Consider the following 117,290-nt stretch of genomic DNA (forward strand, 5'->3'; position numbering starts at 1 on the left):
CCCTTCATCACACACCTGTTTGAACTTCCGAGCACTCTGGACCTTTTCTTTCCATTAGAATAAAACCATTCTCAGAACCCAAACAGAGGAAGCCTAATACCCCCCCAACCCTCCCCAACATCCAGCCACACTCTGGATGTCAGCACATTCCTGGAAGATAGGGCCCCGCTGACGGCGAGCCCTACCAGGGGAGGAAGGAAGTGTGGCAGTCCTGTGCTCCCCCAGCAGGCCTGGCTGCATCCTGGAGCCCCCAGACCCGTTTGTGGCCTTGGACACTCCTGACACACTGAGCTCCCGTCTGTGGCCTTGCACACAGGACACTCCTGACACACTGAGCTCATGTCTGTGGCCTTGCACACAGGACACTCCTGACACACTCAACCACTCTTCCATCTGTGGTTCTTCTGCTTGGCAGCTTGTTGTCTGGCTGGAAGACAATCCTAAACATTTCCACCTCTGCCTTCTTCCTCCCTAGGACATTGCTGCCTCTTTCTCTCCCTCTGCTGTCCTGTCCTAGCCTATAGCCAATGTCGGCCTTGTACATTTCTGCAATCCATGGATAGCCTATGTAGAATATGTATGGAAAGCCATCCCTGTCAATATCCAAGAGCGCCCCCTATCAAATTGAGAGCAATTTGAGAGCATGATTTATGGATTTGACGTTCAGATTTGGTAAGTCTTTCTCTCAAACCCCACCCTAGCACGCGTGCTTAGATTTTGACAGATTTCTGTGTGCAAAAACCCTGTCAACATTTTGCACAAACAATCTGAGTGCAGAGAAGAAATCCAAAAGCAGAAGATTCACAAATGCACAGAAGCAGTTTGACTGAGAGGGCAGGACATATGTCTGAGCAACAATACATTTGTGTGCAAGCAGATCAAATCTACGTGCAAGCAGAGGATATTTGAGTGCAAGGGCGTGGTTTGAGGGAAAGCCTTACAAAACGTGAAATCCATAATGCTGTCAAATTGCTCTGACCGCACTCTTGGATATTGATAGGGAAGGCATTCCATACATAATACCATTTCTGAACCAAAATACATTGTGTCATCATGTGAATACTAACAGTATACATGTCAGAGTCTGCTATTGAAAGAGTATGGTGGCCAGTAAGGGTGTTGTGCATGGAGAGCGTAAACACACAGAGCCATGTTCAATCAGGGTTTCTAAAGTCTACATTTCAACCGTGAGTCACATAACGTTTTCTTTTTGTTATTTACGCTGCCTAACCTAAACCATAACCCTCCACGGACCTTTTATTTATTTATTTTTATTTATTTTTTTTATTTATGTTGAGGATAAGCAGGGCTTGAATTCATTCTTAAGAGACCGATTTCTCAACAGTGTTTCTTGCAAACATAATTGGGGCGTCTTCAAATAGTGTCTCAATATTCCGTGCATAATGTTTTGACTGATTTGGCAGGAAAGATTAGCCATTAACTCTCAATGCAGACTGAATCTACAACATTGGCATAGATTTACAGTTTATTCATCAGTGGACTTCATGAAAAGAGCGAGTGTCCCTAATATTTTGTGCATCCAGTGCACGTGCGTGTGTGTCTTCTCGTTGTACTTACCGATGCAGTCCGGGCCCCAGTACCCTGGACAGCACCTTTTCTCCTCCACCTCCTTATAGCACTCAAAAGAGCAGCCTTTGATGGCCAGCTTCAAAGATGCAGTCTTTATATGGTACCTGCACACACACAGACACACAAAGTCCTAATCTAACACATTGCAGTACATGTAGGGCTGGGCATCGTTTTGTTTTAAATCAATACCAATGCCAATACCAATACCCTTAAAATTAGACTGATACCAATACAGTACCGTACTTCATTCAACACCTTTTTTCTACTTCATTCATTCATTTTCTAATTCAACGTTTCTGTACTACTTGGTACTGGGTAGTACATGTAAATACTATTATTCCCAGACATCCCTCATCTCCCTACTCACTTGCAGTCTTGTGCGATAGTCCCGGGGCTTTGTCTGAACCCAGAGGGACAGGGCATCAACAGACTGATGCTGCAGGAATGACACGCCGTCCTCGTTCGGACTACCGTTGTGTTGGAGCAATAGTTCTGTCCGAGAGAAGAGAAAAAGGTTACTATTCACCACAGCAGAATTCTGTGCATTATCTTGAAGCCACTTTTGAGCATTTTTTAATAGTTGACAGTGGAGATGCGAAAGAGAGAAGGGGATGACATGAAACAAAGGTCCAATAATAACAATCATTCATAACACATTATAGAGCATTTTATAATGTGACTTATATTGTATAAGGTCAAGTATCATGAGAAGTTTCTGTGAGCAGAAACTTATGTTCGGCAAGAGCAGCTATGTCACTTTACTTTTAATCCGTTTAATTGCCGAACGCCAATGCGCATGTTCTTAGGCCTTCCATTGTGACATCATCAGCACTCGAGCTGTTCGACCAGTCTGTGTTTTCAGATGATGGATTACGCACACGAAAAAAGCACATGAAAAAATTGACTGTGTGTGCATTTTTGGGCTATTATGTTTATTGTGTTCGGGGGGAAATTGCCCAGCCTTCAAGTATAGGCAGGTAATGATTGCACTCAAGTGTGTTGGTTAGCGGTTTGGAAGCTAACCGTTTTTGACCGTCGTCACGGTGTGGTTTGTAGCTGGCCATCAAGCCATTGTTTTCCATGCAAGTTATTATTGGAATACGGTATGTAAGTGCATGTGGATCGCCCAACGGACCTGGCTGTTGTGTAAATAAAGACACTTGGAGTATCACATACAGACGTTTAAGCTGTGAATTATTCACATGACCAGCTGCACTTTAGGAGACGCGTCAAGCTACAAGTGGCTTGTATGTTTTCTTCTTTTGGTTTTGGCAAAGTCAAGTCAAGCCATTACAATACTGTATAACGATACTTGGCCTTATATAGGCCTAAGCAGTGGTGGCCTAAAGGTTAGAGAATCGAGCTTGTGACCGAAAGGTCCTCAGAAGGTCATCAGTTCAATCCCCAGGATGGCAGGATAAATCTGGTTGGGGAAAGTGAAAAACCAGTGCTTGCTCTTCCCTCATTACCACCACTGAGGTGCCCTTGAGCAAGGTGTGGTTTCTCTAAAGACCTCCCGGGGCCAGGCAGATTTGCCATGAGGGCCGGTTCTGGCCCCCGAGCCATATAATGCCCAGGTCTGCACTATTATAGCCTACTGTCTGTCACCCAGAGTGGGCCATTCTCAAAACCAAGGTTCCCCCTGCCCTGCTCCCACCCAAACTGAGCAAATAGTAGGCCTACACTCTCTGCATGTCTGTGCATAGAGAGTGTACTATACTGTCACAGTGTACTACACTGTCTCTGCACAGACATCATACAGAATAGAGATCACTGAATAAAGGTCAAAAGGCCAGCCTGTTATTGTTGACTTTGACTAAAGCTGGAGTGCAGGAAAGTAAACAGGAAGGGTCTGTCTAATAGTTGCTGCTGATCTGCACGATCTGATACCCAGCCGGGCCAGCTACAGGCCGCTTTCAACATGCACACAGACTACACATTTCAATGAGACACAGAAAATACATGGTCACGTAAACTTGTCCAAAACAGTTAAAAATCTTCTGACTTAAAGACGTTTGCACACAAGGGTAGAAATCCTTGGCTTTCCTTTTTCAAGCTAAGAAACTAGTATTTAAAGTTTATTTGGGGAGAAAACTGGCTACTGCCTGGATGAGAGTGAGCTCGGCGGAGTAAGATGCGCGACATCACTTTGTAATAGGTTAGGGTTAGGGTTAACCCTACACTACATTACATTACATTACATTACATTACATTACGTCATTTGGCAGACGCTTTTATCCAAAGCGACTTACAATAACACATTTTTGTCAGCAATAGAGCAATCAACTATGCAACACAGTCTATGACAACTACAACTTCTGAAGGAACAGTGGTACAAGTTTAGTTTAGGTTAGTTTTTTTTTCTTTTTCTTTTTTTTAAGAGAGCGAGAGAAAGAAGTTAGGTGTTCTCTGTGTGCCTCCTTACTGGTGGTGAATGAATGAAAATGACCTTACCTGATCTGAAGCAGCTGACACCACATTGTGCAAGTCTGTCTGCAGCAGCAACAGTATGAGCAGCGTGAAACTTAGAGTTGGACAACAAGACCCCATGTCGTCTGAGCGTGTCTGTCCCCACGACTGGTCACTAGCTCAGTCACCTCAGTTCCTCCAACAACTCCGTCTCTTTCTGTCTCTTCCTGTGTGAGACCCACTGCAGGACTGGTTCTGTCTCTTCCTGTGTGAGACCCACTGCAGGACTGGGACGGCTCACATCGTCTATCTGCCTTTTGACTTGCTGACAACTCCCTCCCCTTATCTCTCAGCACCTGACCCCCCCCCCCCCCCCCCACACACACACACACACACACACACACACACCTTATTTGGTTGTATTTTTTATGTTTAGTTGCCATCTCTGACATGATAAAGCAATCATTTATGTGTCTGTGTTTTTTCTTCTTCTCCATCTTTGGTGCTCAGCGCTCATTGCCAAGTTGCCAACCCAGTTGCCAGAATAAAATGTTGGCAACTTCGGCAAACGAGGGATAGGCGACAGTATGTGTAACCTGCGTTGTGTTTGTGCTTTCAGGGATTATGTGTAACCTGCGTTGTGTTTGTGCTTTCAGGGATTATGTGTAACCTGCGTTGTGTTTGTAGCTTCTGTTCGTGGTGTGTGTATTGTTGAGAGCTAAGCTCCCTTAGCGGAGATGGTTAACGGGCCTTTATACAGGGGAGTGAGTTTAACCAACCTACTCACTACCACTCGGGACTCACAGTCATTCGGTCACATATTATTTACAATCGCAACGCAAAATTTGAAATAAAATGTCGTAAAAAAAAAAAAGATGTTTCTAAAACGGCACTTTACACTTCTTCAAACCTTCTCCAAAAATGTGAATGTAAATTTGAAACAAAATGGCGGTTAATTTAAAAACCTCACCGCATTTCCAACGTTAAATACAAATAAAACAACTTTAATCAGCGCAAGTGTGACTACAGCGAGAAGCGAGCCCCATGATGGATGCTTAATCCAATCACCTGCCTTTTTTTTTTTTTTTTACGTGCCTGCCCTTTTCAAAACGGTTTTCCAAAGACAAGTTCCAAATGGTTCTGTGTAACAAAACTTCTGGCAGCTTACGTTTAATTCTCCGTGGATCACAGAAACGTGCAATGCCGATGTTTTATTCTGGCGACCAGGCTGTTTTGTTACAATATTCAGGTTAGGGATGTCAATTTTCGGTTAATTTCACTTTCGATTAACCGACGCTAATAATCGATTAACCTATCGGTTAATTCATAATTTTTTAATATTATTATTATTATTATTATTATTTTTTTGTCTATTTACTCAATGAGCTCATGCCCAAACAAGGCGTGTCTATTTAGATGCTGAAATGTTAATGCTTTTTGTGTTAGAATTTCTAACACAAAAAGCATTAACAAGCATTAACAAAAAGCATCAACATTTCAACACAAATTCTTTTTGTGTTAGAATTTCTAACACAAAAAGCATTAACATTTCAGCATCTACGGTAAATAGACACGCCTTGTTTGGGCATGAGCTCATTGAGTAAATAGACAAAAAAAAAAAAAAAAAAAAAAAAAATTTTTTTAATATTAACTGATAGACCGACAGCAATAACCGAACAACGACGTTAGCGACGGTTAATCGATTAACGGTTAACCGTTGACATCCCTAATTCAGGTAATCGCACATATCGTCATATGATCCAACATGTATTGGACCATTTCTAGTTTCATTCTGCTTGCACCACCAGTAACGATGTAATAATAATAAAAAGGTGTCTACTATCACCTTCATACTTTAAGCAGGAATCAAAGGTCGCACTTGTGAATGAGACCTCGGTCTCAATGTGATTTAAAGTAAATAAAAAAATAGGCCTATATGTTTCCCCTTAAAAGAGCCTACACATCAGTCAGATATTAGCCTACTTACACGATGTAAGTAGGCTCCATTACATAGACATAGACAACTCAGGTTTGCTAACGCCAGTATTGCCATTCAGCAGAAAATCAATTGTTCTCCGTGCAACACGATGTGGGAAAAGCGCTGTGTGTGAAAGTCATGACAGAGCAGATAGTTTCAGGAAGGAGTGTGTGAGAGGACAGAGAGTGAATCTTATTTACAGTGCAGGATATCCTGCCATTCTCCTGCACCCCTCACTCACTCAGCCACTATTTGCTGATTTGCTGACAGGAACTCTTGCTGTGTATAGAGAGAGGGAGAGAGAAGAGGGAAGTGAGTTTACTTCAGTTCAATAAGGAGAGACTGAATGAATTCATCAAATAAATGTATAAATGTATATTACCTTATATATAAAATTGAGTATGCGGGTGATGTTTGTTTCAAGTTCTGTGTGCGGCCACAGCTATGCCGTTTTACTGTAGGCCTACGTGCGATCGGGCTGAAACCTTCAGGGTGTGTAAAGGGCACCCGTGCGGGTGACCTGACGGAGCCGGATTTTTTAAATGAAGGCTAATTAGCTAATGATGTGATGTCATCAGTGATGATGTCAAAAGTGATGTCATAAGGGCGCACACATACGTCCACACACACAAGGAGGTACACACACACACACACACACACACACACGGAGGCATTGTGACAAGACTGATCAGTGATGTCATAGGGGGCACACACACACACAAGGAGGCATTGTGACAAGACTGATCAGTGATGTCATAGGGGACACACACTGATGTCATCAGTGATATCATAATGGCGCACACACACAAGGAGGCATTGTGACATCACTGATGCAATAACATTTAGTGAGCAACACACACACACACCCGCGCGCGCCAATAGGGCAGGTGAGGCCGAGCTACGTGTGAGGCCGCGCAGCGTCAAGGCGTTCCTCAGATATCGCGTTAACGAACATCGGACGGACGTACAGACGGACAAACCGAATCCATGCCTCAAGCCTGGCTATCACCTGGGGAAGAAAAACAAACAAACCCCGGTTGTCTGTAGAGAGTTAACTGTAACCATGGACATCCCCATACTGAGGTACGGAGTTTGTGCATAATTCAGGTTATTATCACAACCTACCTTGTAGCATTATATCTTGCCCTATTGTGATGAATTTCATGAGGATTTCTTTTTAATTCAAATGAAATTGCTAAATGGATTGAAGGAATCATTTTTATTTTTAACCAACCAGCAGCATCTGTCAAAACGCACACAGTTCTGTGAGAAGTCCCCAACGTGAATAATCAAATCAAGCCATGATCAATCCGACAGCTAAAATCCAAGTCATAGTGATTCCACGATGATGCCCTTCCCTATGTGCGTGCGCAGGTGTCGCTTGAGCCGCGTGGACGTGGAGAAGCTCTTCTTACAGAACAGACAGTTGTAGGGCTTCTCCCCCGTGTGTGTGCGCGTGTGCATGTTGAGGTCTGAGGAGCACCTGAACCTCCGCTCGCAGTAGAGGCAGGGGTACGGCCTTTCCCCGGTGTGGATCCGCCTGTGCAGGAGCAGCTCCCCGGAGGTCAGGAACGTCTTCGCGCACTGAGCGCAGCGATGCGGCCGCTCCCCCGTGTGGGTCAGGTTGTGCCGCACCAGCGAGGTGGACTTGGCGAAGCGCTTCCCGCAGCGCACGCAGGCAAACGGACGCTCGCCCGTGTGCGTGTTGCCGTGCTCGCTCTGGGCGCGCTTGGTCTTGAAGCTCTTGGGGCACTGCGGGCAGGCGTAGGGCCGCAGGCTGCTGTGGCTGCGCTCGTGCCTCGCCAGCTCGCCGTGCGTCAGGAAGGTCTTGTCGCAGGCGGGGCAGAGGTAGGGCCGCTCGCCCGTGTGGATCCTCTCGTGCCGCGTCAGGCCGGCCAGCTGGGTGAAGCTCTTCTCGCAGTAGGAGCACTGGAAGGGCCGCTGGCCGCTGTGGGTCAGCAGGTGCCTGTTGAGCACCTGGAGCTGCGTGAAGCTCTTGCTGCACTGGGCGCACGGGTACGGACGCTCCTTGGCGTGCGTCTGCCGGTGCTTGTTCAGCAGCCACACGTGCGTGAAGCTCTTGCCGCACTCGCAGGCAAACGGCCGCTCGCCCGTGTGCTTCATCTGGTGCCTCTTCAGGTCCGACGCCCGGCCGTAGATCTTGTCGCACTGGGCGCACTTGTACTGCCGTCGCGCCGCGTGGCTCTGCCGGTGCCTCAGCCGCTCCAGGATGCTGTGGAAGCTCTCGCCGCATTTCTGGCACTTGTAGCGAGCGTCGCCCCCCGTCGTCGCCGTCGCCTCCGCCGTCGTCTCCTCGGCCACCACCTCCTCCGTGATGGTTTCCAGAGGAGGGTCGCAGGTCTGGCTGCAGGCGGTGCGTTCGAAGTGCAGCTTCAGCAAGCCCATCTGGGTGAAGGCCTTGCCGCACTGCGGGCAGAGGAAGGGCCGCTCCCCGCTGTGAACGCGCTGATGCCGGGTCAGGTCCCAGGAGTTCTTGAAGCCCTTGTCGCACTCCTTGCAGGGGTACGGCCGCTCGCCCGTGTGGATGCGCTGGTGGCGGGCCACGTCGGAGGCGCGCGTGAACGCCTTGCCGCACTCTTGGCACACGTGCGGGTCGGGCCGGTTGTGGATGGGGAAAGGCTTGGGGAAGTCGGGGCGCTGGAGCTTCTTCTCGGGGGCCTCGGCGGCCCCCTGCCGCTTGCTGAACTCCTCGGGATGACTGTGCTCAATGTGCTGCAGCAGGAAGGACTCCTGCAGGTGGAAGAATGGACACTGGGAGCAGGCAAACACCTGGGAGGACATCTCCACTGTGTTACCTATACGGGAACAGAGAGGTAAGTGAGTAGGCATTTCCATCTTTGTCGATCTTTCCAAGATGGAAAATTGAAGACATCACCGATGCGTCTTGTTTACTTTGTGTGCCGAGGTCCTCGAGGCTTTCATGGTGTTGCAGGAGAGACTTCAGGTCATCGGGATTGGAGAGCGCTTGCAGGCAGTCCTCCAGGACAGAGGGGGCAGAACTGAGCCACAACACGGTCTGTTCATCGACAACGACGACAAAAATAAAAATACAGAATTAAGTGCTTTTAATTTGGGGCAAAAGTGAATTGTACATTCACTTCAGACAGTGAATAAACATCAAATCATCAAACAAACCTCATCAAATCATCATCTCATCAACCTCATCAAATCACCATGATTCAACCTCATCAACCTCATCATTAGCTAATAATAATTAATAATATAATATATAATATAATAATATATATATAATGATATAATATATAACATAATTAATAATAATAATTAATAATGATTAGCTAATGATTCAACCTAATCAAATCATCAAACAAATATATATTCATATTCATACACACATCACTATTGCTGCTACTACTACTAACAACAACAACAATAATCTTACTAATATAATTGGGTGGCAGTTTCCGCATGGCGCACAATGGAGACCTCGAGCGCAAACCAACGAGGCACGGTAGAAATGAGCGCTGCCAGTTCAGCGGGTGAGCCAGCGAACGGATGCTAACTTTGATGCTGCTCGGAGTTGGTGGTGACATTTGCAGCTCCAGTCTGCACGCGAATGATTATCACAAACGCTGTGTATAAACGCGGAATCAAAGGCCAACGCTGCCTTTGGCACCTTGAACTTCCTTAGCCGCTGGAGAAAGTACATCCTGTGTTGTGTCTTCTTGGTGAGAGCTCTGATGTTCAGCTCCCATTTCAGGTCCCGGCTGATTGTTGAGCCCAGGAAGTGAAAGGACTCCACACAGTAGCTGGGTTTCCATCCAAATGTATCGCAAATTTTAATCGAATTTTCAGAAAGTCTGCAAAAGAAAATGCGAAATAATGCGCGTTTCCATCCACTGCTATTTTGCGAATTATAGAGCTGTCAATCACCTCGTGTTTGAGGCTGTCTGAGCTGCTGATCAGCTGCTAGACCCGATATACAGCTCTATTAAACACATCTAATGTTATTCATTTAAAGTTTCTTGATAATCTACAAGTAGACAAAGGTACCGTAATGCCATTTCTGGATTACCAGGTGCGACTCGGCAAGCATAACATTATAATCCACGGAGCAGATAGTAAGTGAATACAATTTCATTCAATTCTAGAAGTGAGTCGCCTTAAAGTTAATATCCCAGTCTTCTTCGGTTTACCACGGCGGGTATTGTGCTGCGTATTTAACATTATTTACCGTGTGTAGCCCTATTGTGTGGAGGCTACACGGCATGTCATGTTTTGCAGTGATCAAGGCAAACTGTGTGGTTTTTGAATGGAGACAACGGAATATCGCTTAATCTGTTTCCACCGCACGTTTTGCATTTTCCTTTTATCGATACACCCGATTTTTTCGCCTCCCTCAAGCGTGAAAACTTTGTTGCGATATTTGGAGGTTTTTGCGAAATAGGCAGCGTTTCCATTCCGTTTTTTATGCACAAATTGAAATTTGTAGTCACCCTGGCTGATGGAGCAGGGTGAGGCTGCATTTGGCATATTGTTGTTTAAATGTGGCCTCAAATGACTATTACAGAGTTTTTTTTTTGGAATTATTATTATTATTATTATGTCCTCCTGAGGAGCGTGCCCCATTCCAGACTCCACTAGTCCAATGCAGGACATTTGTTCAAAATTAATCCAAAAGTAACGGAACGCAATCAGTTACGTTACTTTAATATTGTGATACTGTACTTGGATTACGTTACTGATTACAATTTTAACAACTAGTAATTGTAACAAATTACATTTTTAAAGTAACCCTCCCAACCCTGTAGTTGTTGTACAACGTCTTACCTGACCAAGATCTGGTACTGGCAGAAGTTTGTCCAGTTTGGAGAGGAACTCCCAGATAAGAAGCTGCATGTCCGTGTCGTAGCTGAGGCCATATTCTGTTGGAAAAACCTCCTGGGAGGGAGAGAGGTAAATGGATACAGGGATAAAATATGTGTTTGAACCACGCTGTAGGGCTGATAAGCTCATTAGAAGCCGAGATACGATGCTGCCTTGCCTGGTAGAAGTGTTGTCTTTCTGCTGGCTCTTTCAGCAGTGTCTGGACCAACTCCAGGAAAATGGCTTCCTCTGCGTCGACTTCTGCATCCCCACTCTGCAAGACAGGACCGTTAAAGAGAGCATCTTTAGAGACCAAAAACACTGGTTCACACCGAGGGGGCAGCTTCGCTTGGTCGCTAGGGGTTGCATGAACTCATCGGGAGATGGGTGTGGCTCAGGAGGTAAAGCGGGTCCTCCACTAATCAGAAGGTCGGTGGTTCGATCCCCGGCTCCTCCAGTCCACATGTCGAGGTGTCCTTGAGCAAGATACTGAACCCCACATTGCTTCCAGTGTATGCATGTGTGTGTGAATGGGTGAATGTAGGCATGTGTTGTAAAGGGCATTGAGTGGTCGGTAGACTAGAAAAGCGCTATATAAATGCAGTCCATTTACCATCAACGTATCGACGCGTCAGCGTAACGATCACGCGTCTACTGGAGGATGTGGAACAGTTGTCACGTCGTGGGAAGTTTGAGATACGCTCAAAGCGCTGCCCCAGGCAGACAACAGCCTGCCAGGGCTTTTTCTAGATTTATTTGGTAATCAAAGTAGCAAGCTACGTTATTTGGCTTATATGTGGTTTTTCGTACGTTCGTTGTTGTTTTTCTCACTATTGGAGTACTTTTATTGTTGCGAGCGGGTCCATTGTTTAGCCTACTAATGTTACAAGGATCAGCTGGGGTGTGTTCAATAGCTATGAAAACGGTGTGCACAGTTTTGCAACGGTTCCCAGTAGGCATAGGTGTAGTCCCGGCAGAACGCGTGGGAACGGCGTTCCCATACTTCTCCAAGGGGTGTTTTGTGTGTGTCAGTGTGTGTGTGCATGTCGAGCCAATAAAACGAGTGAAACTTGACAACGTTGTCATTCGTCCTATATTTAAGGTGGGCTGAATTATTCACACAGCATCAACTCGCGGCTTGAAGAAAGAAGGAAACATTCCACCTTAACTATATTTAAGGTGGGCTGACTGATTCACACAGCATCAACTCGTGGCTTGAAGGAAAAGGAAACATTCCACCTTAACTAGCTACAGCGCGGGGGAAACCTCAGTTTAATAAAAGCTATACTGAAACATACTGGCTTTTTCAGCATCAAAATATATTTTTTTTCCACCAGTACCTCACTATAACAAGTAAAGATGAAAAAGGCAGCCAAACATCCTTTAATTTTTCGGACCAGCTGCTAAAAAGGTACGTTTACAAGCATGAAGAAACAATGTTAAAAGCGTGTTTCTTTTCAACGCGGTTGAATCAAAAGTTAGCGTTAATCACCCCATTGCAATTTGCATCGCCAGATGCCAGTTGTGCAACTTGTGTGATCGCTGGTTGAGAGATTGTTTAGCTGTTTGTGTTGATAACTGACTCTGCTCTGCTGTGCCCATATAGCCTATGTATTTTAGTTTCAGAGCTGCAAATGTCACGGGCTTCTGCAGTGTTTATAGAGGACACAAGTTAGTCGTGTGTCAGTGACAGTGGTTTGCAGTAGGGATGGGCATTTCTAGCAAAAACACTATTCGAAATTCGCTGGCCAAATTCGAATTTAATTCGAATTTCGAAAATAAAAAAAAAAATGTAAAAAAAAAAAAAAAAAAAAAAACATTTTTTTTTTTTACATTTTTAATTTTTTTTACATTGACATTTTCGAAAATAAAAAACAGTTTTGACAATCATGAGTGGTTGTGGTTCATTAAATATTTAGTAGGCTCAGGTCTGAGTGCCAAAGAGGTGCCAAAGTCACCCCCTCTCCCTCTTCATGGGATTTCATCCGCCATTCATTTTTCCATAAACCTTGCTTAAAATGCTTATAGCGATTTGACTATACCGGTACTTGAATCAGGGGAGACAATGCAACATTTCACTCAAAAAAAAAAAAAAAAAATTTTTTTTTTTTTTTTTCGAATTTCGAATTTCAATAATAAAAGTCGACCTTGATAATAACAACGATTATTCGAAAATTCGAAATTCGATGCCCATCCCTAGTTTGCAGCACTTGAGGAATCCGTGAGTTTGCTCGTTTAATTCGTTGATATAAGCGATTGCCCGCCCGGAACGATTAATTAATGAATAGGCTGCGTGAACGTTAGCGTGTGTGCGTGCGGGGGGGGGGAGGAGGGCGCTTTGTTGGGACCTGTGCGTGTGCAGGTGTTCCCCATATAGGTGCGTTCCCCCACTTCTCTAGATAGCACTACACCTCTGCCACACTTCCCAGGTTGAACGTTCATGTTTCCTCGCATGTTTCAATGCACCACCGTTTCCGTTGAAATGAACATTTTGCTACGTGTTGTCAGGGCTGAACTCACCCTATCCTGACAGTGTGGCTCTTGGTGCAAGACTGCGAGACGAAATCCCCAAAAAGAGCGGAGAAGGAAATACAGCCTCAGGAGGAGGGAGGCGATGGTTAACGTGAAAAACATGCTACAATGTCAGCCTCGACTTGGAGCGTTGCCGATGGCAGCTCGACCAAAGTCCAAAGTCAGCTTGACGAGGGGTCGCAGGGGAGTCTCCAGCAAAATGAGTCAATTGTGTGATTTCACTAGGATTTCAATGACTAGATGTTAGCCCAAAGAGAGATTGTAGTGCATATACTTGGTGATAGTTTCACCTTTTCCTGTTATCTACCCATCTACATTATATTATATTTGCGCTACTTGCGTCAGCTGCATCGAGTCACATTTTCGGGGAGCTGCACGCCAGCTCCACCTAGAGGCTCGCCAGCCTGTGCCGTATTTAGGAGAGGGGAAGCTTCCTAGTGCTGACAGGAACCTTGGGAGTTTGAGTATTTCATGACTAGGGATGTAACGATAACCGGTTTTAATGATAACCGTGATAAAATTCCTTACGATAACCGTACTGTTTAAAATTTTCATTATCATTAAAACCGTGGTACCGTGATTACCGTGGTACAGTGATTACAGTGCTTTGAAAAACATGGTAAATACTGTCCATCATCAACCAAAGTTGGCAACAGTCTCCCAGATGCAAAAGTGCAGCCTTGGAGAAATTATTTCAGTGAGTATCAATCCTTTTTGGGTCTGAATTTTCAAAATAAAACGCTGTAAAATGATTTCAGTGAGTCTCTCAGTACTTTTTGAACATTCTCAGCCATTTTTTTTACGAATACCGTGATAATACGATAACCGTGATAATTTTGGTCACGATTATCGTGATGTGAAATTTTCATACCGTTACATCTCTATTCATGACATGTTTTGCTTCCCAGGTGCGCTGGATTTGATGATTTCATCACTGACTGAGCCGCCGTCTCCGTGTGACTGCATGTGTTTGCTCGCCGCGTGCAAGCGGTGCACCATGATAGTGAAATCAAACACACCCTGCTGTCAATTCAGCACAGGCTGTGGAAAGACTGCTTTTAAACGGTTGTTTCACACAGCAGTATCATTTTAAGCACCCCGCCTAAATTACTGGCTTCCGTAGGACTATTATATCTTCGGATCTGCAATCGGACATCGGAGATGGGTAGGAGAGCGTTTTGAACAGCCGTTCCCCCCGATTGCCTTATGGAGCTGAGTGCGACCCTACTATACTATACTGCATGAGTGTACTATAGTATACGAAGTACAGTAGTAGGGTCACTTTGGGGCTAGACTTACCCCTGTGTATCCTGGCGGGCGGATTCGTTCTAGATGAGGCTGTACACACATGATGTTGGCCGTTTGCTCGACACCACACAACTCCAGAATCACCTGAAACAAGAGGTATGTGTCTGGTAAGGAGCATTGATTTTGAGATACACGCCATATTTGGGCAGCAGGGTAGAGTTGTTGTGAGCAGGGAAACAGTCCATCAGCAAAGGGCCTGAGGAGGAGGATTATGACATTATCTACAGAGATTCCATAGCCAGATTTCATCCACAAGCGCCTGACTTACTCTGGCTCGCAGACGAAGCAGCAGCTTGGCTCGCTGGCTGGGCTTGAGCAGGTCTGGAACCGTCGCCGTCACCAGCGTCACAAACCTGTCCAGCTTCTCGTAGTCCAGCACGTCCCTCCGCTGAGCTGACAGCCACATGGCTGCAGAGACCAGCCGCAGCGGAGGGACCAGCAGGCGTAATGACGACAACGGCAGGAATATACCTGCACGGGGACAGACAGGGTCATCATGATGTGTCTGTGTGAGGTAACAAGTGTCTTCTTGAAATGCAACTCCTCAAGAGCGTCAGTAAGCGCCAGTGGACTGGATCCATATCCCACATCTATATGATCATCCAGTTTGGTTCTATGTCTTGGCACTGTGCAGCAAATGCATTGCCAATTTATTGCCAAGATACAATTAATTGTTCATAATCCGACCAGTGTCACTGCCCTGTATCACCAGGAAATGCATCTGGAGAGGAGTCCGTGTTGGACTGGATTAGTTGACGATATTTATGTATTTATTTATTTTTAATCAAACACGAGCATTAGTTAGCTACCAACAACCTTACCCCGCTAGCGGGGCGCTTCTCGCTCACTCATTCTATACTCACTAATGCCCCCCACACTTCCGGAATGGTATTGCACCTACATTTTCGGTTTTTCAAAGACAGAAAAGTGGATTTTATGCAACAATTTGGAAGAGGCCACTATATGTATTTAAAAGAAGAGAATGTTGGGCATCGGATAGCGTCTTCACTTCACGTGTTTGGCTCAGGTAAGGGTTGGTTTTTATACCTAGACGTGAGTGCGGCACAATTGTTTGATGGGAAATGCGTTGACGTTCGCCGGGCGCTAATGCTCAGTATGAGCGAGAAGCGCCCGGCTAGCGGGGTAACCAACAACGATACATGAATTAACTCCTGAGATCCAGCTTCTTTAATAATGCACATGCATAGCCAAAATATTGTGCAATGTGAAACTAATAGTTAATCACAACGGGGAAAGAAGTATCGAAGCTCGCATACAATGTAACGTTGCTTTTGTGTTGTTCACATTTGCTGGCTACAATCTGTTTAGCTGGGCAGCTAGGATGGCTAGGCAAAGCTAGCAGTAGTTAGCAGTTTAACAAAGTTGGCATATATTCCAGTTGAACGGACCTGCGTTTTCCACTGGGTTGGTTGTGACAGTCGTTTCCATCATTCAGACGATACGAAGAGAGTTTTAAAAGTCATTAAGTTTGGCAACACAGAACACACTTGGACCAAGGCTGTTTGTGTTGTCGCCCTGTAGAGCGGAAACAGTTGTAGTAGGCTGTTCTCAAAAATAAAAGCACGGTTATTATTTGTTCTGATGATAATGATGATGATGATTGTTGTTGTTGTTGTTGTTCTTCTTCTTCTTCTTCTTAATATATATGAATTGAAGCATCGAACAAAATGCCGCAATGTAGGCGATGATTACAGTTTGTCACGTTTCCTTTAGTTAGTGCAACCCCAAGCACTCTTGTATTATATTTCAAACGACTTCGTTGCCTTCATTCGTTTATTTATGCTATGGTTTATGCAGAGCTTTTATTTTGAAGGACAAACATGACTTCGTGGTCCTTCCGCAGTGTTTATCCGGAAAAAGCCGACATCAGACGAAAATGGCAATGCGACCAGCCGCGACTCCTGTGATGGACTCGGAAGAAGACTTTAAAGCTAAAGCAGCACCGCTGTCATTACCACAACACTCTTACTGGTTTGACGTATGGATGTTCGTGCTCTTTAACGTCGCTTTTTTCCTCATCATGTACTTCATAGTGCCGTAAAGAGGTGAGAGAGGAGTAAGTTCAAGCTAACTGGCTAATTGGTAACTTCAAAGAGGGCGGCTACGTTAAGTAAGGAAGTGGCTAAGCTAACCTTGCTGAATGGAAAGTAATACATACGATAATTCAATCGTGGGTGTCCTTAACGTATCCTTTCTAATCCCACCACAAGCTTGTATTATGTATTAATTGACCATCCTAACCATGAACTAATCATGCCAAGTTGAGTTGACCGGTTCAGGGTATCACACAGACTTTTTATTTTTTATTGGGGGGGGAGGAGGAGCAACCGTTTTGAGGTGGTAAAGCAAGTGTAACAAACGTTAATGAGGGCCCTGGGCCCCTGGCACTGGATGGAATGGAACCATCATTAATGGTATTGGTTACACCTGCTTTACTTCCTGCTTTACCACCTCAGACGGTTGCTGTGAAATGGGTATGAATTCAAATTGTAGTAGGTTTTATTAGTGCTTTGCAGCCATTTCCAGAATGAAAATAAATCACACACCAATTTACATGTAATATAAAAGCAGCACAGAGGCAGAAACAATTTCAATAGTAATGCAGCTGGTCTACAATAAAATGTAAGTAGCAAAATATCATGCAAATCCTAAATGAAAAGGGGCAATGCTGCAGTAAACTGGGGGGAAATGAGGAGTGAACGCTGTGCTCAATGTGCTGTATGGTTGTTGATGAGTCTTGTGAAATAAGGGATGGCAGAATTGAAGTAATGGCCTGTTCTGGCCAGTGGGGTATTGAGTTTGTGACCATTGCGAGTGGTACGTCCAGATATATGTCCTCTAGAAGGGGGGGGGGGGGAGCCACTCATAGGAGTGAGAGGACTGCAGAGACAGCAAATTCCAGGCACATCTGTTTCCTCCTCTTCTTGGAGAAGGGGGATGGGATGGGGATGTCTAGGGTGTTCAGGGCTTGCTGGTAGCTGGTGTAAGATGCTCCCAGAAGAATGTGACATGTCCTCTTCTGCACATGCTCCCACTGGGTGGACAAGGCTTGACAGAGAAGTGTTTGATGTGCTTGAGGAGGAAAAGCTTCCTGCTAGCTTCAGCCGTCATGGTGTTTACCTGGTCACTCCACCTGATGATGTGCTGGATAGATAGTACCAGCACTTTGATTTTAGGCAGGACAGCCAGGGAGATGTTATTAATGGAAAGAGGTGGTGCTGATGGTGGATTTTTGCTCAACGATATGTGCATAGCAACACATGTATTGTCATTAAGGAGCATGTTTTGGCAGACCAGATATTTAGCTCATTGAGCTGATTCTGCATGGTAGAAGGCTGCTGCCATTGTCTAGACTCAAGTATGTTGATGTCAACGGGGGACATGGAGCACCAAGGGCAGTGTCGTCAATCAGGGCAAGGAAGAGGATGGGACCAAAAAGAGTTCCTTGGGCCACCCCACATGTGAGGTACTCCCATTCTGATAAGGTGGCACGCCACGATAGCGTACGCTTTGTCTCTGATTGGAAATTAAATTGCAAAATCCAAGGAACTAGTTCAGGCCTCACTTCCGTGGTCAGGATCTTGTTGATGATGTTATGGTTGACCCGGTCTAAGGCCTTGCTGAAATCAGTCGCTCGCTACCAGTGAACAGACAGAGCCAGGTTTGTCAGTGTTTTTAAACAGGCAGTTAACTAGGCTGACAAGAGCATGGGTGGTGGATCCTGAACTTTCTGGGCTCAAATGAGATGTCCTTGAGAACCGACTTGGGGGCAAAGTTTTCCACAATTTTTGCAAACCGGAAGGAAATGGGTCTTAAAGGGATAGTTCAGTTTGTTTGAAGTGGGGTCCTATGAGGTACTCTCATACAGTCAGTGTACTGGGTAAGGCACTCTGGACACATCGTGCACCGAGATAGGAGAACTGCACTCCAGCTGTGGCAGGCATAGAGAGCTGTCTGCTGAATGTGAAGGGTTTTGCCATGAGCAAAAACGTAAAAAACAACAGAAAAATACATAAAATGCTTCCATACTGCTCACCTGGCGTAATCCAAGTCTCCACAAGCCCCGAGATGCCAAGTTGACTTGAAAAGATGTCATGTACACCCTGTTTTTAGCTGAAATCGTCACTGGAGCTAGCAACTGAAAGTACAACAACTGGTGTACAACCTGGCTACAGTGATGATTTCAGATTTTTTGCTCAGCAGTCAGCTCTCTGTGCCTGCCACAGCTGGAGTGCAGTTCTCCTATCTCGGTGCGTGATGTGTCCAGAGTGCTTTACCCAGTACACTGACTGTATGAGAGTACCTCATAGGACCCCACTTCAAACAAACTGGACTATCCCTTTAACTGTTCTAACAGTGCCGGGGAAGCTTTGGGCATGGAAATAACCACTGCCCCCTTCCACTGCAAATATTTACATTGCAGGTGTGACCAGTGTAACACACACACACACTGACGAAAGTGCTAAAAGTGTCATTGTTTTTGTTTCAGGTGTGCCACTAGATGCCTGACGTTCTGTTCCTGCTCAGCTGGGACTGAAATAGTGGATAGCAAATCACAAAGTTCCAAAGACTCAAGAGGATTTGATTTCAAGATATAGGCACTGGACGTCCTGTCTGAACCACCACAGTACCTCTTCCCATGATCAATGTTTGCCATCTGCTGTTGTGGTGTGTCATTAAGATCACTGAGAGACACTATTAATTTGTATGGTGTGAATACTGTAAAGGTAAATCAGAGTAAACCCGCTGTTAATTGACAAGGCTGTTTGTGCCACTATGCGTGGGTTGTAACCCAGCAGCTCTATTTTAACATGCACTAGCATTATCTATGGTTTTAAGAATTTCATCCTAACATAGCCATCTGAATAAAGGCTTTTAAACTTTTTCCCAGAAGAGTACCTTGGACATTTTTGTTTTGTTTTTTACTTTTGTGATGCCTAGCAAAGAGCACCTGTATCACACCCGTTTGAACTTCTGAGCACTCTGGACCTTTCATTTCTAAAGCTGCTTATTTTTAATGAGTATGCCTGTTGATGCTGATCAACAACAAAGCTCTGGAGGGAAGAGAGCTCTGTGTCTTGTGTCGTTATAATAAGATGTCCGATGATCCAGACTGAGGTCAGGAGAGACACCAGAGGAGCGGGAAAGGGATTTCACTCCCATCCCAATGAACACTGACATGATGTGACATCAAATCCAATTCAATGTCTTGAAAATTTGCACATGGACGATATGACTACAAATAAAGTGTTTCACCTAACTAAAGTGGTTTGTCACTTGAGTCATATTTGGGACTTTACACATTTATAAACTTTCCATATTATGCACTAGAGATGAAACGTTATGACATGTTCACATCACGATTACAGTGACCAAAATGATCATGGTTATCAGTATTATCATTATCATCAAAATTCTGAGGGGGTGACTGACATTCGGCAGCAACCAAAGGTCCCCGGCTAAATAAATTTGGTGGCGACCTGAGGTCTGAATAGATACATGTATGCAATGATTCAATCAATCTGCCCAGATAAAGTGTGCTGAATCCACTCATGATTTAATTGATTGATTTATCTACCAATCAGTCCATTTAGCTATTTCTAAAATGTTGGCCATTTGAAGCCAGATTTAGAGGAATATCTCATTATAAATTAACATTAGAATTAGAGTGATTTTTTCTCTCTCTTCCGCCCCCAAAAAATCTGAGGGGGCAACTGCAGTTTCAATGGGCCCGACGCTTCTGCATAAGGCAATTAACAGTTGAATTGAGGGAGAAATTAGCTGAAAAACAACTAAAATTGAATTGGAAGAGTGTGTTAGAGGGTACACAAAGGAGAATACTGTCACAGAGGACTAAAGAGATGATTTAATATCTAAATAAACAACAAAAATCACATTTGAGATGCTGGAATCAGAATTAGGAAATTTTTCCTTAAAGAATGATTAATATGAAATGATTAATAGATTATCAAAATAGGCATTTCATGTAATATTTGGCAATGGACCGATGAATTGACTAATCGTTGCAGTTCTTTATCAGTTTTTATAAAATGTATTTTTATGTATTTTCAAAATACAAAATATGTATTTGTATTTCAAATACATTTTTCAGACCAGTATTTTGTATTTGTATTGTGATAAATTGTTTGAGCAAGTATTTGTAATTTGTATCAAAATACTTTTTGATGTATTTTCACCCATCTCTGTGCACGCCTCTGTCTGGGAGACTGTTGCTAACTTTACTGTGTTTTTCAAAGTGCTGTAATCATGGTAACATGGTTTTAATGTAATGAAAATTTGAAACGGTACGGTTATTGTATTTTTTTTAAATACGGTTTATCATTAACACAGTTTATCGTTTCATCCTATGCAGAAAATGAAGTGATTGTGTCAGGTAGGATTGGTGCAATATGTAAACTACACAGTAGGTGGCAGCAAAACTCCCGATTTGACTTTTTTTTTGCACCTAGTCTCAACGTCAGACCCATGCGAGTTCTACGCTGATACATTACTGCATGCTGCAGATCTCTGATCCTATTTAGTGTATGATGATGTTTGTACATGATATTGTTCAATAATAATAATAATAATCTGAATATATGCAAGCTGCCGTTAAACCCCAGAGAAGGAGAAAAAGTAGTAGTAGTAGCAGCAGCATCAGCAGAGATTTTACTTTGTCTTTGGTGGTAGTGGCAGTAGACGGTTGCTAGTAGTAGCATTGAGTAGTAGCATCCAAGTTTCCCGCCGGACCGTTTTATCTGTCTGGACTTCCGGTCCCACCCACATTCTGTGTCGCTTCCGGGTGGCCACAAGACTAGTGAGCGAGCCGACGGTCTTTCAACGCTGTAAACAAAAGTTACCAAACGGTTTAGCCCCATCAAGACAGGAGACGAAAAGACATGCATATCAAAACAGGTATGTTTGGACAACTTTTAGACACATTTGACCGTGATTTCTCACTTTCCCAACGCGTAATGTCTGTAAGCTGCCTTGTTAGCAACTATGCTAGCGTTAGCCTGCTCACCGTTTTGAATGGATGGGGGTTACGAAACTTTGGTCACGGCTAACCTGCTAGGTAGCTAACCCCCCCAGATAAAAGGTAAAGCTGTTTATTCTTCGACAGCTGTTGTAGTCGACACGTTTTGACTAAACGTTACGACTAACCGCACGGTAACGGTGGGAGTCCGTGGATGATTGAAACCGTCATGTTTGATTCGGCGTAACGTTACGGGAACGTAGCGTTAAATGCTAATTGCTGGCTGCTAACCTTAACTTTGCTAACGCCGCGCTGGCTTTTAGCTCGCTGCCTTGTTAGCTGCCAGTGCCACACAGACACCGAATTATAACACTTTTATTTGTGGCGTGAGGGCTAATGCAGACGGTTAATCTCTTAGTGGCTGACCACTCAATTCGTCTCTGGAAATTTCTCCCACAGTTACATAACGATGGTTTCTGGTAAGATCGCCAGTAAACTAAAGTTGCGTGCCTTATCAAATTCTCTGAAATCTTGTGGCCGCTCAGAGCCAGCAGTAGCTATTTGCCCAATCAATGCAACGTTATTGTTTCTCAATTGTGAACATTTCGGCAACATTTTATTTGGATAATCCGCCGCCTACAGAAAGTCTACTGAGTATTTGTAACATTTCAACAGCTTTACGTTTCAAGTTTCAATACTTTTATTGCCATTCAACATCGTTGATAGGAATTTAGTTTAGTGAGCTCACACGGTACACGACAGGACATGGAAACAAACAGTCCCCCTCACATGCGATTTACACATTCAACCTATAATTTAAGAGAGAGAGAGAGAGAGAAAAAAAGCAGAAAGTGCAAAGAATACATACTGGTCATTTAGAGCACCAATACTTTACCTTAAATAAAACAACACTCCCACAGGGAGGCTACAGAACCACGACCAGCTGTGGTAAATGCCATAAAATACAAATTAAATGCTGTCAATGTATCACAGAATAAATCAGACTAAGAGTTGCGAGCACGGACAGCCTCGGGGTAGGTGCTATTACAGAACCTGGCTCAGCTGTTCTGCTTTTAATGTTTCTAAACCTTTTAAAAGAAGGAAGAAAGTTAAAAAGATAGTTGGCAGGGTGGGAGCAGTCCCGGAGGATATTTTGACCCCTTTTCTTGAGTCTGAGCTTTAGTTGACATTCAACAATTCAAATGTAGCTATTCACTTTTCTTTGTCTGTAGATGTTAACAGATGTTATGTGACAATTATTCATGATGATGCAAACTAAAAAAGAAAACCACGCACATCCAAAAAACCTTCAAGGCAAGTAAGTGCTGGACCAAAAGAAGATGGCATAAGGAAGTAAGAGAGGACTCTTTCTTACAATTCATTAACATACCTACATATTCTTAGAATTTAGTCGCTCCAGGAGAATCAGGTGTGTGGAACGGGAAGCTATAGACGGTTTTAACTTGACAACAAAAACATTCTAAATTGAACCCCCGCTCACTTCCTGTTGCAGTGTTTGCTATGGACATAAAAGAAGAAAAAAAACATTCAAGTGCAGGACTGACCATTCCGTGAAAACCGTCTATACAGCTGAGCAGCGAAAACAAAAGTAACGATGTCGAGTGAATATTTCTGCAGTTTGCCGAATGCTGAGAAAAAGGAAGTGCTGTGGGGTTGCGCTCTGGTGAAAACCGTCTATAACAGATTGAATCTGTTAAACAAATGCAGAAAAAGGCGAAACAGTTGAATGTAAACTAATACGCTGTTGAAATGTTCCAAATACTCTGTAGGCAGACTATACAAATAAAATGTTAACATTTCAGGCGCTGGAGTAGCTAAATCAAACAACTGAGAATTCAGTTTAGTTTGGTAGAGTTAATGTTTATCCCTCTATTTTCTGTAGTCTTAATGATGCATCTGCATATTGAGACCTGCAACTGTTTCTGTTTAAATGTGGACAAGAATAGAGCTGACTTCAGACTCTGTCTTCATATTATGTTCCAGGTACATGGGAAGCCAGTAACACTGTGTGCGAGTCCGACCCCCTGTGTGACCCAGCGGTCCTCGTTTCAGCCACCACCTCAGAGCCGCACATTCGCAACCGCCGCCTGTCCCCTGGCTCTGGAAACTGTGGAGGAGGAGGCGGAGGAGGAGGCTGCATCGGTGGGGGCGAGCAGCAGCAGCCCCGGCAGCTCTCACCCGGCGCCCCCGAGGCGGGCGACCTGAACGGACCCACCGCGCACGCAGCACACGGCTTCACCTTCCGCAGAGAAAAGGAGCGCAGGGGTCAGCACAAAGGCCGCGGCCTTCGCAGGGAGAGCCAGAAGGGGGTCGGCCGCGCCCACGACCGGCCCCCAAAGGCCAGCCCGAAGGAGAGGTGGGTGGAGGACAGTCTGTTGCTGCTCAAGCCCCCGCCTGCGTTCCCCGTGCAGGACAGCCCCGCCAAGCTGCAGCCCGCCGTCAGCTACGCCTCCAAGGTGAAGGCGGGGGCCACGGGCGGCGCGCCGGAGGAGGAGCGCCCCGCCATCGGCGTGCTGCTACAGAACCAGTGGGGTCTCAGTTTCATCAGTGAGGCGCGGCCGGTGGCCCCCTCCGGCCCGCTGCCCACAGACGCTAAAGAGGCAGCCGGCCCGCAGCAGGAGGCCAGTTGCACAGTCCAGCCTCCCGAGGAAACGCAGCAGGAGGCCAGTTGCACAGTCCAGCCTCCCAAGGAAACGCCCGCTCCGACCGCCTCCTCTGTCCTTCTCGGCCCGCGCCCCGAGGCGGACGAGAGCAACGGGAAGCTGCTGCTTAGCTGTCGTCATCTAGTGGAGGCCCTCAACTATCACAATCGAGGTGAGGGCTTCTAGACATGTTGAAGCTGCATTTTGTTCTGCCAGAAACTTATAATAAATAAATAAATAACTTATAATATATATAGTGATATTTCACTGCACGAGTTCTACTTCTAACTGTGTCCATCTTTTGTTTTTCTCCACAGAATGGAATGCTATCTGTAACAAACAAAAAGGTGAGTTCACTCAGAGTAGACTACAACAGAGAATGCTGAAAATGGACCCACACACACACAGGATAGTTTCAGTGTTTTGAAAATGCTTACAGCTTCCTAGAACTGGTTTTGGATTTGGTTTTCAGGCAAGTCTCCATTACATTACATAAATTAGATCAATGGTTTTCAAAATGGGGTCCTGAGAGGGAATCCTGTCACTGACAGAGCAACTGAACCTGACAGGTTTATTTCATAACTGCTGCATTTCTAGAATATTCAACTGGTCGTGAGGAAACAATTCATTTTCAGCAGCCGCTCTAAGATCAACCAGTGTAGCGGGCCGGTCCAAAGACACATTTTTATTGTTACTTGTTAGGTGGTGATTTGAGTCTTGTCCCTTGACACTGATTTAGTTTCTAATTGCGTTTTTGTAATCTCTGATTTCAGATCCAAAAAAGGTTGTCTGGTACAAGGACACCCAGGAGCACCCAGCCTAGCAGTGTGAGACGGTCAAAACACACACACACACACACGCCGACATGCACATGTTAACACCGAAAGATGGACACATTTTTAAGTCCCCCTTCACACACACACTGCACTCAGGATGATGTCTTCACACAAAGCCACACTGAGACACTTTGGACTAACTCCTTTGAGATCTTAGAGCAATGGACTTTTTTTTAACGCCTTACAGAAGCCTGCCTTAATTAATCGGACCTGTTTTCATCTATCGCCCATTACGATTTTTTAGCTTGTACGAGTAGAGCCGGTCTTTTTTAAAACAATCTTTGAGGAGCTGTCATTTGATTTTGTGTGTGTGTGTGAAAGCTACAGTTTTAGCAAACATAATGCCCCTCCCCCCGTCCTCTGTAAAGCGAGTGGTCAATCAAGCACTTTGTAAAAAAAAATCTGTTGTGACCAATCCTTGCGATCAAGCATCTCCGGAGTGACGATTTCCCCCCTTTTTAAGTCTAAAACAGAAGAATGTCTCATACCTGCTTCTATTTCATCGTTATTGTACACAGAGGACTCCTGTAACCATGTCTTCAGTTTACAGAGGGGTGGACTAGAGTTCACCCTTTACCCTGTCAGATCTTAATGCTGATTGTTTTTTTTTCTTCTTTTTGTTTTTTGTTGTTCCCTGATCGGGTGAATGTTATTCATGAATCCATAAGGGATCTCACATGTATGATTTTGAAAATTGAAATATATCGAATAAAAAAAATTACACTGGAGGAGGAATGTAAGTGAACAGTATTGCTTAATAAAAATGAATAAACTTGACACGCCCCTGGTCTTATTCTTTTTATTTGAAAGTTTGCATTTCAGGTTTATTGGTGAAGAAAATTTTGGTCATTATCACAAATGTGTTCCCATTAATGCTCTACCGGTTTGACTGAGGAAAAAAAGTCAGAAATGTGAGACTGAAAAAACATCTCGACACAAGAGTATCCCTTGTAATGATGTCACACTGCTGATTTACATGTAGAATGCCTCCATGTACATATATGGTGGTCTCTGATTCTAAATATAGCGCAATCGCGTGGCGCTTGGTTTGACCAAGTAAAGCTATTTTTATGAGCATTTTACGAATGTAGACGGAAAAATGAATGGCGGATGAAATCCCTTGGTTGGTATGCTGAATGTGGAAGAGGACTTTGGCACTCTTATCTGATGGCAGAACAGTATGGTCTGTAGTCTGCTAAACATTGAAGAATGTATGCATTTTCAGCTTTCAAGATCAAGAAACGGTTCCCACTTCCCATGGTCATGGAAAACCTGTAAAAGTCACGGAGCTTCAAAATCTCATTTTGCAGGCCTGGAAAAGTCATGGAATTAGTAAAATTCTTGGAACGTTTTGGAAAACTCGTGGCATTTTGTTGTGTGAGAAATTACTACACTGGACAAATAGAGCACACCTCTTTCTATTGGATTTTAGTGCTTGTATTTGATCTTAATATTTTTATTCTATGGAGAATTCACATTTTATTTCAATAGCTTCCATGTAATGTGATGCAGTGACTAAAGCACTAAAATCCAATATAAAGAGGTGTCATATTTGTTAAGTGTAGTAATAGTTTCTGGTATTGATTCAGATTTACCGCCTCATATTACATGGAAATTATATTATGGATGATTGAAAAGTCATGGACAAGTTTTGATATTTTCTCCATGAAAACGTGTAGGAACACTGAAGAAAACACACTGCATGAGATTTTTGTTATAACAAAACTGGAAGTTTATTTTCCTTAAATTATTGTAAAGCTGTACAATGTGTAAAGACGCACATTTTCCATTTCAAAATTCCATACCGTTTCCAGACTCAAATTTCCAGAATTCCCAGTTAGCTTTTTCAGATCATATTTGACATCTGTGTACACACATTTGTGTTGAAAAGTGGTGGGGACATGTTGCCATTTTAAATGACACCTATGGCCACATCACAGTTTGTAGGTTTTGGATTGAACTTCCCAAATGAAGACTGAAAAGCTCTTGACAGAAATGACTTGACCTGTGGGACTCAGTGGCTCACAGAGTTTTGACAGTGTCTTGAAAGTCCAGAGGTTGTGGGTTTGAGCCTCAGCCGGCCGGCCGCCAGTCCATGTCTGGACTCTGTATGGGACCTGACTATTTCTCAGTTTGGGCTTTAGCATCTGATTTGAAAGTGTGAAGAGTGAGACAGGTACAGTAGGATTCGAACCAGCAAACAGCTACATGCTAAACATCTGTTTATCTCACTGAGCGAGAGTCAGGGACTTTGTCCAGTCTCCTCTCCTTCATCAGCTTCTTTATATCAGTGTTCAACTACTGATGCTACAGATGCATCACTGCTATCTTACAATCAGGGTCGGACTGGGACTAAACAACGGCCCTGGACTTTTCTACCCAGACCAGCCCACCTCAACCAGCCCGCGGCGCGGTTACTCCGCAACCCCCGCCCCATCGACAACAAACACAAGAGCAAGCCAAAATTCGGAGGGGGGCAACACAAAATTTGACGGTAACCTAAGCTCGCAGCCGAAATTTTGGGCTGGTCTTATAACATGTTGGTCATTTGAAGCTAGATTTAGAGGAATATTTTTTTTTTAAAAGCATTCCCAAAGTGGACCGCTGGGGTTCGCTGTTTTTTTTTTTTTTTTCCTGGGCAAGCGGCCCACCGGTGCTCACGATGGCCAGGCCAACTATGCTTACAATCACCAGCTTATAATGTGAACGTCTCTGAAGCCATAGTCTGATGCAAGGATTTGCACCATATGTTTATCTGGATGAGCTCTGGCATAGGGCTGGGCGATCTGGACCAAAAATCATATCTCTGTATTTTTAGGCTGAATGGTGGTGATACACAATATGTATTTTCTAGGAAGTCAAAGGCTGGGCTGGGCGATATGGACAAATTCAAATATCACAATCATTTTCACCGAATACCTATTATTGGTGCTTTCACAAAATGAGATTGAGAATGAGATTTTTGGTAAATTTGGTACTGGTAAATAATCATCAGTAATGTGGATGTAACGAGTATTACTCACTCTAGCTGTTCTAATTATTTGCCTTTACCCACTTCAGTAAGTGGGTAAAGGCAAATAATTAGAACAGTCTGGTAGGTTCAGAAAATGACATCACTTTACTTTAAACCAGGCTTGTCCCGACTATCAGAACAGACCTGCTGCAACAACACAGTCCGCACCGAGCCGTCTGTCTGTCGTAGGCTTGGGCCATATCCAAATTGAAATGTCGTGATATACCGTAATTTCCGCACTATAAGCCGCACCGGAGTATAAGCCGCAGCAGCAAAATTGCCTGTTTGTTACATATATAAGCCGCACCGGACTATAAGCTGCAGGTGTTTTAATGTTTTTTTTTTTTTTTTTTTTAATTGTGTTTTAATGTTTAATTACCATATGTAAGGGTTCATGCACAGAGGGGATTGTCGGGAAAGAGATGGCTGTTTGAGGAAGCTCCCATTTATTAACATTTCAACAAAACAACATAACACAACACCACCTGTGTTTTTTTTTACAGTGCACACAGTGTCCGCGGTGTGGTGAAAAGAGGGCAAGAGAGGAAATTAAAACAGAAGTGGATTTATAGTTAGAAAGAGTGCTAAAAAAGAGAGTTTTTTTTTTTTTTTTTTTGAAAAAATCCATAGATGTTTTGTTTTGGTTTTTGTTTATACATGTTGCTGATTGTTTTGTCTATATATATGAAAAGGCATAAAAAAAAAGTAAAAAAAAAAAAGAAAAAATCCATAGATAAGCCGCACCGTTATATAAGCCGCAGGGCCAAAAAACGGGGAAAAAGCCGCGGCTTATAGTCCGAAATTTACGGTACTGTAGTCCCGCCCCAAATATCACTGTAGTATGTGATTGTATTTGATGTTTCAGGTACACACATCACATATTATGTATTATGTGATTGTATTTGATGTTTCATGTACACACATCACATATTATGATGAGTAGCATGAATAAAGGACTGGGAGGTTGATATGCTGTTCACTTCCATTCTTGACCTCTCCCTTTGCAGCAACACATACAACACTCTTTAACAGTACCAATCATTAAGCTACAGTAAGCAGTGGAATGAAGGTCAGCAGGAGGACAAACTGTAAAACTGTAAAAAAAACACGAAGATTTACCACACACACAAAAGAAACAGGCGGGGGGGGGGGGGGGGGGAAGCACATTTTCAAAATCGTGATATTCGTGATATGTCACAATATTCGTGAAATCTTGTGATATTTGACATGATTGAAAATGGGCCCATGCCTAGTCTGTCGCTCCGTCAGTCTCTCCAGGTCACCTCCACCTCGTCTGTTCTGTACCTGGAGACACACACACACGAGAAACAACCACAGATAAACACCAACGACAGACAGCACTAGAAACGTTTCTCATCTGATCAAATATATTTAACATTCCCTAGATCAGTGTTTCTCAACTTTTTCATATCACGAACCGCTCATGATTTTGTCCAGAAATCTATGCCATCTGTATTGTAGTTAGGGAGGCAACAGAACTTCTCTGTGTTCACTTCTTGTAAATGAAATCATGGCGAAGTTGAACAATTCATCAATTCGATTGGAACCGCCTGCACCCTCCTCAAGGACCCCTGATGGTCCTCCTGGACCTCATGTTGAGGACCACTGTCCTCATCAGCAACATTACAGAGAGCAAGAGCTGCAGTGCAGACAGAGGCTGGATTACAGCCAGATGAGACAAGTCGAGTCGACTACAGTGATTCATTGACTTCCACTGCAGTTAAATGACTTCATTTGCATATGACATGTGACATCATATGCCGCTGTAAGAACTTTGTGTTCTGGACTGAGTGAGTCTGAGTCTATGGGTTTCTATCATGTGCGTCTACTGTAAAGTAGGGGTGGGAATCACCAAATGCCCCCACGATACGATATTATCACGATACGACAGTATTGCGATGTGCTAGTATTGCGATATATTGCTTTTCCACTGCAAATGATGTCCCCAAAGGAAAACTTAATCAACATCTCTTTTGTCTAAAACAAAGTTTCCAGTCTGTTCATCTCACTTCAATCATGTTTATTGCAGCAAAATTGTCAAGCAGACAGACTGACCAACACTGCCATAAAAACCTCTCATAAATGTTGCATGCACCTGACAATTTATATAATAAAATATTGCGATACATGGCATTTGTGCGATATGATATATTTCCACACAAAATATTGCAACACTATGCTGTATCTACTCCCCCTAAAGCCTGGCTGCAAGAGGACATTTTTCCTCACAAGATGTGCCAACCTTGAACTGCTAATAATGCAACCATGAAGCCTGCATTTTTGGTATAACGTTGATTGTCGATGTTGGGAAACAGCAGTGATATGGCCTGTTCCTTTATCGCAAACAAACTGGGATGTGGAGGTTGAATGTCATCACATCTGTTTTGTTAGCATTCCATTTGCAGAAAACTGGGAGCTGGGAAGTTCACTGTTGAATTGCGCCACATCTTGTTTAAACGAGTCAGATCCAGTCGCTAGCCAGGCTAGCCGTTGTTTGCAATAACAGTTGATAACAAGGCATTTTGCGCAAGGAATGCCCCAATAGGCATTCCTTGCAAAAGTGCATGGATTTTTTTATGTGTGCATTACTATTTTTAACAGGTATAGTGAATGGGGAGATTTTGAAATTTGATCAAAATATGTGAGAAAATCTGCAAAAATGATAACACAGAAATCAAGGAGTCCTTCGAGTGCCTTGTTCTGTCCTACCTAAAATCCATCTTGGACCCACTCCTTGACCCCCTGCAGTTCACCTAGCCCTAGAAAGCCAACAGGTCTGTAGATGATGCAATAAACATGGTCCTCTCCCACTATATTCTCGCGAGCCAGGATCCCGTTTGTGGACTTTAGCTCGGCCTTTGACAGGATCATCCTTGCTGCACGAGAAGTTCTCCCAGCTGGGCGTGCTCGACTCCATCTGCAGATGGTCCACAGACTTCCTAATCAACAGGAAGCAGCACGTAAGGCTGGGGAAGCATGTCACAGACTCCCAGACCATCAGCACCGGAGCTCTCTCTCCATACTTCTTCTCCCTGTACACCAACAGCTGCACCTCCAGCCATCAGTCCGTCAAGCTACTGAAATGTGCAGATAAGACCATCCTCATAGGGCTCATCTCTAATGGTGACGAGTCTGCGTACATGCAGGAGATCGACCACCTGACGACCTGGTGGAGTCAAATCATCCTGGAGCTCAATGCCCAAAAGACAGTGGAGATGGTTGTGGACTAGAGGAAGAATGCACCCCCACCCTCCTCCATCAGTCTGGGTGACTCCCCAGTCAACACTGTGCAGTCCTTTCACTTCCTGGGTTCAACAGCTGGGACCTGAAATGGGAGCTGAACATCAGAGATCTCACCAAGAAGGCACAGCAGAGGATGCACTTTCTTCGGCGGCTAAAGAAGTTCAAGGTGCCAAAGGCAGCGTTGGCACTTTTCTACGCCTCCACCATCGAGTCCATCCTCACCTCCTCCATCACCATCTGGTATGCTGCTGCTGCCCACAAGGACATCACCAGACTGCAGCGCATCATCTGCCGGGCTGCAACGGTGGTCGGGTGCAGCCTGCCATCCATTCAGGACCTACACACTGCCAGGATGCTAAAGCGGTCTCAGAGGAACCAGAACCTCCCGTCACAGGGACAGCTTCTACCCAACTGCCATCCACATCTTCAATGAGACCCGAAAGCCCCCACAAATTCCTAATTTGTAATATGATTGCTCGCTATGGCTATTAAAATGATCTTGAATGTTGAATCTTGAAAATGGGGCAAGGGGAGAAACAAAAACAAAAAACAGAGTGTCCCAGGAAAAACGCGAGGGTTCGTCAAGTACGCAGGACAATAAAGCTTTTGAATTGAATGGGTTTGAATGGAAGGTCTACCTCTGAGTGATCCAGGAGTCTTCCAGCTCCGTCACTTGGCCGGCCCGGAACATCTCCCATCCGGCTTGAGCGATCATGGCGCCGTTGTCTATGCAGAACCTGCAGCACCAAGTCAACACAATAGACCCATTTCACGGGGGGCATTTTGTGCCGAAAAGGCAGGCAGGTGCAAGCAACACACTAATGAGGGTTTCCAAATTCCAATCATGGAAGTTGGAAAACCTCATTAGTGTTTTGCTTGCACCCGTGTTTACCCTGCCTTTCGAACACAAAATGGCCCCCGTGAAAAGGGTCTATGTTATCTAGACTGGACCTGGGACACAACGTTCCTGTCCACACAAGGCTGCCATGGGAGTAAAACTCAACAGTTTATTTGAAGGACTTGGCAGCGAGAAGGAAAAGAAATGTTTATACAATTGAAGTCGGAAGTTTATATACACTTAGGTTGAAGTAATTAAAACTCATGGTAACACTTTGGATAGTCCACCTACAGAGAGTCTACAGAGTATCTGTAACATTTCAAGAGTTTATTAGTTGACAATCAACAATTCAACTGTTTGGCTTTGTCTATAGATGTTGTTTTTAACAGCATATTAGTTGAGATTGTGTTTGCTTCCTGTTCCACACACCTGCAGTATGTGGCATGGATTTTCACATAGACTCTATAGATAATCTGTTGAATATCTGTTAAACAGTTGAATTGTTGAATGTCAACTAATAAGCTGTTGAAATGTTACAAATACTTTTTTAACCACTCCATAGATTCCATGTTAACAAACAAACTATAGTTTGGCAACTCGGTTAGGACATCTACTTTGAGCAAGACACAAGAAGTTTAAATACATTAAGTTCATTGTGCCTCTAGTTTGGAAAATTCCAGAAAATGACGTCATGGCTTTCGAAGCTTCTGATCTAATTGACAATAATTTTACAATTTTGAGTGAATTGCCGGTGTACCCGTGGAAGGCTGAGGGTTCGGTTTGAAGACTGATACTGACATTTTCATACTGAAACTTCTCACAGCTGATCATTTGTGTCCCCATAGTCAATATTGATACATTTGACATGACAAAAATGCACAAATATTCAGTGGTTGTGGTTGTTCTTCTTGTCAGACTGGAGAAGCCTCTCAAACAGCATTTGGACCACGAGGACTCATTTATCATTTTTAGGCTGATGAAAGTGAGGCGGGGGAGGGGACTTAACTCCACGGGCTGGAGAGAGTTTGAAAAGTTGAAAAGTGAGTTTTGGAAAGCGAGAAATCTCAGCAGCTAGTGGAGTAATCAGTGCTGTTGATCAACAACTCTCAGGTATATTCAGGGGTGTAGTGGAGGGTAAACGCAAGTAAAACACAGTTTACCCTCCTCTTTGAAATGAGAGAGTTTACTCACCTATTTTCAGAGCAACTGTATCAATCAATGAGGGGAAACAAGGTGGGTAAACTACCTCACCTTGGCTAGTTTATCCACCTCTGTATTGACCACTACTCCCCTGGGTATATTGTGGTGATTTCGTGCTGTGGGAGTAAAAACCTGACTTGCAGCCTGGAGTGACTTGAGTGTTCAAATCATTACCATACCAACTAGCAGAGGTGTGACCAGGTCAACTCCAGTCCCAACTAGGGTTGTCCAAAGTATCGATCGTATCGAAAAGTATCAATACTGAACATTTGAAATGGATACAATACTCATTTGTAACAGTTTTGATAGATCGGTGCTTTCTTTTAAGGAAAAATCCCTGATTGTTCCCTCCCTATCATTGGTGGGTATCTGTTGCTTAAACAAGCTAAATGTGTTCTTCTGATAGGCTGATGGCTAGAGCAGGGGTAATCTGAAGTCTAAATTCAAAGTTTTATCAGGCCTAGATTATGGAGTGTGCATCTGTCTGTCTAACTTTATTTGTATGCCTCTTGATTGTCATCATCCCCCCTTCCCGTGGTATCGAAAATGGTATCGAGTATTGATATTTTCCTGGGTATCGGTATCAAGGTAGAAATTCTAGTAGTGTGACATCCCTAGTCCCAAATAGTCAAGTCTAAATGTAGAACAGCAAGTCAAGACCAAGTCCAGTAACAATTTAATATCTTACAAAGAAAACGATCTAGAACTTTTCAATGCAATATGTTTTTAATTGGTTCAAACTTGGTAAGAGCACCATGAGTGTCAACACCAGCAAATTCAATCCTTCCATACAAATTCAGAAAACAGAATTTAAATTCAGTCGTCTGTTGAAACAAATCTCATCACTTTCAATCTAAGTCATTTACACAAACACAAGATCTCAAGAAACCTTTTCAAGTCATCAAAGTACAAGTCAGAGTCAAGTCAACAGCACCCAAGTCAAGTCTCAAGTCTTTTCTTTATGCATGAAAGTCAAGTCAAGCAATTCAAACTGTGACTCAAGTCCCTATATCTGGCAACTAGAGATGTGTAGAAAGAGACAAACCAGTAAATACCTCAGTCCTACTACATGCAGGTGTGAATCTGTCTGAATCCTAAAGAACATTAAGCTGATTCTTTAAGTGGAAAACATACTTGTGCATCAGCCTCGACTTGGAGCCTTGCCGGCGGCTATATACTCGAACGTCAGCTTGACGAGGGGTCGCAGGGGAGTCCCCAGCGAAATGAGTAAAATTGTATGATTTCACTAGGATTTCAATGACTAGAAGTTAGCCCAAGGAGAGAATGTAGTGCAGGGATACTCATCTTGCTTTGCCCGGGGGCCACTTTCGTGAAATGACAGGAGGCCAGGGGCCAGTTAATAAACACAGATTAACATTTTCTGTAGCGGATTGTAGATTTTTGGGGGTGTCAGCCAGGCGTGATTTCTAACCCCACATAGGATAAGCAATAACCACACCCTGTGGCGCCGGGATTGGCCAGGAGCAACACTGGAGGGCACGCAGCCCAGCAATTTCATAAACCAATTGAATAGCTCTTGTGTCTTGAGAACGGACAGCGATTTCGAGAGCGGACATTGAAATGAATTATGGTCACCTACCTTCCTAGTAATAATAATAATAGCATAATAATTGTAATCTACACAATGTACACAATCTACAAAAACATGCAATAATATAAACGGTGTTGTGTTCACGTAACGTTCATAATATAATGTATCATATCGTTAATTTCAAGCTCAATTCTTACCCAGAGAAAAGGTACAGCACTGAAAATGTAACAAGCAATAGTTTTTTAAACATCTTTATTTTAAAAGATGAAAAACCCCGGTGCTTTAGTCCCAAGCTTCAATGCTCCTGGCCAATCCCGGCGCCACAGGGCGTGGTTATTGCTTATCCTATGTGGGGTTAGAAATCACGCGTCAGCCAGAGTTTAGTCTGACAATTTTGTGCATTCAGGATAGTTAGGTTAAATTTAAGTTAGTTAAGTACATAAGTGCCTGGGTGGTGAGCAGACAGCGATATTTGACAATTTAGCTGGAGCTCAGTCAAACTTTATTTAACATTAGTTTCCATTGTGAATTAGAAAATGGTCGGGGGGGCACTCTGCACCCTATCGCGGGCCGCATCTGGCCCCCGGGCCGCAAGTTGAGTATCACTGATGTAGTGCATATAATAATAATAATATAGTAATAGTAATAGCTTTCACTCTCTCCTGTTATCTCCCCATCTACATTATATTATACTTGCTCTGTTTGCGTCATTTGTGTCAAGTCACATTTTCGAGGAGCTGCACGCAGGCTGCGCTAACAGGCTTGCCAGCCGCGGTGCACCCCTCGGTGCATTCGGCAAGGGGTTTGACGCACAAGTGTGTAAAGGCCTTTATTGGTCCTGTGTGTCGACAGCCTTGCTCCCCACTAGGGTTGGGTATTGTTTAAAAATGTACGATACCAGTACCACCAATACATGTACCCTTAAATTGATACCAATACCAATACCAATACTAATACCAATATCAATACTTCAATCAGTACTTAACTCAATACCCTTTTTTTTCTAGTTCCAATCATGTGAATTTGAATATTTTTGGTGGCATCTTGGCACGGTGAATTGCCAACTCCGTCACATGATACACCGCGCTCGACTTCAGCACCACAGACTGTATAGGTTGTAGCTGCCAATCACTTGTGGTGATTGGCTGCAAACAAAATCATCCAAATCCTGTAGTCATTTTTTTTCTAGATCTGTGGACAAAAAGGATTGAATCCAGGTATCGCTTTGCCTGGAGAAGTTGTGATACTACTTGGTGGTCCTGGGTAATTTCGGTTGATACGTTAAAGGCATTGAGTAGCGATAGCCTGCCCTACTCACCGCTCGTCTGTGGCGAACAGCTTGGCTCCCCTCTCCTCACACATCACCCCCATCATCTCCTGCAAACGCAGATTACCTGCAGAGCAAACAAGAAGGAGGCTGTAAGATACAGCTAGGGCCAGGCCATTTTCACTTTTATTCACTCATGTTTAACATTATTATTCGGTTCAATGGGTAAAACATTCATTTGATTATTTAACATAATTTTGCAGATATGTATAATGTATATGTATATCGAAAATGATTATTATGATGATCGTCATATTGATTTCGGCAGTATCGCCCAGGCCTAATGTTGCATTCCATTTGCCTCGGAACTAGGAAGTCCCTAGCTGGGAATGACATCACACCCCAGTTGACCACGCTCCAGGTAGCAATCGGAAAACCAGCCAGGGTTAGCTCTAGCCAGGCTAGCCATTGTTAGCAATAACAAGTTAGTAAGGGCCTGTGTCCACCTAGCTTCTTTTTCCGACGTTAAAAGCTGGGAGTGCGCTGGGGAACGCTGATCCCAGCGTACAATATACAAGGAAGCAGTCTGCAAGTAACGTTAGTTCAGCTTGATAGCTGACAGCTAGCAAGCTAACAACACAGGTAGGCTACGCTATTAAAAGCAGTAAGCACAACACTCACCAGAAATATTAAGTGTCTAGCCGATCTGCTCCCACAATTGAGCCGTTCTGTCTCTGTTGCGATAGTTTTTCCATATGATTAGTTACCAGAAAAGGAGCAGCCGACACCAGCGTCTTTCTGAAAAGTTAAAATATTTTCAGCTGGAAGCGCTGGGAGCCGGGCGCACAAAAACGCCGAAAATATACGCTGGACGCAGCGCACTTTCTCTAGACGTCCGTGTGCGCTCGCATACGCTCTCCCCCCATTGGAAACAATTGAAAATAGACGCTGGAGCTGATGAAAAGACACTAGGTGGACACAGGCCCTAACTCATTACGTGGTATTTTGCACATACAAACACTGTAGCAACATGTCCACACTGTCAGATAGAAGTTAGACAGGACTGTGTCTACAGCTGATTTAATGAGACACAAATAAGACAGAAGTGCTAATAAACAGTGTATTACTACAGCTTTCACTATGTTGAAGCGCGAGGTTTCCTCTACCATTGCCTAACGGGACCCCCCACCCCCCCGTGGAAGAATCAACATGTTTCTTTATGTTTCTGCCTAATTTATGTGCACCAGTTTCATTTCAGCTCAGTGTTAAGGTCTCCACTGTGTTCTGCTGTTGTGCTACTTTCAGAGACAAGACAGACAAGTAGCACCCTACATAAAGACGAGTCTAATTCTCATTCTGATACATAGCCTGACACAAATCCATCAGTTCTGTTGACCATCTAGGTGTTTTAATTGATCAAGGGCTGTAGCAATAGGTTATTTTAGTAATCGGGTATTCTACTGATTATTCCAATGCTTAATCGAGTAATCTGATAAGATACATAAGATGGGTAGAAACACGACGGAGTAAAAAATTGAATAAAACGGAACAACAGATAACGACATAGCAGCCAGTTTTAAGTTAATTTTCTTAAGAATTAGTCTTTGGAGAAAACTGTTGCGCCTTTGTTTGTCCCTTGTTCTGGTTTGGCTGCAGGTGCGGTGGTCCAGAGGAAATGAAGGAAAGCTGACAGAATAGACTCGCTCACTGCATAGTAATTTAAGGAAGACTTGCGAAAATTTAATTTTCTTTTATTTGCCCATAAAGTGCTCGGTGCTCATAGTGAAAATAAAAAAGCAAACGTTTCGGTCCTAGGACCTTCGTCAGTGCTTGGTATGTGGATCACAGACAGACAATGGCTCTCATAGAGTTCTAGGTAGACTCAGCTCAGGTGCTGAGGATCATTAATCAAAATCATCACCATCACCATCACTAATTAAGAATTAGTCTTAAATGATTACAGATGAGTATAAAACTAGTTGATTCATTTTCTGTCGATTGAATAATCGATTCATCGTTGCAGCTCTAATTGGATCGTTTCTTCTTGTTGAACGTCTCTTGGTGCAAAATGGTGGCTGGAAGCCCTCGCTCTTTCATTCTGAGGGACGGAAACCAAACCCTGTCGTTTACAGTTTATGTTTTACATCCCGAAAAACTTTCTGTACGCAGGAATGCAGCAAAATATCCCTCTCCTTCTTTCTTTTTTTTAAGCAGTGTTGACGTGTTTCAGGGTGGATTTCTCCTGGATCTACTCACAGCCGACGCCCCCGACGATGAGGACTTCCTGGGAGCCACAGTGAGCCATGGCCCGCTCTGTGATCTCCACCAGCATGGAGAACAGCGTCTCCTGCAGGCAGGGAGGAAACAGCACAGCGTGGGATCAACACTGTCCACTATCCATCAGCCAAGTGTTTACAGCAAGACACAGACACCGCCAGGGTGAGGGTGTCAAAACTGTTCTGTGTGCACTCACGCTACTACTGTGAGCTATTCCATTTTTATTTTTTATTTTTTTTTGGGGGGGGTTTTCTCCCTAAATTGTACTTGGCCAATTCCCACTGCTGTCCCGGTCGTTGCTCCACCCCCTCTGCCGATCTGCCGAGAGTTGTAGACTAGCACATGCTTCCTCCGATACATGTGCAGTCGCCAGCCGTTTCTTTTCATCTGACAGCGAGGGGTTTCACCAGGCAGGACGTAGCGCGTGGGGAGGACGATCACGCTATTCCCCCCAGTTCCCCTCCCCCCAAACAAGCCGACCAGAGGAGGCGCTAGTGCAGTGATCAGGACAACATACCCCACCGGCTTCCCACCTGGAGACAGGGCCAATTGTGTCTGCAGGAACATCTGACCTGCATCTGACATGAATGCTTTTACCTCTACACTACCGGGACGCCCTGAAGTTTTCTTCTTACAAGCTTCCTACACATCTTCAATAAAAAAAAATCACTTTTTCCAGGCCTTGATTTGTTTTGAAGATGTTGTCTGGTGTTCAATATGATTTAGGCAGATAAACATCTTGCCCCTGCTAACTAGGTCATATCACCTTATAGGATGAAGATTGTTCTTCACAGCGACAAGTATCAGAATATGTGAGATGATTGGCAGGGTTCCTACACGTTTTCCATTTTAAAATTCCATATTTTTCCAGGCAGAAGCTATGTTCTTGACTGGATGTGATTTTGGTGCAGGGTATTTGATATAATGCCAGGTTAAATAAGAGCATCCCTCTATCTGAACATTCTTCTTCACATGAACAAAAACTGTGGACTCAAAAGTAGCTCTACAAACAACATCGAAGACGATAATTATTATGTCTGTATCAGACCTGAACCACAACATTTTCCATCCTTTTCCAGACTTTTTTTTCTTCCGAATTACCTGGAAATTATCCAATTAATGTTTAATACTTTTCCAGACCTGCGTAAGAACCCTGGATAACGCAGGTGACTGTGTTGGCTCTAACCTGCAGGGAGAAGCAGAGGTCCTCTGCTGTGCACTGACCACAGCTCAGCATCTTGTGAGCAGCATCCTGGACACCGGGAAAAAAGGCCGTTAGCATCAAGAGGACTAAAACCCGACAGAACAAGACAGAAAAATGCTGGAAATTCAGAAGAAAGCCGCATCAGATCATCCTCATCCAAGTTAAGAATATTGAGTTTGAACTTCAGAATAAAGCAGCATCAGATCATCCTCATCCAAGTTAAGAATATTGAGTTTGAGCAACATGCACCTTACTCACCTCAATGTATGATAAAATCCCAGAAAATGAAACATCCATCCCCTTGACTGTATATGGAAGCTCCACATACTGGCTCCCCCTGACAAACACATTCAAACATCAGCAAAACACACACATCAAATGGAATTGTCAGAAAATAAGTACATTTGGGGATATGGTATCTGAGGAACTCCAGCAAATACTAGGATATTAGATTCCTGAGAGCTGAGGTTCTTTATCTATGTAATTCTTCAGAAGAAACTGTCTCTGGGAGTGATAGATATTGATTAAAATACTGTTAGTAGCAGCCAAAAAGCTACATGTATCACTAGGAACTGGGGAAGAGACATGCCACCAACAAAAGATCAATGGTTAACAATTGTGGAAGACATTTTTTTTACGGAAAAACTGACACACATCTTGAGGCTACAAGAGGAACAATTGGAGAGTAAATGGGGAAAATGGACCATGTACAAGACACCAAAAGATGACTAGAGGAATAGAGATGTAAACTGAATAACCTATAAAGCTGTAGAAGAGACTTATCCCAAGCTTTTTCTTTTTCATTTTGTTCCCCCCCTTGTCTGTAAATGTAGCATTTGTTGTCAATAAAAATGTAAGTGACAAAAAAAAACACACACACACATAAAACACACACAACAGGAACTAAACCCCCAACCACTTCAGTGTGAATATGTGTAAATGTATGAATGTGGATAAACATGTCATTACTCACTTCTTGGCCATCTGCTCTATGTTATAACCAGGACTGGGGTCGTTGGAAATCTGCGTGGAGAAACAGTTCCAGGTCAAAACAAACTGGGCAGCCAGAGTCCATCAGTCTGACGACTAATAGGATATTTCTGGGTTTCCGGTGTAGAGTGGACGTCCACGCCAAGACTTCTGGGGTTTCCTCCATACAACATCGGTACGCACCCCCACTAAAAAACATGCATAAGATCATCGCATGACCAGCGACGACAATGACTGAAGTTGATCCGCGGGCGCTGTACGCTAGAAAGTTACCCACTGCTCCTGGCTGCTCCCTGGAGGAAGGACATGCCTGGATGGGATAAATCCAGAGACTGAATTTCACGGCATGTGTGTGTGCACTGTGTGGTGTTTGTGACAATAAAGACTTGCCTGTCCCTGTTTTGTTCCGCTTCCGCACACCGTGGTTTACATTGTTTACAGTCCCATAGACACAGGAATGGCGTTGGAGTTGATCGATCAATACTTTTTGTATGTGTTTTAGGTCCAGATGACATTTCGGCTAATCTGTATTTAGATAACTGCTATAGAGACGTCGTCGGACTGTAAACAATGACGGAACCGGAAGTCTTGGAGCGGACGTCCGCTCTACACCGGAAACCCAGAAATATCGGCTGTCTGTCCCCGAGTATTATTAGGCGTCGGACTGATAGACTCTGGGTCCCCAGATTGAGGTCAAAAAGGCTCATGTATCACATAAGGGCCTGTGTACACCTAGCGTCTTTTTCCGACGTTAAACGCTGGGAATGCGCTGGGGAATGCTGATCCCAGCGCACAATATACAAGGAAGCAGTCTGCAAGTAACGTTAGTTCAGCTTGATAGCTGACAGCTAGCAAGCTAACAACACAGGTAGGCTACGCTATTAAAAGCAGTAAGCACAACACTCACCAGAAATATTAAGTGTCTAGCCGATCTGCTCCCACAATTGAGCCGTTCTGTCTCTGTTGCGATAGTTTTTCCATATGATTAGTTACCAGAAAAGGAGCAGCCGACACCAGCGTCTTTCTGAAAAGTTAAAATATTTTCAGCTGGAAGCGCTGGGAGTCGGCGCACAAAAACGCCGAAAAAAGACGCTGGGCGCTCTGCACTTTCTCTACACGTCCGTGTGCGCTTGCATACGCTCTCCTCCCATTGGAAACAATTGAAAATAGACGCTGGACCTGAGGAAAAGACGCCAGGTGGACACAGGCCCTAAGGAGAGAACAGTTTCTCTGATGAAGCGAAATAACAACTCAAACCTTGATAACTCTGGCAAACCGGTCCAAGCAGTTGCCGACTGCGATGTCGATGGTTTCCCCAAAGATTCTGTACCGCCGCTCCGAGTACGCAATTACCTGCACGGGAAGAAAATGGCAAAATGTTGGTCAAAACATACGAGATTTTCTGTTTTTAATGGCTAATTATATTTTGCTAGCTTAATGTTTCCTCACAAACATGAGTTACACAAACGCAAAAAAACAACAATAGTCAGTGGACAGTGGAGGCACAGCAACACACACACCGCACTGCAGTCAGCCGGGTTCCTGGCAGCACACTCCCCAAGTTTGAAGTCAATCGGATGAACGGTTCTCGAGATAAACCGATTTTTGTGTTGCTAGTAGGTAGGTGGTGTGTTTCCCCGCTGACGTACAGCACGGTGACTCTCACCTGTGTGTTTCCCCCACTGACGTACAGCACAGTGAGACTCTCACCTGTGTGTTTCCCCCGCTGACGTACAGCACGGTGAGACTCTCACCTGTGTGTTTCCCCCACTGACGTACAGCACAGTGAGACTCTCACCTGTGTGTTTCCCCCGCTGACGTACAGCACAGTGAGACTCTCACCTGTGTGTTTCCCCCGCTGACGTACAGCACGGTGAGACTCTCACCTGTGTTTCCCCCGCTGACATACAGCACAGTGAGACTCTCACCTGTGTGTTTCCCCCACTGACGTACAGCACAGTGAGACTCTCACCTGTGTGTTTCCCCGCTGACGTACAGCACAGTGAGACTCTCACCTGTGTGTTTCCCCCGCTGACGTACAGCACGGTGACTCTCACCTGTGTGTTTCCCCCGCTGACGTACAGCACGGTGACTCTCACCTGTGTGTTTCCACCACTGACGTACAGCACGGTGAGACTCTCACCTGTGTGTTTCCCCCACTGACGTACAGCACGGTGAGACTCTCACCTGTGTGTTTCCCCCACTGACGTACAGCACGGTGACTCTCACCTGTGTGTTTCCCCCGCTGACGTACAGCACGGTGAGACTCTCACCTGTGTTCCCCCCGCTGACGTACAGCATGGTGAGACTCTCACCTGTGTGTTTGCCCCACTGACGTACAGCACGGTGAGACTCTCACCTGTGTTCCCCCCGCTGACGTACAGCATGGTGAGACTCTCACCTGTGTTCCCCCCGCTGACGTACAGCACAGTGAGACTCTCACCTGTGTGTTTCCCCCACTGACGTACAGCACGGTGAGACTCTCACCTGTGTGTTTCCCCCACTGACGTACAGCACAGTGAGACTCTCACCTGTGTGTTTCCCCCGCTGACGTACAGCACAGTGAGACTCTCACCTGTGTGTTTCCCCCGCTGACATACAGCACAGTGAGACTCTCACCTGTGTGTTTCCCCCGCTGACGTACAGCACGATGACTCTCACCTGTGTTCCCCCCGCTGACGTACAGCACGGTGAGACTCTCACCTGTGTGTTCCCCCCGCTGACGTACAGCACGGTGAGACTCTCACCTGTGTGTTCCACCCGCTGACGTACAGCACGGTGAGACTCTCACCTGTGTGTTTCCCCCACTGACGTACAGCACAGTGAGACTCTCACCTGTGTGTTTCCCCCACTGACGTACAGCACAGTGAGACTCCCACCTGTGTGTTTCCCCCGTTGACGTACAGCACGGTGAGACTCTCACCTGTGTGTTTCCCCCGCTGACGTACAGCACGGTGAGACTCTCACCTGTGTGTTTCCCCGCTGACGTACAGCACGGTGAGACTCTCACCTGTGTTTCCCCCGCTGACATACAGCACAGTGAGACTCTCACCTGTGTGTTTACCCCGCTGACGTACAGCACAGTGAGACTCTCACCTGTGTGTTTCCCCCGCTGACGTACAGCACGGTGAGACTCTCACCTGTGTGTTTCCCCCGCTGACATACAGCACAGTGAGACTCTCACCTGTGTGTTTCCCCCGCTGACGTACAGCACAGTGAGACTCTCACCTGTGTTTCCCCCGCTGACGTACAGCACAGTGAGACTCTCACCTGTGTGTTTCCCCCGCTGACGTACAGCACAGTGAGACTCTCACCTGTGTGTTTCCCCCGCTGACGTACAGCACAGTGAGACTCTCACCTGTGTGTTTCCCCCGCTGACGTACAGCACAGTGAGACTCTCACCTGTGTGTTTCCCCCGCTGACATACAGCACAGTGAGACTCTCACCTGTGTGTTTACCCCGCTGACGTACAGCACAGTGAGACTCTCACCTGTGTGTTTCCCCCGCTGACGTACAGCACGGTGAGACTCTCACCTGTGTGTTTCCCCCGCTGACATACAGCACAGTGAGACTCTCACCTGTGTGTTTCCCCCGCTGACGTACAGCACAGTGAGACTCTCACCTGTGTTTCCCCCGCTGACGTACAGCACAGTGAGACTCTCACCTGTGTGTTTCCCCCGCTGACATACAGCACAGTGAGACTCTCACCTGTGTGTTTCCCCCGCTGACGTACAGCACAGTGAGACTCTCACCTGTGTGTTTCCCCCACTGACGTACAGCACAGTGAGACTCTCACCTGTGTGTTTCCCCCACTGACGTACAGCACAGTGAGACTCTCACCTGTGTGTTTCCCCTGCTGACGTACAGCACGGTGAGACTCTCACCTGTGTGTTTCCCCTGCTGACGTACAGCACGGTGAGACTCTCACCTGTGTGTTTCCCCTGCTGACGTACAGCACAGTGAGACTCTCACCTGTGTGTTTCCCTGCTGACGTACAGCACAGTGAGACTCTCACCTGTGTGTTTCCCCTGCTGACGTACAGCACGGTGAGACTCTCACCTGTGTGTTTCCCCTGCTGACGTACAGCACGGTGAGACTCTCACCTGTGTGTTCCCCCCGCTGACGTACAGCACAGTGAGACTCTCACCTGTGTGTTTCCCCTGCTGACGTACAGCACAGTGAGACTCTCACCTGTGTGTTTCCCCCGCTGACGTACAGCACAGTGAGACTCTCACCTGTGTGTTTCCCCTGCTGACGTACAGCACAGTGAGACTCTCACCTGTGTGTTCCCCCCGCTGACGTACAGCACGGTGAGACTCTCACCTGTGTGTTCCCCCCGCTGACGTACAGCACGGTGGGGTTGTCTGCCCCGGTAATGAGGCGGCCCATCTCGATGTGTCCGATACAGTGGTTGACACCGAGGAGCGGCTTCCCCCAAAGCTGGGCTACTGTACGAGCAACCAGAGCCACCGTCACCAAGGGGGCACCCATACCAGGACCTGAAGAAGAAGAGTGCAGCAGAACATTACTTGAGACGTTTGATGACTCATCAAGGTACACCTGTAAATCTGTCTTCCTTTTGTTCCACCAAACACCTCTTACATCAAGAAAATGTCAACTTCTATAATTGGGTCACCTGCCATTTCATTTTCCTCCATCAAAATACACTGTGGGAGACAGTAGTGAACAGAGCAAATCCATTTTAAAAGTGGATAATGCACTGAAATAAGTGTGAACTTGGTATGAAAATAATCGTAATCATCAAATAAGCTTGATCACAATAAATCTAATTCTCGTATAAATTGACCATCTGGTTCCAGGTTGAAATCCTACTCTAGAGTCTAGACTAGAGCACACTAAACGAACAGGCCTTGTGTTACCTTTAGTGTACGCCACACAGTCGATGTCGGCGGGCTGCAGCCCCGCCTGCTCCAGCGCCTCCTTCAGGACGGTCAGGATGATGGCGCGGTGGTGTCTGGCTGTCTCACTGGGCAGGAAGCCTGTCGAGGGGCAAAAGTTAAATGTTAGTTTCTACTGTGGGATGTTTTATTAGTTTCATATACATACATATTAGGGGTGGGGGAAAAAATCGATTCACCTAAGTATCGCGATTTTTAATGTCACGATTTTTTTAATCGATCTTTTTTTTTTGGGTACTTGCAGTCAGGCCACTCACTGAACAGCAGGCCAGGCGCCGCCTACTGGTTTACTAGTGGTTTTATTACTTTATTAGTTAGTCTGAAGTAATAATTACACTTCAGGGTTAAAGTGGGTGCATCTCATTGTAAAATTGGACTTCAAACGGCCCAAATCTGGCTTCAAACGGCCCAAATTGGGCTTCAAACGCCCCAAATTTCACGCGTGTCGGCCCATATCAGCCTGGCCTGCTTGGTATCTAATGCCCGGCCTGAATTATGATCCCAGTCCGCCCCTGTTTTTCTATATCGCCCAGCCCTACTCATGATATATAATATACAGTCTCTAGTGTATGATTCAACTTTTCCCATGTTCTAATCTAGTGTAAAAAAGCAAACAAACTGAAAAAATAAAAGAAAAAAATAAACAAAAATCGCAATAAATCGTAATATCGAATCGCAATAATCGTAGAATCGCAATACTTAAGAATCGCAATATAAATCGAATCGGCACCCAAGAATCGTGATAGTATCGAATTGGGAGATAAGTGAATCGCACAGCCCTAATATATATTCTAACAGCTTGTACAGAATTTGATGCATCACCAGTGCATTGAGTTTTAAATTAAGTCTCACTTGCCTTAGTCTCAATGCCAGACCCATGAGAGTTCTTACGCTGATTATACACTACGTTACTGCATGCTGCAGAGCTCTCTCTGGGTCTGGGACACTTTCCCTCAGCCGGCTGGTTATGGGAGGGAACGTTCACTTGGCCAGTGATATGGCAGTGGTGGATTCAGTCCTCCCCAATCAGTAACGACTTTGCGATCAGACGACACGGGAGGCGCAGCCCATTTTTCGAACCGCTCTCTCATCGGTGCTACGACCTGTCACTCATTCAATTTCAACCCGCCTTCAAAAACCAGCAGTGGCTGTGAAGTGGCACAGACTCACTTATGTAGTATGCGGAGCGCAGCAATTCAACGTAATATTTGAGTCTGGGGAGAGACTACACTTGCCTTGGCCTGGAGGAGTGATGTAGGTCCGCCTGGGGTTGGAGAGAACTTCTCCATCCCTGATGATCCCTATGCCGATCTTATTGGCACTGCCCTCAAACCCTATTACCACAGTCATGGCAGCTGAAGACATCAGGGAAAGAGCAGAAAAAGTTGAACACACAGTTATTACCAATCATGGCAGCTGAAGACATCAGGGACAGAGCAGAGGAACACACAGTTAAGAGTGTACCCTTATCTGTTTAAATGGGAGCGAATGTTACATCAAACGTACAATTTATTGTGGCAGTTTAATGTCTCCTTGACATACCTTGCACTACAATATTATGTACATTATGATTTTTATTTTAATATTTTATGTTTTTCTATTTGGATTAAGATTATAGTTGGATTCTTTATTTCAATGCATTACTTATATTTGTGAATTACACGTTCACAGGACCCAGCATGTACATGCATGTCGACTCAATGCACTGTTTACCCTGTGTACACGTATAGCATACTGCAGAGGTTTTGGGGGCCTCAAAACAGTTTCAGGTGGAGGCTCAGTGAATGGAAGTGAAAGAATATCAGTAGTTGTTACATTGGTGATCAAAAAGAGAACACAGAATAGCCCAAATGTGTGTGATTTGGTTAAAGAGATAACCTAGGTCAGAGATGCAGCAGTTTTGGAGAATTTTTCCCAACTTTCCCAGTCAGAATCTATTACATGCCTTCAGACAGACCTTTTCTATGCATTTTGGGGAGTCTGAAGTATATCAAAAGTAATGGTCAGATTGGCTCAATTGTTGAGTTGAAATGGGATCAAATCACAGAATCATGGTTGGAGGTGGGGGCTTTGTCCAAGCTTTGTCAGAGGGGAGGCCCACAGTCTCACTGTGTGTATGTGACAACTAGCGTTACTTGAGAGTACCCCATGTGTAGCTGTGATGCTAGCTCTGATAGCACACAACCTCTCTAAAAGCTGCGTTTCCAAAGCTCTTGGAAGAAATTAATTCGGTGCATAACAAACTACCTTGCGTGTCGCTGTCCTCCAATAGCTCACATTTAGTCGAGCCAAATTAAATTTTAAACGGATTATTTTGGCAGGTTTGGCTCAATTCTGTCACTCACAGTCACATTTCCCATGCAGACGAGAAAAAACCCAAAAGGGCCGAAGAAGAGATCATTCTCTACAGGAAATGACGTTTGTTGTTGTTTCTGTTTTGAAGCCTCGGACAAATGCCGAAATGTAGACAGTTTGTTGTATGGTGTATGTTAATTATTCACACGTATACTATAGTACAGTTACAGTGCATCTATTTAGAAGAGAGGGTGACAGCTGCCTCCGCCTGATGTTTGCTGCGCTTTGTCGTGTTAGCCAAACTAAGCTAGGTAACTGACAGCTAATGTTATCTAACTAGCTAACGCTAACTAACTAACGCTACTAACCTCCGGCTAACGTTAAACTTTCAACATCGCAGAAGAGAAGATGGATTCAGAGGTTTTCCGGGTCGTCTGTACAGGTTGGTTAACTGTCAAACCACCTTAGATCAACAACACATTTCGAAAATGCTTAGCGTTTGCATTAGATCAAGTAACATTAACTTAGTTTGTTCTATGCATGCTAAGTTAGCACAATTAGCTTCCTGGCTAATTAGCTTCCATATTAACGTTAGTGCACAGACGTTGAGATACATTAGTGTGGGCACTTTATAAACGACACTCAGAAATACTTTTCCCTACATTACTGCATCATGGATTTGGTTGGAGTATGAGGAACGTTTTTGCTATTGAACATGCACACAATGTTTTGGTAAAAGGTTGCATTCAAAACACATCACTGTTTGATATCTGTTCTCCAGCACTTCTCAGATGAGTGGCGAAACATATTCTACTAGTTACTCAATCCTAGCGTTAATACCACTGGATTTTGTTTTCATTTTTTGGACACATCACTGTTCCCATTTGAAATCGAACATACAAATAAGAATGGGTGGAGGCAGAATAGGAAAACTGTATCAGTTAAATTGGGATAAACAGGGCAGATGTGTGAGTTGTGTCATCCCTCAGTCTCAGTGGTCCTCTGTTGCAGGTTCTCCCCTCCCTCTCCCGTCGCTGCGCCTTCTGGTCCCTCCTCTCCAGCTGATGACAGCCTCTATGTGGCAGGTTGTGAAGCAGCGAGATGTAATGAACTACTGGACAGTAGCTGAGTTTGTCTCCTTGGTGATGGAGATGGTCCCAGAGCTGCTAATGTACAAACACAGGATTCAACTCGATCTGGGCTTACGAGCCAGGGTGAGTACAAGCGGAGGAAAACCCATTCAATGAGCTTTGACCCCATTTGTGTGCTGATTCATGACTAATGTACTTTTATAATATAGTATAAAATAAAGACTCAAATCAATTGTATGCATCCCCATGGGCCATGGTTGTTGTTGATGATGATGAAGCATTTTTTTTTACCTTTATTTATTCAGGGGAGTCTCACTGAGAGCAATGCTCTCTTTTTCAGGAGCGCCCTGTTCACATTCACACCTGGAAGCTGTCCAGTACAACCACAGTCTGATCTGCTGGCCAATGAGCAGCTCCACTGGACTGGAGGCTTGTGACCGGAAGGTCGTCGCTTCAATCTCACGGGACCGGCAGGATACAGCTGGGGAAAGTTGCCTCTCCCTCATTGCCACCACTGAGGTGCCCTTGAGCAAGGCCCTTAACCCCAACCACTCCAGTCTGGAGGCCCTTAACAGTAAGGGCCTTGCTCAAGGGCACCTCAGTGGTGGTAATGAGGGACGGGCAAGCGCAGGTTTTTCACTTGCCCCACCCAGATGTATCCTGCCGGTCCCGGGGGATTGAACCGACAACCTTCCGGTCACCTTCTCTAACCATTAGGCCACCACTGCCGCCTAACACTGAATAGAATGTAGATAAGATATAATAGAAAATACTGAATAGGGCTGGGCGATATCACAATATGGTTCATATGCAGAATCACGTAAAATAATCAAATTAATGTTAATTTCATTGAACGAAATTTTAATGTTAGGTGTGATGTCAAGCAACACGGACATTTTCAAATATTCCTATCATACTTCATTTTATCAGAGTTTTTAAGTAAAATGCACTTGTCATCATTCAGACAGCAGAAATGTCTGTGACAGGATATTAAAATATCTTCATATGATTCCACTGAAAGACGATAAACGATAATATTGAATTCTTGCCCAGCCCTAATACTGAAGATTAAAGCATTGATTCCATCATGCTAATACATAGTTCCTGTTGGCTAGAAATAATTCCTGATATGTGGATTATTTAAGATTTAAGGATGTACAATTTTACACATTTAGATACATGGCCAGATACTTGTATTTATCACTGGGGAAAACAATAAATAACAATACAATAATAACTGTGGTAGTGGTAGTGCTGTCACCTCACAGCGAGAAGGTCCTGGGTTCGATTCCCACTTCAGTGCCTACGGCCCAGGTGGGCTATCTCCTCAAAAGGGCCTTTCTGTGTGGAGTTTGCATGTTCTCCCCGTGCTCCCCTGGGGTTCCTCCATATATAACCCCCCACTAAAAACATGCAGAAGATCGTCATCTGACCAGCGGCGGTTGGAAGAAGTTGGTCCCCGGGCGCTTCACTGTAGCTGCACACCGCTCCTGGCCTGAACCATGGAGGAGGACGAGCCAGGATGGGTCAAACGCGGAGGACAAATTTCACGGCGCCTCCAAAGCATGTGTGTGTGTGTGTACTGGCCGCCGTGCACATGTGTGTGCCACGGTGTTTGTGACAAATAAAGATGGGTTCATAGGGTAAAAGCCAGCAAAAAAATGAAAATACTGTCATTGCCTCTGTATACAGTAGAATAATTTAACCAGCTGATACATCAAAAAGTAAAGGTTTTGAACATTAATGTGAATTTGAGAGCATTTTGATCTGATGTTTGATTTGTCCTCCCCCCCCCCCCCCCCCCCCTCCTCCCCCAGTATATTGTTGAGCTGTGCCGTAGTGGACTGGTGGATCCTGAGCTTGTCTTATCTCACCTGGACAAGATGAAACTATCCACCACCAGCATGGGAGATGTAAGTGTCTCCACTCTAAGGGTTGATATTGTGATGCCACTGGCAAGGCCGGTGTTGGGTCAAGAAATATGACATATTCACATTATATATGAGGAGTTTAAGACTCTTATTCTGTACAACAGTAGAATAATTTCCTAGGTCTCAAACAGGGTCAAAGTCTTAGTTCACTGATAAAAGATGTAATAAAATATTCCTGTCACTCTTTGATGATGATGATCTTGTAAATTGTGTTAGCAGGGTTACCTAAACCTAAATGTCTTCTTCTTTGGTCAGTGTGTGTGTGTGTGGGTGGGTGGGTGGGTGGCTGGGTGGGTGGGTGTGTTTATGTTGATGTATGCTGCTAACAGTGGCAAAAAGGCAAACACACATTTAAGATTATTCTTCACAACATCAAATATCACAAATGACAGTGGTGTGTGTACACGACCATATTATAGTGTGTTGTCATGTAAATCTTATTCTATAGCCTGCTATTCTTATCTTTGTGTGTATTTCCCAAATGTTTCATAACTCATGTACGGTAGTACGATTCACACATATCAATTAAGTTGTTATCCAATATTAATGTGTAATCTGTAATGTTTCAAATGCTGCAGCTGAATGAAGGAGACGTGGAGAGAGTGGCGGCTAATTTTCCTTTGCTGATCCAGACTCTGCTCAAAGACCCTGAAGACAGAGACAACTTTTTCTTGGTGAGGCAAAATCACTGAGTGAATCTCCCTCTCTGTATTTGCGCTCTCTGTAGAGCAGAGAGCTCTACAGAGCCCCAACCACTGGGCCCCAACCACCGGGCCGCAACGCATTTGGTACCGGCCCGCGAGCCCGGTCCAATTTTTTTTTTTTTTTAATAAACATAGGCTATAATATTATAGGCTGTGTGTGGTAGTTGAAACATAGTTTCAAGTTGACGTTTATTTATGTTTGTAGTTGAAACAAAAACATAAATACTGTTGGCTACATACAGTACAACACAAAAGGCTGTTATTTACCATTTGTCGCCACCTAGTGAGTAAATATATATGTAACTAAAACCATTAAAATTGACAACCGGTCCGCAACTTTTTTTTTCATGTATCTACCGGTCCTTGGCACAAAAAAGGTTGGGAACCCCTGCTGTAGAGCACAAATAATAATTTGACCATTCATGTTGACGTTACGGATTTCTACGTAGCTGGGTTTTATGCAGTTCCACACCTTCAGTTGGTCCTGGAATCTGGCAGGAGGTGGCTTGTGTACTTGACAACAATTTGCATTGGTGTTTTTCTTTTTTACCCAGCTATGGTGAAATATATATAATTCTGAAGACAGTATAAGTATACATGTACTTTATATGTACATGTATCTTTGTTTTTCCTATGTGCCACTCTTTGTAATTACTGTATGACTCAAAATGTACTGCTACAAAATTGCAGATTTATTAATTTCTTTCTTTTTCTTTCTTTCTTTCTTTCTTTCTTTCTTTCTTTCTTTCTTTCTTTCTGTCTTTCTTTCTTTCTTTCTGCGGAATTCCCTTTTTTAACATGAATCCTCTAACTCAGTGGTTCCCAACCTACGGTACGCGTACCGTAGGTGGTACTTGCGACCCCTGCTGGTGGTACTTGGAAGGCTCTGTGAAAATTCAAAAAAAAAAAAAATTTTTTTTTTTTTTTTTAGTTTTTGTGCAAAATCCATGGTGGTCATTAGTAGTAGTTTTCAAACATGTGAAAGTGAAATAATAATAATAATTATTAATATTATTGGCAGTGTTTCTCAAGGTAGGTGGTACTTGCGCCCCCCCTGCTGGTGGTACTTGATCCCTGGAATCCCAATGTTTAAATTATGAAGTGGATCAAAACGGGAGGGAATCGTAAAAGAGCTGTAGTAGAGGAGAGCAGCAACGATGAAGCACAAGGAGGTGAAGACAGCAGTCAACCCAGCACAAGTGCAGCTGCTGCAGGTTGCACATAGGCTGCAGGTTGGAATAAATTTGCCTCCTGCGTGAACTGTGCATAGCTGAATACAGGCCCGTAGCTACCATTGAGTACACCGAGGTCATGACCTCGGTATTTTCCACACCAAATTTTTTTTTATTTTTTTATTTTTTTAAATAGCCCTGGTCCCCAGATCTATTAATCTGTCATTGATGTTTTAATGCGACAGTTGATCGGAAATGCAACAATTTGCTTCCTCTCTGTGTGCTATAGAAGAGAGATAACTCACAACATTCAGATTTTGCATTGAGGCTAGATTGGGGCTAGACTTTGGGGACAGTTCTATTGAAGTGAATGGGTAAGTAACTCCCCTGTAAGTGATGTTTGTGTAGATGGGCCATTGTATTTAATTGAGCAGTATTCTGCCATGTGACCTGTATGCAGAATATAAATTATATCATATGGGGAGACATTTATTTTTTGTATCATTTTAAAGCAACAGCACAGTAAAGAGGATATTAATCTAACATGATGTATGTAGTTCTTTATAGATCTAGCCTCTTCATTTTGCTCTCAAAGTGCACCAGATTGAAGCATTTTACTTTAAAATGGACAAAATTTTCTATCCGGGGGTGCACAGCCCCCCCTGGGCCCCCCACGCCGCGCTAAAATGACCTCGGTATTTCTCAAACTCTGGCTACGGGCCTGGCTGAATAGATTGTATTTTAACGTCGTCATATGGTGGTACTTGGAGAGCCAACTACTTTCTCAGGTGGTACTTGGTGTAAAAAGGTTGGGAACCACTGCTCTAACTAGCCCCTGAGAAAGGATGTGGTATTTATGTGACTTTGTAAAAGATGTTTCATCAGCATCTCTTTTTGTCTCTCAAAGGAGGTCTTCCCCTCTGACTTTGGGCCACAGTACGATTGTGACTTGCAGACTCTGTATTGGGAGTTTGTCTGTCGTCTGGCTCAGCTGTTGCCAGTTCCTGACCTGGCGCAGGTGAGTGATGTCATCATTTCACGTAGACAAAACGGTGAAGTCGAGCCTTTGTGGATATCCGACTGCTAAATCCATACTCTCTCCTACCCCTTTCACACCAAGGGTCCAACCAGGGTTATTCCCAGGTTGATTGTAGGGATGAAAGGTTAACCCGGGTTGTGTTGTTCTGACGCTCTCACAGACTGCTTCATGGCTGGGAGCTGCAGGCTCGGCGTTGGAGGATTGTGTGCATTCAGTCTCTGAACCCACAGACCTGACGCATCTGCTCCAGCATCACAAACACCTCGGGCATCTAGAGCAACATGGTGAGTTACAACCACAGGTGGTGTATTTCCTTTTTAAGGCTTACGTCTCTTTCTACCTTCCCCCCTCTGCCGTCTTTCACTTGTTCGTTTTGGGACATTTTTAATCAAGGCTATCAACTCTGGTTACACTGAATTGCACCTGCTTCAAATTGATGCACTCTTGATATCTCTATGATGGACTGATCTATGTGATTCTCTTTTAGAATAGTCTTTGTTTATGTGATTTTCTTTCTCCTTTCTTCCTCTTTGTTGTTTGTAACTATCTGTTGAAAAAGAAGATTCCAGCCCTCAGTGTGGCTTCTGATCACTAAAAGTAAAGGTTGAATAATAATAATTATTGCCTTTTTTATGTGCAGTTCCCCCTTCTGCAATGGGCGATGGCATCCTTTCCTCCCTGGCTGCAGTTCCCCCCTGCAGAGTGGCACATCCCACAGAACAGCCCAACCAAGACGGCCAATCAGATCCACTGCACGGTCTCGGAGACATCGCGCACGCTGTGTCGTTCATGGACGAGGTGGAAATCATCACAGTGACGGATTACGCCGAGGTGGAGCTAAACACAAGCGCACACATAGAGATGGTGATGGAAGAAGGCTGCTTTGAAGGAACGGACATCGGCACGGTGGCCGAAGAGCCAATGGCGATGCTTCCGGAGTCTGTAAACATGCTTCCGGGTGAGCAGACGATTGGAGAAGAGGAGGGTGAAGCAAGACAAGAACAACCTGACAGCGATTTGACGAACCCGATCCACCCAGATGGAACTGAGGATGACCCGGTGTCCTCCCAACACAGAACCTCCTCCGGACCTCACGACTGCCCGGACTGTGAGAAGACATTTAAGTCCACCTCTTCGCTGAGTGTGCACCTGGCCATCCACAGCAACAAGTGCCGGCTGCAGGCCGAGAAGACGATTGGAGAAGAGGAGGGTGAAGCAAGACAAGAACAACTTGACGGCGATCTGATGAAACCGATCCACCCAGAAGGAACCGAGGATGACCCGGCGTCCTCGCAACACAGAACCTCCTCCGGACCTCACGACTGCCCGCACTGTGAGAAGAGGTTTAAGTTCGCCTCGGCGCTGACAGCGCACCGGGTCATCCACACCGGCGAGCGCCCGCACCGCTGCGGAGAGTGCGGGCGGTGCTTCTCTTTCCGGCAATCCCTGGACCGGCACAAGCACACGCACAGAATCGGGCGAGAGTACGAATGCGGCGTCTGCGGGGAGACCTTCCAGTCGCTGTCGGCCCGCACGGAGCACAAGCAAAAACACACGGACAACGGCATGTACGTGTGCTCGCACTGCAACCGAGAATTCTCTTGGGAAATAGCGCTCGCGAGACACCTGGAAACTCACACAATCGGTTGCAACTCAAACAAACCCGCAGTGAGCCCCAGTGAGGTTAAAGAAGAGGCAGCTGTTGCGCTTCCTGAACATACAACCTGGGGGAAAGCGACGGACGGTGAGAATGGCAATGCGGAGCAAACGGAGGTTCACAACGGCGAAAGCTCCACCCACAATGGCGAAAGCTCCACCCCCGAACCCGGAGGCATGATCCCGGAACTCACAGATGAGGTCAAGGTCCGCACTAGCGGACGCAAACGCAAACCCACCATGAAGATCCAGGTGATAAATTTGCAGAAGCGCATGGGGAGAGTTTCAGCTCCTGTGAGACGACTGGAGGCCACAGTGAGGTTGCCAGATTTGAAGTTGGTGCCTTTCAACAGGTAAAAACACTATTAACTCTTTAATTTCATATCAATACTGTATTCTTGTGTCACCATTGGTTTCATTCACATCTCATAGTTTTATGGACATTATGCCGTCATGGGGGCATGTGTCTGTATAAGAACAATACATGAATAGAAACGTCATACTTACACCACAGGTTCTCCCAATAGACCTTATTCGCTAACCCCGGACAGCGCCATATTGTTGACATACCGTCCTGCAGCTGACGACTATAGTAACGGCCTTATTGTCGTTTCTGTTCCATTACAAAATAGTGATAGTGATGACGGCAATAAAAACCCCAGAGTTGTTGTTTGTATGCTGCCGTTAATGCCTGTAATAATAAACAAAAGAAAAAACGAGGTGAACAGACTTTGCTGTGAGGAGCTGTCAGAAAGTTTCACCTGTCTCTCTCCCAACTATCCACACACCTCTCCTGTGCTGCTGACGTATCCTCAGTCTCGCTCCCGTCACGCCTGTGGACGGTAGAGATAGAAACAAACCACGGGGACTTTATTGCTGTTATTACTACAGCCATGCCTAACGCAGGTCACCATCCGAACACAATTGGAACGATACAGGCAACGCTAACGGCGGCTAGCTTCCTATAAACGCTGCTCTCACATAGGCTGTCACTTAAGAGCTGCAGCGCTATGTCGAGAACATGGCAGCGGTGGGCGTGCCCGTACGTGAGTGACGTCAATCGAATAAGGTCTATAGTAGGGATGTTCATCAATTATCGAAAATCGATAATCGATCGTTAAGGATTGGAATCGATCCTGTGGCATTTGGATCGATTTTTTAATTATTAAATTTTTTTTTTTTTTTTTTTTTTTTTGGACTAGGTTTGGGTGGAATTCGTTCCTCCTCGCCCCACTCCATTGCACAGCCGACTAACGTGAGGTGGAGCTTCATATAGTCTCTAGTTTTCTGGCTGGGCATGGGCCTTTGTGCCAACAAAACTGTTTTAAACATGAGAAATTCACACCGGCATGCGCCGGGGACAGCAGTGTTGGAGAGGAGACACATTGAAATAAAGAGTTCATTGAGGAGAACACGTTGTCTTTCGTATTTTCTGCCATAGGCATTCATTTTGTTAAAAAAAAAAAATGAAAATATTGAAAATTTTCTAAGTATTAATAAAATCGATAATCGATAATTGATCGTTAATTCTCACCGATTATCGATTTTGGAAAATTTTCAAAATGAACATCCCTAGTCTATAGTATAGATGTTCTTACTAGATATTGGAGCACCTTGCTGAAATCATTTGCATATTAATGAGAAAAACTGAAAATGACTATAAGTCCCTTTAAAGTCACACTGAAATTAAAAAGTACTTTTTTGCGCTTTTAGCTTGTTCTATCATACCATAAATCTATTTGACAATGTATGCGTCCATATTGATTTACACTTTTGAGCAATTCCCTCCCTGTGTTGTCCCACCCCAAAATCCTGTTTCAGCAGAAAGTACATCACATTTAAAGGTCCCATTCCGTGCAAAAGCTGTTTTTACTTGCAAATGCATATATACTGCTGTCAGCCCTCCCTGTAATGAGTGGTCACAAGCTCAGAACTGCCAGAGTTGGATTTGTCCCTATCCAGCGTCCCCCTGCAGTCTCCTCCAAGCCACACCCCCAAACGCATCGTTTGCCCAGAGGGGAATCTGGGGGAATTGGGACGTCACTAGCTTCCTCCTGCATACTGCGCGGGTCAATCTCACACAAGCTACCTGCACCATTTAGTCTATAGCCACAAAATTAACACTTCTAGCTGGAGCGACGCCAACTGTACGTGATCCAGCAACTGCAGAGGTGCATCCGGTAAGTCTAGGCATTTTGAGATGTCCTCTTTAGCGTAGTACCGTTAAGTTAACGATAACTCGCAACCTAGCGTGCTGGTCCACAGACGCTGATCTGATTGGCCGCTGGGAGCCTGGGGCGGGCTCTCCCTCAGCGGCCAATGGGAACTGTTAGTTCTGAATATATTATAGAAACAGACCATTCTTGGGAAGCGACTAGATGAGGAAGTGAGAACTCCGTCACAACAAACGGGGTTGCTATATTTTCGACAGATTAATCCAGAATCATGTTTTATGGACCAGAGACACACGTTTTTAAGAGGTTACAGCTGCACGAATTGGGACCTTTAAAGGAGAACTAACCTCCAAAACACTTTTTTTCAGCTTTTAACCAATATATATGACTTTGGGGGTGATGTGTGAAGAATTCTGGTCAGAATTTCCACATTTGACACCAAACTGTTGCCATTTTACCATTTGTATCATTTTTCAGCAGCATATCTGGCATAAGCGCCCTCTTAGGGTCAAAGACTGCTTTTTTTTTTTTTCTCAAATGAATGGGATATTTGACACGTCGTGACGTCACGGTGACCCAAAGACTATGGGATTTCAAGATAATTACTCCCCTACCCCCCCTGTACCCTTTCAGCTCCTCAGAACTCCAAGCCTATTCTTATTGAAGTTTGCTCTTAAAATACTGAACCAAACGTTGTCAAAGTTGGCACATGTCTTAATTATAGTTAGTTTCCCGCTGAATGTGTCACTACTTTATTAATATCTTACCTGAATAAGCTCGAATGATGATGTATATATTATCAGTCCGAGTTGCAAGCAGCTGTCTCCAGCCCAGGCATGCGGGAGAGAGTCGTACTGTAAACCTCATGCACTAGCTCCAAGCTCCGCGGGCGCGCGCAGCAGAGCAGAGCTCTCTGTGCTCTGAGAGTAGAGAGAGCAGTCTGATATTTCCGCAAACAAATATGGTCGCAGTTTAGCGCACATGTAAAATATAACGCTATACTACGACGTGACAACGTGACAAAGCTTCTCTAAACACATCGGCTACTATCATTTCCCTGCATCCCTCCTACTGAGATTATATCGGTAATGATTTTGGACAGACTGAATGCGCGGAGGATCTGCAGCTGTGCCCTGAGTAGAGACACTCGCCTCGCTCCGACTACTGTGCCTGTCTGTGAAAAGCGTCCTGTCCAGTCGCACCTTCGCAAACAGATGCGGGATTCCCTCAATCCTGTACCCAATCTCAGACTGTATTCTCTAAATCGCACACCAGCTATTTCTGTCTGTTTGTTTGTTGCTCCGTGAGGTTACAAGCGCCCCATGCATGCAGCAGGCTGTTTCGCAAGCCGGGGTCTGGCAGGAGGGAGGAGGCGCAGGCAGCCTGCACTGCGCTGAGAGGAAAAAACTTTTGCACAACTTTTAACAAGAATCACGAAAAGCCCCCAAACTAAAATGAAAAAGGGACTATATGGCAACTTGGACGAGGGAATGACGTAGAGAAATCTCGCATTGTGTTACCCCAGAACGGGGGGTTTGTCGTATTGTGCAGTGCGCTGCTGTAACGAGCCCATGCCACTTTGCTCTCGTAACGTAGTTTAACACACTCCCATAGAGTTACATGCAGAAAAATAATTAAATTTCTAGTTCGCCACTGAATTACCAAATTGATATAACTTTCAACCATTTTGAGCAAAGCTCTTTCCAAACAGGCCACCAGCGTTGGCTAGTTGTTGATATTTATACAGATATGGGCCCTCTCAAATAAATTATTTTTGAGGCAATAGGCAAACTGTAATGGCGTCGATTTCCGAAAAAAAATCTGGACTTCAACACAGCCAAAGAGTCCAGTATAGACAAGAGCATATGTCATTTCTTGGTTTTTTCCATAGGTATTTTCAAATCACTGTTCTAATACATATCTAGGGGGTTAGTCCCCCTTTAAGGAAGCAAGATGCTGTTAAAATGGTTTCATTATGTCCTTAATGCTTTAAGTTTGTATTAGGGTCGGGATGTTCATCAATTGTCGAAAATCGATAATTGATCGTTAAGGATTGGAATCGATCCTGTGGAATTTGGATCGATTTTGTTATTATTAAAAAAAAAAATTGGACTAGGTTTGGGTGGAATTCGTTCCTCCTCGCCCCACTCCATTGCACAGCCGACTAACGTGAGGTGGAGCTTCATATAGTCTCTAGTTGTCTGGCTGGGCACGGGCCTTTGTGCCAACAAAACTGTTTTAAACATGGGGAATTCACACCGGCATGCGCCGGGGACAGCAGTGTTGGAGAGGAGACACATTGAAATAAAGAGTTCATTGAGGAGAATACGTTGTCTTTCGTATTTTCTGCCATAGGCATTCATTTTGTAAAAAAAAATATATATATATAAAAAATATATAAGTATTAATATGATCGATAATCGATAATTGATCGTTAATTTTCACCGATTATCGATTATGGAAAATTTTCAAAATGAACATCCCTAGTTTGTATTAACACCACCCTTGTGTTGTGTGAAGATGTGTCAAGTATGTTGACGTAGAAACAGTTGCCAACCGCATCTGGTTTATTTATTTGTCTTTCTCGTTAACAGTGCAGAACACTCCTATGGGTCACCCATCATCTCAACAAAGGATGGTGATACAGGTGAGCCTACAGCATAAGTACAAGTTTGTTTATTTCAGTAGCTCTTTATATGTCTCAAAGGACTTAACCTAACTAAAGCTAACTCAGTGTGTCCCATACATTGATGGTGCTACACCACAATATATTTTGACCACCACAAATAGATTTTGATTGCCACATGTTAATTTCAACTAGTTGATTGCAAACTCCTGCTTTAGGGCTTGTGTTATCTTGGCTGAACATCATTACAATCAAAGTTAGGAAATTCCCTTTTTTCCCCCCTTTTGTTTATGCATACAAAGCAAATGATACTTTGTACTTGAGTTCTCCCCTGGATGGGATTTTGGTATAGATGGGCCATTGTATTTAAGCAAGCCGTATTCTAACATAATATGACCTGTATGCAGAATATATATAGGGAGACAATTATTTTTTCGTCATTGTAAAGCCACAGTATAGTAAAGTGGGTGTGAGGTACACCCACCACGATCTCTCCAAATCCTGTGGGAAACACAACATGTCCTCCAACTCATATGCTCCATCATGAGGTTGTAATACGACCATATAGCACGTCTGCTAGACTAGCGCTAGCGCCCCTCAGTGGCAGAGAAAAAGTACTGCAACATATCCTGCAACTCATACGACCAATAACGTTTGTATCGCTGCAATACGACCTAGCACATCTGCTAGACTAGCGCCACTCAGTGGCAGAGAAAAAGTACTATGCAACTTCCCCCCAAGCATGTTGAAAAAGTGACACTTCGTTCAAAAAATGTTAGGATTAGGGTGTGGTTTAGGGGTACGGACAGCAACGAACTGGAAGCTGAGTGGTTATGACAGGCGGCTGTCAAGCCAGCAGCCCCAGGTTCAAATCCCGCATGCCTCGAGGTTATATTTTCACCAAACTGAGACTGGGCTGTTATTCACATGACCGTTATTTCAGGTCGTATTCAGCTGCAATCAACACACACCACTTAACTAAAACCATTATAATTTCTCCATAAGGTTCTGTGGTGGTGGATGGATCATCACCTGCTTTCTCCTGTCCTGAGTGCACCTTCTGCCACATAGATGAAGTGCAGGTCCAGGAGCACATTGAGAATGATCATTCGGACAAGGCGGATGACGACACGTTGGCCCCCGAGGTGCTCGCAGACGAAAAGGGCCGCTTCTGCTGCCCAGACTGTGACAAGAGCTTCAAGTTCCAGTCCTTACTGAAAGCCCACCGCCGCATCCACACCGGGGAGAAGCCCTACGCCTGCTCTCAGTGTGGCCGGCGCTTCTCCTTCAGGCAGTCACTGGAGAGGCACAAGCAAACGCACAAGGACGGACGCAAGTACAAGTGTCTGATTTGCGGCGAGCTCTTCAAGTCGCCGGCAGCTCAGCGGGAACACAAGAGCGCCCACATGGAGAACGGCGAGTACCTGTGTAGCGAGTGTGGACGGGCGTTCGCTTGGAAGTCCGCGCTGGTGAGGCACCTGAAAACCCACAGAGAAGACGTCGCCCACAAGGCCGAGCGGCCGTACAACTGCCGGCAGTGCGACCTGGGCTTCGGCTCCGACGGCGACTTGAACGCGCACCTCCAGATCCACGGTCTGGAGGTCTGCGTCGAAGAGAGGTCGCACGCCTGCAACTGCGGAAAGAGCTTCGCTTACAAGGCCGCCCTCACGGCGCATCAGCGCATCCACCAGAAAGAGCGGCCGCACCGGTGCACGCACTGCGACAAGGGCTTCCTCTACAAGGGCGGCCTGCTGAGCCACATGAAGATCCACTCCGAGGAGATGCCCTTCATGTGCTCCTTCTGTGGCAAGAGCTTCAAAAGGGAGCGCAACATGAGGAAGCACGAGCGCTGCCACACCCGGGAGAACGTGTTCCGCTGCTCGCAGTGCGACAAGAGCTTCGTCTACAAGGCCACGCTGGTCCGACACGAGCTGACGCATTCGGGCGAGAGGCCGTTCCTCTGCTCCGACTGCGGCAAGGGGTTCTTCTCCCACGCCGAGCTGCTGAAGCACGAGCGCTTCCACACGGGCCACAGACCCTTTCAGTGCCCCCACTGCGGGAAGAGCTTCACCCAGTCCTGCTATCTGACCGTCCACCTGCGCTACCACACCGGCGTCCGGCCGTACTCCTGCACCGAGTGCGACAAGAGCTTCCTCAGCGCCAATCGGCTGAAGAGGCACCAACGAACGCACACGGGCGAGAAGCCATACCTCTGTGGGGAATGCGGGAAAGGATTCAAGCAGTCGTATCACCTGAAAATGCACCAACGGACACATGCGTTTGCATAGTTAGTTTGAAGATTGAAAGGACAAGATTATAGATGGCTGTGAAGACTGGGGCAAAATCAAGTTCCGAATTTGATTAAATTGAATTGAGTTAATTGAAGGAATTGATGAAATGACTCTTGCCCAAATGTACTGTCTAACTACTGGTGACCTCTCCATCTAGCATTGAAACTTTCATGTATTGAATGTCCCATTCCCCCCTCGATCCCTGAGCAAAGGAACACATGCAGACACATTGTGATATCGCTTGCTTTGCCTTTCATAAAGCTGAATAGAGTATAATGAACAGAAACGTGTACTCATACAAATCCAGTCTTTATTGATAACTGTGGGCATGTTTTACAACAGAAAACACTTGATTGGAAGAAGCACAAAAACAAAATACAAAATCATCTTGCTGTATCCACTCTGTCCGGGTGCTTATTGTGCTCGAAGTTAATCTGTTACATCTTCCATTCACAACATTGTTTTGGTTTCAAACAATAAGTAGTTGAATGTCAGCTTAGACATGTTTAAGAAGGTAGTAGTAATGTTGCATCTTGTTTACAATAATAGCCAAAAGGAAATAGGAGTGTAAAGCACAGGGTCTAGTGACTAACATCTATTCCAGAAAGAGGACAAGTAGGCATTATGCTTTGTGTCTTACAATCACATGGAATATTTTTTTTTATGTTTCTGAAAGTCATCCGAAAACAAAGAAATAAAGTACTTACTACTACACAATCTAGCTGCTACTCATCCGTGAATTGACTGGAACAGTGAACTCAAATGAAAATTAATTCACCCGTGAAATATTTGTGACTTTTTCCCTGCGTCTGCATCACTGTGATTGAGAGCGTGCCGGCATACAGAGTCAGTTTCAGTGAGTCAGGGAACAACATTGAAGACAATAAATGGCAGTAGCAATGTTTTAACTAAAGAGCTTGACTCGCTACACCAGTGTTCTCCTACTACTAGGAATGGGACGATAGATCAGAATTTAATGTATTGCAAATACAAAAATGTGGCAATGCATTTTGGGGCAAGAAAAAAGAATGGTGATAGATGTTATTCTGCTGTGCTGTCGTAATCACAAATGAGACGTCTTACCCATCACTATTTCACAAGCTCTCCATCCAAATTAGATTATTTGCACGTTGGAATGACATTTTTAAATCGTTTACATTCTATTGAAAGATTTGTGGCTCAGAAATAATCAGAATTCTGCACAGCCGTCATTTAATTTTTTTCACTTATTACATATTATCATGTTTGAGTCCCGTTTTGTGAGATAAGAATATCGTCCCATCGCTACCAGACTAGGTGCCATGTGAAACCTTGTTTTTGCAGGTTTTGACCCAAACCAAACACTCGAGTAGCTGATGTCACCGATTAATTAACACTATCCAGAGAGGAGGAAGTAATCCAGTGCTTCTCAAACTTTTCCACGTCAAGGAATCGTAAACTGACACAAATTAGACCATGGGGGACCCCCGTTTGATCAGATGTTGTCCCAGGGTCCCCCATCTGATACCAATTTAGCTTTCAGATGTTTTATTACAGAAAGTGTATGAAGCGCTTGGCTAAAATAGTCATACATTCTGTCAGTGTGTTAGTTATGGATGGAATTATAGTGAGAAATAAAGTATTCCCCATTTTGTTGGCGACGCCCTGGAACCCCATTAAGGACCCCACTTTAAGAACCACTGGACGAATCAGTGTAGTGTTTGTTTGGAATGAAAACCTGCTTACACCTGGCTCTTGATGGCACCGTTAGATCACCGCAGTAGACTGACTAACCCTACACGGCTATGTGCAGAGTGATGGGGCAGTGGTCGCTTCCCATCGCCTTGCTGCGGATCTTGCTGTCGCAGAGGCCCGGCAGCAGAGCGCGGGACAGCACGAAGTAGTCGAGCCGCCAGCCCACGTTCTTGGAGCGGGCGTTCATCATGTAGGTCCAGAAGGTGTAGGCGTAGGCCTGCTCGGGGTAGAGCTCGCGGAAGCTGTCCACGAAACCGGCCTCCAGCAGCTGGCCGAAGCCCTCGCGCTCCTCGGGGGTGAAGCCGGCGTTCTTCTTGTTCCCCTTGGGGTTCTTCAGGTCGATCTCCTCGTGGGCCACGTTCAGATCGCCGCAGAGCACCACCGGCTTGCGCTTGTCCAGGTCGCTCAGGTACGCCCGGAAGTCCACGTCCCAGGTCTTGCGGTAGTCCAGGCGCACGAGGCCGCGGCTGGCGTTTGGCACGTAGGCCGTCACCAGGAAGAAGGCGGTGAACTCCGCGGTGATGACGCGCCCCTCCTTGTCGTGCTCCTCCTTGCCTGAGGGATTGGTAGAGGAGGTTCAGTAAAGAATTGCATGCAGACACACGAGGGTTCCTGCATTTTCAGTTTCAAAATGGCACATTTGATCCAGACTGCAATTTGTTTTGGTAGGTTTTGTTGCATTCATTATGATGTAAGTAACACAGGGGATGGATAATATAATACTATAATCATTTCTAGCTCGTCGCTCGCTCGCATGCGGCCAGCAGTTGATCAAAAGTGCGCTGCGTGGAACTGGAACCCCTCTCCTTATTATAGTAGTGAGACATCGCTCTACAGCTTAGTATTCTTCTTCCAAGTGTAATTGTGTGTACTGACACAAAACTGCTGGATCCAACTTTTCAATAACATTTTTGGGGGGAAATTCAAAAGTTTCAAGACCTGGAACTGATCAACTTGAAGCAAGGCAAAATCTTTAATATTTTAAAATACACAAAGTAATTGAGACCTCTCCTGTTTGCCCCAATTACATTCTGGGATGTCTCACTACAGTTTGGAGCCTCCAATGTGCAAAGTTGCCAAGTGCAGCTTTTATTTCTTCATAGTTTAAGACTTACCAGACCTATCAAGGAACTTAACTATCAAAATGTATATAGCAAACAACTATGAAAGACACAGAGACAAGGACCCAAACAGTGAATCCCGCTGTGCACTGTCCACTCACCAATGCCGTAGGTGACGTTGAGCGGCAGGGTCTTGCAGAGCATGGCGACCCCGCTGTAGCCCTCCTTCTCCTCGGAGCCGGCCCAGTACTTGTGAGGATACTCGGGCATGGAGGTGATGTCAGCGGGCAACGCCTTCTCCGCACACTTGGTCTCCTGAAGGCACAAGACATCTGGAGCCTCCTCCCGCACCCACTGGGAAGGAAAACACAAGTCACTACTGCCTTACTTGTCCCATAGTACACAAGTTACACCATACGTTAAGGTTCGACCCCTATGGATTCAACCAATATGGGTTTTTCAGAACCGACACCAATATTTTTAGACTGAAGTTTGAAATTTGGCATAGAAAAAACAATCCAACAAATGCTACTTTATTCCTTTTAAAAAGGGCTTGGCTGACGTAGACTGTGTTGCACAGTTGATTTCACTACTGTTGAGAAAATGTGCTATTGCTTTGGATAAACGCATTTGCTCAATGACAATGTAATAAAGTGCACCCTTAACGAGGTAACGAGGCAATTAACCAACCCACAACTGAAAATGCTGCAGAGGAAGAAGAAGAAAAAAACGTTCTTAACCATAGTTTTATGGGGCCTTTGGTCGCCACTTGAGGCAACCACCTGACCTTGTCTAATGTTAAAGCCCGCCCCCTGTGCGCTACTCAAGAGTGGGGGGAATCAGCTCTAGTGGGGGGTTATCGTGCGGCCAGGCCAGGCGTGCACTAGTGCGGCTATGCTGAGGCTGCTGTGGATTGAGACGAACAACTCGCATCGAGTGTTCTCCCTCGTCACTGTGGCTCTGCTGTAGCGTGACCATATCTGCTCTACAACTTGGGGCTGGAGGTGCCACTCCCCGTAAATTGATTCAATTCCAGGCCCTGGAAAATGTATTAAAAAAAATTCCATTACTTTTTGACTTTTCCAGGTTTTACATGACTGTAAAAACCCTGACTATGACTTCCAATTTGTCACCACAAGGCACTGCAACTACTGATATACGAGGGATCAGCCGAGCAGCATTTTGGTAAACAAACCACGTCACTGGGTGGAAGACGGCAATGGGACCCTGCCTATGGAGCATGAGTTTGAGTGTCTGACTCTAGCGGGCTGACCCTGTTTACATTTTAAAAACTGCGACAGTTCACACAACTTTAACACGACATGCATATATTATACATCAAACTCTTGAGCTAATTCTGTTCTCACTAAGAAAGTCAAAATATAAGCGATGTGATGTATAGTTTTTGAGATATACATTTCTGGATGGCAGTGACGTCACTGTCCTATTGACAAAAATCTGATTCAGAAATCAGAACTATTATCAGAACTGAACTAATGGCACTGATTTACACATTTAACTATTAAAACACCATATCCTCATCAATCCTAAACTACTTTCTCTGACATATACTAATTTAGGTCATATAGTTTAATTTAAGCCTATATAACAGGTCAGTAAACTCTTTTCTGCTGTTAAAATGGTGATTTACGCTCCAATAGACCAAATCACCGTGACGTCACCATGTAAACAAATTTACTTCCGGGTACCACTTGGGGAAGGCGGCAGGTTTAAATGTGCGTGTTGTCAAATAAATGCTGTCAAACCCTCTCGTTGTTTTCGGCCGACTACTTTCAATTTAACACGTTGAGTGCCATAGCCGAGATATCTCGTCTTACATAATCCAACGGTTGAGTGCCATAGACGAGCTATCTCGTCTTACATAAACATTTTTTTTTTTTGACGGTGGGACATCAATCAACCCCTTTTACGTCTTCTATATCAATATTGGGAGGAAGAGAATGTGTATAATCTATTTTACCGACCACTAAGTGGCGACAGTTCTCTCCCAAGACAGAGAGAAAGCCACAGCCAGCCACAGCCAGAGCCACAGCCAGCCAGCGCGCTGGAGAAAGCCAGTGTAATTTTCAAGGAAGTAGCTGGGCGAAAACTCTTTCGATTTCACACACACACACACACACACACACACACACACACACACTCGAGTACCTTTGCGCATAAATAAGACCAGAATCGCAAAAGCTTATTCAAAGCTCTCAGCCGACCACCTCAAGAAACAGTTTTACAGTCCAGACGGCCGCGGAGAATCCTCCCTCCGCAGCACAGACGGAGGGAGGAGTTTGGAGACACACACACACTCTCTCTCTCTCTATCTCTCTCTAGTCCCGAGAGAGAGAGAGAGAGAGAGAGAGAGAGGAGAGAGAGAGAGAGAGAGAGAGAGAGCACACAGAGTGGGAGACAGACACGCTGTGGGGGCAAAGAACGGACAGAGATCTCTTCCTCTCAGAGCCGCGGAGCAACGCGCGAACACACACACACACACACACACACACACACAATACAGTATACAGACTTGCCCAAGGGCACCCATAATCACAGGCAGGTGACTGTTCTGCTGTTTGATTGAATTTCACAAAACTGCGATTATCTCAGCTTCCTGTCTGAGACGCTAAAACCATGCTGTACTCAACGGCTAATATCTACATAACTACTAACTCTGCAAACTAACTCTTTTAGACAGAGAAAGCACACATTCTATTAGTTATTTTTAGATGATTGGTGTTCACGAAGTCTTAACAGAAAAGAATCCTCGGCTCTTGTAAAATGAGCCAGAATCCTCAAAAAAAAACCTGGCACAACTTACCTACAGGATTGAAAAAACGGCTGGCACTCAATGTGTTAAATGGTTAAACGGTTGGTAAACATGCTTGTCCGACGTATCTAGCCTTTCTTCTGTGTTTGTTTTATGTAGTGTTAGCTAGCTAATAACATTTGTTTGTCTGTCAAACTCGCTGTTTTGCAGACTCGTTAACGTAGAAGAGCCTGGTGACGCGAGGTTACGTTAACGTTACAAACAGAGCTACTGACGCCACGTTAATTTAATTTAGCGTCAAGTCTACTCTGGTCTGGTCCAACAGGTAAATTAGCTAGTCTGGTCTCCACTAACGTTAGTGAAAGTGTTGTTATGAATGATATTAAACAACAACACAACACGGACGAACCATTTTTGTCTTCTTTGTCTGTTTTTGTCTTCAACACGTCAGTTTGTGCCGTCCACCGCCATTATAATGTGTGGACCTCAGGGGTACCCGGAAGTAAATGTAAACATCCCGCTGATTTGGTCTATAGATCCTCCCTGCTCTTAACACCCTTTATAACCAGCCTCAAAACCTTTCATCATTCCTACAAATTGACACCTAATTCAATTCTGTTTCTTTGCGCTCCCAAACTCACATCCAGGCCCTTCTTCTTCACCCAGGCTCGCAGGCCGTCCACGTTCCAGGAGGTGATCTTCATGTTGGCATCTTGGCCGTCTTTGCTGGTGGTTTTGTCAGGAGGATCATCGTACAATATGGGAGCCTCTGGTTCCTTCGCCTTCTTTCCTTTCTTTGCAGGTGCTGTGAGGTGAAACACAGAGGGCTAATTAATGAAGTTGTGATGAAAGCAACAAGTCCGGTTTAGAAGTTGAGGGTTTTTAAGGAGGTTTCAAGTGTTCACGAGCATCTACCAAGTACCACAGAGGCAGAGTGCTGCCTGGGCTTGAAAGTGACAGTATCCAAAAAAAAAAGAACTCAAGTTTTCAAGAGTCAAGTGCCCTAGACGTCATTCGAGACATTCTCTCTTCACTGTTTTAATGTGTAATGGTGTACGCAATGCTACTTTTTGAATGCATAAGAATGTATGAAACTGTACTTTAAACATGTGTAGCTAAGAATTACGCTAAACTGTAGTACTATTTGGAATGCCTAAGCATATCAAATAGCCGCAGCGCTATATATATATGCAGGAATCATGAAGTTAAATTCAATACCTTTTTAAATGCTTTTTCAAGACCTCAACACCACTTTCATCACATCAGCGATCAGGGTGTAAATCACAAGTTTCATCACGATACAATATTATATAGATTCTTTGGACGACGATACAATATTTGCTGACATCACATAGTCTGCCACGATACGACATGGATTAAATTCAGGGGTCTGCGATCGATATCATTACGCTCACTCAACACTATCAGCCCAGTCTACAAAATGGCGATTAAGACTTTTTAAGGGCCTTAATTTTCCTTAAATTGATTTATCAACTTTTAATACTTTTCAAGACCCTGCGGATACCCTGTGTGTGTGTGTGTGTGTGTGTGTGTGTGTGTGTGTGTGTGTGTGTGATACGAAGAAACTAAATTATTAACAATCATAAATACATCTCTTGCATGATGTAAAATAAACAAAATACTACAAAATACTTTTTGAATGGGAAACAGTGTAGGTTTTGTACTGTTTTAATGCATGATGCAATCATACAACTGGGAGTGCTGTATTACCGGTGCCATTATCGTTCTCCCCTTCTGCAGCCGCCTCTTCCTTCTTCCCTCTCTTCATCGCTGAGCTCGATCTGACAGCAGCAAACACACCTCGCAGACACACAACACGCACACACAGCAACACACGCGCCGCTGGAAAGACACAGGAGGGAGAATTTAACTCAAACAGCATTGAACTTGGCATAGAAATGGTAAAGGGACTGTATTTATAGAGCGCATTTTATGTAGTCTATCGACGACTACCCAAAGCACTTTTACATGGATACCTCACATTCACACAGACAGCGTCTGCAGCCACGCAAGGCGTCAACTGCTTGAGTAGTTAGGCCAGGTTCAGTGTCTTGCTCAAGGACACTATGACACACTACCAGAAGGAGCCAGCCTCGAACCGGGAACCTTCCGATTTCCAGGCGACAGCTCTACTCCTCCTGAGCTAATGCCGTCATAGAAAGGAGCCAGTTGAGGTGGTGCGGGCATCTCGTAAGGATGCCACCTGGTCGCCTCCCTAGGGAGGTGTTCCAGGCACGTAGAGTGGCACGTACCACTGGGCAGACTGAGGGCTAGGTGGAGAGATTATATCTCCACGCTGGCTGGCCTGGTAACACCTTGGGATCCCCCAGTCAGAGCTGGCAAATGCATTACTGCAGAAAACTACCAATACTTTATGTTGGAGGTCTGTTCAAGCCTGGAACAGTAAAAGCCAGAGGAGACATTTTAGATTTCCAAATACCAGACCTGTATCTAAAGAGATGTATTAAGGAAGTGGTGTAGCTGAATGGGCTTAGCGGTCTGATTCCTGTTAAGATGCTTTTGGAGAGGAGCATCAAGTAAGTGCTACATAAAAAGTCAATGTTAAATCTATACTGAACGGAAAAGCACAGAGCGGAAACCCTCAGAAATGTGGTTCCTCTTGCTATTTCTGCATTGTGCCCTAAATGGATAGTGTAACTTGTTCTATTTCTGGTGCTGAAACATACCAACATGAAAAGTTGTATAAACTCAGTTATCATATGGTAAACCACTAATACAAACAAATATCAATTATATTTTCATGACAACAACACTCATGTATCCTTCTCAAATAGATTATCCTCCTTTTCAAATAGATAGCGTTAACATCTTCATAATCGGCATTAGTTTGATGATACTACGATGCATGTATAGTTTATCGTAAACCATACATGCATGTCAGCCTGAAAAGGAAAGCAAACAAATTAGCAAATAAAAAGGAAGTTGAACTGAGGTTTTACAAGTGTTTACTTGTTACTAAGTGTTTACATCATCTCCCGAAAACACATTTGCTGCCTGTTTATTTTGGGCAGAGATCCTGCTATTAGCAAACGTTAAACGATAGCAATTTAGCCAAAAGCACTCAATACAAAATGAATCGATTGGGTGACGTACAGGGACATTACAGCTTAAATGAAACCAACAACTCCAGAAATAATTGAGTGAGTTTGAGGTTTGTACAGTCAGGACGGGCCTGGAGACGAGCTAAGCTAATATTAGCCTTTCCACTGTGACAAAGGAGCAGCTGCAGGTGGCCTCTCATGAATGAATGGACATGTAACGAGCTATTAGCTAACGTTAGCTAATGTTACCTAAAGCTTGTTTTGTTTATCTACGCATGCAAATCGTGATGCAAATGTGCGTTAACTAGCATTTCCTTTACGACGCATTTCGTAATATGATGCATTTTATGAAAACGGGATGCAAAAATAATATTACTTGCACTTCCACGGGATGCAAGAGCAGAACAAACGCTGATCTGCTGGCTCCACCACACACACTACACACAACTTTGCGCATGTGTCCTTCTTCTTCTTCTGTTTGGTTGTACGGCGGTTGGCATGCAGAATGTTGCATTACTGCCATCTACTGAACTCAAACTGAACTGATCTGAATTGAACTAAAAATAAACTAAACTAAAAAGTAAGACCGTACAAAGTGCTCCAATTCATAATTGTTGTCCATACTACCACTCAGAGGCAGCCTGAGTTTGCACAAATGTATCTCTCAGTATTTTATCTATCTCTGTTCCAGATACATCAACTACATCCCAGAGATGCTCATAAGTCATTTTTTACAAGTCAAGTCTCAAGTCTTAGGGCTAGAGTCCAAGTCAAGTCTCAAGTCTTTGAGCTAGAGTCCAAGTCAAGTTTCACATCTTTGGCCACAATTCCAAGTCAAGTCTCAAGTCTCTTACAAATTATATTTTGTATTTGTATTGTATGCCTTGATTCTTGCTGCTTGTTTTAACCATGTCTGTACGGTGTCCTTGAGAGCCTTGAAAGGCGCCCATAAATAAAATGCATTATTATTATTATTATTATTATTATTATTATTATTATTATTATTATTATTATTATTATTATGGATGAGCGTTCTATCATCTGCTCCTGTCTGCTTAGAACACTGCATAGCTAAAACTAAGGAATTCAAAGCATAGCTACTGTATTATCCTCACTCCTTATCTATTAGCATACCATATCAGCATTGATTAGATAACATTATTATTAGTAGACTTTTCCTTAATGTTAATACACACCAAAATAAAGATTGTTCACAAGTCCCAAATCTCAAATCCAAGTCAAATCTCAAGTCTTTGAGGACAAGTCTCAAGTCAAGTCTCAAGTCACTGTGTGTTTGACTTAAGTGCGACTCAAGTCCAAGTCTCAAGTCCAAGTCCCCATCTCTGCCACATCCATAACCTCTTTGCAGTGCAGTCAATCACCATGGCGTTGAAGGCCAGGAATCGCTTCTTGTCCATGCAGATAACATTCCTTTGACTTGTTGCTGCCCTGACACCGCAGTAGGCTAATGAGTCCGGGAGTATACTTCTGGGTTCGTAAGAGGAACGGTGTTTTAGAATGGGGATTTCACTTAAATGTGATTAACAAAAGTTTATGGGAACACAAATTTGGGTTCAGCAGGATAATCTTCACAAACGTGAATAACTTTTATAACGCATTTTATTTTTTATTTTTATAAAACGCTTCAAAAGGCATAAAAGTGATTAACGTTCGTGAAGATTATCCTGCTGAACCCAAATCCGTGTGCCCATAAACTTTTGTTAACCACTTTTGGGTCCTCCATACCTACATACATCAGATCGGCAATACGTCATTTTGTAGGCGGCACATGTTCCCGTTCCCTTTTAGGGGGAAAACACAAGCCTCTCCCCGTTGACTTCAATGTAAAATTGTACTACCCCCAAAAATATAGAAAAATAACAGAATCAATATCCTTTATTAATTACCACAAAACACTATGACATGAAAATATATTACAACTCGTCTGGCCAGAATGGGCAAGATACACCGGAAATATTACTTTGACGCATCTAAAATCATGTGACTCGCAGAGCCCCGCGTCGTTGTACCCGGCTACTTGGCGGCTACTAGGCCTACTAGAATGACGAGTCCCCTGTGCTGGATTTTTTTTTTTTTTTTTTTTTACAGTGCAGTTGCAGTATCCATGTTCATGTCATTCTGGCCAATACTCCACTTCTGTTATAACAGTTCTACATTGAGGAAATGTGAAGTAGCCTACATTTTTTAAATAATTAACTCATTGGTTTTGGATTTATAGCTTCAAGAGCGCATTTTTGTTCTTGTGTGACCCTCAACACAGGCTTTGAGAATCCCGGGCCACTTACTGATACTTATGCTTAAATTAACCCACTGGTTTATTTCAAGAAAAACATTTTGGCTAGTGGAAATTCTAATTGGCTGGTAGCTGCTAACTAAAATCTAGCAGCCATATTGGCAGGTGGTCAAAAAAGTTAATTTCAAGCCCTGCAGGGAGAGCAGGTATATAGGAGCTGAGTGAGAAAAGGATCAAAGATTGGTGGTTAAGACTGAATAATGACATCACAAGTGTTAATTTAAAATGAGTTATTCCTCTAAACCTGGCTTCAAATGCCCTCGGCCCTCAGCAAAATGTGACCCTTGGTGAAAAGTAATTGGGGACCCCTGCCCTGCACCATTTTGGCAACATCCTGCATAGGCTACTCAGCTGCAGTCAGCATGGATCCTTCTCCCTGCATGTCCCCGGCTCTGGAGCGCTTGCCTTTCAACAACACCGCACTGAGAAAGCTCCCGGTGGACACCTCGGACGGCCCGGGGTCCCGCACGATCACCGGGGCGTGTTTCTCCCAAGTGCGCACCCTGCAGCCCCTGCTCCGGCCAGCCCTGGTGGCTGTCTCCCCGTCAGCACTGGCCCTGCTCGGCCTGAGAGCCCAGGACGTGCTGAGCCACCCTGCAGCCCCAGAGTACCTGACGGCCCGGCCACATCTACGCGTCGTTTGACGCGGGGCTGACGCTGCTGCCCATCCACTTTGTATTGGAACATGCTGCTCGACGCCTCGCAAAGCATGCTGGGAGACCAGACGACGCGTGCAGCATGTTCCAATACAAAGTGGATGGGCAGCAGCGTCAGCCCCGCGTCAAACGACGCGTAGATGTGGCTGGGCCGTGAGCGGGTCCCGGCTGCTGCCCGGCTCTCAGCCGGCGGCGCACTGCTACAGCGGACACCAGTACGGGCTGTACGCGGGCCAGCTGGGGGACGGAGCGGTGCTGTATCTCGGGGAGGTGGAGGGACCCGGCACCCATGGGAGGTGGGAGATTCAGGTGAAAGGCGCGGGAGTCACACCTTACTCCAGGTAATAGATTTATTCTACTGTGTGGTGTCAATACAGGCAGGCAGTTATGATTTATTCTACTGTGTGGTGTCAATACATGCAGGCAGTTATGATTTATTCTACTGTGTGGTGTCAAGGCAGGCAGTTATGATTGATTCTACTGTGTGGTGTCAATACAGGCAGTTATGATTTATTCTACTGTGTGGTGTCAATACATGCAGTTATGATTTATTCTACTGTGTGGTGTCAATACAGGCAGTTATGATTTATTCTACTGTGTGGTGTCAATACAGGCAGGCAGTTATGATTGATTCTACTGTGTGGTGTCAATACATGCAGTTATGATTGATTCTACTGTGTGGTGTCAACAGGGAGGCAGTTATGATTTATTCTACTGTGTGGTGTCAATACATGCAGGCAGTTATGATTTATTCTACTGTGTGGTGTCAATACATGCAGGCAGTTATGATTTATTCTACTGTGTGGTGTCAATACATGCAGTTATGATTTATTCTACTGTGTGGTGTCAATACAGGCAGTTATGATTTATTCTACTGTGTGGGGTCAATACAGGCAGTTATGATTTATTCTACTGTGTGGTGTCAATACAGGCAGTTATGATTGATTCTACTGTGTGGTGTCAATACAGGCAGTTATGATTTATTCTACTGTGTGGTGTCAATACAGGCAGTTATGATTTATTCTACTGTGTGGGGTCAATACATGCAGTTATGATTTATTCTACTGTGTGGTGTCAATACATTTTCACATCAGTGTGTACAGAGATATGTTTCAAAATACACATGATTTGCCCAAAATATATTTGTGCATGTAGATGAGAGGATCAATATATAGTAAGCCCTATGCCTAAATCTTGATAGTATAAAAAGAAAACATCCAAAATATATACTGAATAAATGTGTAAATACATTTTTTAGATATACATTTTGAAACATATCTACTCTGCAATTTATATTTGTTTATTCATTCATTAATTAATTAATTAATTAATTAATTCATTCATTCATTCATTCATTCATTTGTTTGTTCATCCATTTACCCCAATCCTTTATTAACTTATTTGGAAGACAATAGGCTACATGTTGGTGCAATTTGTGCTGCATCATGTACTATAATGCAACCCAGGAACAACTTACAACTTGTAAGTTACAAGTTACAAATCAGCGTAGTCCTGTGTGAAAATGTCAGGCCTTATGTGTTATATATTTTCTCTCGCTAAGTATAAGTAATATGGTACTATAAGTAATATGTGAAGCCAGTGACAAAGCAAGCCATTCCTGAGTCACGCTCACCAGAACCATGTGAATGCTTTTTAAACCGAGCAGAGCTGCTTAAGAGCTTAACTGCTTGGTACACATTTGTATCTGTATTCCCAACATTGCTAAAGAGTGTGTGTCCAGCAGTGTGTACACCTCACCTCTGTAGCTGCTCCAGCTCAGTGGAAACACCTCACCTCTGTAGCAATCCTACTTATTTAGCCTCTTTTCTGTCCTGTGTTGGAGCCATTTTTTATTCCATGACATCTATTGCACTTTCTCATTCTCACCATTCACAATAGGTAGGCTACAGCTATAGGACCTGTCATGGGGTTTGTTTACCAGTGGCTTAGAAAACACATGCCACCATGTTGGAGGAGTGACAGCAAAACAAAAATCCCTGGAAAAAAATTCCTCGTTTTTGTACAGTGGTAGTGTTTAAAACAGACTATACATACCGTACTAATGTGTAATACTAAGGGTCTATACTTTTACCCCCCCCCCCCCCCACCCCTTTTTTTATTTTTTTATTTGAGCTGAGTAAGAATTTCCTTATACTGTGTAGGCTACTTGTACCTCAGTCTACATACATAATTACATACAACATGGTGGCCTGTCCTCAGTAACCACCTGTCCACATTTTTTTCCCTCTACTTTGCAGAGACTGCTTTTGCAAGAGACTGTCAATACGATATAATACAATACTACTATTCATTGTATTATGACTATACTAGAACTGAGGGAAATACCCACACAAAACAACAGTGCAGTGAACAGCAGGCAACGTTGAGCTTTCTCATTGCTCATTAATTACAGTAAACCACAATTACAGTTAAGTTATAACTCTGCTTTCTGCTGTCAAGCAATGCTTGTCCACGTTACACTGTGTACAACAGTGGTTGTCACTGTGGGGTCCGGGGACCACCAGAGATCATTTGGGGGGTTCCAAGGGGTCCCAGACAATTAATGAATTGTTCAACTTCAGCATTATTTCATACAAGAAGTTAATATAATTAGAGAATGTAGAAGAATGGCTGTTTTGATCATAGTTTCACTGTTCTCTCTCTACTTACAATAGTCATGGAATTCTGCATATCTAACAAGAAAAATATTCTCTGATTTGGGTCTGAGAGACAAAATGTCGTCAAATGGGGGCCCTAATGTGGACTAAATTAGTGGTACTTGATATGAAAAGGGCTGAGAAACACTGATGATGTACAACATACTCAACAGTGGGGAGTACATAAGACCAGAGCAATTTAGAGAGAGAGTGGCGTCAGCGGAGGACCAAAATGCGTGACTCATTAGCCAATGAACAGCCAGGAAGGGGTCTCACGCTACTTTTGAATGCTATTTAAAGCTGATAATGTACAACTTGATTCTTAAAAGAAAATCAAAGTACATCACAAACTGTCCATTTTGCTGCAACTCGTCAGTGCTGCTTAATCCAGAACCTACTTACGGGGTACGGTGGCGCAGCCGGTAGCGCTGTCGCCTCACAGCTAGAAGGTCCTGAGTTCGATTCTCGCCTGGGACGCTGTGGGCGCTGGAGTTGTGACCCCCCCATATCTTCAGTGCCTACTGCCCGGCTGGGCTATCTCGTCGAAAGGGCCTTTCTGTGTGGAGTTTGCATGTTCTCCCCGTACCCCGCAGGGGGTTCCTCCGTACATAACCCCCCACTAAAAACATGCAGAAGATCGTCATCCGACCAGTGACGACAACATCTGAAGTTGGTCCAATGATGGTCCAATGATGGTCCCCGGGCGCTAGAAAGAACCACTGCTCCTGGCCTGCCCCCCGGAGGAAAGGACAAGCCTGGATGGATCAAATGCAGAGGACATATTTCACCGGCCACCGTCAGCATGAGTGTGTTTTGTTGCCGCATGCATGTGTTGTAGTGTGTTCGTGTGACAATAAAGATGGGCTTCCGTCTGAAATCGTGTTTTTTTTTAAAACTTACTTGCTGGAACTCTTGAGAGTAAAAAACTGGTCCATTGGAGTGAATGGAGATGTCGCGACTCTTCTATATACACAGCTCTGCATAAGACAAAACATTCAGAGATATAACACACCTCATTGGCTCACTCATTCATTGGCCAATCATCAGCATTGATCAATCCGGTGTAATAAATGGCATGTGACTCTCTCAGAGACGGCGATGGCAGGAAGGTGCTTCGCTCCAGCATCAGAGAGTTCCTGTGCAGCGAGGCCATGGCCGGCCTGGGGATCCCCAGCACACGCGCCGCCTCCCTCGTGACCTCTGACCTCTGCGTCAACAGAGACCCACTCAACAACGGCCGGCGCATCCCCGAGCGCTGCTCCACCGTGCTGCGGCTCGCCCCTTCCTTCATCAGGTGGAACACCTGTCCCGTGTTGTCACACTTTCTGTTTCCATGCAGATGTTCCTGATGCGCCCCCTGACGCAGTGATATCTAGAGATGGGACGATGTGCTTGTGTCATGATATGATTCGATACGAGACAATATGACGGTATAGGATATTATCCGATTATACAAGTCACAAATCTGTCTAGCGATGGCATTGTTCTGCTAGCTAGAATGTAAACATCAATTTAAAAATGTCATTGCAAAGTACAAATAATAAAACTTGGGACCTTGTAAAACTGTGATGATCAAGCATCTCATTTGTGATTACTAGTATAGCAGAATAACAAGGAGCTAATTCATTTTTCTGCCCCACGATACGTAGTGTCACATTTCTTTATTGCGATAATTCCGTATATCGTCCCATCCGTGCTTCCTCTGGGAAACAGTGGACATTCTTATTAGGTGAAATGGGAAACTAAACTAAAAAGAAAAAGAAAAACAGGCCTAATACAATTGTCCATAGGTGTCTTCCAGTGAGTTTGTTTGAATGGGAAAAATAATATTTAGCCTCTCTTATAGCTTCTCTGTCCTTTCCATAGGTTTGGATCTTTTGAGATCTTTCTGGGCCGAGATGTGCTGTCAGGTCTGCAGGGTCCCAGTGCAGGGAGGGACGACATCCGTGCTCAGCTGCTGGATTATGTGATTGAGACTTTCTACCCCTGCATACAGCAAAGTCACCACAACCGCAAAGACAGGAATATGGCTTTTTTCAAAGAGGTAAGGATTGTTTTTTTTAATGCGTCGCTGGTTTGAAGCAAAGTCTTGAACAATGGGCCTTTTTCACCAGCAGCCATTTTGTGTATAAAAGGTAGGAAGTAATACCGGTGGAAGCAAAACATAAGGGTTTCCAGCTTCCAATCCATTTAGTGCTCCAGCCCTCATGAATGTTTTGCTTGCACCTGTGTTACTTCCTGCCTTTTAGACACAAAATGGGCGAGGTGAGAAAGGCGAATGAAATTGTTTCAGTAATTTCCAAGAGATCAATCATGACAAATGAGTAAGTATTTAGTCCGCCTGTCTTAAAAGTCAATCAATCAAAAATTATTACATTCATTTTGAGACTAGAGTTTGCTGATTTTCAACCAGCTTTGTATCATTACAAAATCAGTAGTATTATGCAAATAAACTAACTTATTTTTTATCTTATTCAATTCCATCAAACATCACAAAGCTGCCAATGAATGAAGGTATAGAGAGATAGTGATAGTGACACTATGGCAAAGCTCCCCCAAATTCCATCAAACACCACAAAGCTGGTTGAAAAGCAGCAAAGTGGTGTTTACAAGAAACAAACCAGACCATTGCCAAGCAGATGATCAGCTTCTATCAGCTTCTACACTGTCTGCACCTTCTATTGTTTCTCCACCTGGTGGATTTGGAGGCAAGTCTGCTGGATTTCTTTATAGCACAAATCCAAATCATGCTCGTTGTTTCCAGGTGATGCTGCGAACCGCTAGGCTAGTAGCCCAGTGGCAGTGTGTGGGCTTTTGCCATGGTGTCCTCAACACAGACAACATGAGCATCCTGGGTCTGACTCTGGATTATGGCCCCTTCGGTTTCATGGACAGGTGAGACATGAGCATCCTGGGTCTGACTCTAGGTTACGGCCCCTTCGGCTTCATGGACAGGTGAGCTGCTGCTGCCTTATTTGTCTCTCACAGAGGGCCTAACTCAGGGGTTCCCAAACTTTTTTGGCTTGTGACCCCACTTTGACGTCACAAAAATCAAGGGACCCCAGGCTTTAAAATGTCGGTACATCGGTAATATCATCACTAATAAAGAACATAATTAAGAAGAGAGCCTCAGTGTATTCCTGACATGTTACACTATTGATTTCAACCATGTCGCCCAGCCCTACAATAGTAATCACACTTCTCACAGGATTCCCATGGGCCTAACACAGCACAGTTGAGTGTTCACACAAGTGTTCACACATTAAAGCCTCCGTTTTTAATTGTCATCAATGATGTCACATGTAACAATATGATGACGTTTTTCCCTTTCTGACATTAAACTCAGAATTCTGACTTTTTTCTCAGAATTCTGACATTAATCTCACATTTCTGACTTTTGCCCCTCACAATTCTGACATTAAACTCAGATTATGAGATTATTTAATAAAAAAATCAAAAAAATCCCTCCTTGATCCTTCGTTTCAATTCAAGTATGCCAGTTTACTAACCTGCAATGAATAATTGTGGCTCTCTCTGTTGAGGTTTAACACTCCTGATCGTCCTCTGTGTGTCAGGTTTGATCCAGACTTTGTGTGCAATGCCTCGGACAGAAGAGGCCGCTACTCGTACCAGGCCCAGCCGTCTGTGTGCCGCTGGAACCTGGCCCGCCTGGCTGAGGCGCTGGGCTCTGAGCTCCGCCCGGCCGACACAGGGGCCGTCCTGGATGACTTCATGCCCACGTACGAGGCCTTCTACCTGGGTAACATGAGGAGGAAGCTGGGCCTCCTGAGAAAAGAAGAGGTGGAGGACGGGGAGCTCGTATCAGACCTGCTGCGCCTCATGCACAACACTGGTAAATGTCAGGGAACTTGTATCACAAAGTTTCAGGAGTTATATAACCGCCACCAAGGAGGTTTTGTTTTCGCTTTCTCAGTCTGTTTGTTACTACTACTGGGCCCATTTTCATTCAACTTTGTGGAAGGGTGTAGCATGGTCCAAGGAAGAACCCATTAAATTTAGCAGAGGATCCGACCCAATTCAGGTCACAGAAGGGGTGCATACCTAGGGAAAATGGCCTGTAGCTAGGCATACTGTATGAAGGTTGGAGATGAGAGTCGAGGGAGGTTCGAGGGGTGGGGGGGGAGTAGCTGGGGGGATGTGGGTGGGTTTCGGCTAAGGGTTCTGATCCAACACACAATTTGCATGTCATAGCAGACTGGAGTATGGGCCTTGGCGGAGGTCTATGCTCTCCGAGTGGACTTGTAGTTTTGGTAATGTGAAGTATAGAAATCTGTCAAAGTTTTGCTGAATTTACTATCTGTGGCAATATAAAAAGAAGGGCTTTCTGGTTAAGTCTACAAAAATACGTCATCCCTGCGGTACTCTATTTGAAAGTTCTGTTTGCCATCACATGTAACATCACCATTTGGTTCAATAGAATAAACATTCATTTGATTATTTAACGTGATTTGCATACGTGAGCCATATCCTGATATATATGAATATTGTAAAAAGTCCTTATGATGATGATCATAATTCATATTGATTTCAACCATGTCAGCCCTACAATAGTAATCACACTTCTCACAGGGTTCCCACGGGTCCTTGAAATCGTTGAAAGTTTGTGAATTTGAAAATAATAATAATCAAGGCCTTAAAAGTTTGAAAATAGACATGGGTCCTTGAAAGTGCATGAATTTAAGGTCGCATATTTCTCCACAATATTTTTTTTTGCTGTGCTGAGAAGGCAAGAGACCACATAGCCTGCCATCACTAACACAGCACAGTTGAGAAGTGTTCACACATTAAAGCCTCTCTTTTTAATTGTCTGTGAGCTTCTGCTAGTTCTTATCATATCAAAAAAACTATTATTGTTGTAACAGTAATTAACCTTCATCCATGTGTAACCGAGTTGAATCAGCGCGGATTCCTCGTGAGTCCCGAGTGGTAGCGAGTGGATTGGTTAAACTCACTCCCCAGGTATAAAGGCATGTTAATCAGCTCCACCAAGGGAGCTAGCTCTCTTGGCGTTGCGGTTAACATGTCGGACTCCCAAGCCGAGGGTCGGCAGTTCGAATCCACCCCTCGACAAGCCCTTAACATGGGTTGCTGCAAGTACCACATACACAATGCCGTTACACTACTATGCTGTGTTGGGTCCTTAGATTTGGGGAAAAGGTAATTGAATTTGATGTTGAGGAAGGTGTGGGATCCCTGTTCTCATTTCAGATGCTCTGGCTGGTTTTTATAGCTCTTTCCGGTCCTCTGCCTTCACCCCCTCCAGGAGCAGATTTCACCAATACTTTCCGCCTGCTGAGCTGTGTTCCCTGGCCAGAGGAGGGCGACAGAGAGAGGACCAGAGTTGGGCCAGTCGTGGACTGCATCCTCCAGCAGTGTGCCTCTGTAGAGGAGCTAAAGGTGGCTAACAAGCCCACTATGGAGGACCGGTGAGGGGGTGTATGGTGGTACGGTGTACTGTATGTGTTTTGAGTGTAGGCATTTAGATCTAAACAACCAAAGTTGTGCACACCAGGTTTTACTCTGTCGTAGTTAAAATACAAGTGGCCAAACACAAATTATCCACCTTATAATTAGTCATGAAATAAGATCTTACTCTAGCTACCCCACCATATACGCCCAACGAATATGCACGTATCCCTAGCTGAGCAGCAAATCGTTGTTAAATTATTAAATCTCTAATTTCACCTCATCATGTTTTCCTTTAATCTGCTAGCATTTTGGAGAAAAAGCTTACCAAGACAATATGTAAGTTAAATGCTGTTTTCGGCATTACTTTACATGGAATAGCAAATAGTATGTGCTAGCAGCTAGCTGGTAGCAGACCTAGTTTATAGACTCCTAAGCCTTTTCCTCCTCTCCATTGCCTTATATGTGACACCTTCTCTGTTGATAGCGAGCTGGCGATGATCCTGTCCATGGCGCAGACCAACCCGACGATGTTCGGGCTGGTGGCGAAGCAGCCGGAGGTCTCCCAGCAGCTGGAGAGGATGGGTCGACTGAAGGAGCTTCTGGGGACCGATCAGGACGAGCTGCGCGAGAAGCAGCGTGATGACTGGATCCACTGGCTCAGCAGATACAGGTCAGGACACAAATACAAGGGACCACGGCATCAGGGTCAGTGGCGCCTGAACGAGTTTGCAATTAGGGGGGCATTTTTTTCTTTTTGTAAAATTTCCTTTTTTTTCCACATTTTTTCACATTTTTTTTCACATTTCCCCCCCCCCCACATTTTTTTTTGCCAGCACCGGCAAGGAAATTTGATGTTTTTTTGAACGTCTGGATGATTTTTAGCCATATTTAGAGGAATATCTAATTTTAAATTAACATTAGGATTATACTGTAGTGATGTAATTATTCAGTATTTTCTCCTTTTATCACTCACTTGGTGACCTGCTCTCCCTTTAGGTCATTTTACAATTACACTACAACAGACAGCAACACAGGCAGAAACTTATTATTATTATTATTATTATCACTTCTAAACACAGTGCAAAACTTGTCATCTCAACACAAAAATAAAATAACAATAACCGTATACGATTATAGCAGCAGCCAATGACAGTGAGTGCAGTACAGAGTCCGGGTCTGTCTGTCTCTCAGGTGTAATAATCCCATAATGATCACGGCTTTAACAAGTGTCACAGGCTGTGTAAACAGTGTAAAGTGCACGGGCTCTCTGTAACTTGATCCCCGGGTCTGTCTGTCTCAGGTGTAATAATCCCACAACGATCACGGCTTTAACAAGCATCACAGGCTGTGTAAACAGTGTAAAGTGGGCTCTAAGCGTCAGGGGCAGTTGCCCCCTCAGATTAAAAAACAAACAAACAAAAAAAAAATTTTTTTTTTTTTAGGGGGACCAAATTTTAAGGGGGTCAAAATGTCCCCATGTCCCCCTGCTTCCGGCGCCCCTGATCAGGGTAGCGCAGGAGGCTCACAGGTTCGAGCCTCCGGCTTGGTCTGGCTGTGTCTGTGGGTGGGAAGCCATATTAAGGGTATGTGTCCTGGTCGCTGCACTAGTAGTCTCGCTGGCCAGCCTCCTCTCCCTTCCGTCCAAGGAGTCTGGCGCCGCAGGTCTCCATAGTGGGATTGCGATGGGCGGCGCTTAGCGGCAGTGCCCTTGGAAAATAGTTTCAAACAATCCAACTTGCCGTTTTCAGCGTGTAGCAATGAGCTAGCGTGTAGGTTTCTGCCATTAGCTTGCTAGCTAGTCAGTGTTGTTGTTTTCACTGCGGCGGCATTTACAGTGACACACAGGGAGGAGGGAGCGGAAGCCGGTCGCTCTGATTGACATGGTCGGAGCCAATGACAGTTTGTAATAAGCCGGGAGCGGACATCCGGCAGCGTCTGAATCGATGCCTCCAATGGGAGAGCAGAGTAGAGCAGGGGAGGGTTTATCCCAGTTATGGAGACCTGCAGCGCCAGACTCCTCAGACGGAAGGGAGAGGAGGCTGGCCAGCGAGACTACTGCACTAGTGCCTCTTCTGGTCGGTCGGGTTGCCTGAGTTTGGGGGGAAGGGAACTGGGGGCAATAGGGTGATCCTCCCACGCGCTACCTCCTGCCGGGGAAACTCCTCACTGTCAGGTGAAAAGAAGCGGCTAGCGACTGCACATGTATTGGAGGAAGCATACTAGTCTACAACTCTCCCCGGATCGGTAGAGGGGGTGGAGTTGGAATTGGCCGACTACAATTGGGGAGAAAACGGGGGGAATATGGGGAGAGGGAAAAAACAAAGGAGCAACAAGAGATGCAGTGGACACAAACTGTAGACTGCCTGAAATAATGACAAATAATACTTTCACACACTGGATCAAGTCATGGCTTTATTGTCCAGATAACAGCACAAACGACACATTAGAAAAACAATCAAAACAAAAGATTATACCAAACTAAAAACTACGATTAAAATTAAAACTAAAGATATCTGAACTTCATGTATGGATTTTCTTCTGTCAAAGTGGATAATATATATATATATATATATGCATATATATATATGCATTTAAAGGAATCGTTCACTCAAAAGTGAAAATTCTGTCATCATCTAGGGGTCAGCAACCTTTTTGATATGAAGTACCACTTTCAAATTTGCTTCTCACACCAAGATTAATGGTGTTAAAACTTTAATCTGCAACGGATCTGTAATGTTATTCCATCCACAAGAAGGCTGCCATCTTGTATATACATGTACTGACTTGAACTCATTAACCCGACTGTACCAAACCTTCACCATTCTTGTTCATCAGCAATAATCTTAAAAAAGAAAAGAAAAAGAAATGTAAAGTCTATGCACAGTTCCCATTGCAGCATACTCTTTTCAATGACATCCCCTCATTTACAAAGTGTTCCAATGACAGCAAATGTCCCCAAAAAATGGGGGAATTAGGTGCAATAACAAAAATATGAGCACCATACAAGAAGGCTACCTCTTATGGAAACACCCATATCTATATCACTACCGTAAATATCCTAAATAACGTGCCATGCAACTGCAAATGGCTGTGAAATAGGTCATTTGCCAGGGCACTTGAACATTTATTCAAAAAAAGTCTCAAGTACGCAGTTATTGCCACTGTGTGCTGGCGTGCCACTGGTTAACGTTAGTGATAAAGCACATATGGAAAAGACTGTGATTGGTGGGATAGTTAGATTTCAAAGATGTTGGTTGAGGAAACTGTTTTGTGGATCAGAGAGCCTCTGACTGGTGTGCACATTAAAACACAAGGATCCAAGGGCCGTTTAACCATTTATTTTGTAGTAGGTTCGGCGGAGGTTGATTGGATGGATGATTTCTGTACAATAATAAACAACAAAGTATTAGTACATTGATGTGCCCACCAGAACTAACTAAAAATAACAAAAGGAATATAAGCTTACATTTGTTATGCATCCACTAAATTAAGGTCAAAATAGGTTTCACACCGGTTGGTGTGTGGCTCCACTGGTCGGACAGGGCCTGTTCATAGGCAAGATAAACATAACTCAGATGCATGACATCAGGTAAAGAAATCAAACATAACATAAAAAGGTACACAGTTAACATAAAAAGGTACATAGTTGTCTACTTACTGGTGGGCATCACCTTGCAGGTTCAAGTCTAACACAGTGATGCAAACATTTGCTTGTTTGTTTGGTGCTGCACAATGGTGGCAGGCCAGCTCTCAACTGGGGGTGAAACTGACTGAGGGTTTAAAGGGAGTGTGCAGGGTGATTAGGTAATTGTGAGCAGCTGGGTGAGGTGCAAGAGGAACAGGTGAGGGAGTGATGCATTATGGTAAATGAAGTCCAGAAATCAAGCTTGGGATTTTTAACAGCCGCCCCTTCAAATATGGAGTATTTGAATTGTTCTTGAATCTCAAGCTTTGGGTGTGGTGTGGTGAGTTAAAGTGGTGTCCATTACCACGAGAGTTATAAGGTGGCTTCCGGTTGAAAGTCCCACTTACTATTGGTGGCAACTTCTGTGGTATGGACTCTTGTCTCCTGGGGTAGAGGATGACTGCAGGTTGTGCAGGGGCCACTTTGACTGAAGGCGGCACGGGGGGTGCCTGGACCTGAGGGGGGGCAGAGGTAGCCTGGGTAAACCCATCCCCCACGTGACCTGCTCTCAGACCTGTTCTCAGTCACTATGGTCTGGATTCCCACCATTGTTAAACGATTTCCTGCGGTTGTTGCCCCCCCCCCGATAGACCACTCCATTACGCAACCATCATCCAACCAGTTTAGTGCACAGAGCACATGCGCAGTGCAGCAGATGGCGTCATCACTCTGCGACCTTTGTTGTTAGCGCATGAGCTAACACTTTTCATTTCAGTACTGCTAGCACGCAAATGGTTACAACCAGCTACAAGAAGAGAGAACATCGCGTGACGGTGGTCAGGGAATGAAAGAGGAACAGGACAACTCCCCCCCCCACCCCGTTGGTCCGACCGTCCCGTATTGCTGGGATGGAATGTTGGCAGCCCTAGTCTACACGGACCCAAACCTCGATCCCTGCTGCAGATGGCCGCAGATCTGGAGAGATATTTGTGGCTGTGAAGAACAGTCATCATCTATACAGCTGCTGCCAACCTGATGAGGAAACAGGCGTGCTTGTTATGCTGGACACTGAATGCCAGTCTGCAGACTTCATCCTCCAGTGCTGTTCGCCTCAGGACTTGAAGGCCTAACGTTGTACCATGGACTGTATACATTCTGTGCTAATAATGCTAGCATGCTAACATCCTTTTCACACACACACACTGAATATACCGAAATGCTAGATTTGATCATGGACTTAACGCTAATGTTAATCCAAAACGGCCGCAGTCATAACGGTAAGGTGTGTTTGACCTAATTGAAATATTAACGTTAATGCCCTCACATTTCAGCGTGGTTACAGATAAACCTATTTAACGCTAGCTAGCTACATTACTGGCTTGATATCATATTCCAGATGCAACCTAGCTAGATAAGCTCCACACGGCTGTATGAGTAGCTACAATCAAATGTATCAAGCCTTGATATCATATTCCAACGTGAATTCAGCTGAGGGGTTCGCTCCAGAACGAGACTGTTGCGTTCAATATTTGTACACGTTACTGTGCAGTAACTGTGCAACTGTGTACTGTGCAATTCTGTATATTATACATAATCCAGATGTAACCTAGCTATAGCTAGACGTTAAGAGGTTAGCGTGAATGCGACTGAGACCTGACATTACTGAAGTGAATACAAGTGACCTATATTTTTCAATCCTGTCTTTGAATAAAAGTTGTGTTATACTTGAAAACCATGTCTTTGCTCCCTTATGTGTTCACAATTACAACAAATCTGTATGGTTTATCTGTTGGCATTAAACCGTGGTATTTCCTTGGGTGATATTCCATATTTGTCATTAAACCTAGCTGTTCACATAAATTTGCAATGATGATCGACCACGTGAGATATCACAAGTAGCCTACTTTTATTAAAAAATAAAATGCAAAGAGAGGTTTCCTTCTCTAACTATTGGTGCGTTCACAAAATATTTACACAAGATTTTTTTTATAAATAATAATCAATAACGTGGATAATGATGACATCTGCAGCTGCTGGACGAGAGACAGAAGAAACTACGAACGAAGATTGGAGCAGAGGACATTGACTACAGAGAAACTTAACCGACCAGCACTCTGCTTCAATCAATGAATGCTTATAAATAAACCATACACATGAGAATTACCGTTAACGTTACAGCATTTAATAACATAAATATGGTGATATCTGGTGGTCTGAAATTACTCTATCTACAGTAGGGTAACTGGCTCCTATTGTGTCTTATTATTGTAACGTTTGAATCAGCGTTTCATAACTATAATAGCCTAATGTTACTGTAGCCTGGATGACGTCAGCTAATGCTACCCAGCCTTCCAGCGTTTATCTTCCATAATGCATTAAATCATAATCACAATGCGAAGACATTAGCTGATCACCACAGAGCTGCACAGACAAGTTTATCAGATAATTTCGCCGTAAAATGTGTCCAGGTGATCAGCTCTGAAGCCCCGGCTTGTATGGTCCGCTAAAATCCGATTTCGATATAGGTGTTATTTTGATCAATATTGTATAGCTGGCTAGACAGAGGAGTTTATCTGGAATCAGTGTGACAAGATCCCTGCTGCTAGCTTGTCTGCCTTTCTGTGTCAGAGTATCTAGCTACATTATCTGCATTACATGCTACACCATGCAAATATATTTCGATATAATTCAAACAATTAGCCCACTGTACTACTGGACTGTGTATTGCTGTGAATAAGTTAGATTTGATTGTGTAAAGTGTTACATGTTATATTTTTAACTGAGCTTTGCAGAATTACCTCAACACAATTGTGTTGTGTATCAGCTTTAAATATCCAATATATACAGCATTAAACAAACGACCAGCAGCATTCAAATGTGCAAAAACGTTATATTTATTGAAATGTGGTGATCTCATGTCACATTACATAATGTTATGCCCAAATGGTCTACTGCCCAGAAGCGTCACTTTACATGTTTGGTAGGGAATTATTTTAATTATGTTAAACCAGCGTTTATCTTCCATAATGCATTAAATCATAATCACAATGCTATGAAGACATTAGCTGATCACCACAGAGCAGCACAGACAAGTTTATCAGATAATTTCGCCATAAAATGTGTCCAGGTGATCAGCTCTGAAGCCCTGGCTTGTATGGTCCGCTAAAATCCGATTTCGATAACGCTAGGTGTTATTTTGATCAACAGACCTCAACCTCAACAGCTGTTTTCACTTGAATTTCCTCACGTAGTTGCATAGCCATATAGCTAGCCAGCTAGTAGCTAGCTCGGGAGCTATGCTTTAGAGAGGCCAAATGCTAACGGCTAGGTAGTGCTAAGCCGCTGCAGCTGTTACACGTCATTGACAAAGACGCACTCTCTGATTGGCCGATCACGGCAGGACTGATGTTGGCAGTCACGCCGTCACTCATTGGCTGCGGGGTGGCTGCGGGTCTGCGGGAGTCTTTAAACCGCCGCGGAAATCGTTCTGAATGGCCCGTTCGCTAGACGATAGTGACTGGGAACTGAGAGAGCAGGTCACGTGGTGGCTGGGTTTACCTAGGCTAGGGCAGAGGGTACCTTGACTGGAGGGGGCACCTGGACCAGAGGAGGTGTGGGGAAACCCTGGACTGGGGGAGCTTGGTGTTTGGTTCCATCCACCTCATTCCTATAGGGAAGGATATCCACCATTTGCAATGTATCCACATCACACTTTAGATCATTATAGCAGCTCGATGTGGATGTGAATAGACAATGTGGGTTGTCTTGTCGTCCAGATAGGAACGTAGACCCTTGGAGGGCCCAGCCGAGTCTAGTGTGTACTGCTACGGGTCCCCTTTGCGAACCAGATGGGAAACGAACAGGTTCAACAGGGGTAATAAGGTGGGAGTTATCAGACCCAATGAGGATCTGGGGCTGTACATTGGAAAATGCTTCCACAGGTACACCATATAAATGATGATAGCGTTGCTTCAGCTTATGGACGGGGTATGTCTGCTCTACTAGTGAGAGTCGATCTGATGTGAACGCCCCTTCAATAGTATATTTTGAGTTGGCTGCTCCAGAAATGTTTATGGTGACTGACCTGCCCTGCATGGACTCTGTTTCTTGACTGACAGTGCGGAGGTGAAGTTTCTCGGCCGCCCCATTTAGACCGAGGTACTCAGCGGCTGAAGGCAGCAACATGGTGCGCTCTGAGCCATCGTCCAGGATAGCATAAGTTTCAAGGGTTCGATTGCCATGGAATAATTTAACTTTAACTACTTTTAGGAGAATTTGGGGGGAGTTACTTTGTGGGTTCATGTACAGTACCTTGGATGTAGGGGGTGGTTGGTTCACGTCATGCAGTATACCCAAATGCTTGCCATTGCACTTAGGGCAGGGTTTCTTCAGGTCACAGGTTGCTGCCATATGTAACCTCCCACATCTCCAGCATCTTCTTTGCTCTTTAATCCATTTAGCCACTTCATCTGTACTCAGGGCTCTCAAGTTTCCACAGAAAGTCAGGTAATGATCAGTGCACTTGCAGTAGGGACATGGGAACCTGTGTCTTGGTCTGGCTTTAGGAAACGTGCCTTGGGTCGCTTCAGTGGTGCTGTGGAGTATGGTAGTTGGTCTTGGGTTGTACTCACTTCTTGGGGATTGGGAGGTGCCTGTTTGGAGGTTGGCGACCTGGGCTGCTAGCGCTTGGCACTGTGCTTCTCCTTGAAGCCAGGCAGAGAAGTCAATTAAATTGTAATGTCCATCTGGGTGAACGGTATGGACATGCCGGGCAAAGTTGGCCACGAATTCAGTTGGTAATTTGCTTAGCAAGCGGTGTACATGTGACGCACATGCTAGTTCTGCCGCCCCGTGCTGTCCTAGTGCCTGCATCATACCCACCATTGATCTGACCCTTACCGCAAATCGATGGAAACTGTCGGCGTTCCCGGGAGGGACTTTAGGGAGGTTTAATATTGCCTGTATTTCTCCAAGTGCTAAATGATGGGGTTGACCGTACTGCTGGTCTAGTGCTGCTAAAGCTGTGGTATAAGGGAATGGGTCATAGGCGTAGGAAAGTGCTATGTGACGGGCCGTGCTCAGATGAAGGTGGTCTAGTAAGATGTGATATTTGTAGGTTTCTGGTTCTTCAGGGGGTAGGAGATTCTTGAGTGCCATTTTTAGCATGGCGAACTCATGAGGGTCGTCGTGGGTGAAGTTGGGAAATGAAGGGGCTTCTAGACGAGAAAATCTGGGTCGGGCGTAGTTGATTGCTTGTGGTGGCCATACTGGAGCTGCGGGGAGTTGTGCTTGATGGTAGGGGTACAACAGGTCAACGGGGGGAAGAGGAGCAGGTTGATGTGGAAAAACAGGCTGATGTGGAAAGGCAGGCTGGGGTGGATAGGCAGGCTGGGGTGGATAGGCAGGCTGGGGTGGATAGGCAGGCTGGGGTGGATAGGCAGGCTGGGGTAGATAGGCAGGCTGGGGTGGATAGGCAGGCTGGGGTAGATAGGCAGGCTGGGGTAGATAGGCAGGCTGTGCTGGATGCACCTGCATTGGAGGAGCCGCATAGGCATGCTGCAATGGGGGGAGCGCTGGAGGTGCCTGCATTGGCGGGGGCACATAGGCTTGCTGCAAAGGGGGTAGTGCCGGGTGCACATGGAGTGGAGGAGGCACATAGGCTTGCTGTAATGACAAAATGGGCTGGAGGTACATGGAGTGGAGGAGGCGTAGGGAATGCCTGTATTAGAGACGATGCAGGGGATGCCTGTACTGGAGGAGGCATAGGGGATGCCTGTGATGGAGTAGACGTAGGGGATGCCTGTACTGGAGGGGAATGAGTCTCGTGGCATGGGAGTGTTTGCATCGACTGCGTAATTCTACCTGTTTCTTCATATACAGTCTGTGCATAGGCCGGCTCGGAGTGCGATTCACTAATGGTAGTGTATTGGTCTTGGTCACCAGGCTGGATATAGTGATGGTGATAGGGGATGCCTGTGCTGGAGGGGATGCCTGTGCTGGAGGAGGCATAGGGTTGACTTGCTGCTCCTTCCATGTGGCCGTAGAATTCGGTTCTGTAGTCCTGGAGGTATGGTGGTGGCCTCCTCTCTCTACTTGGTCTCATGCTTGCTTCCGTCTCAGGCTGTAGTTCGGCCCTTGGATCCATATCCAGTCAGAGGCTCAATCTGGCTCGAAGGACCATGAGAAAGACTGTGATTGGTGGGATAGTTAGATTTCAAAGATGTTGGTTGAGGAAACTGTTTTGTGGATCAGAGAGCCTCTGACTGGTGTGCATATTAAAACACAAGGATCCAAGGGCCGTTTAACCATTTATTTTGTAGTAGGTTCGGCGGAGGTTGATTGGATGGATGATTTCTGTACAATAATAAACAACAAAGTATTAGTACATTGATGTGCCCACCAGAACTAACTAAAAATAACAAAAGGAATATAAGCTTACATTTGTTATGCATCCACTAAATTAAGGTCAAAATAGGTTTCACACCGGTTGGTGTGTGGCTCCACTCGTCGGACAGGGCCTGTTCATAGGCAAGATAAACATAACTCAGATGCATGACATCAGGTAAAGAAATCAAACATAACATAAAAAGGTACACAGTTAACATAAAAAGGTACATAGTTGTCTACTTACTGGTGGGCATCACCTTGCAGGTTCAAGTCTAACACAGTGATGCAAACATTTGCTTGTTTGTTTGGTGCTGCACAATGGTGGCAGGCCAGCTCTCAACTGGGGGTGAAACTGACTGAGGGTTTAAAGGGAGTGTGCAGGGTGATTAGGTAATTGTGAGCAGCTGGGTGAGGTGCAAGAGGAACAGGTGAGGGAGTGATGCATTATGGTAAATGAAGTCCAGAAATCAAGCTTGGGATTTTTAACAACATATTTGTGGGGGCTTTCGAGTCTCGTTGAAGAGACGGATGGCAGTTGGGAAGAAACTCCCTGTGACGAGAGGTTCTGGTACTGCCAGACATCAGTCTTCTGCCATGGGGGAGGGTCCTAAAGAGTTTATGACCTGGATGGGTGGTGTCGGCCATGATCTTCTGAGAGCGCTTTAGCATCCTGGCAGTGTGTAGGTCCTGAAGGGATGGCAGGCTGCGTCCTTGAGCCAACTATTGTGTGAGGGGGAAGACCATGCTTCCACTTAAATATGAGGCGCCTAGCTAGCAGAGTTGTAAAGACCAAAACACACTGATTTATCAATGGGACATTGGGTGTTGCAGGTGGTGGGGGTCCAAATAGCGCTGTGAGAGGTTCAGGTTTAAGGTTCATGCCAAATACTGTCCCGAGTTTGTTCAAGATTTGACTTGACTTTTACAGTGATTTGTCGTGTGCCCTGGCCTCCATATCAACAGGTTGACTTCATTTAAATATCTGACACAGGAGGCGTTTATCCCGGGAGAGTGAGGGAGCGAGCGACCTGTCTGCCGTCAGAAAGGAGAGACTCACCGTGATGAACAGCACCAACCCCCGCATCGTCCTCCGCAACTACATCGCCCACAATGCAATTCAGGCCGCTGAAAAAGGAGACTTCTCTGAGGTCAGCAGATGGTTTAAAGTCACCTGTAAATTGAATCTGTCCTCGTTTTTTTCCTTTGGTGACATCTTTGTTACTCAGCGCTGGTTGCTGAGGTGTTTTCTGCACTGCGCTACCAACAGATCACCTGTCAATCAAGCAGTGTGGGCGGGGCTTGGATTTTCTGTCAATAAAATGTTTCTCTTTCTGTGTATATGCTCTTGCACTGGACTGTAAACTTCTGTAAATAGCTTTGGTATTAATGTAGTAAATTCCATACTAATTGTAATATCTGATAGTATGACTATATGTGAAATATAGTTACTATTCTCATTTGAAGAAAGGCCACTCTTGACCACTGCAGGCAATACAGGAATGTGTCCTATTCTGAGGGATCTGTTCTCAGTAACTTGAGCAAAGCCAGGTGGCAAGGCCATTTAGATGGAGTGGGTTTGATGTTAGTGACCTCTGCTCTGACCATAGCTTAGCAGGTCAGCCAGGATAGGAGTCCAGTGTGGGTCAAGGATCATTTCCAGATGGGGTTTTGTTATCTTTAAGTCAGATGCTGGGATTGATGGGCATGGAGCTGTCAAACTCGGCGTCAGGATCAGAAAGCTAGACTGGGGAGGCTCAGATGGAATATTAGTTAAGGAAAGGTTTCAAGGCGACCCCAAGGTTTCAAGGAGCTCTTCTGAAGTGGAATTCAAGGAGATGGTCATGTTAGGGTATAAAACCTTTGTCTCTTGGTCTGGCAGGCAGAACGACATCATGACTGGTCCTTCTCCAGGAGAACTGCAGGCTCCTGTGTTAAATGCCATTTGCTGTGCTTGAATAAATGATTATGTTCAAGAGCTTGGTATTGCCGACTTCATTAATTTCATTCCAGGACTCAGCATTGAATTAAACAACATTTTGGCGTCACGATTTGGACAGAAAATGCGCGATACGGCAGCGGAAGGATCTCCTGGCACTGCGCCCACTTCAAAGGGCCCAGGGGTGAGTTATCCTCATTTTGAACGGAGCGCTGTGTGTCTGGGTTTCTCCCGCTGTGCTGATTCGTGCACCTGAAAAAGTGCCTTTTGCGGGGCAAGCTGAGTTTGGGGATGGTTTGATGAGGCTCTGCTTTAAATTTGGGATAGATGGGGGTATTTTTTTTTAGGAAATGGCTGGCACAGGACTGACTGATTATTAATAGCCACTGCGGTCTCTCAAGTGGAGAGTCCAGTCTGTGGTTGTAAAGACGGATTATTGACATTGCGTAATAAGAACAACATTCTGAACGATTACTGCGGGTAAACGTCAGTTTGGGGTGATGACGAATCTGACACTGTCAAATTGTGCCATAGGATGTTAAAAATGATTTTTTTTTTTTTTAAAGGGGGGAGCCCCCCAGGGGTTTAGAGGCTTAATTAGCCCAGATAAAAAAGAGAGGGAATGACATGATTGTCATGTAGCCTATGACTAAAAAGTAGTTAAAGGTTTAAGTTGAGAACAGAGTGGGATGCAAATTTATAGAGATAATTGGTTAGTGGTTTAATAGAATAGGCTAGTGTGGTTACGTTTGTGTCTTTATCTCAACAATGCGTTGGCCCTTTGAGTTTTCTCGGGTCTTGTCAGACAGTTTGGATGAGGACGCGCTGATCATTACATGGCAGAAGTAATAGATATAGTTAATTAGTGGTTTAATGCACGGAGTAGTCTGATGATTACGTTGTTTTTCATTATACACAATGCGAGGGCTTTTGAGTGTTTCTCAAGTCTATTAAGGCAGATGAAATGAATTTGCACTGATCAATACTGCTTTGATGTATGAGAAGTTTGTTTAAAGGAAGGTAATAAGCCCACGTTAAATTGAAGTATGGGCCAGGCAGGAAATTAGAAGTTAAAGTGTTAAAATGATGCCTGAGTCTTGCTGGCCAAGTTAGAGGAGATGGGGATCCCCGGAGATTTTTCTAAAACAAGAGTGATATGTTTAAATAAAATGTATTATGGTAAGATCTTACAAATATATATATAAATAAATAAACCTTGTATATAAATATGACGACTAGTTTGACAAGATAGTAATAGTGGAATGAATATATATAGCCGAATGATAAAACAGCTCAGCTTCTCAGCTGAGGCAGAGCGTGCAGCATAATTCACGCTGGGGATCAAAAGGCAATTGTTACCTAAAACGCCTAAATGATAATTAGTGCATCTCTGTATTAGGAGTGATGTGATATTTGTCAATATTGACTGAAATGAAATATGTTATAGCGATGGTGTGGCTATTTCACTGAGCTTGCTGTTACTGTAGCCTATTATAGCCTATTACATTATATCTGGCTGGGTGCAATTGGCTGCGTGCGCGTGATTACTGAGGTAATGTTATTTTAAAATTAGAGGCTTTGGCAAGCAAATTCTGATGAATCGATATTTGATCAAACTGCGTGAATAACATGTTTTTTTTTGGCCAAAACGTGGGATCTTTTCCCTCGGTCTGGCCTCTGCCCCGCACCCTAAATTTGCGGCTATGCCTGCCGAGAAGCGTCCAATCTGGGGCTGCCTGAACGGGCGACAAGTCAGGCCGTTGTAAAGTCAGCTCACACTTAACAGTAAAACCACCGTGAAGCCGGGATTATTATTGCATGATATACGTTACGCCATGCATGAAAGCGAGTCTGTCATCACTGAAATCATCACCGCAATATTGTAGTAATCATAGTAACGATTGACTTGTTAAATCTGCGTCGCGAGAGTGGAGACGGCTTCACTGTGAATGCAAGTCGGAGGAAAAAGAGGTGGAATGAGTTAGTAGCAACTTTGTAAGATACTGGTCGAAATAATAACTAATTAAATTATATTTTTAGTCTAATGGGTGAAGTAGCAGTTCGCGATATCATCACATCAAAGAGGACAGTTAAGATAGAGATAATAGTACATTTGAATAGAAGTAAAATTTTAGTTTAGTGAGCGAAATAAAGTCAGTGGAGTGCATCGTTTTCAGAGGCTCCGTGTGGAAATGATGACTGGTGATCTCTGTTCCGCCTGAGGAAAATGCGTAACGGGTGGTTCGACAGGTAAAGAATACAGTATGTTATCAGTAAATAGAGGGTATAATGTTGCTATTTGATCAGCGATGGAATAGCGCTAAAGGGATTAGGAAATATTGGTTGGTTGTAGCTGGTTGCAAGTTGGCGAGAGTAAGAGCGTGTATTTCCTTTGAGATTTTCAAAATAAGCAGAGTAGCCTATAAGTTTAGCGTGGGATCTTGCTAGAATATAATAAATAGGTTTTATAATTTGTGGTGACCGGATTGATAGGAAACTGATTATGAAAACGACTAGATAATGAATATAATAGAATAGAGCTATATTTGTCATTCTTATAGCCCTATGAGAATAGAGGATATATATATATATATCTACGCATATGTACCTAGAGTGTGGAGCGTGGTGATGTGCGCATGAACGTCTATTGTGATTTCGGATGGAACAGCTGTGGTATGCGCGACTGTGTGATCGAAGGAGCGTCTGTGTGTATTATTTTAACAAAGCGTGAATAAGCAGACCTCAAATAGCCAGTCTAAGTAAGAATAAGAGTGGATTGGAATAAAATAGGCATATGGGAGTAATCTATTAAATGATGAGTTACGCGGGGGACTTATAGAACTTTGTGTGTGTGTTTGTTTGTTTGATTCATTGTCAGGAAAGGCTGGGGCAGGATATGCGGATGTGCGGAGTCTGAGTTGAGCGGGTGTGAGATGCATTAGGCTACTCCGATTAGTTTCATTCGTATTTTGTTGTAGTGAAAAAGAATGACTTTAGTGTGTGAATGAGGATGTCTGCGAACAGTCATCAAGCTGAATAAATATTGGTCAAAGATGGTTTTTTACAGATAGACTATAGCGTGTGTGTGAGAGATGTGATGGCTGCTAGATTGTTTGGAGTAGCCTAGTGGGAACGTTGGGCTGAAGTGGTAGCCTATATGATGATTTGTATGTGTACAATGATCCGTGAATATTCATTTATAAAGTCGATTGGGTGCTTGATTGGTGTTAAATTAGTTGCCTAATCAATGAATGTGTGTGTTGCTCTGTGTGCTGCGGTTATAACTGAGGCTGAAAGGGGAAATGGTTGTGTAAGAGTTATAAGCTAAATGATTTAATTCATGAATACATCGTACGTCAATTAATGTAGGCCTATAGGACGATAGGCTAATTACAAATTCACTTAGTAAAATGAATAGTTTATGTAGTATCTAGCCTACATAATAAGGGATTACTTTATGTTGTGTAGTAACATCCTGTTGTATGCGCAATGAGGCGCGGATGGATCTCTCTCCGCCTGTTCACCCTGAGTATCGACCATTAAAAAACATAGTTCTTTTGATTAATGTCTAGTTGTGTAGTTAGGCCACATATACAACAGTTTATGTTTAGTTTTATTTACTTATTTACATGGTTATAATACACTGCTGAATTTAACTCTCGGGGGTTACTGTAGAGGTCATTCTTCATTTTTATTGGTCCCATTAAGTGGTAAAATAGGGGAAAGGACTGCAAGAAAAAGTCTTAAATAGGGGTTTTTCTACATCTGTAGTGGGGAGTTTAGGGTCTTAAAATTAGTTGCACATAGGCTGGTATTAATAATTAAAATGATTAGTGGAGTTTCTGTTAACAAGCGTGGTATACGTCTTAACGGTGGGAACATAGCATTTGACTACAGTTCATACCAGAATATGACATTGAAACTACAATACCCAGAGTGCTTTGCAGCATGGAGCAGGAAGTAGATTGGCCAATCAACAATCAGGAGCCTAGGACTAGTGGTTGTTAGTTAATGTAAGCTACTATTTAGGGAGAATTGAGCGGATACTACATTTTTGTTTGCAAATTATATAGGCCTATATTTTTACATTCGCAAAACAGGTTAGAGTAATCGTTTCCGGTGTGATTTTCGCATTCTGTTTTTAGCCGAATTGTGGAACATTGTCGTGTCACGGTTGAGTTTGTGTCATAGACAGACGAGATTGATTCAGCTGTTTTTATGATTTGTTGAATAACCATTGCAGTGGACGCGCATCTGAGCAGACGTCTTTGTGTTCTGCTCCGGAACACCAAACATGGAGCCGCAGCATAGTCTGCGGTGAGTCAGTCAAGTCATTTGATATTTGTGGGTGTTCCCGGACATGTGCCTCTATGAGGCGCCTACAGAGTGACGTAGTGTCGATCTGGCGTATAGCCATTGACGTATGGCTAGAAGTAACTACAGTTCCCAGAAGACCTTGCGATGCAGCAGGCTTGGCTGCAGGAACTAGACTATTCATTCTGACTGCAAATCAGCTGCGAGCGTAAACATGATGCAGGTCGGATGATGTTGGCTTGTGATAGCGTTGAATTAAGGAAGTTCTGTTAAGTTACCAGTAGCACCAAGATTATTTTGTGGGATAAAGTGTCGAACCAGAGAACACACATGCAATCACCAGGAGTAACATGTACAGAATGACAATCTTTATTTTATTTAAGTAACAGTTTAGAATGTGCTTGGGGTTGCTAGGTGAGGAGATGATTGATCACTGCAAGCCACTGCGAATGTCTGTATGCTCCCCAGGCCAGAGTCACACTCCCTGGCTCTCTCCTTGTGTCGGAGTGACCCATGGCTGGATAGTCAGTCACACTTGACGCTCATTAGTTCCATTACCTGCGCTCGGTGCGATAAGTGAGTCACTGTTTACTACATCACAATATGAGGCTGTGACTGACCTTGGTTGACCTGTTGATTTGATTCAGTTAGACTACTATACATTTACAGGTTGATTAGTTGGTTGTTATTAATGGATTCATGATTGATTAGTGAGGTTTATGGATTAAGTGGATATTGGTGTGATTGAAGTCTATCAGTGTTGAGTAATTGTTGGATGAGTCGATTTATTGCTTGAACTAAATGGGCAGAGAGTGCTGTTTGTTGAGGTAATGGTTGTTTAGGTAACATTGGAGAAATAAAGAAATTCATTTGACATTTGATGAAGTTATTTAGGCTGGTTGTAATACTATCTGAAGTTTGATAATTAGTAGCCTGTATAAATTAAAGGAGTGGATTAACTCTTAGTCTGTTCATTTAAGTTCAATCATTTTTAAGTAGTATACAAGGGCCTCAGTATAGATTGGTTGGGAAAGCATTGATGGGATAGGCTTTGATTGATCATTGCTTGTGCTTGTGTCAATTGATCTAGTGATTGTTGATTGAATACTGATCATGGGTTTATTTTGTGGATGGCGGATTGCGATGTGGTTATTGATAATGTAATTGAGTTGACTTAGTTGTCCAGTTGACTAGGTAGTGGACTTCTGATTGGTGCAGAATAAATGAGAAAATATCTCTGTTCCGTTAATCTCTCATAGAAGGGAGCTGAAAGGTGGAACAAATAGCCTACGTTACGCCATGGATCTAGATGAGGAGATATAATGGATCATTTATATGATAATAGTAAATATGTCGTTTTTAGCTAAGGGCTAATTTGCACCTGCATTCTTCAGGACATAATATAAACATGCAAAATAAGAGACAACATCAAAACAGCGTACAGTACAAAGGCTGCCGGTAGGAACAACAATGGGACATAATAATTGTGCGTTAAGGGATGAGAGAATTAGATTACATAGGAATAAAGTATGTGGGTGTGACAGCTAAATTAATTATGATCATTATTATTAGTTATGGTTGCGATAATGATTTGATTGAGGGTTTTAGATCAATATTTGGCACTGTGCAGTTTCACTAGCTTGCTAACCGAGGCTCTGTTTTCAGGTAATAATGGACATACGAGGTGTTTGCTCATTAGACGGCTTTGCAAAATGGGGGCTTTGATAGTTAAATACACATTTTTTTGTACTTTTATAGGAAATCTATAGCACTAGCCCAGGGTGATGGATTTTTATAGGTGGGGTGGACCTATATGGTTACTTTTGGACATAAGTAGGATGTAGGAGTCACTACACATTCTGTATAGATCTCTGACTGACACCAGTAAACAAACACATAATGTTTAGATCACATTAGCATTGCATAGGAGCGGTGGATAATAAATGTTCAAGTCAATAACAGCCAATAGGACATGCGTCATCCGAGCCACGTTTGAAAGTATTTGCCTTCAGCAGAAATCGTGTTATGATGATACAAATGCTACAATACTGGCTCCACCAAATACTACTGTTGGAATGATGTTGGTTTAAGGCTGCACACAGCTCCTCTCTCAGTTGGATTTGAATGTTTGACATTGGGTCCCTCCCCCAATACTCACTTCCTGACTTAAGTGACTAAATGACTGGCTTTGGCACCCAGCATAATGAACCAAGGGTTGAAATGTACAAAGGGTTAGCTGCTGATTAGGCGTGTTGTAAACTGGTGAACGTGGTCTTGTGAAATCCGCATTGTTGTGTGGCTTTATTGCAACAACAAAAGTAAAAAGGGAAAACGTGAATGGGGACAGAATTGGGGAAATAATACGTTGAAAGTCCACCGCACCTTCTCATGCACATATGGTTTACAGACTGAGCTGTACTGCGTTATAAGCAAAACATTTGAATGACGACACAGGATACATGTAGGCTACATTATGATTTAGTAAGTTATCATGTCAGTTTTAATAGTTTGTGGGTATGAATTTCCCAATGGGGATAAATAAGGGATAACTTAACTTATTGTGGGGTGTCTCTTCTTTTGCATTGTGGCATGTAAGCAAACTTTTCAATTGTCCATTTAAAGATCAGTGCCATTGTAATCTCACAACTGCTGCGGTATTGACATAGTTTTCAAAAGTTGTTTAGTGAAGTAAAATACAGTTATATAATTACAGAGGGGGGCAGAGATGCCTCCCATGAGTCTGTTGGCCATAAGGCTTTGAGATGTGTTCTGTTAATTTTTACATCTCATTACAGACGAACCAGCGTGGGGTCATTTGCCTCTTATGATCCTGACCCCGTAGCAGATTGTGTGAGTGGTGAACAAACAAACCTAATATCTCGGAAAACTAGGTTATAGGCTATGTTATGTAGCTTATCATGTTAACATTTTGGTTGAGAACAACAGTAGCGCAGGAGTTTGATGCATAGCATATGCATGTCGTGTTAACGTTGCGTGAACTTTTTACAGTTTAAAAATAGAAAATAGACAGTCAGCCGGCTAGAGTCGGACACTCAAGCCTCGCGAGGCTCACGCTCCATAGGGTCCCATTGCTGTTGCCACCTGGTGATGTGGTTTGGTTACCAAGATGTTGCTCAGGCTGGTCCTTTGTGTAGGATGTAAGTGTTTGTTTTGAGCAAGGGGGGTGAATTTGGTAACTGGAGTAAGATACAGTAGCATGATATGTTAGGAAATTGATTGATTATCATCATATAGCGGTAGAGCTGTAAACTGTTAACTTGGAACGTCACACTGCATGGTTATTTCAGGGTTTAACAAAAGCATGATGTCACTGATACATACAGACGCATTTAGCCCTGGAAAATAGTGCTCAGTATGGGTTGAAGTTTGAGGGCACAACATGGTGTACGTTTAGGACAGGCTAATATCAAGGTTTTCTTTGTTTTCTATTTGGTGTTTAGGTCACAGTTGTAGGACATAGCCTACTGACATATTGACGAGTCAGGTTAAGTCCTGGTTCACGAGCGTGTTCTAGGTGGTTTCACAGGAAATGTGTTTATACGTCTAGCTGGCAATAGTAGCAATTACATTATAATGATACCACATTGGACGATCATGTGTTGGAGAGAATTGAAAGTTGGTGTTTTGATGAGTTGTGGGTGTGGTTGAGTTTTTCAACTAGGTTCCTGTGTGTGTGTGTTTGGGTGATAGGAAACATTTGAGATGGGGTTGTGATTTTAGCCTTAGAGGATTGTACCGGCTCATCGCGTGTTGGTGTCATGGTCTACGTGCTGGCACAATAGTGTATATGCAAGACACATGGGAGTTCTTCCGTTTTACTATGTAATGGGTAAAGTAAATAAGTACTATTTATTTGTGTAAGCACCTTTTTCAGCATGGATGCAGTGTTACATAGTGGTTTGAAGTCAAAAATAAAATCCAACAACATATAAAATTTGGCAAAACGGATCTAGAGATAATACACTATGGGTTGACTGAGAGTTCTGAGTACAAAATCAGCGGTTCAAATCTGCAGGAGTCCAAACACCTGTCTGGAGAAGAGGGTGTTCAGCTGTCCCTTGAACCTCCCCATAGAGGCAGAGTATGACATTTGTCCCTTTGTGAGTAAGGGACGAGGGGGGAGGTAGGTATAGAAGATAATAATATTATTGTTGTGTTTGGTAAATATATATAGTATCAAATTATGTTTGTTTTTGGGTCCTAAGGGACATCAAGGTGGGTATATGACTACAGAACACAAATAGGGAATTAAAGGCGTGGTAACAAGGGTGTTTATATATATTTGGTTGATTTGATTCACAGATTTGAGTGTTTTGACAACCTTCAAATTATAAGATTAGCAGTACATTCCGTTAAAAGCTCTCATTGAAGTGCACACAATGATTGCGTTTGATGTGAAGAGTCTGCTATGATGGGAAGATATGACACATCAATCGATTAGTTGATGTAGTTATATAAAAATTGGGATACTCAATTATTATTTAGTTAATCAGTTATCATTTATGTTATAAAGATTCAGTTCCCTTTGAGCTGTTAGTTTTGTGGTCGTGGGAAGCGTTTGTTTCAATTCATAGGAAACAGCTGTCAGAGCCACCACAACAACCATGAGGAGAAGATGAGAGTCTGTTGATACGATTCTGGTAATATGTCGATCATCAATATTAGTTAATATAATCATTCTAGTAGTGATCATAAGTTAATTATGCATATATAGGTCAAGTTGTGTTCGTACTGGGTTGTTTGTGTTGTCTTTGTGTGTCTGTTTTTCATTCTTGTCCAGATTAGGTGATGTCATCAGTCTGACGTGGTGAAAGTTGAATTTGCAGCTTGTGATACACAGGAAGCTCTGCGATTAGATGAGATCCTGGACTGGTATTGTAAAAGTTATATTATAGACTGAACTTGTAATCATAATTGCATATTGAATGTTTGACTTTATGTGTTTTTAATCTGTCCTACTGATGTCAGATTTAAGAGGATTGAAATGCAAATTGAAATAATTTAATCTGGAAAATAGTGTCACTGGATCTCAGTTAAATCTTTGAACTTTAGCCTTCCACTACAATAGTTTCTATCGATACTGTACGCCTAAGTCTAGACTGGGCGTCCAGAAATGTTGTTTTCTGTAAAGTAATTCGTTCCAGGTTCAAATTGGGTCAGAGAAGGGCATTGACTGGACTGGAGAAAAGGAAGAGACAACAAGTCCTGGATATGGTGAGATGCACAGGACTGGGTCATAATAATATTACTGATTGAAGTGCTTACCAAGGTAAGTATGGGATTTAAATACCTTCAAAAATAGAAACAGAAATTCTTAGTTTAGGATATTCATTTAATAATGGATGCACGATACACTGTTTGGTTTGACAGATTGTCAAAACCTTTTGACTGAATTTGGATCTGAAAGGTCAGATGACTTGATAACTGGCCTGCATTTATATAGCACCTTTATCCAAAGCGTTGTACAATCACTAGTACATTCATTCATTCATACACTGATGGCGGCAGGTTACCATGAAGGGTGCCGACATTATCAGGAGCAATTTTGGGGCACAGTGTCTTGCCCAAGGAGGATGTTGACATGCAGATTGGAGGAAGCAGGAATCAAACCACAGACCTCTGTTAAGCCAAAGTCTGCTTGGAGACTTGTGATATTTTTTCCTAAATAAGAAAAGTACGAATTGTGGAAACATATATTGTCTAAGTATCGTGCATCTTAGGGCGTAAACGGTTGAGTTAATAAGAATACTAATTGCCATCTCCATTTTCCTACTGTCCTATTACCTCTATTCTATCCTCTTGCTAATGCCTTCTCAGAGAAAATCAGACGGGCCATGACAAGGAGTTGATGCCAGTTCCAGACCTGGCATACTGAGGAGATGCATACTGAGGAGATGGGGGCTCCAGACATTATTCATCCTTGGGGACAAGGACCAGAGAGGAGCCATACCAGAATGAGCCATGAAGGGTGCTGATCTGCTGCAGGAACCACCATGGTTGATACCCTTTCAAGAATACACTCGAATAGCAACAGAGAGGACTGTTGCGCGTTGCCTTCAGTCGTGGAGATAGCGTTCGTGTCCCAGCTAACCAGTCGAACGCCTGCGAATGGACACATGGATTCATCGGCTGATTTAATTAAATTTGATGGGCCCAGTGTTTTTATTTTTATTTTGACAGTTATGCTCATCATAATATTTATTTCACAGAGACAATAAGAAGGAACTTCTGTTTAGACTTTGTGATTTCCAAGTGTCTCAAAGTGTTTAATAGGATGATAAGGATATGTTGTCTTAAGATTTGTTGCCTTTAAGTAGTCTACTGTTACTCTTTTGTAGTCTGTATGAAAACATGGATTGGATGTCTTAAAGAGGATTATATCTAGTGATGCTTTAATAGTGAATCACATGGGTTGAGTTAATATGAGTCTGACCTGGTCATTTGTGATTTATATGTTGATATTGTTACATCACTGTATTACTAATGATGATTTGACATCTCTGTGTCAGTTGATGTAAGATACATCCTTTCAATTGTACTTTGTCTTATACCAATGAGAAAGATGTTACTTGTTAATGACAATATTAACTTAGATTGTTATTGTTTTGTTTAACTCTGATAATAGACTGACTGGATTGGCAGATGGACATACATTGGCTGCCCAAATTAAAGGAGCTAAATAAGACTAATTAGGAATTTAGAATAGGTTGGGTGACAACAGATTTTATTGATGACAAGTGGTACGCTGCAGAACGAGAGACAAAATGGTATTTCTGTTAAGATTGATTTACTCTTTCTGTGACTTTAGGAAGTCACAGAGGGGGGAATGTAGTAAATTCCATACTAATTGTAATATCTGATAGTATGACTATATGTGAAATATAGTTACTATTCTCATTTGAAGAAAGGCCACTCTTGACCACTGCAGGCAATACAGGAATGTGTCCTATTCTGAGGGATCTGTTCTCAGTAACTTGAGCAAAGCCAGGTGGCAAGGCCATTTAGATGGAGTGGGTTTGATGTTAGTGACCTCTGCTCTGACCATAGCTTAGCAGGTCAGCCAGGATAGGAGTCCAGTGTGGGTCAAGGATCATTTCCAGATGGGGTTTTGTTATCTTTAAGTCAGATGCTGGGATTGATGGGCATGGAGCTGTCAAACTCGGCGTCAGGATCAGAAAGCTAGACTGGGGAGGCTCAGATGGAATATTAGTTAAGGAAAGGTTTCAAGGCGACCCCAAGGTTTCAAGGAGCTCTTCTGAAGTGGAATTCAAGGAGATGGTCATGTTAGGGTATAAAACCTTTGTCTCTTGGTCTGGCAGGCAGAACGACATCATGACTGGTCCTTCTCCAGGAGAACTGCAGGCTCCTGTGTTAAATGCCATTTGCTGTGCTTGAATAAATGATTATGTTCAAGAGCTTGGTATTGCCGACTTCATTAATTTCATTCCAGGACTCAGCATTGAATTAAACAACATTAACATGATGAGAACATTGTATTTGAATTTGTAATTTGTAAACAGTATTTCTTTTATATATTTCTTGTATTTGAAGTGTATTGCTATCTAAATCCTATTTTTTGCTGCTCCAGTCACCCAGTCTCCCTCCCTCCCAACTCGTACTGACATTTGGTCAGCACCTCCCTTTGCATCACTTGTTAACGCACCTTTTCATCATTTCTTTATGCTGAGACCGTAGCCAACAACTTGTGTTACAGTTATGTTTAGGCAACTAAAACAACTTGTGTTACAGACTTACAGTTATGGTTAGGCAACTAATACAACTTGTGTTACAGTTATGGTTAGGCAACTAAAACAACTTGTGTTACAGACTTACAGTTATGGTTAGGCAACTAATACAACTTGTGTTACAGTTATGGTTAGGCAACTAAAACAACTTGTGTTACAGACTTACAGTTATGGTTAGGCAACTAATACAACTTGTGTTACAGTTATGGTTAGGCAACTAATACAACTTGTGTTACAGTTATGTTTAGGCAACTAAAACAACTTGTGTTACAGACTTACAGTTATGGTTAGGCAACTAATACAACTTGTGTTACAGTTATGGTTAGGCAACTAAAACAACTTGTGTTACAGTTATGTTTAGGCAACTAAAACAACTTGTGTTACAGACTTACAGTTATGGTTAGGCAACTAATACAACTTGTGTTACAGTTATGGTTAGGCAACTAAAACAACTTGTGTTACAGACTTACAGTTATGGTTAGGCAACTAAAACAACTTGTGTTACAGTTATGTTTAGGCAACTAAAACAACTTGTGTTACAGACTTACAGTTATGGTTAGGCAACTAATACAACTTGTGTTACAGTTATGGTTAGGCAACTAAAACAACTTGTGTTACAGACTTACAGTTATGGTTAGGCAACTAAAACAACTTGTGTTACAGACTTACAGTTATGGTTAGGCAACTAAAACAACTTGTGTTACAGACTTACAGTTATTGTTAGGCAACTAAAACAACTTGTGTTACAGTTATGGTTAGGCAACTAAAACAACTTGTGTTACACTTATGGTTAGGCAACTAAAACAACTTGTGTTACAGTTATGGTTAGGCAACTAAAGTTCTATAGATGTCTATTGGACTACCCTGCATGTTGTGGGAGTTCTATAGAAGTCTATTAGACTACCCTGCGCGTTGTGGGAGTTCTATAGAAGTCTATTGGACTACCCTGCACATTTTGGGAGTTCTATAGAAGTCTATTGGACTACCCTGCACGTTGTGGGAGTTCTATAGAAGTCTATTAGACTACCCTGCACGTTGTGGGAGTTCTATAGAAGTCTATTGGACTACCCTGCACGTTGTGGGAGTTCTATAGAAGTCTATTGGACTACCCTGCACGTTGTGGGAGTTCTATAGAAGTCTATTAGACTACCATGCATGTTGTGAGAGTTCTATAGAAGTCTATTAGACTACCCTGCACGTTGTGGGAGTTCTATAGAAGTCTATTGGACTACCCTGCACGTTGTGGGAGTTCTATAGAAGTCTATTGGACTACCCTGCATGTTGTGGGAGTTCTATAGAAGTCTATTAGAGTACCCTGCATGTTGTGGGAGTTCTATATAAGTCTATTAGACTACCCTGCATGTTGTGGGAGTTCTATATAAGTCTATTAGACTCCCCTGCATGTTGTGGGAGTTCTATAGAAGTCTATTGGACTACCCTGCATGATGAAAAAGAGCAGACAAAAAAGCAGTACCCAGTGCCTTAAGAAGTGACGCCAAGAGGTCACCAAACGTCAGTATTTGACGAGTCGGGAGTGACAACGGGTTGAAAGGATCAATAATATTAATCTAATCCAAACCGTGTCCCTCAGGTCCGCAGGATCCTGGAAGTTCTGGAGAAACCATATTCAAATGCACTTGAGCCAGGTTTTCCATATTCATGCGGCGAAGCAGATCAGGAAGGGAGGGAACTGAGGTGTGAAGAAAGCAGAACCAGCCTGGATCCAGCCTGTGACAGGAAGCCTCCTGCCTGGGCGAGAAGCATCTGCATCACCTGATCCTCATAAAGACTCCCAGACCCAGAGGAGAGAGACCTCCACCTCACACCTGGTTTACTCTCGGTGTGCCGTCTCTATCCAGTGTGTTCTTGTGTTCATCAGTATGAGCATAGATCTTGTGTGTGCGTGTGTGTGATCACATGCTTTTATTGCGAGTATGGAAAAAGGCAGTGTACAATAACAGAACAGCATCACAGTCAACTCAGAATCACTTTATTTGTCAGGACATGCATTCCAAAAATGTGACCTGAGTTTGATACACTGTTGGAAAGAGGAGAATGTACAGGTAATATTTCTGCTGATATCTTTATCTACATTTATCTTTGTCTCTCAAAGACTGAGTGAGATGCACCCTTTTATGTTTTTGAGAAAAACGGCCTCAAAGTATGACAAAGTAAGCTAGTTCTGCTTGTCACTCTACCTTTATCAGCTTCAAAACTTCATTTAGCTTTCAAATTTCACAATAATCTTGACACAGAATGAAAAAGCCAACCCATTATTTTACTCAAATCTGGTGAAACCCCAAAACAGACAAAAGCAATCAATATTTTCTCATAAAATCATGTTGCTACACAAATGGGCCAGTGCGACATGCGACTGATTTTGTCAAACCAGGTCACAAATAGCCCCGCCCCCACTCCCACGTTTTTACAATGCATGGAATAAGTTGTAAGTGTTGCAGTAACAGCATGTGTTCACAGAATGATCCATACTGACACACAAGTCGATGTGTTTAGCTGATGATGTATGACGGCTCAGATGACCAGTCACAGAATGACCTGTCTGGGTCTGAAAACACCACCAACACACTGGCACTCAGTTACAGACAGTTGGACTCTACAGTCTGCTTCTTACTTTGTACACAAACAAGCTGCGAGCACATATGTGAATCTCTGGAATGCAGGATGGTAGGGGCAGCCCACCCTACTCTGCCTTTGCCACCCTGGAACTGCATTTCAAAATGTGCCCCCACCGCCCCCTTTTAGCCAATTGGCATGAACACAAACACACGCCTTCACAGACACACACTTGACCTCCATGCCAAATTTCAGCCCTCTGTCCCCTGCCATCCTACATTTCAAAATCCCCCCATCCCTTTTTAGACAATTGGCATGAACACGAACACACACCTTTATACACACACACTTGACCGCCATGCCAAAATTCAGCCTTCTGCCTCTGACATCCTGCATTTCAAAATCAAACCCCCCCCCCCCCCACGCATACACACTGCCCCCCTTTTAGCCAATTGGCATGAACACAAGCAGACACACCTTCACACATACACACTTGACCTCCATGCCAAATTTCAGCCTAGGGTGAAATCTGTGGCCGCTAAAGCGTGGTGAACTTTTTGTGGACCAACCGACCAACAAAGTGACTGCTGGTCGCAGCTAAAAAGTATGTGTAACTAAGTCTAATGAATTGAAGCAGTATCACTACAAAAATGATCCCTTTAAGATGGCTACCGTTGATATAATGTCTTAATCTATACAGAATCTGTGTGGTGTGTGTTTTGATATAATTGGTAGCATACAGTATGTGTGTAATAGTTTGTCAATATTTGCAATAAAAGATCTGGTACTTGTTTGTCATGAAAGTGCATTAATTAACTGGATGAATTGTGTAGATAGGAAGGTCTGTTTTAGACCCAGTTAGAAGAGATATTGTTTTAGCTCAGTATCGGGGGGTGGGGGGGCGTTTGACTAATCTCTAAAAGACATGTTTTATTATAGAGCTAATACCCAAAATAGTGTATCTTTTATTGATAAATGGATACAGCCTTGATGCAGTCAGTAGCAATAAAAAAAATATATGGGGTTTTATAATGTTGCCAATGCATTGTATTCTTTGAAGTTTTCTTAAAAGTATATAATAAGCATCTGGGTAGTGTAGAAGTAAAAAAAAAAGTAGAAAATATTGCTGGCACCAGCTGGGTCCAGTTGTTCAGAAGTCATCTTATCGGATTGGATCAAATCTTTAAAATAGGTTGTTCGAAACAAAGTAAAGATTCTGAAATCAAGTAACACATTTGATAAAGTAGACATAGAATAATCCCCCAAACAGCTGTGTAGTAATATCCCTATTTTCTGTTAATTATTCACTTCCTGTCCTCACCAACCTCACTTCCTTTCCCCGCCTTCGCTCATCACTAATTGGCTCTTGTTTTCACCATTTGTCACCCCTCATTTACCTGATTAAGTTCACCTGATCACCATTGGAAGACTGCATTCACTCAGTTATGGTAAGAGGAGTTTATTTTACTCTAGTTCTTATTCTACATCAATGTTAGTTTAATTGGGAACTTTATTTTCTTGAGATGTTAGACTAATTTGATGTTTTGTGTTAAGTTTTAAACTTGTATTTGTTTTCTTTCAAACTCAAAGTCGATGTGTACCCCCCCCCCCCCCCCTTATGTGCATGAATGCCTCTTCTTTCTTTCAGAAATTAAAGCTTTGTTAATTAAGTTTTCTGGCATTATTCCCACGATGCATCATGCATTCTGAACCTCTTTATTTACAAGCTGTAATATCCAACAAAAACAATACATGTCATTTTAACTGTCACTTATCACAAACAATGACATCATCAGAGATGAACCAGTCGAAAGTAGTTTCTAACAATTGCGTCCATTATTGGGTCTTAAACATCCTGATATAACGTCATCACAGAGAGGGACATTGTGCCTGGTGGTGTGTTGTTTTCTGTCCCTTCAAATAAAAACACATGAAGTGACGTCATGCTGGCTATTCTACCTGTTGTTCTTTACATAGCTAGTAGCCTACATTGTGATATGTAGCCCCACTGGTAATCCAGATTTCTTAATCTTCAAAAGTTTGTATCAAACTAGCAGAACAAGTGGGCATAGCCTGATATTGTGGCTTTGGTTGATGTTTGATTAACCCAAGGAATTGGTCAGACTGTATTTAGCTTAGGTGAAAGACAGTTGATGGACATTTCATACAGTTTTACACAAGACTTCCAAGAGATTTCAAGATTTCAGATATAATTGCATTTTTTTAAATTAAAAAACGATATCAAAGTTGAACCTTTTCCCTTATTTTTTTTCACCTATACATCAGAGGGACTGAGAGAAGACCAGTCGGCGATCATGAAGACTGAAGCATGTAAAAGGAGGGACGTCTGCGTGTGCCGTCCCAACTATGCCGCCATCTTCCTCCTCCTGTCGGTGAACGTCCTCTACTTCCTGCTGCGCCACATCCCCCTGCTGGAGGTGAGAACACAGTTTGAGCTTCTCTTGGTTAGAGGATCACGTCAACTGTTAAGAAGGTTCTGGTCAAGGTGCTAAAAGGGGATGGGCGATGGTAGCACAGTGGATAAAGGTGTTGCTATTTACAAACTGTCAAATCACCCCTTGGACGTTGCCGGATCAAATCTGCCCTGGGCAGGTGGCATCTGAACTGACAGATAAACTTGGGAGGTCACGTGCAAGTGACCTCAATGCCAGCCGGTCTAGCTGATGATGAATCAAATCCATTACAGCAGCTCATGTGGCACATAGCACACACCAACTTATGTAGTCAGAGGTAATGTTAGCTGCTGGTTTCACTTTGTGCACGCGTAATGAACTGCAGTCTACAAACATCGTTGACGTTTGTCAAGCTACAAACTTTGAGAGGAGAGCACAAGTTTACCTGATGGCTGGGCACATGGTTGTGTGTGTTTTTCCCCTCTTTTCATGATCGATAAGGATAGTTTACTTCATCCTCATATCAAAGTTGTAAACCAAACCTTTTTTTGCTTGTGTCCCACTTTGACGTCACAAAAATCTAGGACCCAGATATTCAAATGTCACTACATCGGTAATATCATCAGTGGCATGATGTCACATGTTACAGTATGCTGACCTTTTTCTCAGAATTCTGACTATAACCTCAGAAGTCTTCTGACCCCCCCCCCCCACACACACACACACACACAATTCTGAGTTTATATATTCAGAATTCTGACTTTATTCTCCGAATCCTGATGTAAACTCAGGACTCAAATAATGTTTTTCACATGATGTAGCCCTAATGATTAATCCTCTTTTGTAGTTTCAAATTAAAAGGGCGATTGAATTCCAGGCGACCCCAAGGTTCAGAACCCCTGTTGTAAACACACACGAGGGGGAGGCGTGGTCCTTCACACCAGAGATGGTGGGATATCAAAGCGAGACACCCCATCTTCCAGTCACTTCCAGGTATCTGTGTCATGTGGGTTTTGTCCATGGTTTTCCATGGCCATGTCCACTTAGGAGACATGTGGCAGGTCCTGAGTCTATTGGAGTCAATAGGAGTGAACCTGATCACAGATTATGACAGATTCTTTCGCCCCGTAGTCATCAAAGTAAATATTTGCGGCCCATTTTCCGCAAGCCATATTCATCATATCAACATTCTGACAGTAGAATGATCTTTTTCTAACCTGACGCTGCCAGATGGACGGTATAGCTCCACATACATTTCACTAAACCAGTCGATCTGGGAATGCAGTAACCAGACCCGCTGACGGAGGCGGGCACTTTTTCCAAGCTACTTGGCAGGTGATTGGATGACCCATCTGTCTATCACCGCTGGTGGGTGTTAACTTCAACCAATCAGATCGCCGAAGGTGCTTGTGCCTGATCTCCGTGGTATTCATTGATTGAGTCCTCACGGTCGTAAAGTCACCTTCGAAGCATTTAGTTAGATTATAACGAACTAGTTGTGTGGCTTAGCCTTCCCAAATGTTGAGGGTCATTTTTTAGAATTTAATACATTACATTCAATTTCATTCAGACTGCCTGCCACTTCCGCGGCGGCAGCCATGTTGACGAGTGAAAAGAACTACAAAGACCAAAGTACCCACTACTTGCCCAGACGAGCCTGAGCCCGCCTACGGCTGCCGCTGATTCGTCGGGCCGGCATGGTTCGACCAATCATCTTAACTGCCTGTGCATGACAAGATGGATACGTCGAGAGAATCTCTTTTGATCTCGCGAGGTTATCCATCTTGCAAGCAAGGTTAATCTTTTTCAGACAGATCAGGAGAAAATGTAATTTGCTCAAGACCAGCAACACACTCTCGTGAGATTTGATAACAGGAGCTCACGTTAGCAGGGAGCGATTAGCTAAAGCTACACGTGAAGTTCGTTAATGTAGTAGCTAAATCTGTGGTTAATTGAATATCTTAGTTACAATTAGATTGGGTGACGCTTTACAATACAGCCCGCAACTTACAGGTTAAGTAGGCTACAGGGGAACAAAATCTGAGTTTATGGAATAAGGGGGTAATAAAGGGGGACTTATAAAGAACTTATACCATACCTATTTTTGTAACTACTGGGTACCTATTCTGTTATTACCGTATATATTTTTTCAACTACTGGGTACCTATTCTATTGTTACAGGGTACGTATGACCTATGAGAAATAATAATTTTAATTTAGGAGAACTTATACTGTAGTTATTCTGTAACTATTGGGTACCTAGTATACAGGGTAACTACAGGGGAGCGGGGCTGTATTCTAAAGTGATGTTAATTCGCTCCTAGTTGCATGTAATTACACGGTAACTAGAGGTGCGCGGGCTATATTCTAAAGCAACGTTAATTCCCTCCCAGTTTGTAATTACAGGGTAACTAGAGGTGCGCGGGCTATATTCTAAAGCAACAACCTAAGCGACAAAGTCTATGGCCGAAACTGTTGTCAAATAGCGTTAAATTACACTTTATTGCATCTGGAACGAGAGTGTGCCTTCCCCTGCACTATCAACATACTCGTTTAGTTACATTCCAATTCATCAACTTTGGAGAGTAATTTACCCCCCCCCCCCCTCCCGACATGCTAGGTTGACATGCTTCGTCCCAATCGATTCCTTATTTCTTCTACTTTCATATGGTATAAAGATCACCACTCACGCTTTAAAAATGAGCTCGCTGTCAGCCATCGATTTACAGCCAAATTCAGTTAAAAAATGTGGGAATTTAAGGTTGCGGGTTTTATTATAAAAAATTACAGCATGAAACATCAATACGTCAAAAATAGCGCTGCTCGGTGAACCATTTCCACGCCGAATTTAATAGAAGGCTCGGACAACTTGAAATCAATTGACTTACTTGCATATCCATGCCGTCTGTAGTGGAACCGCTGCAGCCGAGACGTTGCAAATATTCCAGTTTTCTGACATTGCAAATATCCCAGTATCGCGCCGTAGCAAGGCTCCCGCAACTTGAAACTCGTTTTGGGTCGTAATCCAATGCAACGACTGGCTTGTGAACACATTGATAAAAAGTAAATAAAAATAAGGGGGAAATATAATATGCTGCTACTGTCATCAGTAAATGTCGTAAATCATTCCTGTCAGGTCATCACATGGGTCATCACAGGCAGCAAAGTGGATTTCACTTCCTACTTGATTCAGTGTGAGAGACCAGTGGACGATACAATGTCAATCTTAGCAATCTACCCAATCAACAACCAATTTGGTTGAATAAATTAATTGATTGGTATTGATTGGTAATGCCGGGTCCCTGTCCAGCTCAATCTGATTGGTTGAAAAACACATCACTCTCACATCGTTCTCTGTGAATTGCAAGTGTTTTTCTACCAATCATATTTCCCATTAGATAAATTACCAAGTAAATAAACGCCCACAGGGGTAATGTTTTTTTACCTACCCCCTGCAGGCTTGGGCTAGACTCCTGTCTGCATGGAGCTCTCCTTTCCATCAGTGCCATACAGGTCACTGTTACTGAAGCATTTTAAGAATATAATGGATGAAAAAATGAGCGTCTGCACATCAGAAAAAACACATTTGATTGATATTTTATTATACAAAATATGAAAAATGAAAAATTAAAAATATAAAAAATGATAAGACATTTGATTGATATTTTATTATAAAAAATATGAAAAATGAAAAATAAAAAATATAAAAAATGATAAAAAATAAATATGATTAAATCCCCAATCTAATAGAGGAGGACCATCCTCCTATGCCTCACTGGAAAAACCTCCTCTGCTACAGGGGCACGGGCTGTATTCTAAAGCGACGTACCTATCCCTAGCTACGGCCCCTTTTCCCAATGCCCGCCCCTTAACTCATTGAGTGCCAGCCACTTTTGGAGAACGGACGCTCCCAGTGTCAGAGTTTTCAGAGCGTTTTCAGTGATTTCTCGAGGCCCACAGAATATTGTGTGATATTACTATGTAAACACTGAACATGCAGGAGACTCTATTGTATCATCAGCAAAAAAAAGTTTATTGATACCATTTTCCGTTCTTTAGTTAGGAGAAGATGGGTTGATTTGAGGAAAAACAGCCGTTTCAACTTAGAAGCTGAGACTTTTGTGAAAGGAAACATTTCAAGCACATCACTGACTCTGAACCTAATATTTTCTGATTTAGTGACACCTAAAACATTTGAACAGTCATTTCCTTCAATAAAACAGCAAAAACAAAGGAATTTTCATAGCAAAATATTATTTTTTAGCTGCAACAGCAGCTCTGTGGGATCGTCACTTTGGCTGTTTCCAAAGTTTTTATTGAATAATTCAAAAACCCCTTCACCAAAAAATATAAAAATTTACATACGGCAAGTAGAGACCATGAGTGACTATGCCAGAAAGAATGGGCAGGATTCATCCATAGGTGGCGCTATACACGTGTGTACAACATGTGTAAGCATTTCAAAATGCACAACTTTCTTGAATAATTCAAATTCAAATCCCCTTGACCAAAAATGTTCAAAGAACAGTTCAAATGGTAACAGAGGCCACCGGTCCCATCTGTTTACCAGTAGTACCATGGTCTTCATCGATTACTCTACGCTGAGAGGAAAAGCACGCCGTGCTAACAGAGGCCGCCGGTCCCATCTGTTTACCAGTAGTACCATGGTCTTCATCAATCACTCTACGCTGAGGAAAAGCACGCCGTGCTAACAGAGGCCGCCGGTCCCATCTGTTTACCAGTAGTACCATGGTCTTCATCAATCACTCCACGCTGAGAGGAAAAGCACGCCGTGCTAACAGAGGCCGCCGGTCCCATCTGTTTACCAGTAGTACCATGGTCTTCATCGAACAGTTCAAATGTTCAAAGTACAGTTCAGTTATTTTGAGAAAAAAAGAAAATAAATTTGTACAGTTATGTATGTATGTACTATGGGATGCTGCAACGATGCAAGTCCAGTTCAAAGTTATTGTTATGATGTACAGTTATGGATGTGAGTAGTCCAGCTGAGTGTGGTAAGCTATGAAACACACTCCTGAGTGCAAGGCGACATCACAGGTCTTGCACCTTATTTTGGTCTCGCTGCGCTTGCCCCTGCTTGTGCAGACCTTACACCTTCTTGCTGGTCTTGCCTTGCTGGTGGGCCGCAGGTAATCCAGAATGTGTTTGCCAATCGGGATATTGAGCCTGCAGTCTGGGTCGGTCCTGTATGGTGCCCTGCGTGCCTCACCCCCCTCAACTGCAACTTCCTCCTCCTCCTCCACAGGTAGCTTTGAGGTCCATGACTTCACCACCGTCCGCATGAACTCCAAGAGGGTTTTACACTCCCCTGGGTTCCTGGCTTTGTAGAGGATGTAGGCGTTGAACATGCACACTTGGAACAGATATGCTACAAACTTCTTGGGCCAGTTCAGTGTCTTCCGGATGAAGGGGTAGTAGGCTATGTTTTGGTCCAACCTATCCACCCCATTCATGGAGGAGTTGTATGCTACAACACACTCTGGCTTGAGCTGAGCCACTTTGCTTGTCTGTCCCTTCTGCCACACGTCCACGCTCTGCATGGTGTCTTTGTGGCACGTTGTCACCATCTTCACCAGCCGTTTGTCCTGCCAAGCTAAAACCATCACCCTCTCATTGTGACGCACAACTTTTCCCCCCACCCCCAGCTCAGCCTTTGTCACCTCCCTGATGATCGGAGGTTCCCCCCTATTTTTCCTCAGCGTTCCACACACATTAGTTTGTGCTCCCAGTAAACCCTCACACAGTGTAACAGAGTTGTAAAAGTTGTCCATGTAGAGCGTGTAACCATGACCTGGCAGGCGATCGAGGAGCGAGAACACAGTGTCTGGCAGAGTGCTAGGTACCCCAACATAAGGCTGCATGTTGAAGCAGTACCCTGTGG

At 43.8% G+C, this 117,290-nt stretch overlaps 7 protein-coding genes across 7 annotated transcripts in view; 3 read left to right on the forward strand and 4 right to left on the reverse strand.

Moving 5' to 3' along the window:
* stab2 (stabilin 2) overlaps window positions 1–4,140 on the reverse strand; it is a gene marked incomplete at its 5' end in the record, with an annotated part of 81,032 nt that extends 76,892 nt beyond the window's left edge. The window contains 3 exons of the mRNA XM_083661376.1: window positions 1,579–1,694; window positions 1,958–2,082; window positions 4,045–4,140. Of these exons, the coding sequence (XP_083517502.1) occupies window positions 1,579–1,694; window positions 1,958–2,082; window positions 4,045–4,140 (337 nt within the window). The remainder of the gene's footprint in view (window positions 1–1,578; window positions 1,695–1,957; window positions 2,083–4,044) is intronic.
* A 3,166-nt stretch (window positions 4,141–7,306) lies between these two features.
* Window positions 7,307–16,196, reverse strand: LOC310798830 (uncharacterized protein; the record flags this gene model as incomplete). Its single annotated transcript, XM_083661389.1, has 7 exons — window positions 16,075–16,196; window positions 14,934–15,136; window positions 14,657–14,749; window positions 11,004–11,099; window positions 10,790–10,954; window positions 8,891–9,014; window positions 7,307–8,793 (listed from the first exon to the last, which is right to left on the reverse strand). The coding sequence occupies exons 1-7, from the start codon at window positions 16,115–16,117 to the stop codon at window positions 7,307–7,309; spliced, it is 2,211 nt and encodes a 736-aa protein (XP_083517515.1). The 5' UTR covers window positions 16,118–16,196.
* Window positions 16,197–21,478: 5,282 nt separating this feature from the next.
* On the forward strand, window positions 21,479–25,938 carry LOC310794794 (uncharacterized protein). The gene is made up of 4 exons (XM_083656839.1): window positions 21,479–21,601; window positions 23,667–24,497; window positions 24,643–24,672; window positions 25,099–25,938. Exons 1-4 carry the CDS (start codon window positions 21,586–21,588, stop codon window positions 25,146–25,148), a joined length of 927 nt encoding a protein of 308 aa, XP_083512965.1. The 5' UTR covers window positions 21,479–21,585; the 3' UTR covers window positions 25,149–25,938.
* A 2,675-nt stretch (window positions 25,939–28,613) lies between these two features.
* osgep (O-sialoglycoprotein endopeptidase) lies at window positions 28,614–48,054 on the reverse strand. Its single transcript, XM_083652530.1, has 12 exons — window positions 47,933–48,054; window positions 46,921–47,040; window positions 45,647–45,766; window positions 45,090–45,265; window positions 42,024–42,119; window positions 40,750–40,799; window positions 40,035–40,113; window positions 39,759–39,824; window positions 38,552–38,642; window positions 36,347–36,422; window positions 32,077–32,175; window positions 28,614–29,479 (listed from the first exon to the last, which is right to left on the reverse strand). The coding sequence occupies exons 2-12, from the start codon at window positions 47,033–47,035 to the stop codon at window positions 29,440–29,442; spliced, it is 1,008 nt and encodes a 335-aa protein (XP_083508656.1). The 5' UTR covers window positions 47,036–47,040; window positions 47,933–48,054; the 3' UTR covers window positions 28,614–29,439.
* Window positions 48,055–48,181: 127 nt separating this feature from the next.
* On the forward strand, window positions 48,182–62,671 carry LOC310790022 (uncharacterized protein). The gene is made up of 9 exons (XM_083651741.1): window positions 48,182–48,422; window positions 48,992–49,194; window positions 50,889–50,984; window positions 51,581–51,676; window positions 53,786–53,896; window positions 54,078–54,201; window positions 54,558–55,926; window positions 60,342–60,394; window positions 61,379–62,671. The coding sequence occupies exons 1-9, from the start codon at window positions 48,389–48,391 to the stop codon at window positions 62,659–62,661; spliced, it is 3,369 nt and encodes a 1,122-aa protein (XP_083507867.1). The 5' UTR covers window positions 48,182–48,388; the 3' UTR covers window positions 62,662–62,671.
* Window positions 62,672–62,750: 79 nt separating this feature from the next.
* On the reverse strand, window positions 62,751–71,781 carry apex1 (APEX nuclease (multifunctional DNA repair enzyme) 1). Its single transcript, XM_083651750.1, has 5 exons — window positions 71,692–71,781; window positions 69,964–70,095; window positions 68,874–69,037; window positions 65,621–65,813; window positions 62,751–64,953 (listed from the first exon to the last, which is right to left on the reverse strand). The coding sequence occupies exons 2-5, from the start codon at window positions 70,019–70,021 to the stop codon at window positions 64,439–64,441; spliced, it is 930 nt and encodes a 309-aa protein (XP_083507876.1). The 5' UTR covers window positions 70,022–70,095; window positions 71,692–71,781; the 3' UTR covers window positions 62,751–64,438.
* A 2,210-nt stretch (window positions 71,782–73,991) lies between these two features.
* Window positions 73,992–108,177, forward strand: selenoo2 (selenoprotein O2; the record flags this gene model as incomplete). The annotated part of the gene is made up of 10 exons (XM_083661399.1): window positions 73,992–74,236; window positions 74,426–74,626; window positions 78,033–78,236; window positions 78,809–78,986; window positions 79,707–79,837; window positions 80,518–80,795; window positions 82,227–82,389; window positions 82,857–83,042; window positions 93,376–93,532; window positions 107,992–108,177. 10 exons carry the CDS (start codon window positions 73,992–73,994, stop codon window positions 108,175–108,177), a joined length of 1,929 nt encoding a protein of 642 aa, XP_083517525.1.
* Window positions 108,178–117,290: the final 9,113 nt, after the last annotated feature.

The sequence above is a fragment of the Poromitra crassiceps genome (genome assembly GCF_964638095.1).
Source record: "Poromitra crassiceps genome assembly, chromosome: 2".
Taxonomy (NCBI): Eukaryota; Metazoa; Chordata; class Actinopteri; order Beryciformes; family Melamphaidae; genus Poromitra; species Poromitra crassiceps.

Bases quoted from the DNA above. Each gene is read 5' to 3' on its own strand.
- osgep (XM_083652530.1), bottom strand. From the start codon at position 47,035: ATGACTGTGGTAATAGGGTTTGAGGGCAGTGCCAATAAGATCGGCATA. The intron at 42,120-45,089 runs GTGAGAGTCTCA...CTTCCCGTGCAG, and splicing joins TCAGCGGGGGGAACACACAG to GTAATTGCGTACTCGGAGCG. The intron at 40,800-42,023 runs GTTTGAGTTGTT...TTCTCCACGCAG, and splicing joins GGTTTGCCAGAGTTATCAAG to ATTTCCAACGACCCCAGTCC.
- apex1 (XM_083651750.1), bottom strand. From the start codon at position 70,021: ATGAAGAGAGGGAAGAAGGAAGAGGCGGCTGCAGAAGGGGAGAACGAT. The intron at 69,038-69,963 runs GTAATACAGCAC...TTCACCTCACAG, and splicing joins GGAGAACGATAATGGCACCG to CACCTGCAAAGAAAGGAAAG. The intron at 64,954-65,620 runs GTGAGTGGACAG...CCAATCCCTCAG, and splicing joins CAACGTCACCTACGGCATTG to GCAAGGAGGAGCACGACAAG.
- LOC310790022 (XM_083651741.1), top strand. From the start codon at position 48,389: ATGGATTCAGAGGTTTTCCGGGTCGTCTGTACAG. The intron at 54,202-54,557 runs GTGAGTTACAAC...TTTTATGTGCAG, and splicing joins CGGGCATCTAGAGCAACATG to TTCCCCCTTCTGCAATGGGC. The intron at 55,927-60,341 runs GTAAAAACACTA...TCTCGTTAACAG, and splicing joins AAGTTGGTGCCTTTCAACAG to TGCAGAACACTCCTATGGGT.
- LOC310794794 (XM_083656839.1), top strand. The intron at 24,498-24,642 runs GTGAGGGCTTCT...TTTTCTCCACAG, and splicing joins CCTCAACTATCACAATCGAG to AATGGAATGCTATCTGTAAC. The intron at 24,673-25,098 runs GTGAGTTCACTC...CTCTGATTTCAG, and splicing joins TATCTGTAACAAACAAAAAG to ATCCAAAAAAGGTTGTCTGG.